The sequence below is a fragment of the Neocloeon triangulifer genome, unplaced genomic scaffold (genome assembly GCF_031216515.1).
Source record: "Neocloeon triangulifer isolate White Clay Creek 2 clone unplaced genomic scaffold, ASM3121651v1 ptg000015l, whole genome shotgun sequence".
In the NCBI taxonomy this organism is placed as follows: domain Eukaryota; kingdom Metazoa; phylum Arthropoda; class Insecta; order Ephemeroptera; family Baetidae; genus Neocloeon; species Neocloeon triangulifer.
The window spans coordinates 1,760,621-1,876,605 of NW_026775557.1; the positions used below are offsets into that span (position 1 = coordinate 1,760,621).

General features: G+C 38.1%; 10 protein-coding genes across 14 annotated transcripts; 4 read left to right on the top strand and 6 right to left on the bottom strand.

Annotated features, from left to right (window-relative positions):
- Positions 1-642: 642 nt before the first annotated feature.
- On the bottom strand, positions 643-49,696 carry LOC132202831 (lysine-specific demethylase 3A). Of its 2 annotated transcripts, XM_059630065.1 has the most exons (20): positions 49,337-49,696; positions 44,140-44,280; positions 43,443-43,559; positions 42,155-42,361; positions 41,951-42,035; positions 41,746-41,840; positions 41,194-41,344; positions 19,203-19,667; positions 16,855-17,425; positions 9,460-9,763; positions 9,297-9,335; positions 8,662-8,865; positions 7,006-8,233; positions 5,746-6,629; positions 5,116-5,260; positions 4,764-4,894; positions 3,283-4,490; positions 2,606-2,921; positions 2,074-2,512; positions 643-1,797 (listed from the first exon to the last, which is right to left on the bottom strand). In XM_059630065.1, exons 1-20 carry the CDS (start codon positions 49,529-49,531, stop codon positions 1,622-1,624), a joined length of 7,101 nt encoding a protein of 2,366 aa, XP_059486048.1. In that variant the 5' UTR covers positions 49,532-49,696; the 3' UTR covers positions 643-1,621. The 2 variants fall into 2 exon arrangements, with proteins under 2 accessions (XP_059486048.1, XP_059486049.1); XM_059630066.1 differs by lacking the exon at positions 9,297-9,335.
- A 712-nt stretch (positions 49,697-50,408) lies between these two features.
- Positions 50,409-61,416, top strand: LOC132202163 (muscle M-line assembly protein unc-89-like). 2 transcript variants are annotated; one of them, XM_059628898.1, is made up of 10 exons: positions 50,409-50,613; positions 54,251-54,323; positions 55,128-55,207; positions 55,259-55,379; positions 55,490-55,591; positions 57,235-57,373; positions 57,428-57,599; positions 58,280-58,439; positions 58,570-59,814; positions 60,186-61,416. In XM_059628898.1, exons 1-9 carry the CDS (start codon positions 50,582-50,584, stop codon positions 59,740-59,742), a joined length of 2,052 nt encoding a protein of 683 aa, XP_059484881.1. In that variant the 5' UTR covers positions 50,409-50,581; the 3' UTR covers positions 59,743-59,814; positions 60,186-61,416. The 2 variants fall into 2 exon arrangements, with proteins under 2 accessions (XP_059484881.1, XP_059484882.1); XM_059628899.1 differs by having other exon boundaries at positions 50,410-50,613; positions 58,283-58,439; positions 60,186-61,414.
- Positions 61,417-61,588: 172 nt separating this feature from the next.
- On the top strand, positions 61,589-63,119 carry LOC132202164 (uncharacterized). 2 transcript variants are annotated; one of them, XM_059628900.1, is made up of 5 exons: positions 61,589-61,882; positions 61,968-62,146; positions 62,198-62,392; positions 62,448-62,663; positions 62,716-63,119. In XM_059628900.1, exons 1-5 carry the CDS (start codon positions 61,696-61,698, stop codon positions 62,875-62,877), a joined length of 939 nt encoding a protein of 312 aa, XP_059484883.1. In that variant the 5' UTR covers positions 61,589-61,695; the 3' UTR covers positions 62,878-63,119. The 2 variants fall into 2 exon arrangements, with proteins under 2 accessions (XP_059484883.1, XP_059484884.1); XM_059628901.1 differs by having other exon boundaries at positions 61,589-62,146.
- Positions 62,857-67,998, bottom strand: LOC132202162 (ubiquitin carboxyl-terminal hydrolase 33). The gene is made up of 16 exons (XM_059628897.1): positions 67,742-67,998; positions 67,605-67,680; positions 67,415-67,537; positions 66,948-67,152; positions 66,589-66,827; positions 66,272-66,407; positions 66,045-66,219; positions 65,774-65,865; positions 65,595-65,710; positions 65,199-65,458; positions 64,962-65,140; positions 64,657-64,849; positions 64,343-64,600; positions 64,011-64,128; positions 63,808-63,955; positions 62,857-63,583 (listed from the first exon to the last, which is right to left on the bottom strand). Exons 1-16 carry the CDS (start codon positions 67,996-67,998, stop codon positions 63,261-63,263), a joined length of 2,898 nt encoding a protein of 965 aa, XP_059484880.1. The 3' UTR covers positions 62,857-63,260.
- Positions 67,999-69,036: 1,038 nt separating this feature from the next.
- Positions 69,037-71,374, top strand: LOC132202376 (heat shock factor-binding protein 1). Of its 2 annotated transcripts, XR_009442365.1 has the most exons (4): positions 69,037-69,175; positions 69,383-69,449; positions 69,720-69,972; positions 70,145-71,374. XR_009442365.1 is itself a non-coding variant. In XM_059629248.1 (3 exons), the coding sequence occupies exons 1-3, from the start codon at positions 69,077-69,079 to the stop codon at positions 69,806-69,808; spliced, it is 255 nt and encodes an 84-aa protein (XP_059485231.1). In that variant the 5' UTR covers positions 69,037-69,076; the 3' UTR covers positions 69,809-70,093. The 2 variants fall into 2 exon arrangements, 1 of the variants encoding a protein (XP_059485231.1); XM_059629248.1 differs by lacking the exon at positions 70,145-71,374 and having other exon boundaries at positions 69,720-70,093.
- LOC132202375 (CBY1-interacting BAR domain-containing protein 1-A-like) lies at positions 70,027-71,523 on the bottom strand. The gene is made up of 7 exons (XM_059629247.1): positions 71,449-71,523; positions 71,290-71,391; positions 71,098-71,226; positions 70,854-71,034; positions 70,573-70,797; positions 70,337-70,507; positions 70,027-70,283 (listed from the first exon to the last, which is right to left on the bottom strand). The coding sequence occupies exons 1-7, from the start codon at positions 71,478-71,480 to the stop codon at positions 70,101-70,103; spliced, it is 1,023 nt and encodes a 340-aa protein (XP_059485230.1). The 5' UTR covers positions 71,481-71,523; the 3' UTR covers positions 70,027-70,100.
- Positions 71,524-71,627: 104 nt separating this feature from the next.
- LOC132202404 (uncharacterized) lies at positions 71,628-73,256 on the bottom strand. Its single transcript, XM_059629298.1, has 5 exons — positions 72,956-73,256; positions 72,768-72,898; positions 72,446-72,706; positions 72,238-72,381; positions 71,628-72,188 (listed from the first exon to the last, which is right to left on the bottom strand). Exons 1-5 carry the CDS (start codon positions 73,128-73,130, stop codon positions 72,000-72,002), a joined length of 900 nt encoding a protein of 299 aa, XP_059485281.1. The 5' UTR covers positions 73,131-73,256; the 3' UTR covers positions 71,628-71,999.
- Positions 73,257-73,512: 256 nt separating this feature from the next.
- On the bottom strand, positions 73,513-75,648 carry LOC132202351 (ankyrin repeat and SOCS box protein 13-like). The gene is made up of 4 exons (XM_059629204.1): positions 75,257-75,648; positions 75,022-75,197; positions 74,712-74,832; positions 73,513-74,604 (listed from the first exon to the last, which is right to left on the bottom strand). Exons 1-4 carry the CDS (start codon positions 75,452-75,454, stop codon positions 74,128-74,130), a joined length of 972 nt encoding a protein of 323 aa, XP_059485187.1. The 5' UTR covers positions 75,455-75,648; the 3' UTR covers positions 73,513-74,127.
- Positions 75,649-100,418: 24,770 nt separating this feature from the next.
- On the top strand, positions 100,419-101,416 carry LOC132202412 (uncharacterized). The gene is made up of 3 exons (XM_059629317.1): positions 100,419-100,682; positions 100,742-101,001; positions 101,060-101,416. The coding sequence occupies exons 1-3, from the start codon at positions 100,451-100,453 to the stop codon at positions 101,252-101,254; spliced, it is 687 nt and encodes a 228-aa protein (XP_059485300.1). The 5' UTR covers positions 100,419-100,450; the 3' UTR covers positions 101,255-101,416.
- Positions 101,417-103,858: 2,442 nt separating this feature from the next.
- LOC132202331 (adhesion G-protein coupled receptor G6-like) lies at positions 103,859-107,543 on the bottom strand. Its single transcript, XM_059629176.1, has 3 exons — positions 106,403-107,543; positions 106,147-106,346; positions 103,859-106,036 (listed from the first exon to the last, which is right to left on the bottom strand). The coding sequence occupies exons 1-3, from the start codon at positions 107,533-107,535 to the stop codon at positions 104,925-104,927; spliced, it is 2,445 nt and encodes an 814-aa protein (XP_059485159.1). The 5' UTR covers positions 107,536-107,543; the 3' UTR covers positions 103,859-104,924.
- Positions 107,544-115,985: the final 8,442 nt, after the last annotated feature.

The window sequence follows — 115,985 nt, forward strand, 5'->3', positions numbered from 1 at the left end:
GGTTTCTTTATTTTTCAGCAGAACCCACAACATGTAAGACGCGTCTTTTTGCAATGATGTCATAATGTGAATATGAGAAACTGGTTTTTCATTAAGAAACCAGAGGTGTATCGCAACAGAGCAAATAATTTCAAGCGCATAGTTGAATCAATATTGTTAGTTCAAGGAAACACTGTTTTTTTGCGCTATTGGAAAAAGAGACAAATTTTTAAACGCCAGCTTTTATCTCCACTAATAGAAGAATACTTTTTATTCCTTTTTAAAATTTTTAATTATTTAAAATACCTTTTATTAAACATACATACTATCAAGACGTTTTACTTGATTATATAAACCATAAGCTTGAATTATTTTCCTGAAAAGCTTGCGCCTCTAATTTACATCACTAATTTTCTCAACCAGTATGAAATACTCCCTGCATGCTGGTAGTACAATATTTTAATTGTGTATATTTTTATGATTTTTATTTGCATGAGCCTCAGGCACTAAGTAAGTTTAATTTGTTTGCAAATTGAATGCGTCATTCAACGGAGAAAAAATAATAATGATATGAGTGAGACACAACAATGTCTCGTCTCTGTTATTACCAATTATTTGATTAATTTTAATAGGGATTAGAAAAAATAAATAAAAACCATCAAATTACCATAATAAACATATGAATCCTTTTGCAAGAATCACTTTGATAATTTATTTACATCGTAGAAAACCTATAATTTAAAATATTGTGTTCACAATTCTTATGGTACAATCCTTGTAGAAAATTAACACCAATCTTATGCCGATCAAAGACCACTCGGAAATTTTTGAAAATAAATATATAGTCCTTCTTTTGAGAGAATACATTAAATATTTATCAGCTTTTACAAGAAAGTTTCTTAGACAAACCTTTCGAAATTCATTTGTGGTGACAAAAATCAAGTTTTCCATTCCGTTACGAACCATAGGAACTTATTTTCATGTTATGAGGAAATGCATTTCTCTGACGCTGAGTCGAGTGTGAAAATAAGTTTGGACAAGCGGGAATAATTTTCACAAATTATTCAAACGAATGCAGCGACTGTAGTTTGGTTGGCACATGGTTGATCGATTGGAAGAAAAAAACATTGAGAGACAGACGGTTTGACAATGAGGAACACAATCAAATGGATTTAGATAGTTTCCAACATTGCCACCAACATCGATAAAGAGACACTGTGCGCAGCGGCTCACACGGAGAGATAAAGAGATTGAAGGAGGGAAACCAGATTGTTGCCGTCTGGAAAAACACTTGAATTCCAAATAACCGAAAGCGTCCAACAAACGAACGAACAAACCAATTCTTGATTCATCCTCAACACACTGAGATCAAATATGTTAAAACTTTACAGAGTGATTGCTGTACTTCCGGGTTCTTCTCGATTTCAATCAACTTTGAGCTTGTTGCCTAACTTCTTAGTATCTTGCTTCCTATTAATTCTTATTTACACGCGTGTGTTTGCTTTTTTAAGACACAAAACGTGAGCTTCAGCTGATGGCTTTTCTTTTTCATTCGAGTCTTTAACACACTGCAGGCAGGCTTTCTTCATTCGGGAGTTAACTTTTTATCACATGACTTATAATTTAAAGTCGTTGTTCTTGCTCAGGAGGATGAGTTGGAACCACTGTTGGACTCCTTCTTGACCTCATCAGCTGCTGGAGCGGCAGGCGGTGTACAAGACGAGGCTGGTTCCTCTTTCCCCTTCTCAGACTGGTCATCGGAAACTGTGCCGGCATTGTTGTCAGACCCGCTTTCAGACTTCTCATTTTTCTCAGTGACTGGAAACAAAATTATGAATGTGAAAATAGATGAATGGTTTGCCCTTGCAATATTTAACAAAACAATAAAGCTTCAAGAGATTTAAATTACTTAATCAAATCAGTTTACTAAACTGAACTTTATTATTATTGTTACTTTTAATTGTTATTCTAATGAAAAACTTCTACAGTCCACAATAGGTAACACAGTCTTCAGAAACCACCAAATTTAGATATTTTTATCTTAACATATGCTCTTTATTTCCTCATTTGAATTCACAAATCATTGAACCTCACCTTTTTTGACAGAGCTCTTGTCGTCCTCAGCGCTTTCTGGCTCATTGACCGCTTCAGGATTGTTCATGAGCTGTGTGGTGAGCACCGCCACAGAGTCTTTGACTGCGTGGTATATGATGTTCTTGATCTGCAGCTTGTCCTCGTGGTTGGTGTGCGTGTCGGAGAGTTCTCGGAACTGCTGAGTGAGTTGGAAGCAGTGCGACACATTCTCCGGGGACACAAAGTCCTCGGCCACCTTGATGCAGTTGTGCAAGTTGCGCACCTGGTGTGGTGCGCCCGCAGGCACAAACACCGCGTCTCCAAGGCACTGCACAATGGCATACCCCGTCACATTGTACTCTAGGTACAGCCGCTCACGCAAAACTTCGTCTAGGTACCAACTCTGGTTGTGAATTGGGTCGTGACTTGGATCAGGGACCTTTCCATTCTCAATTTCAAGCTGCAACAAAAAATTAATTATATTATTATGATGCTCATTGCCATTTCTTATGTGAAACACAACTTTATGCAGTAAAATAAATTTCAAACTAACCAAATTCAGTAGATCTCTAATTGAATCAGCGTCTGCAGCGTCGTAGATATGCCAAAGAGCACCAGGAATGACACCCTTCTCGCGGACCCTTCTTCTTGTCAAAACATCACAGCCTGCTTCATCGATGGCTTTCAGAGCAGCTTTCATGTTGTCCTCATTGTCTAGGTCCTTGCAACAGCCACTGTAGACCATCACATTGACCGCATCGGATATGTCTAAATGCAAGTTTGTGGTCCCTTTGTCAGGGAAGAGGGAAGAGCCGTAAGCGTTGTACATCTTTGGCCCGAGATCTGGTTTCACGAAATACTCGGGTAACCTGGAACAAGGACAAAGAGAATTTAATATTTCTTCCAATTACTATTTAATACTAATAATTCAGTCACATCAAATTTTTATAAAGCCAAAATGAAAATTTTTATATCTTGTCTAATTAAATAACTATAATATTTACTAACCCATTCAATGGTAAAATTCTTTTATCAATGGTTTCCATTGATAAATGCATTTTACCTCGAAAATTGAAGAAATGTGCAAAAGCATGAAAGTTTGTGGCACACAAGCCAGTCACTCAGTAACTTTGGCATAGTGCTATGGCACTTATTCTGGGCTTGAAGACAAAGTTTATCTTCACGCCAAACAAGAAGTGCAATTTTGAAATAAATAATTTTAGTACGCACCTAGAGGCTATGTTGAGCTTGCCGTTGCGGTGTGTGTAGTCACTGAGGGGCAGAGCCTCCATCAGGTCTTGCATGTGTGCTGGAAGCATGTCGGCGAAGTCCTCGCCAGGTGGCCAGTCTTTCAGTTTGAGAATCATCGAGTTGCCCTGTTTGTCCTTCAGCCGCTTGCTGTACTGCTCGAAACCCTCCCAGAAGTGTCTGATAGCAATGTTGGGAACCACGTTGCCACTCATGCAGTTGATCAGGTCAGCCTTTTGGTCTCCAAAGTCCTGTGCAAACTTGTCTGGGTGCCACAACTGCTGGTTCAGCTTGGCAGCCACGTTCAGGACAATCACTGGCTGGCCTCGTTTCCACTGGTCCTGGAAGATTTTCTTGTTGTCTCGATGGGAGGCGTCCGTCAACACCAACAGCCGTCCGTCACACTGCCACTGATGTGGCACATTGGGGTACAGCAACTTGCTCTTGGTCAGGGTCATAACCCTCCAAGGAAGGCGGTTGTTGGTCACACGGTACTCCTTGCTGCGCTTAAAGTTCTTTAGCTCGCGCCTCTGCTTTGGAGACTCTTTTTCGTCCTTGTCATCCTCGGCCTGGTCATCAGACTTTTCTTCCTGTTGGGCACCAGTCGGTGACTCTGATCCACTTTGAGACTTGCTACACGGCCGGCGGATCAGGAGTTCTCGAAGGGTGGAAAAGTTTGCCTCATCCTTGTCTCCATCAGAGTCGGAGTCACTCGAGTCCCATCCAGAAAGGGTAGGCAGACTCTCCTTCTCAGGGGATTTTGCTTCTTGGACGGAGTCTTCCTTCTTGTCCGAGGAAAGGGCAACATCAGCTAAGACACTCAAAGGAGAGTTTTCAGCCTCCTTCTCGCCATTAACGTTTGTCTTGGGAGAGGTGGGCTCTGAACCTCCATTGGTTGATTTTTCAGTGCCATTGAGATCCGCTTTGCTCTGCACTTCCTTGCAGATGCCGTTTGCCTTGACGACCTCCTTGTTCAAAGGACAAGCGCACCTGGCTTTAATACCATATTGGGACCGGATGTCATGCATCTTCCTGCCAAGGGCAGTCAGGGCATCTTTGACAATTATCTGAGTCAACATCAGCCGCTCCAGCTCGTGGCCCTGCTTGTTGGTGCAGAGCAGCCAAAGGAAGTCATCTCGGTCCTTGGTGTTTGCATCTTCCCACCGCTTGCACTTCCCATTCTTACGGTTCTGTAACAAAGAAGTAACAAAATTAAGCTCCCTTTCCATAATTGTTTATGAAAATCATTTAATATTAAAGTTTGCCAGATACTCAGGGTTAAAAAGCTCGTTTTGATGAATAAAATCATAGTTATCATAATTGGATCATTTTTTCATCATATAACTGGCATAAGAATTTAAGTTAAGGTATGAACTTGCACTTATTGTAAAATCTATTTCCCTACTAATCAATAAAATTAAACACTAGTAATTTTTAAGTTCAGAATTTGTAGCAATAATTACCTTGTAACAGTCAATGCAGACAACAAATCCGCACTTGTCACAGGCCCAGTGGAAGTTGAACAAAGTAGTCTCGCACACGTCACACATCTCTCTTACTTTCTGCACAACCTTCTTCCAAACGATTTTCTTGTCTGTAACAAAAGCATCAACAATTCATTTCCAAAATCTAACAACCACAGTTCAGTTTACATGGTAAAAAAAATAATTTTTCAGACGGTTAAAAAGCTCATTACAAATCCTTCACATATCAGATAAGGTTTGTTAATTGGATATCATCATCACACAAAAAACATTATAGAAAACCATGCAGCACGCAGGGTTGCTTGTTTATCGTTTTATAATGATTTCTCACCTTTTGCCATACTGATTTCTTTGGCTTCTAGCTCCTGCTGAACAATGTCGCAAAACTGGTCGCCAACCTCAGTGAGCAAAAACTTTGCCATTCCAGGGTCAATGTCGGTTGGCGTCGCGTCTGGCGTCCAAAGTTTAACATCCTCCTGAAAAAAAGAATTTCACCATGAACTCGCCTGAGAAACGTACAGAAACAATAGAGAAGACTTGAAGGGATTGTTCGAACCTTTGAATTTACCAATTTCTTGCATGAATTTTGGAGCAAGTAAGATATTGATTCAGTCAGGCTCTGCTACTGAAAAATTTAAAAATGGAAAGAATTTAAGACATGGAAAACGATTTGACCAGATTTACATTTAGAGAAATAAAAAAGTAAAAAAAATGCAAGAAATTGGTTAAAAATTGAAGATACAATAAACAAAAATTCCAGTGCAATTTTTTTTTTTGAAATTTTAATTTCATTATTTGAATTTTAAACATCAAAATAAATAAAACAATAAAAACGTTGACACGACAGTGAGAGTGAACACTAAGAGCAAGGCAACGGTCAACTCACTATTGCGAAATAACGAGAGCACTTAAGAAGTAGTTACTAGATTGGGTGTGAATGGGAATGGAGTGCGGGTCTCACCTCTTTTGCGTCCAAGTGCGGGTCGGAAAAGCCTGCAATGGCTAGCTGCCCGTTCTTTGTGTACCTTAATCGCCTAAAGTAGTAGAACCTGCAGAAAATATTATTGTACACTTCTTTGTTGCGCTGGTTCTGCGTAAGGCGGCACTCTCTACATTTAGCTAGCTTGGGTGCAACTTCGAAGCAGTGTCCGTCTTGCAAAAAACTTTCCCCGGTCTTCTTAAGCTGACTGATGGGTGGCTTTTTAGTAGGATCTCTCGGAGGGGGAGTTGGAGATCCATCATCATTCCCACCAGCGCCCCTGGCCTTCTTTGGAGGCCTAGGTTCGTCGTTTTTTGACTTGGGACGTCGACCGCGCTTCTTAGCACCAGAATTTCCACCAGAATTGTTGGACGAGCCGCCTCCATTTGAGCCTCCAGAGGCCTCTTTGCCGCCTCCACGCTTGTTCGAACTCGCAGAGTCCTCAGAGTCTTTTTCAGTGCCACTCTCTTTGTCACTGTCACTGTCGCTGGCTGCGGTAGCGGCGGCGCCAACTACGCTTCGGCGTTTGTTTTTCTCCTCTTGGACGGCAGTCTTCTTGCCCCCTCTCCTGCGCTTGCCCCCTGGTTTCCGCTTGGCTGGCGAGCGTTTAGCCTGAGTCGCAGGTTCGTCTGAACTGGTTGACTCTTCCTCTTGGCCTGACTCGGGGCCATGCCCATTCAGCATGCTTGGATTCACAGAGGCCGTTGCCTTTCGGAAGGGCACCTTTGCCTTTCCCTTGGGCGTGCTTGGCTGGGGCGGCGAGGCAGGTACTTGCGTCGTTGCTACAGGACTACTGCACGGAACAGGCGAAGGCGCTGCTGGCGTCACAGGAGTCACACACCTTGGTTCTCCGACAACATCCTCACCTGTAGACAAATTACATAAGTTTTTAATCTATCAAGTTTTCAACTCTTTCAAGAACTGGAAATCACAAGTATTTGAGGTACATCTAATCAAAATCCAACAAACTTAAATAGTTACTTAAAACCGCATTTAAGATAAACTATTTTGATACATAAAGTTAGCAGGGTATAAGGTATCGGTATCGGACAGATAAAATCAGTTGAATTGAGTACATATTGTAGATAAAAAGGACTAACAGAGATTAATATACCTCAAATTATAGTAGATTTTCAGGGTTAAAAAGCTCGTTAAGATAGAAAAATCATCCTGATCATAATTGGATCAGTTCTCATCATTAAATCATTTTAAACACGTCAACTACTTGAAAGTTGGACATACCTGTAGTGTGTCGGTGCAGCCAGGCCTTTTTGAGGCCGTGGATGGACTTGGTAGGGGCTGGACTGGGCGCCTTGTTTGGGGTTGTGCTTGGCGAGGGCTGAGGCACGGAGGGAGGCCTCTGGATCACTCCTGCCCCTCCTGCTGCGCTAGCAGCAACAGCCTTGTTTTCAATTGTTGTGATGGTGGTGGCAGCGCTGGCAATCAACGGAGACGGCTCGCTAACCCTTGAAAGTTGCGGGGAGGCGGCCATTGGTGGTGGCGTGGGGCTGGGCTGAACAGGAGGCGGCTGCGGAGTCTCAACCCTGCGTTTCTTGCTGGGGTCAGGCGAAGGTGCTGACCTCTTGTTAGGGGACGAGGGGTCCTTGCACCCCAAGTCAAGAGGCTGCATCTGGCACACAGGGGGTGCAGCAGTCCTCTGGGATGGTAGGACGGGAAGAGGCGACGCCCTGGGTGCAGGAGTTGCCCCTGGCGAGGGCGACGGCGTCCCTGGAGGAAATACCCTGATGTGGTCCATCGCTCTGACATGGTCCAGGTGTCTCCTGGAGTGGGCAGGTGGCGGAGCAAGGTACGACTTGTTGGCCAAGTGGTGCGGCTGTGACGCATTCAAGGGAAGTGGACTAGGGACCTCAGCTGTCTGGTGGTGGTGACTGGACACAGAGGGCGGGCCTAGCACCTGCGTCGGTAGGCCGTAGATGTGCTGCGGCGCCGGGCTGGACACTTTCGGCTTGCAGAGAGCCGCTGGGGCTGTTGACGGTGGTTGGCCGTACAATTTGGGGTTTGCAGGGGGTGGAGGTCCAGTCGTGTAAGGGTAGGCTACAGCAGAGCCTTTTCCTGCTGTGGCAAATGGTGGGCCTGTTTGGTAGAGCATGGCTCTTGGCTCTGCCTGAGGAAGGTGATGAGGCACCTTTTGGGGGGTGGCTGTCCTGACAGGATACGAGGAGTACTTGGGAGCGCCAACCATGGGGGATGGTTCGCGCTTTGCCTCATTTTTGACGATCACAGAGGACTTTGGCTCACTGAGCAGAGGGGGTGGGTTCGGCAGTTCTGATTTGGGCTTCTTCTCTACTGTTGTCAGCAGTCCGGCTGGTTGATAGGCAGGGTAGCCTAAAGAGTTGAATCCGGGCTCCATTTTCATGGCTTTGGGCTCGGGCAAGTGCGGGTGCTTTGAGGGTGGCATAGTCCTACTGTGTGCAGCTGGGGGCTGCGGGTACTCTTTTCTCAGAGAAATCTGAAAGCAAATAAATAAATGGGATTTTAATAGCGAGAAAATTTTATGTTACACGACTGATTCAAATAGCTGATGCAATTGTCAGACAACATGATAATCCTTCACAAAATTGTCAGACTTGGATCCTCATTAATAAATAATCATCACACAAGGTCTTCAAATGGCTTCAAGAAACTTGGTTCATTTCATCTTCACCATATTAAATAAACACTTGTGAAATTTCTTCATTTGTGAAATGGATTAAAAATAAAGATTTAATTTGCATTCCGGATGTGTAAAACAGTTTTACTAAAGCACCTTTTCATTGCCAAATCATGAAAAATGTTATATTCATTAAAATACCATCACCGCCACTTAGTTAAAGAGATATAAGCAGTTGTAACCAAGCTTCCCATTACCTAAGCACTAAGATTACAATTCAGACTTACAGCACTGACGGCACTAGGCTGAGTGCTCGGCGGCGCCGATCCATAGTAGGCCTGTTGCCTAGCCTCCTGACGCTGACGCTCTGCCAAAATGAGACGCTGCTGCTGAGCAGCGTTCGCCTGCTTGCGGGCCTCCTCTTCTTGTGCTGCTCTGGACATTGGTGGCGGCGGCAGAGTTGTCAATTGGCTCCAGTTTCCACCAGACCTCTGAGGAACAGAATCAAATCAATTGTCAGTTGTGGAATTCACAAATTGAAAACAATCAACAATGAACTTTGAAAGAATTAAATCAATATAAATGAGTGTGGTGTTCAATCTCTCCAATACATCCTTTGAGTTAAATAACAGGTTTATTGAAATACTTATATAAATTGATATAACTGGGAAACTTCAGGACTTAGATAGAATAAGTGAAATAAGTTATAAAAAAATATTATTGGTATTGGACTTAATTGTAAAGAGTTTGAAGCATCATACTTTTAAATGAAAATGTTTGAAACAAAATTCTCCTTTTGAAATTAAATTATAGGCCCCTTATAATCTCGAAATTAATCTTGGCAAAAACACAAACAACGAAAGAACAGAACCGGCTAAAGAGGCAAACACTAAACAACACTCGCGTGTTTGTGTTTACTCACCATTGCGAGGATAGAAAGGTTGTTTTTTACTTTCCAAACCTATTGAATTAATCAAACGGTCAAAATGTGATTTTTTTTTCTCATCAAAACAATTATTTTAACAAACAGGGGCACACAATCAATGTGGGGTCGAACCTATCTCCTTCTAATAAAAATTTCTCACCTTATTCTGGGCAAGTCTGAGGGACTCCTCGAAATGCTTGTGCACAGCCTGTTCCTGCCGTTTCTTCTCCATGGCCTGTCGCTGGCGTTCCCGTTCACGTTCCTGCTCTTGGGCTCGGCGTTCCCGTTCATTTGCCTCACGAGCCATCCGCTCCTTTTCAATAAGGTACCGCTCCTCGCGCACTCTGTCCATTTCGCGCCTCTCCCGGATTTCATGCTCGACGCGGGCCCTTTCCATGACGGCGCGGTCTCTGTTCTGCTCGTACGCAGCGGCCATCAGGGCGGCATCCTTTCCCTGCCGCTCTCTGTGAAATTGAAAGAACACAAAAATTAGTCTCGGAAATAGAAACAAATTTACTATTGTGGGATTGATAATTAATCAGCTTAGAGTCATCTTACAATTTTTATGTTAATTTTTCAGTCAAGATTCTCAGCGCCGTTACATAATTTATAAATTCTAATTTTTTTTTTACATAATTATTGTATCCGTTGCATTTTTTTTCCTAACAAAATTATGCTTCGAAGAAACCCTTCACGCATGAAAAAATAATAAATCGCAATGCAAATCCGTGCCTACGTGACCCAGGCGGGTAGTGCATCTCAAGAATGAAAGACAAGATGGCCGAGAATGCGGTACGAGATCGGCCCCTGCACGATTTTCATTTTTCTCACCAACTCATGAATTGCTACCCTTTACAAGAATTCATAGCAAAATTGACACGTTCTCTAATGAATTCAGCCAATCTGATATCAATAATTCGAATCAGATTTTCGTTCGATTTGAAAGACTTGGCCACGGCGCCAGCGAGTCTTGTGCGATAGGCCTGCGAATTCTTTCTTTTTCAAATGTTTTATACTCACTGGAAGTCGAAACGAGCGGGGTGCCGGCGTAGCACCTCCATTTGCGTGTTCGGCGGTGTGTTCGGGCCGAAAATTCACACTAGCGATGCTTCAAATGTCGCAATGGCGCCGGGAATTCTCCGCGTGAAGCTAAGCCGGTCGATCACGAGCGTCGTCGAAAGTCGAAACGAAAACTATGCGAGAAAGGCGCGCGAGAGGGGCGCAGGGGGTTCGTGTTGCGCGGGTCGAGCGCCTTCCGGTGGCGGAACCTCGCGGGGGAATTCGGAATCTCTAAATGAATGGGGATTTTATGTTTTATGGCGACGGTCCTAGCCAGTTTCCGTGAGCAGATTATGAACGTTTTCAGACGGAATGGCACTACTTTTAAAAGCTTTAAGGCGGAGTGATAACCCTTCGTGACCCACAGGCGGCAATTTTGCAACGCAGCCGAGTTTATCTAAAAGTCAGCAGTCGCGCCCGAGGTTTAATTATAATATGCGTTCAAACGAGCGGATGCTTCAAGAGCAGAGAAAATTGCTCAAACTGCAGCGTGACACGACCGACTTCCTCCTCATTTCGAATAATAATTATTTTATCAAGAAGTACTTTGATGCATACATATTGCCGTAGAGATGGAGAATATGCGAGAAACTCATCACTTGCAATGAGAGGAAGTGAAAGTCGCACAGTTTGATTTTTAATTAATTTAACGCTTATTTTAATATTTTATAAATAAAATAAAATTAACTAATCAATGGACTTCAAAGAATTTAATTAAGGAATCTTTATTGACGTGGTAAAATCAAGTCTTTACAACAATAAAAGGAAAAAAGCCATCTTTGAAAAAATTTAAAAAACCATGTTGTTTGTAGACTTCATTTGATTACATGTCAATAAGGAGTTCTTAAAAATAAAAGAGCACACTAAAAATGGCGAGAAGAAAAAAACTCAAATTTTGAGTAAGGAATGACCCGATCAATTTTGCTCAAAATTTGAAAATCACATATAAAAAATACAGGGGAAATTATTACGAAGAGAAACGAATCGTTGACCTTTTACGACACATTAAAACAATGTAAAACTCCAGAGTACAACAATCAAACAATGCACTGATTTGACTATTATTATAAGCTTTTCCTTAAAAGCAATGTTTAGTGAAATATTTAATATGCTTTGGAGATTGTTAAAAGTGCAAATTAAGATTTGAAATTCCCCACATCTGGAACGACGAAAAAAAGCAGATGGTGAACTTTTCGCATCAAATACAGGCCACAGGGGAGAGTTGAATCTTGACATTTTGATCCATAGAGGTCACATTACATGCAGCTATCAAATAGAGCTAAAAAGACCTAATCAATTTGAAATTAATTTAAATAATAATACAAAACGAAAAAATTACGTAACCCGGTTTTCACGACAAATTTCTTAACTCAACCCAAGGTTTGTAAGGTCATTACTGCCAGTTTCGCACGCGTTTGACCTTGGCCCAATCGGTACAATAATTAGTGTCATTATACGAGCTCCGATTTGCACACGGCGGCGCCCTCGAGTGAAAGCGACACTCCGTTTTCCTTATCGAAACAAAACAAACGGCCGACGAAAATATTCGCGCTCGGCTTTATTAGCATTCAAGGTGGCCATGTACATACATATCAAATGCATAAACGAGTGACGGCCGGGATGAGCCTTTGTTCGAAACACAAACACGACGCCGTTCATTCCATTATTCGGGTCGCAAAACTGACAACACGCACGCGGTTTTTCTCTGTGTGAATAATAACGCGAACAAACGACGGCAGGTGCATGCCGCGGACAGGGCGCGGAACAATCGTTCTCGCGCCAAACCAACTGCCAACAGGGTGCGGCCCCCTAATGCTCTGTTTCTTTTTAATTCGATTGGAAGGAAACCTTGAGATCGAATTTCGACTCATGACCTACCGGAAGGAAGGAAGCTCGTGCATAATTAATAATCGCTTGTAAATTAAACAAAGATTCCGCCGCCCGATATAGCGCAAAAAAGCGGGAGCAGCTTTTCTTTCTTGCTCCTCTGGTATGCGCGCACAAGCGGTGCGGAAAGAAAAAAAATAATAATAATAAAGAGCGTGAGAGGAAACGATGCGTCATCCTCCGCCGGCAAACTCTTGCTCCGAGTGCCATAATAATAATTCTGCTGCGAGGTTATTAGCACCACAATGGAGCTCGAATGTTTGTCTTTGTAATAATAAAAGTTTTCCTTGCAAATAAATTACTTATCCGTGAATTTTATCAAATCAGCTAATAAATATTTCTTCCTAAAAATTCCAAAAAAACTTCTCAAATTTGAATTGAATTGTGGAATTTTTATAACAAAAATTAATGGTTTCCGGCATAATCTGTGCAGTGCCCTTTGTCAGAACGACGCGACAAAAATAGCCAACGCCCAATTCGATCCAGCTACTTTTCTCTGCAGCCTTTGATGCAAAATAAATATATGAAATCGGCACGTCTCCTTTGTTATGCACGTCGCGAACAGCGTTTGAAAGCAGTTAGTAGGTGCCGGGTTGCTTGTTTGCACGGCTTCTAAAAATAAATCCAATATTCCGGAATAACAAATAAAATCGCGCTGACTGAGCGCCCGAAATAATTTATTCGCGTTGCTGTTTTCCTCGTATCTGAGGCAACCGACGCGTTTTCGTTCGCTCCCATTATATAAAAAAACGATAGGGAAGGAGGCGAACAAACGAGCCGGGCAATTAAAAAAGAGTGAGAGAGAAATAAAATAACAACATTCGAGAAAGAACGAAACGAAAACACACACATTCGGCGTCACGACATTTTGGTATGCGGCGCGTATCATCACAAGATGTATATAGGAGTTGAGGAAATTTGATGAACAACAACAGGGGCTGTTATCAAAATAAATGTTTGCGGTGTTAATTGGGATGGTCGTTTTCACAAATTCGTTTTCATTAGCAAATAGAAATGAAAAGCAAAGGTTGAGACGTTTAGAAGCAGCTCGAAGGCATGCTCAAAGTTCAACAACCGATCGATCAGCACGTCATCGAGTGCTACTAGAGTGATGGGAAAAGATTAGTATCGGTTTCTAATCACAGGACGAATATCAAATTAAGTACTATCAATTAGACCAGAGTTAAAAATAGGCAGCTCAATAAATGAATTCATTCGCGTGTTTTGCTCCCACAATTTATTTTTACCTCTAATAACAGGCTGATCTGTTAGAAAAAAGTTGCAAAATTTCCATCATGCAAATCATCTGGGATTATTGCCCAATTAATTCATCAGCCTATCCAGACGTTATAAATAAATGCCTGATTGCAAGCTAATTAATTTCTGTTGTTGGGTAAAAAGCAAAAAAGCACTGTTGAAATTTTGCACTGTGCTGATCGCAGAAATCGACCTATTCCCCCACAGCCTCCCGAGGCGAAAAATAAAGATCAGAGTAATTTGGGTCTGCACAAAATCTTGCTTTTTCTGCGGTCAGGTGCTTCTTTCACTTGGCGGCAACGGATAATTCATCTCGCACAGGGAATCGTTTCGCAGTCGCCGGCTGGCTGCCGTTCGAGAGCAAATAATAAATAAATTGCGTCACTACGAGTGCTCTGCTAAATGGGTCAGCGCAACTATAACGGCAACAATAATAATGCAGCTACTCGACTTGAACATCGGCTCTGATCAATTATCAGAGTGACTTTTGGCGCCAAGAAAGAATTCAAATCATCAATGAATGAATTATATTTACAAATAAAGCTGCAACGTGTGTTGTTATGTAACAAAGTATGTATTCAAATATGCTTTGAAAAATCATTTTAAATTAAATCTTAAGAGGTAAAACGTTTTTCAAAGGAAAATATTGATTCAAAGCTTATGTAATTAATGTTTAACAGGTAAAATTTAACGTATTTTTTACAGATGACATTTCTGGGCCGGAGGTAAATTCGCTGCAAAACTTAATGAGCATTCATCAGGCAGCAAACAAGAATCTTTCTCTTTCAGCTCTATGCGTTCAATTTGCGCTGCTGCTGGAACTATCTGGCGCGGCGAATCGCCTTACTTAATTGTTGTTGATTTATCCCGCGGCGGGCAGGAAATAAAATACCGCTTTCGCGCAACAAAAAGTGGGCGGCGAGACTCGTTTGGCCTCGAGAGCAGCGGCGGCGGCGTTGCTCGGAACACGGCAAAGAAATTACAATGCAACGAAAGTTGCTTCTGCCGTTAGCGAGCGAACTACATAAGGCAGAGAGCTCTTAATAAATTATTCCCCGGGGGAATCGGCGAAAAAAATACATAAAGAGAAGAGAGGCAGGCAGCCGCAGTCTGTTTATAGCTGTAATCCAGCAGGCCGAGTGAACCGCGTGACTAATCTCTTCCTTCAGCAACAGGCAGGTCGTTATGGATGGGCATCCAATATGGCCGCGCGTCTCCGCACCTTACTCCTCTCACTTGCTCATTATCAGACGAGCAGGAAACGAGAGGGTTAAAAATATGCAAGAGGTTGTCTTTGAGAGGTGAATCATCATAGAAATTGCAACAGAAGAGGAAAGAAAAAAAATAATGATTACAGCGTTTTTGTTTATTTTAAATTGATACAAGTTTTCTTAATGATGCATTCTTTTTTTTTTTAAATATCTAAAAGACTCAATTTTCAAAGTTATCAAGTCATTGAAACGAACTTTAATCAGAATTATTTGGAGCACAATGGTTTGTAAATTGAAAGGAGGGAAATTTCTTCCGTTCCCACCGAGTTCAAATTCAACCTCACAGCATGCCAAATTGGTTGCAAATAAATGTATTAAATTTTGCCTCCTCCCATTCACAGACATTACGACGCATTAAATTTACGTTCGAGATAAAGTAATGCCCTTCTCGGTGCCGAGCTGCGCTTTTTATTCGGCGGGAACGTGACCGAAATACAAAGCCTGTGCGAGGCGTGACTAAGTCTCTCTCTCTCTCTCTTGCTGCAGAAGAGTGAGTGACCAGTCGGCCGTGGAACCGCGCGCGTCCCTATGTACTTGCAGAGTGAATGTACACGAAGTTTATTTGCGAAAAAGCTCAAGAGATTTAGCCACCGGTGTTGGCCCGCCTCAATTAAAAGGCTTTCGAGCAAAAATGCGCCATATTTTTTTTCCCCGTCTACGGCGGGGGAATTCATTTAAATTGCTAAGCCGCTTAAGGAGTAAGTGTGTGTGCTCTGCAAATAACGATAAATTAGCATCGTGTGCGCGAGCGAGGGAAACCAGTTTGGCGAAACAATGACTCGCTCATGGCTCTCGACCAACAACAACTGCGACCGCCATCATTGTAATTTGTCCTTCAGCCATTCTCTCTTTTATACTCTTCTGCTTCTTCTCGCTCAATTTACATTTGGTTCTATCTCTCACGATGGGATGAGTAATCGGTCTGTTATCTCTGCTTCAAAAAATGCGCCCGCGATAAGAACAGTCTCAAACTCCGAGTCGCAATAAATAGGGGCGAACTTGGTCTTGCAACACTCGATGGTGCGTGAGTACCTAAAAAGGGAAACTGCAGACTGAATAACGGGCCGTCGCACCTTAGCTGTAATAGTTAGTTCTTCGCAACTTTTGACCTTGTTCTAAGCACTTCTCCGTAACGCCATCATACGCAAGAATGGTCAGGCAAAGGGCAAAAAGTGATCCGGCTCTATAATTAATCAGCCACTTGGGCCTGTTCAAGTGAGCGAATTATCTCGCGTTTATCTCAGCATGTTGAGTTTTTGCACGTTCACAGGTGCAGCAAGAAGTTTTTTTTTCAATGTTCGTTTGCTGATAAAGTTATCAGGCATTGAGATGACTCTCAGCTGAATTGATATATTTATGGATAAACAAAAATGTGTCACCACTCCGATTGTATAATTAAAATTTTGTGATTATCGCACATACCAGCAGTTTTACCTCCTTTCCTCAAATTGACAGATTAAGTCAGTGAGCAATAAAAACGGAATTAAATTTTTGTCACACGCTACAAAACTTTTGCCCGATTGAATAAGGCATGAAGTAGGGAAGGCAATGAAAAATTTCAAACACACTCTACAATCTTGATTTACCCCATTAAAGTTTACAGTACTTGCAAGTTTGGTTCTACTTTTAATTAAAGGACAAGTTTGCTGCAAATGGCAAACTGGTTTTACTGCAGCATGATTACGTGGGGGTCACTTAGAACAAATTTTATTGTGCCACAAGCTTGAAATAGCAGAAACTTGAACGTAGTTTTGTATAGCAATGGAAATATAGATTCTTGCCACAACTTTAAGCAAATTTAAAGAAGAAAAATAATAAACCCCATAAAATTGATTGAATGTTGATCATGATAATTTTTCAAAGATTGGAACAAAATTGATAGTGGGTTAAGAATCGTTTTTTTGCAACAAGGTGAACACACTTGAAATGATAAAATTGCCTTAATTGCATCGTAGCTTTAGTTGACTTATCTTCAACAAGATTATTGCGCTGGCAGGTTATTGATACATAATAAATTCGGAAAGATGGTAAAACGAACTGCTAGATTGGGGGATTTGGGTATTATTTTCAAGGAAACTGACCTAATGTAGCGTTCTTGGCGTTCGCGGTCCTGGGCAAGGGCGCGTTCGCGCTCGAGGATGTCGTCGGGGTGGGCGCCGGCCGAGTTGGCCGCGGCGGCCAGGTATCGCTGCTTCCACAGCTCCTGGGCGTACATGGGCGAGGTGATGAGGTGGGGGTGTGGGAGCCCTGGGTGGGGGCTGAGCATCGGGGGCGGCAGCGGAGGGTAGTGCGTGACGGGCGAAGGGTTGCGGCCCGGGGGCGCACTTTGGGCCGACGGCGGCGCCCCGATTCGGCTCTCGACCGAGCCGGCGGGGGGCGCTGAGGCCGGCGGCGCCGGCGGTGGGTGGTGGGGCATCAGGGAGATGTGCTGCACGCTGTGGATGTGCCGCACCAAGGGTTCACTGGCTTGCACGAGGCTCGGGTCCCGCCACACTCGCACAGGCTCAGTGGTTGGGGGCGCGCCTAGATTCTGTGCGGACGACGAAGAAGCTGCGGCGCCTCCGCTGCTTCCGGTTTCTGAACTTCTTGAAGAGGAGGACGCGGATGCTGAGCGTTCATCGCTACTTGAGCTGGAGCGCAGCGAACTCACGCCTGAAAATTAAAAAGCAATTAGTATTCAAATTTATTTTTTTAGCAACAAACATATTTTTATAGATTCAGCTCTGATTTGAAACTTGTTTTTGATTAATCAAAACTATAAATATTTTTTTTTTGGAAAATCCAAAAAATTAATTATTAAAATATAAAATTGTAGGATGGAAAAAAATTCAAACAAAACTAAATGGAGCGAAGATTAAATAAAAAGCAGATTGACAAGACCTTGGCAAATGTGGGTAAAGGAAAATCGATAGAAGAGAAATTTCCCCGTGAGCCATTGTGGTAGTCGGCGCGAATTATTCCCATGAGAATTAAGAGAAGGCCACTCTCAGCACTAGTGAACAAACGCATCTTGAGCGCGTCGTTGGAGAGAAAAATTGGCGTTCGGAATTCTGCCCATTCTACTGATAACTCTTATCGCGCGAACCAACTGACATAAATTGTTTGCTCTTTATCGCTTTGACAGTCTTTTCCACTTCCTCTGCCTGCCTCGATTTTATACTGCAATTAAAATCATTTTCACCCGTAGAACTGCTGTCCACTTTATTTTTATTTTTAAGATAATAGAGTTTAAAATTTAAAACTTGGAAATGTGGGTGATTATGTTGGTCTTGTCACCAAAGCCAACGTGGTCTTTGTTGGGAAGGAAATTTAATTTTCAAGCGAGACGCAGGAATTTTCTGCTCTTGCTCACTCTTCCGAGAATAGCAAATTCAAATCGCTTTTCTTGTCTGTATGTGTTAGTCGCCCATGTGCCGAGAGCAGAAAACGAATAAAAAACTAACAGCAGGGTAATAGGCAAGCAAGTGTCACGCGCCATTGTTTGAGGCAGAAGACAATGGCCTGCTCGCAGAGAACAAAGTGCAGCGAGCGTCAATCAGACATAACTGCATCCATTAGACAAGAGCATGAAAATAGGGCCCAATGTTCTTTTTTTACCAAACACATTGATTTTTGTGCGTGCAATTATTCCATTATTTGTTTTTTTTTACTTATTTTGATAAATTCACTGTGAAATTATTAGGATATTCAAAATTCTTTTTCTCACATAAAACATAAGGTACATTTAATGCGTGCGTTTCTTTGAACTTTCCCATATGAAGTTATAAACAGAACAGCAGGCCTTGAAACTATCATAAGATTAAGATAAACAAATATTTCAGTGTACCAAATATTTGAATAAAATACATCAACAGCGTTCTATTATTATAATTTTGGTACTGAATAAAAATTGCTGAGCGAAATAATTGGATAATTTAATTCAAAAGTCAATATACAAATTTTTTCAGAGGAAGTCAATTCAAGTAAGTTGGGGAAAATGGGGAAAAGCTTATACAGAGATTTATGGTGTATGGCTATTTTGAATTTCAAATGAACCAACTGATTAAAACATTCTATAATGATTTTGTAGTTCAAGAAAAAATATTTGAATAATTTTATTTTGAAAATTGATAATTTTTCCTCACTCACGCAGCAAATGACTTTTAATTAAACACGTATTGAGCTCTACGTTTGGACTAGAGAAAATGAGGCGTTTCAATTATTTGGAGAATGACTTTGTTTGACTTTGCTGCGCGGAATTCATTAGGTCGGTGCTTGCGATGGGTTCAAGGCCGGCATTCAAATCAGATCAAGTTTCGCCAACAAAGATCAGACAGGTCACTCGTCACAATCAACATCGGAACCCAATGCCTTGTTTATTGACCAAATCATCACTTCTTCCGATTCTCTCAAGCTTTTGAAAGAGATTTAAATTTTTCGATCGATATACCTGAGTCTGAGGCAGCACTCGAGGGCAGGATTGAGAGGCTGTTTGAGATGAGAGGCGAAGAGGCGTCGATGATGCGTTGGTTGAGGTCTCCTGGTTGTTGCGGTGCAGACTGTTGTTGATGGAGCATTGTCGTCGGACGGGCAGAGTCATGATCACCGGTCGGGCCCAACAGTCTTAGCTTGTTGCCGTCGCCGCGAGTGGCATGGACGCTCTTGACGCGGCCGACCTCCACTACCTCTTCATCACTGAGCGCGGGACACTTGGCCTTTTCTTCCAGCACCACCTTGGACACTACCGCACTATCGCTGGACGTCTGTTGCTGCGGCTGACGCTTATTGTCCCAACAACCGTCCGCCGCCAATGACGGCGAACCACTACTGCCGCCGCCGCTCGCGCTCAAACTCGCGCCACTCGCCTTCCTCCTTCTTATCCGCGCACAGTTTGGCGCCGCTCCACTCGCTTGATCTGCAACAATAAGACAAATAAACATTTAGTTTGCGAGACGAAAGGCCAAAACGGATGTAGGTCAAGTTAAAAATATAAATTTGCAACTGTATACAATGCAAAAAATTGTATCTCAACATTTTCTGGACCGTTTAAGACTTTTTGACCTTTTTAATGGCAGAAGTTCACGACCGAGGGTTATTTCTTAGTAATTTCCACGAAAAGTGTTAATTTGAAAGAAAAATATTTTTTAAAAGATTGATTTCTTGTCAAATGATTTCACAGCTCATAAATAATAGCTGCAGCCGAAACATGTAGAGCAGGATATTGTTTTTCTTAAACCAGAAACAACTCACAAAACCAATATTAAAAAGTCGATTTTAAATTCAAATCAAAACTTTTTGATCTGTTGATTGTCCATCAACATTGCCAGAAATATCACGATACAGCTTATTTGAAGATCAAAGATCACATCGGATTAGATAACTTTAAATTATTATCTGCCTCATACATTTGATACTTTGATGTTTGGTTGAACGAAAATATGTAGTTGTTCTAGATCCCATACCACTCTAACGGACAAATTCTATTTTTAAAGAACCGGTAAGCATTTCAACAGGTTTATTTCCTTAAAAAATTATGTTGCCTAAACACATACTTTAACCCATGCAATCTAAAACTGGTTTTATCTGATCAGGGAGTGTCGTCTATTTTATTTGCGTGAAAATCCCCGGCGTGCACTTGTCCTCACTTTTCTACTCGCCGTGAGAAGGAAATGGCAACCCGCGAAGACTCAAGGCGAAATTTCAAAGGCAAAGAGCTAAAGAGAAGAAACAAGTTGCGAAATTGCTCGCCTCTTCTCGAGCGAGCGGGCAACCGCACAGAAATAACTTGCGAGAGTGATTAATCGAGCGGCAAGAGCGGAATTTTTCTCCCTCTTTTACGCTAATTTATCGCCTCGGACAAGCCCGCCTCTTAGTTAATCCTTCTGAATTGGAAGAACTCTTTCAAACTTAAAACGACGCAGCTGCACTTTTGCTTGTCAACCTTCCCACCGGCCGAGCTAGGGAAAATTTCCCACGCACGTGGATTCCACCTTATTCTTGGCAGTGAATTGGAAATTAAATAATTTTCCTGCTGGCAGTTTGGATCACAAGTAAACTGCCCGCATTCGTTGGGTGATTCGGATTAGCTCCGTTCGCCGGCTGGACAAAGAGAGCAAGCAGGGCCTCACTCAAGTTGATATTGATTTTCGGGGCGGCACATGCAGAAGGCCAACGAACGGCTGCCAGAACGATTTGTGCCGACTCGGCGAAACAAACAAATCCCATCTAATTAGCAGTCGATCGGGCTGGCGAAATGTGAAAAGGTCGAGCGGCGCGTATAATAAAAATAAAGAACGGACAGACAGAGAGCATCAGTCGCCCTTCCTCTCGTCCCGGCCGTCGCTGCGAAATTCTAATTTTACTGCGAAACATTGAGCTCGCTTCTGCAGACTCGACAACTTTGTGTGTTTATCGCAGGTCAGCGGTCGCTCGATTTCTCTCGCTTGATGGATGGACGGGCTTACATTGCGCAACTCAGCGTTATTTGGAGATTATTACAATCTATGGTGTACTTTGTGCTCAAGACTAATTGCAAATTTCAAAGCGAAGATACGTGTTAAGTGTTTGATAAATAAATTAATATAAATTATGCATCTTTTGCAGATAACTCAATATGTTGATTCATAAAATGAATTACTTTAATTTAAAGTGATATTTAATCTTAAAAAAACTTTTTTTTTTTAATTTTCGTACTGTTTCATTTTTTTCAATGTTGACTTATTTTAATAAAATCTAAATTATTCACAACAGACTTTTAACAAATTTAAGTTGATTCAATTTTATGAGCCCGTGGGACCTTTGGAAAAGTTAAACAATTCAGCATGCAAAGCCGGATGGCCTCCATAATGGAATAAATTTAATCTCGGCGCAATTTCTCATGAAAGAAAAACAAGTGTCGCTTTTATGCAACACACACACGACTTGCGAATCGCTTATTTGCAATTCCGCGAGATGAATAGCGTCGGCTGGTGGGTTGGTTAATCGCTGCCGGGGAGTGATGACCCAGTGCCGGGCGAAGCTGCAGAGAGCATCGTCTGGCGAGGTTGCGCCGAGGTGGCGCGCAGCCGAGATAAAAAGCTGAGATTGCTGCTTTTTCGCGTGTGTTTGCGCGTGTCATTGCTCTCCCCTCGGCCGCCGGCCGTCGATGGCAGAGGGTTTTTGTTTTTTGGCACGGTCGCGCTCAGACCGCATGCTAACAATAAGATGAAAGAAACGGACGGGCGACGCAAATTTGCCCGACTTTTAGTGCCACTTAAATGAAGAAAGAAAGAAGCAGTTTAGAGAATTTCAAGGTTTACCAAATTGGAATAGGTGGGCGCGGAAAGTGGACCTGCACTCGTGGTGAAAGACAAGGTTAAAACAAAGAATGCCAAAAGAGCAAGGACTGCGACCTTTGTGCTGAATTTTCACTTAGCTCAGTTTCGATCTCAACAATGAAGGTTGGAAAAAAAGGATGGTATATTTGAATAATTTGATCAGATAGGTCGTTCTTCATAGGATTAATCAGAACCCAATGCCTTGTTTATTGACCAAATCATCATATCAGATTTCAAATAATTTCACCTTTGTAGGTTCGAACCTATGACGGGGGCAATAACACAGATTCTAAATATGAGGTGTATCCGACTGAGCTACCAGGCCTTGCTGAAAATTTTTTATTTTTACCCTACTTGAATGAAATTATTTCATTTTGAGATTTCTGCGAAAAATAAAATTATAATGGAGGTTATAAAAAATCGATTGAGACGAGTTTAAAATAGCGCACATCATTTATTTCACCGGGTTGATGCGGCGAATTCCATTCAAATTGCGCTTCGCAGCACAAAATAACGTGGTCGAGGGCAAACTGCAGCCCGGCTCGGCCATAAAAGTGGCGGCAATAAAAATCGCGTTTCTCTCCCGCTATATACAATCTCGGCAAAAGAGACAGCAAAATAAACCATAAACAGCGTGCTTTGAATAATTCCATTTTAATTGGCGTCTGTGACCTTCGACCTTTGTTGCGGAGGGGCTGGTTCTGATCAGGGTGGTTCGATTATATAAAATACAAAACTCCCTGCACGTGGGAAGCGGCATTATTTTTTTTTCTTTCCTTCCTAGCTCGATTGGCGTCATATCACGAGAAGAGAATGTGCCCGAGGGGTTTCGTGCGAGCAGTTTAACGACTATAGCAGGTCAGATTTTGGTTCGAGTGGCCGCGGGGAGGGCGGAGGGCACGAGCAAAACGTGGCCCTTTTCATAAAACAAATCGATACGCTGGCGGCTGGCTGCTGCTGAATAGAGGCACCTAAACGCTCTCCGCTCCGTTCCCAGCAGCACAGAGAGATAAAATGGCCGAATGCGTGCGTGTGTGTGAGCGGCGGCGGCAGCGGAGTTTGCCACTGAATTGCAGATTGAATGTCATTACACGGACGAACCGTTTCCACGTGCAATTTGCATAATTCTCGACTGCTGAAAGGGACCTTTGCGAATTTCGATCTCTCGCCTTCCGGAAATCACATTTCCAATTGTAAAGTTGCTCTTTCGCGCCGGGCGCACGTTTGTTGGCAATGAAACGATCGTTCCGACGTTTTAATGGCTGTAATGGTTTAACGAGTGTTTACGGCGCCGCTTCAATGAGCACAAATGCATTATTTAAACGTCCATTACTTTACTGAATTCCTGATTGCTATGTGCATGAATTTTATCACTGCTTTAATTGAAATACACTTATTGATTAATGCATTCATTCCTTCCCTATTAAATCACATTTGATTAAATTCATACTAAACAATTATTCTGCTTGAAAATTATAATTGTTTACATAAGAATTTTTAATTTTACAATCTGGTTGTGAATATTATTTGCATTTTTATTTATTTACTTTTTTAGTTAATTTTTTGTGTGTGAAGAAACCCGATAATCAAGTTTCGCCGGATTGCGAGACTGTGAGCGAAATTACCACCTTGTCCGGTCATGCAAAGAGCCACCGGGCAGATTGCCTTCTTCCCCTACCTGCCGCTCTTTTTTATATTTTCCACCTGCCAAGAAGCGAACACGTAATGTCGATGCATATATATGAAGGTGCCGTGGCGAATTTCTCACAGCTTTGTTTTCAGTTGTGAAAATGCTCAACTTTCACGTGTGTAGTATAAAAGGAGCGCGAGCGAGAGAAGATAAAAGTGGTGGTGCTGTGTAAACAGAGCGGGCGGAATGCCTGCAAGGGAAAAATGTTAATGTCCATGCGACTTTGGCGCTCGTTTTTCGCATGGCCACGCCGAAAACACCGACTTTTCGGCTTTGTTTTCCGTGCCGGAAACGGCGCAGAAAGAGAACTCTCATTTGAATTAATTCTCAAGAATGCGCCGCCGAAGGGAACTAGTGAGAAAATAATTGAAATGAGAGAACCACATCAACCTTGGCGGCTGCTCGTCAACGGTATATAAAAAAAGGCAGATGGAACCACTGCATTTCGCATGCGGTCGGAATAAATTAGGAATTCGCCACGTGGAAGGGACCTATTTTGATTTACTGGTTTGGTTTCAATCGCATCAAATAAAAAATATTTCAAATAAACATTTTATTTAAAAAAAAAAGGTTGAAAATGAAATGATTTTAATACCTTCGGGTTTTCTGGGTTGAGGTGGAAACCCAATAGGTCGGCGGCGGCTTATCAGGCTGCACTTGAGAACGAACGCGATATTTATTCAGTTATAAATAAGCAGCATCTCTTAGTGATAAAAGCAACGTCTCGAGCCTTATCGCCGCGATTTCATACAAAGTTAACAAACACCGAACTGTTTGGATTCCTCTGATAACAACACTGCTGCGTCTTTTGATACCATATTTTTAAGCAAAGAAGAAAATCCCCAACAAACTGGCGCATTTTCCTTAAAAAAAGGAGCCGCTTTGCATAAAACGTTCATATAAACACGGATGACGCACGACTTTTCGATTTGAATTCCGAGATTATTTATTTCTCACTCGCGGGCGATCAATTAAGTCGCCGGACGACCGTGAGTAGCACGAAGAGAACGAGATCTGTGAGTATCATGAGAGAGCGGAGGAGGGGAATCGAGGTCACCGTCGAGCGAGCAGACTGCATTTGTCAGCAGCGCCTTACGTGAGTCAGGCCCCTCCGGTGCACGCACAATGCTAATTACATTCGCTTATGCACACCACGTCGACGAGTATCCGACCGACTCGTGAAGGCGAAAATAAAAACGAACCAACCTCGCGTGTTGTTTTCTCACAGCGGCTGGCTTTTTTTGATAAAACTATAATAATAATAACAACTGAGAGGGCAAAGGTGAAATGAAACTTTCCTCTAATGTTATGAGCAAGTTTTATCAGTTCAAGAGTGAAAAAGAACCAGACCTCAAAATGTCCATCAACAAACTTATTTGGGTTGAAAAAGTTGTCAAACAAAAGGTGGTTTTAACTAAGTCGGAATACGAGTTTTAATTAGTTAAAATTCATGGAATGGCCGTTTCATATTCTCAGTTACAAAAAAGCCCCGCACATTTTGTGCATGTATGAATAAATTTCAATGCCAGAGTTGAAGCCTTCATTAATAATTCTGTTACGCAAACCGATGTACGAGACCGTATTTAATAATGGCCGCACTAATTACACTGGCGTCCCTGCTTCCAGCGACACCCGGCGCAATGGTACTAGTTTCTCTCTCTCTGACAACGCTGACTCTCTTTTAACTCTTTTTCTTCTCTCTTTCTCGCTTTGCTGATTATCAGCCGGCTGATAAGTGAATTAACGGTGCACGCGCGCGTCACACATGGCGTAAGGAAAACAGCGGAGCGACCCGAATTTTTTGAAGCCCCAAAACATCTTTCCGAATCATTGGTTCGCAGGAAAATATGGTCTAATGCGCGCATCGGAAATGAATGAGAATATTTTTAGGCGATAAAAAAGTTTACAACTCGATAAATTACGTGGTGGCGAGAAGAGTTCCAGTTACAAGTGGAAAGTGCTGAAAGGAGAGAAAGTGAAGTTACACGCGGCCGCAGCTGCGTCACTCGCGGTAAATTAAAAATATCAGTTTCTTCGCCGATCGAATGGAAATCAACGCTCCACTGAGCCGATTGTATTTGCTCACTAATCGTGCTCTTTTTGTTTACGAAACCAAATCCATCTGACAAGAGCTGGTGTATAATCTCTGGCAAATTAGAGTCTCATTTCAAGGTGCCTCGCAGCACTTCGGCTTACTTATTCGTTTCTTGCTGGAGTAACCCGAGGGAGGCTCTATTTATGGAAAGCCAAACCATCTCGAGAATTCCCTTTGCATATCGACGAAACTTATCCTTGTTTATGCAGAGAGTAAATGGCAAATATCAAGCTACTTCCGACGAATTGAAGAGGTTCCAATTAAGACTGAAGAGGATCAAAGACCGCCCTTCTGAGAATATGTACGGCGGATGAAAGAAATATCGGAAAAGTATCCAATTTATTACTTGTATAACTAAAGCGGAACTTGAAAGTCGCAAAAATCTGCTGAAAGCAAACAAACCTGCTGACATTTTGTCTTGATCCACAGATATAAATTTTATTAGGGTCAAAATTGTTATTTTAATTTTAAGTGTGTGTTTTAAAATGGCCGTGATTTCTTGCTGATTCCGTCTGTTTTCCCCGTGTTTATTTTTATAAAAAATGAGCAAACATTTTCCTTGAACAATAATGATGATTAATAAAAATAAACGAAAACCGCTTGAGAGGATTGCCGAGCAATTTGCGCAATTAACATAACCAGTTTTTATGAGGCGCGCCGGCGGCGGATGTGCGCGTTCGGCCGGCGACCGACGTTTTGCGCAGATCAACAGGCAGGCAGGATCAACGGAATTGGTGAGCAGATAATCGCAACCAAGGCGAAAAGCGCAAAAGTGTGGGTGAGAGAGCGCGACACACCGAATTGCTCTCGGTGCGGCTGCATGGATAACTACTTGGTACGTATTTTATACGGGCCGGAGGGGGCACAGCACTGAAAGAAAGACGCGGAAGGGTCGGCGACCTTTCGGCGAAATGAAGCAATCGCCATGGTTACTATTGCACGCCGAGCGCCGGTCACGTTATTATTACAGCCGGTGACGTCACAATCGTCAATCTCTCTCACTCGCCAGCCACTCGAGTGAGTGCGATTCGATATTACATGATAATTCGACTTGCTGCTGCTTTTGGAGAGGGGAACGGAGAGAAAGAAATAGAGACGAGAGAGCAAGAGACGTGGGCGGAATTCGCTGCTACAACACGGGAGCGATTCAATTTTATTCACAAAGGAAAAAAATATGACAATTCATTTAATTATGACATAATAACTTTTTTGACTCAAAAATTATTCGGCCTCACTGTAATGGGAATACAATTTATGAAAACTTAATTAATCACGTTTTTTTTAAATTCTTTGCAAATTTAGCTTTTAATTCGTTTTTATTGTTTCCTGTAAAATAGCAAACATTATAATTAATTACTTACAGTTTACAAATCCATGAGTTTGAGCCGTTTTTATTTTTTGAATAAAAAAATAAAAGAGGACAGCTTGTTTCTCTTCACTACCAAGATAAATGAGTGTTTCATTTAAATATTTTACTTATAATAATTTGTATGCTGGTTAAAACGTCCATAAAGTTTTATCGGCATTTCTTTAACACTCTCACACGAGCGCAGAAAGATGCGACGACGACATATGCATGCTAACAAAATTTATCGCGCGCGTTTCCCATTTCCGCTCGCCCACAATCGCTTATCGCGCGATACGTTTTCGAAAAACGTTGTTGTGACCTTCGTGTGTATATAAAAACCACGGCCTTTTTTCCTAATTAAAAAGTTTTGAATTCTCTCGCCGGCCGAGCGAGTCGGCGGCGCGGTTGGTGAATTTATATTTATTTCACAGTTGCGAATTTAATTAAAACGCCTGCAAACTTCTCCTGCGAATTCCCCTCGGAGGAAACGTTTGTAATGAAAAAATTTTTTGAATTGATCCAAAAAGTTTTCAGCTAACGCACGCAAAGGTCGTATAAAACGGCGGAGAAGTTTGTTTGATTATATATACTGTGCGTTATCAAAATTCGCGCGACAAACAATTGTATGCTGAGATTGTGACGCAAAGTTTCGAGCTGGAGCGGCGCATAAACGCGTAATTGGCGTCACTTTGCGCGAGACACGCCCATTTGTGTTATTATTTCCCGTGGCTCTTTCTCTCTCTTGTGCCTCATTTCAATCGATAACAATGTCGCTATGAGCGCTTCGCTCTGGCCGCGCATAACAAAGAGCCTTCCTTCCTTCTGTGTTTCTCGCGCTCTCGTACAATCGCAGCCATAGAGTGGGGCTATTATTAGTTGGAGATGGAGCGAGAGAGAGAGACGCATTTGCCGGGTTAAAAGGTCAGGCCGCCTTATCTCACCGCGAGACTGACTCACGCGTCCCTCCTACTCGTAATCCGCATGTGGCCGAAAGTTGGGTCAGAAAATGAATTATTGAGAGGCACTCTCTGGTTTATAATGTTTAGGGCGATTCAAAGTCATCAGTAATTCCATTAGAGTCCAGATTTATTTACATTCTGAATTCATTTAGTGTTGTAATTTCCGAGCGGAATTTTGATACATTCATTTGGTTACGGAATTGCGTCTTTCTGATACGATTTCCATGTGTAAACTTCAAGCTTTTGTAAATAATAACGAATTATCTAGCATTTGACAAAATTCAATTAATTTAATTAATATAGGAATAATTAATTTGAGAAAATTTAAAAACAATTCAACGAAAATCATACATGTAAAAGGGAAATTAATTTATAAAAAAAAAGACAACGCGGCAGCAGGCACACTATAAAGTAATGCTGGTCGGTCTATCTATCGGAAGTGGATGCACGCACGAGGCGTCAGCGGCCACATGGCTGTCGTTTTGGTCGTGAGTTGGCGAGTTATTATCAGCAGATAGTGCAGCGTGTCTCATTTTCCCCGCTTCCTTCCGAAAGAAAGCACAAATTTGCCGCCAATTGCAAGGAATCAAATTAGGAGAATTAGAATTGGAATCGCACGGTCTGTTGGAAAGAGAAAGCGAGATGGACCAAAATTGTCCGTCGAATGGCAGCCGCCGAAAACAAAGCAGCTCGCGGTGGATTTGTATTTTTTTCTTTTAAAGAGAAGAGTTTGATTCGAGCAGAGCAGCTCGTAACCGGTCGAGCGAAAACCTGCACTTGGCCGGTCGGTGGAATAAGAATCGGCAGGAAAAAAATGAGCAGCTCGCAGTGCACGCAAAACCTGAATTTAAAACAAGTGCCGAGTTCAAAATCCCTTGAGTCATGACTGCCGTGTGTGCGGAATACCGATGCGACCATCGGCGGCGACGGACGCCAGCAGCAAACTTCTCCCCAGCACTTAAATGTGTTGTGTGTGATGGGAAATTTATATATAAATAATATACTGCAGTGAAATTTATAGGACGAGTCACATGCGTTGCCCTGATAACTGGAATTTCAGGAAAAATGCCAGGCAAAAACATTACTGCTTTATTGGCCTCAAAATTTAATTTTCAAATTTAAAATAAATTTTGATATTTCACCGTTACAAGGAATTTTTACAAATCTGCAAGAAGTGTCTTATTCAATTAATCAAAAGTAAAAACATTTTAATTTAATTGCAAATTCTCTTCAGACCACGAGACATGGCCCCAATAGACAATTAGCCAGTGCGAGTTCTTAACGGGGATTTTCTTGGTTAGCGAACTCCTGAAAAGTCAGTTGGGTGTGCAAATCATGTTCTAAAGTAGAGTAACATTGAGTTGTGAGTTATTATAATTTTCTTAAAAATAATCAGCATCTCTATTTATTAAAAATCCTTAAGCCTCTACAATTGAAATTCCGGATTTCCTAATTAGCATCAAATTAATGAATACAAATGAATCTTATTTCTCATCTTGATAATTGTAGATTAAGGAAGTAGGTTTATGGGATTATAAAAATTTCCGCGTCTTCAACAACTGTTATACGATTGCAGTAACAATTATAAAAAAAAGAGTGCGATAAGTGATAAGCAAAGAATTCTGGTCTGATAGCAAACCTCTGAATGCGTCACCAGGAACTTCCATTTAAAGTTTTTGTTGTTTCGCTTTTTTTTTCTTCTATTCTGCGGTATAACTTTCCTGGTGGAATGCGCGGGGCAACGGAGATATTTATGGCGAGGACGCGCATCTGCCGAAATGAAATAACTGGTAATATTCTCTGTCAGCCGGGGATGCTGGGAAGATAAATAAATCAATCGAGAGCCCGCGGCCGTGACTATGCCCTGCCGGAGAGCATTTTTTTTTTTATTCTTTTCTCTCTCTCGCCCCCACTGCACTTTGGAAGAGAAAGAAAGAAAAAAAGCACACACCTGACGCGCTCCCTCCCGCTGACACGCACAAATCCCTAGTCATTGTCAGCCTGGTTGTTTTCAATTTCGCCTCTTCACAAAGTTCCAGCTCCGTCGTCTTTTTTTATTGTGTGTGTGCGCTTAATTCGTGGCATGATTCGCTTTTTTGTTGCTGCGCGAAATGAATCGCATCCCTGTTTGCGCAAGGGGGAGGGTAGGGGTGAGCGAGTTTGGATAGCGCAGGGAGGAATGTGAATGGATTAATGAGCCCCTAGCTCTGAAACGTCCCTCGGGACGATCGGTATGATAAAATAATGGCCAAAAAGGCATAAACTGAACAAAAAGTTGAGGAACATTTTAACCAATTAAAATTCTAAAATTCATTTTAAAAAGAAATAAAAATTATTTAAGAAGGAAGCAATTTGAATTCAATTTAATTTTTTAAACGCTTTATTAAATTTGAATGCGAGAAAACGGTGTTGAGCTGCCACAGGAAGCAGTAAAGTAAGTTTGGTTGCGTTGCGAGAGAGCAAGCAAGGTCTTGTTACACACGCGAGCAGGGAGAGAGGGGTGCGCGAGAGGGTGGTGGGCGGTCGGGAGGCCGGGGGGTTCTTTCTCTCTGCAACTTCTTGTTCGTTCTCTCTCGTCGGCAAAACTTTGCGCGCCGCCAACTCAGTTTGAAAATCTTTAATAGGAAAACTTTTGATCAAAAGTTTTTAAAGCCAATATTTTATCTCGGGGCCGGGAGCGAGCGAGAAGTTTTCAAAGTAGTTGAGGAAAAGAAGAAGAGCAGAGCTTCAACTTTGTAATCAATTTAAATGCACAAAAATTTCCAACGCGGCCGCAAACTTTTCTTCGTTAGCACCGACCGAGTCGAATAATTAATGAACGAACTTTTGGCAGGCCAACTTTTGACTCGTCGAAGTACTCGGCGGCGGAGAGGCCATTTTGCCGATCTTGGAAATGGACAGACACAAAAAAGCTTTGCTTTCTTTCAATACTATAATCGTGAGCACCGTTATTAAATGGAAAAGTGAAAAAGGCGAGCGAATAAAAGAGAAGCGATTGAGGTCAACCATAAAATTACAAAAGTCGTCGTCCGACCACGAGAGAAGGAGGAGGACGTGCAGGAGGAGGAGGCGGAGGAGAAGCCGCCGCCGCCGCCTCGCACAATCACGACCCCGCGAGAGATAAATACCAATTCCGAGAGTGATCAATAATATGTTAAACAACCCATCGTTTACGTAATTCGTGCACTTTGAAACGCACTCACAAAACAAAAGCCACCGATCGATTGCGGCGAAAGCAAGCAAGCAATGCTCTTTATTTCTCTCTCTATCGCGAGAGAGCGACCATAGTCGTGACCTTGAAGACACCTTACGGCTCGTTTTTCACCGACTTGCGACACTCCGAGCGCCACTTGAAACCACCCCTAATTTTTGCAATGATTTTACAATGCAAATTTACCCGGCAAATGAGGGAAAAGTTTGATGCTTGTAATTAAAAGGAGATGCGGCCGGGCCCGGAGCGGCAGCGGAAGCGGCCGCCTCGGTCAATTTTTTGCGCTTACCTGCGGTTCCTCCAGGCGGCCAAAGTGCTCCTGCGGCCCAAATGTGTTGGTCGGGCCGACGGACAAGGCGGTTGGGTCGCTTTGAACCCGGATCTGGCCGATCGATACGCAATTAACACACACGGCCGTATTCTCAAAGAGCGCTATCCAAACTGTTTTCAAGCAGCGCTTGGCACTTGGCACACACTGCAGCTCGCGTTGCCAACCGTGCAGAGCTCGCCGAACCCAGAAACCAAAACATCATGCCAGCGCTCTTCCGGCGACGCAAACAGCCCGAACACGGGATGCTGTGCTCTGCTCCCGTTTCCGCTCGCTCTCCTGCCTTTTCCGCTGCTTTTCCGAACAAATCAGGCCAAACAATTGCCAGCGACAGCGAAATGAACGCGTCGGAATAATTTTCAGAATCATCTGAGCCAAGCTCTATTTAATTAACTCAATTTAACGAGGTGTCTCATTGAGGATGATTTTTTACCAACGCAATCAAATAATGATTAAATTAATTGAATAATTGTACGTGGCTGGTCAAGTATTGATAAGAATTGAGCTGATACTTAGCGAACTTTAATTTCATAATATTAAAAGTGCCAAAAGAGCAATTTTTTTAGCAAATAATTTACATGTATTTCAGCGTTCGAATAATAATTAGAATTTTTAATTGAAAATTTTCCCTGCGTATCAAAAGTGCAATTTTTAAGCAAATTATTCATATGTATTTCAGCTTTCAAATAATAATTTTAATCCGAGTTCTGCGTTGTGCAAAAAGGTGTATCAACACTTCAATAGTTCAGCAATTTAATAATTTTATGTATCAAATCAAATCACAATCAGTTGTTGATAGAAGTGCATTTAGAAAAACTTGTCATAAATAAACGAGTATGTATATTCAGTGCCTTGAAATTAATCAATTATTTTTAATGATTTAAGGTTCATCATTTCTTTATTATGTTTAACAAATTTGATATTTATTAAGTTTCATGGAACTATTATGTCTTATCAAGAGTGATAGTTACTTCCGTTAGTTACTTCATTTAGATAAGAAAATCCGCAAGAGCAAACCAACTTTTAAACCGCAGAGTCATATCATAACTTCCGCCTCAATTATTTGGTTAAGAATAAAACCAAAAAAACTTAAATAAAAAATGACATCAACACTCATTTTGAAATGGATTTAAAAGGGATTCTTATTCAAATTAGTATTAATTAATTTTAGGACAGATTTTGGTGGATTTTCTGGAGGTTGGCAGCTGTGCGGTGGGTTCCCCTGCTGGCATTGCCAGCTCTTTTCATGCCTCCCCCCGGCCCCTTCACTTCTCTCTGTTCACAATTCGAGCCGCCGTGCGACTTGGCGCTTAACCAGCAAAAGAGGAGAATAATAAAAGAGGGGTGGTAGGTCTAAAAGAAGCTCCATCGTCCGTCCGCCTGCCAAGCAACAAGTGATAGATATGCTGCAGACTCCCCCTCCGCTCGCCCGTGTCATGACTGGCTTGTTTGGGGCTCGGGATCCGTGTTGAGCGGCACCACGTGCGACTTCAATGCTCCCATAACATTATTTTATTTCGTCCGATCTGCTGCTGCTGGCGGCGGCCGCGCGAGAGAGAGAGAGAAAGAGCATCTCGAGGCTCGCTCCTTTTCCACCAACAAGGTGACTTGCTCGCGCGGATAGCCCCTGCCTCCTCTCAACCGGTTCCCCTTTATTATAATGTGCATGAAAAAAACTTAAATATATATTTATACGATATTCAACGGAGAACGAGAAGCCTCGCCTTATTTGTTCCGTCGACGGCCCGACCAATTAAAGCGCCGCGATGACGACGCCGAAGAGAGTGTTTAGCTGCGCAAAGCTAACTCAATTATCAACCACGCTAAAAATTGATTATCTAAAAAATAAAACGACGAAACGAGTTGGAGAATCGAGCTCAAGTGCCAGAGCGGGGCATCTGCCGGAAGTTGGAAGGAGCTCTGAGCGGAAGGGTTTTAATACAATTCTGCTGGGTATTATTAAGTGGCGTGAATTTTTTATTAGGGGAATTAACAAGGGAATGTTTCACTTTGGAAGATTTGACTCTAAATGTGTTAAAGCCAGAATTGAGGGGGAAACGGATGGTGATAAAAAAAAATAGCACTTTATTAATAAGTTATTTCTCAAATATTCGTGTAATTTTCCAAATTTGAGAAAAGTAAAAACTATAAAACGGGAGACAATCACAATTGTCAATAATATTTTAAATAATTAATGGCAATTATTTTATACATTTAGCAAAAATAAATAAAATTTTAACATCATTAAATTTAAATTGAATAAAATTTTCGCATGCACGAAATCGTTTTATAATTATTTTGTTTGGCGCTGAAGAAGATTGGGCGCCGCGGTTGGTAGGATGGCGGGGCCGGCGGCGGAAAACGCACAAAAAAGCGGGCGTTCCACCGTGTTGAGGTCGAAGTTGGCGGCGACTCCCGAGCCCCACGAGCGCGCACACACGGCAAAGCTTCTGCCATGGCGCTTGTTATGAAAGGCTGGAGCGCGGCGGAGAAAACAGTGCTCGGAGGGGACTGCCGCCGACACACGGCATGGTCTAAACTCCAATAACGGGGAGAGAGGGTGGTTTGCACACAGCCAGCGCGACCCGGCTTTTTGCGCAAATTGATTAAAGAGACGCTTGCTCGCTGCTCCTCCTCGCCGCTCGTCCGGGCGCATAATTGCCGCTTTCAAAGCCATCAGACGTCGCAGTTTCGGCTGCTTTTTTTCTCATTATTTTCTATTCAAGTATTCAAGCACACACGTCATCTCATTTTTCTTTATAATGTATTCGGCGTTTTATTCGTAGCTCCGAGGGCTGCATTTTTATATCCGAGCCGGCTGCATCCGCTGACCCTGATTAAACGTCGCACTCTCAAAAGCAGGCACAAAAAATAAAGCAACTATCGCGCGATCGTTCCTACAAGATATACCTGCGCATCCTCGAACCTCAACAGTCCCCCACCCCAGATAATATTTAAGCACTCGATTGTATAAAAAAATGATTCTTCTATAGCGAGGAGTGATTCAACAAAATTCACATTAACTTTGGCACTGCACGTGCATTTTTCTATTTATTTTCAAATATGTAAAAAATTTTGAATAGAAATTATGTTATTTTCAAAATATTTCATGATATGAAATTTCAACTATTTCAATATATTGGAGAAAATAATATATTATTAAATAATACACATAAAATTAAAATATAATTCTCAATCCTAAAAAGGTAATTCAATTTATTCCATAGTTTTTTCAGACCCGGCATTTTTTCTCAATTTTTTTTTATATCTATTTATTTATTCGTCACCGCGTCGAGTGCTGCATGTCGATAAGATGAGGCTATTTTCGGCTTGCCGACGTTTTGAATGTGGAGCACACCCAAGGTTGGCTTTCGAAGCAGTGCTCTTCGTTTTTCATCGCCTCGCTACAGCAAGCTTCCATTTGCCCCATCAATTAACAGAGTTCACTGCTGCTGCTGCGGTTACATACACTGTCGCAGCATCGGCAATAGCAAGCAAGCAATTCATTTCACGCGCACGCAGCTCTCGGCAGAAATAGATTTTCTCGAGAAAGAAAAAAAAAATAGTTAAAAAACTTTTCAGCAGCAGCAGTCGCGGCGATATAATTCTCACAGCATCCTTCGCGCCGTGCGAAAATAGCCGCACGCACTATTGAGTTACAAACGAGCGCGTCAAACGAAAAGCAATAATTTTCAATTTTCGAGATTCATCCTCCGACCTTGGATTGCGCAAAAAATAAAGTGCTCGAGTGGGTTGCAAATTCATCTAAGATGGGAAGTTTTCAAATTTTTGCTGATGTAAACCAAAATTAAATTTGTTTCGCACACACGTCATTTCCAGCAGCAGTCATCAGAGCATGCAACAATTTCACAATATTTTAAAAACAAAAACTTCCTCAGTTCATTTCACCGGACTGACCGGACACAAAATATAGCAATATAGATCGGTATCCTTTTTCCTGCTCCCTGCCGAATTTTTATGGCTGCAGTCATCCTCATAATATGCCACATATCATTTTTTCCTATCAAAAAAATTTGATACGTTGCAAAAGAAATTTTGTATAATAATAATTAATTTGATAATTAGAATTTACGGGGTTTTCATAATTGAGGAAAAGGCAAAGACTTGAAGAAAAAACAAAACACTTTAATGGCGCAAACTGCTTATCTGCGCCTTTGACACAGAGGAAAATAATCCTTGCCAATTCATTATCAGCTAATTTTTTTTTATCTTTTTTAAATATTTTCACTCTTACACAACGGAGTGTTATTTCTTCAAAACCGCTTTTTATCGGTTTGTGTGTGTATATATAAATGGTCGGCGGCGAATGCTGCCTGTGCACGACACGAAAAGCGCGTGCATCATCAACTTCTCATGCGCGAGCTGGAAAATAATGGTTTAAAGTCCACTATCTGCGCGCTGCTGAGAGATTGTTTATTACCGGAGAGCGAGGAGATCACAGTAAGTGCCTAGCTACGGTCTCATTAAATGGAGCGTGTCTGACGCTTTTGAATTAAACGCTGCTGGCGAAAAAGCATGTCCTTGAAAAAGCGAGCCGCGTGAGCCACATCGCGAAAAAATAAAAATGTATATAAAAAAAATAAACACTCCGGAGCAGCGGAGCTTGTGCTTGGCGATAAACTGGCAAAGGAAAAAGAACGAGCGGCCGATTAGCGAGGCGACGTGAAATCGCCGCCGTCAAATGGCAGGACAAACACCAAACTCTTTTTCGGTCCAACTGCCAGGCCAAGGAATGTTTGATTATTCACTTGTTTCGTTTTCCGCAAGGGACACCCTGCCAACTTTCGCCGTTTTCATTTATGCAAATTTGTCTTGCAAGTAAAAAATAGAGAATCAAACAAAAGCCATCAATGCACGGTTAAAAAAAAAAAAATAGAAATTGTTATAAAAAAACAATCATTAGTAAAACCTACAGGCCGGTTCACGAGTTTATTTCAAAATTTCATATATAATTATTTAATTAAAAAAAAATTTATTTAGAAGGAAACAATTTTTTATTGAAAAAAAAGTTCATTAAATTTGATAATAGGCGAAAAAAAATTATAAACAAATTTAAGATGTGTTTAAGTTTTTCTTTTAATTTGTCTTAAATATTTGTAATCCTTAAAACAGTTTAAATTAGGAAATTAAAAATAATAATTCACCTCTTTTCTTCGCATGTTGTATGATTTTAGTTATAACTATTTTTATTAATTAAAAAAAGAAAAAACTCGCAGAGCTTAAGGTCCAAGGATCACTTTGACGTCAATTGAATACAAATCCGCTCACCGAAGAAATTAAGCAGCAGCAGAATTGCAAAATTGCCTGAGGCTGCATTCCTAAAGCATTCCAGTTTTCCAATCTCGTCAGCAGATTGCCTTTTTGACCCGCTCGCGTAACCGGGCGCTCGAACAATCGTCGCTCTTTACAAAACTCTTTTTCCGTCCTACCGGTGGCACATAAAAGAGACAATTCAGCAGTCACTTGGAGGCCAACGACCAGACAAGCTGCTCATTAACGTGGCCGAGGCGAATCCGCAGGAAAATCGTGCGCGGCTCGCATAATTAATTCCGGCCGTCTCTGTTATAAGAACTATTACTACATACATAAAGGAGGGAGGAAGAAAAAAACCGGCAGTTGTTTCTCTTCTTTCTGATTCAACGCAAATATACATGCGAGAGAGAGAGAGATCATGTCGCGAGAGAGAGCGAAAAGCGCCCACTGCCCACGGGAACCGGTTGCGCGATTAATTTTCAGCATATAGATAGCCTTGAACAGTGAATGGACTTGCTCGGATGCTGAACGAAAGACGTGTTCGGCGAAAAGAGCGGCAGCTGCTGCATTGCAAGAGAGAGACCATCATTGTTATTATTACTATTATGAATCCAGGCAGCAGTAAGATCCAAGGTGCACGGCCTTGACGCGCTCAGCCTGGGAGAGGAGCATTGTGTGCGTCTTCGACAGGAGGAAAAGGTGGAAGAAAAAAATCAACACAACAACACGAGGGCTCATCTCTGTATATGGGGGGAGGAAGGGGCGACGCATGAATTTCACCTGTTATCAGAGTGATTTCTTTCTTTTTTACCCTCCCAGCCTTGCATCGACAACAAAGGAAGAGAAACACCTCTGTCAGGTTCGCCTCCGGGGCCGAAATTATTCAAGCAGGTTTTCTTCTGCGCTGGACCAATTTAGCGGAAAACGTGCACAAAATAAAATAAAAAAAGAATTCGTGGTTGAAGATGGATGAGAACGTGCACGCGGATCGCCATTCCACGCAGACGGGAAAACGCTTGTGTCGCAACAAGCCAGAGGCAAAAACACGCGCGCACACCATTGCTCAAGAGCTCTAGTAATAATTGTGTTTGGCCGGGCAGTATCGATTATCGGCAGCAGTGAGTCAGCCGAGTTTAATTTCCTCCATTGACAGCATGCATTTGCCACTCTTTGGCCAAGATCCATTCTTTTGTGAAATTTCGCTGCTGGAAGCCAAGAGCCATTATTTCCAATTAGTCCAAGAGGTATAATAAAAGATATCCGCTGGAGGTTTATTCGGCTCTAATTGATTAAAATTTACTTAATTAATTCAGATCTAGATTAAAAATTTTTCTTTCAATTTGTCGTTTTTCTATACCATTGTCATATTGGTGCAAATAATAAAATGTAATTTAATTTTCTATGGTATGCTTTCAGAAGGGAACAAACTTTTCTCTCTTGTTATCGCGTGACGATAACGATTTGACAAATAAACAATTAAAACTTGAAAATCGTGTTCGTCAAAGTAAATAATAACTTATTAATATAATAATAATTTTTGTGTAACGCCTTCATTTTCCTTTTTCCTAGATAAATTTTTTGCTGGTAATGGGTCAATTATTAATACAAGCCGATTTTGCAAATTTCCCGTTTTCTAGCTTTTCCGGTTCGCCAACTTTGCTGCTTTGATTCGCCGCTCACCACGTTTTTCACTCTCAAACCTGGCTTCCCGCAGAACCAAATGGCCGTAACTGTAAAGCAAGAATGATCGGCGCAGGTGGTGCGCCGCGCTCTCGTTCTATCCGAATCGAATTTATCACCGCGGCGTATAAATGTGTATATTTGCCGAGCGACGGACGCGTCACCACGAAAAACATGAGCAGATAAGTCTGGTGAGCGCGCGAGGAGAAAACAAAATAATTTTTTATCGCACCTGCACTCTAATGGTCTGGTTATCTGTGTGCCAGCCGAAAAAAAAAATTCCGATATAATATTCCACGCGCGTGTCACTACTTTCCCGTGCGATAAATTATATTGCATTTCACCCGACAAGGAAAGTTGCGGAATTAATTAATTAGGTGCTTGCTTACCTACTGGAGCTGCGGCCGCAGTCGGACACACGCGCACTTATCAATCGGGTTCAAAAGTCACGGAGTTGCACTAAATTAGATTGTTACAATCTCGGGCAGGTGAAACGCACAAAAAGGGAGCTGGTGCTGAGGACGCTGCCTGCGGTTGCTATGCCGGGCCACTCAATGGCAGCCTCTTGCCGGATTCCGACGGCAGCTCTGCAGAGGGCAGTGCACAGCACACGGCAGACACCACCGCGTTCCCCTCCACGCTGCTATTCTGACCTCCCTACACGGAAAATATTATTTTGTGCTCGCGAGCAGCCGCCGAGCTTCGACCCACCGACCTGCCCGCCGGTGTGCGTCTTAACGATGAGATCTTGTTTTTATTGCCCGTCTGTCCTGCGTCGCGCGCTTCCTTCCGCCTTTGTCAACTGTGCTGATTTCAGATTAGCAAATTTCCTTTGTCTCCGTTTGACATTCGTAGAGTCAAAATAAATTTGAATAAAGAACTCATCTTTATATATCTATCTGCCTGCAGGCCCCAGAAAAAGCGTTCCTTGCTCGGTTCGCGAGTTTCATCATTGTGCTGGCGGTTGTTTTTCAGCATTCCTAAAATTGCGATGGCCCTCTGTGAAATTTGATATTTTGCCTCACAAACGGGTTGATGAATGTGCTTAGCATCCATAAGAGTATAATAAAAATTTTAATTTTATTCGGTATTTTTTTAAATTAACTAAAAAATTAGATTTTTGTCTTATTTTTACCTCTTTGACTGAAATTGCACAACACTTTTAATGCAGTTTTATGTTCTGGTTAAGTTTGATTCTTTCTAGGTTTTATTATTATTTTTTTTTATGATATACACATAAGATAAAGCCATTAACGTCAAGGCTGATAAGACAAAGTCCTCTTTCAGGAATAAAAAAAAGGTACGATTAAGATTATTATTTAATTATAATCCCAAATTTAATATGAGGGAGATTTTGAAAAGCTGTTAATTCAAAGAATTACATTTATTATTTTTGTTTTTATAAGTCGGGTGCAGTTATGCCCTTAATTCAGCCTAATAAACATTTACAAATAAAAGCGAGCAAATTTCGAAAGTCACTGATTCCGAGTGACTGCTGACGTGGTTTTGTTTATTTTGCAAATCAACAACGCGCGCCGCATTTTGCCCACTCAGCTAAGGAGCTCGCATCAACAATCATATAGCAGCAGCAGCTCGACGATGTGAGTTCTGCTGTAATTGCGGCTGCAGTTCCAAGAACAAGTCTCGTGGCGCGTGAAATGACAGCAGCGTTATATGGAGACCCGCAACCAGCAGAGCTAGGTGCGCGCATTCAGGACGTAATTGAAATAAGAATAATTATTGTGAGCGCGCGGTGTTGAAACTCGAGCAGCACGGGAATGCGAGCGTCGCAATAAATATACACACACATGGGGGCATAAATTTATGCAGAATCCGCGAGTGCAAATAGGAATTTGATACGTCGGCTGTGCAACGCAAGCGAGTGCTGACCTAGCAGAATAAAACGGCGAGTAATCAGCAGCGCACCAAGTAAACGACTCTCTCGTGAAAGTTGAACAATGCTGCTGCTGCATCATCACAGTCGCTCCTCCGTTCCCAAGCAAACAGCGAGAGCAAATTACCCCGCACTTGCAAATTTTTGCACCGCACTGCATATTGGCCAAAAACGCGTCATCAGCCAAGTGTGCGCGATTCAATGTTTTTTTTTTACGGACGCTCCTTCATTGTCAGATTAACAAACAGTCCTTCAGTCGAAAGTTGAATGAAACGGGACTTTTCTACATTACTTTTACAATTAGACAGGTTTGTGTGCATGCCACGTTCTACTCCGAGGAGCAATTTTCTACAGCTGCATCTGTTTTAACGCAGCCTTTTTATAATTAAGGAGACTAATTATTTTTAATTTCTTTTGCTTATTTATCAACAATATCGGGAGAACAATAAATAGTAAATAAAATTTTGGTTTCATTAAGAAAAAAAAAACGGGGCAATAAAATATTGAATTTCAAAGAAAATTAATAACAGTGGTCGCATTTTTTTTTTAGTTTTTTTTTGTTAACTTATAATTTTAAAATTTTACTTTTATCCAAATTTAAAATTTAGGCATTTAGCAAAAAGATTAATAGAGAAAGCGCGCTTACCTTTATCTGGCGTGTCGGTTCCTCTTGGTGCCTTGCGTGCAGCAATCGCATTAGAATTCGTTGAGGCCGATGACACAAACGATGGGGGCGTGTGATTGCTGCGGCCTCCTGGGCTGGATGACGGCGTCGAGGTCACTCGCTGAGTTCGCATCTGCCGACGAGACCAATAAAAATCTTAATATTTACTTTGATTGTTTAGTTGCGGGTGGAGCCGCGCGCGTTAAGGAATATTGCACCGAAACCAAAACGACGCTCCCCTCATTTTTTAATAAAGTGAGCAGCTTGGAGGCAGATGTTAAATATATCCCGTGCTGAGCATCTCGAGAGAGCTGACAGGTTCGGTTTTCATGTGGCTGCTATTTGTCATCTCGTAAGGCTTCGCGCGACACATTCACAACATGTTGCAATGCGCGCAGACCAAGGTCACCCCCACGGAAACTTGCACAGGGCACTCCTTTTTTTAATCAGAGTAAAATGCGGCAGCAGTAAAAATCCCAATGGACCGCCTCGCTAACTACATAAACATGCAATAAAAGTCAACAAAGGACTCACAGGCGACTGAAGAGACAGGCTGGAAGCAGCGGTTGCAGATCGGGACCGTCTGGACGTGATGCCCTGGTTGTCACCTCGCATGATGGACTCAACAACTGAAGCAGAGAGGATATTTTAAAAATAGAAGCAAGTGGAAAGACCTGAAATTGTTTGGCACTCGGCCATGATTTAATGAATGATTGAGTTGTATTTATAAGAAGTTTACCTCCATCTCCGATAAGTCTCATTTGTACAAGGCGGGGGTCTTCGTTGTGTTCCTCTAAAACTGTGTCATCAGTCACTGTCAGGTCCTGCGATTCAAAATGAATGATAAATATTTTTAATTCTTCAAAGCGATGAATATTGAGTGAATGCATATTTAATGAGCGATTTTATATTTAACAAAATAAATTCAAGGTGAGCGACTTACACTTGAGGCTTCATTGTAGGCAACAATCACAGCAGTGTACCACTGAGTAGTGCCTTCTGCCCTGTAGACTTCTACCCTGTATCCGACCAGAACACTAGGCGTGGACAGCAGGATGCTCTGTCCGTTTTGAAAATCAGTCCATTGTTTAATAGCGGAAATCACGTCGCCAGCATCCCTGGCGGCTTCTTGGGGTGCTTTTTCCCAGCCCTGCAGATAAATCAATAGATGAGCCAAAAATTTAATTCAATCAACACTTTGAAAGCACCATTAATTAACATGACATAAGCAAAACACACTGGTTTGCTCTCGGCTGATTAGTTTGCAGAGCGCAAATTAAACTATCTGTTTTGAATTACATAAGCAGCAGGCGAAGTTGGAATAGGATATGTACTTTTGAAACATGCAAAGCGCCTCTGCGAGAATCTAATAATGGCGCGCGCTGATATTGCTACATGGTAGCTGTGTATTTGTGTTCCGGGTGAAATATGCCCCTCGAGGGACGAATTGAGTGAAATGGACTGGACCAAAAGTTGCTGCTGCTGGCAGCGGAGCGAAGGGAGCGCAGGCGAAACAAACTTTTGTCAAAAGTTTGCTCGCCGCCGCCGTCACCACTTCAGCTCCGGCGAATATAGCCCGGCTTTTTCTTTCTCCTAATGTACGGGGCCGTCAAGCAGTTTAACTTTGTTGGTTGTTGTTTGCCAAACTAACTATGTAAAGTATTACGTAGATGGCGGCAGGCAAACTGAGAGGAGCAGCTAGCACTTTACTAATCTCGCTCAAACTCTCCTGCTCGGCAAAAAAGTTTATATTCCGCATTCGAGTGTGCGCGCCAAGAAAACTATTGCGAATTATATACAAGTTGGCGAGTAGTTTTCTACCGAAGGGCGCAACTTTCCTGAGAAGACAGATAATCAGATCGGAAAAGCAAAGGTGCTGCGACTCTTCTTTCATTTCTGCCCCAAAACTTTCTCATTCCAACAGCTTCCTGACTGCCACTGCAAGAAAACTTTGCCTCTTTCGCTCGTCTATATAAGCTCAAACGCGACTTTATAACTTAAACTTTTTACATTATAGACCGTCGGCGCGGTTAAATATCTGCTGCTTGGGCGACCATCTCGATTGCGTTATTGCACAGCATGCAAAGTTGTTTTCCTTCTGCTCTTTCTACGAGCAACTGTTTATTTTTTCTGGTTGATCGATAAAAAAAATTAACCAGAACCGATTGACGTGGACCGACTGCACTACAGCGGGCGCCAGAGCAAGAGTTCTGTCTTGATTATAATTTTACCTGAAACGGCTCGTAATCTGTGACGTCTCGAAAACTGACAGCTCGATCGGTCAGGAATTCGATGGGCTCGACCGGCGACTGGGCGACCTGGGCGTTATCCACCACTATCTTGAAAGTCTGGAAAAGAAAATAGTCAGAAGGCAAATTTAACAAGAGGAAAGAGCTTCAGGGCTTTCAAATTCGCTCAGCTCTGGCTATATAAGGGAAACTATATAACAAGAACAAGTCAGCTTATTTTTAATAAGCTAAAAGATAGAATCAAATATTTACGGAGGTTTTAAATTTTTCTCAAAATTAAGGGCAAAGAAAATTGTTTAGAGAAGATTATTTGTATTGAATTTTCTCGAAATATTAAAAAAAATATATATATAGAAACAATTAAACAATGAAAATTTTCCCAACAAAAATTCTTGGGTGAGCGTAATGGAATTCTGCATAAATGAATAATGTAGATAGCCCTTTTCAGCACAGTCCGGTTTCTTTAGAGGCGTTAATCATAAAAGGTGTACACTCATTTGATCAATAATTTATTCCACGTGCTCTGGTCATCTGAGCTGTGGCAAAAAAAAAAAACTTGTCGCATAAATTAGCTTGGCTACCGACACCGCACATCTGCCGAGCCTCGTTTTACTCTTTCAGTTTTTTAGTTTGCTAGGTGGGAGTGTGCTGAAGGAGGACTGTCAAACGCAAAACTCACAAGGGCCGGGTGAAGCGCGTTTTCGCCGCGGGGCGCCCAGACGAGCCGGTTCTCTATCAAGAAGACGTGGAAGATGTGCCCTTTGTGCGGACTGAACCACTCGCGCCGCTGCCACTCGACGTCGTCGTACTCCACCAGCACCTGCAACATTCAACAAACACACAAATCAGTTCAACTTGTAGAACGCCCATTTCATTTGTAACTATTTAAATAAAATTTGAGCAATTGAAACTGAACAAAGAAAAATTAAATAGATACAAAAATAAATTTACTATTTTTAAATTTAGAGACAATAAAAAGAACGTTTGTTTTCTTCGTTAGCCCAATCAGGTTATTTCATAGCTAGATAAGATATTTGAAAAAAAAAGTAAGCACGAAACAACAAAACCAACATATGTTATTGCTCTCTGCGATTCGGGGAACGGTTCCGAAGCGTCGGCTTTTTTTGTACACAAGTGAGTAACCGCAGCGCATTTTTATTGCCGCGATAACCTGAATTCTTGTAAAGCACGTCAAGTTTATTGTTTGATTGACGCAAGCGAAAATTAAATCAGAATCATAAAAGCAGCGATTCGTTCATTTAATACAAGAAACAAACAGACACGGCAGCATTAATTGCAGGTTAATGTGCGATTGTTAAATTTGAGCGTAAATTAACAAAGCAAAATATAAAATAATTTAAAATGCAGTGATTGTTTGATCCAAGATGACCCTAAACAAAAATAAACCATTACAAAAAGTTTGCTACACTAAATTATAAATTAAATTCATTTAAATAAAACGCATGAATACAAAATTATTTTAAATTTTAAAGATTTCCTGGAATTTCAAAATGATATGAATCCAATCAAAAATAAACTAAAAACTGTAAAAAATTGTTAAAGTAAATAAATAAATAAACACAAAATTATTAACATGACATAAAATATTAGTTTTTTTTTTCTAAATTCCAACAGATTAAAAAAATACTCTTTCTAATTATCATCGATAATTTGATTAACCGAAATTTAAAATTAAATTTATTATAGCGACGAAGTAAACAAAAGTCCTCCAAGACAGGTTGGTGTCGCACCTGCCCGCGTGCGGGTTGCGAGCGGTTCGATTCGCGGACGGCAGAGAGCGCCAGCGGCCGGCTCGCGGATCCAGCATGGCTGCTGCGGCCAAACTCCTCCCCCGCGGCCGCCGGTCCAATGGAGCGCGGCCGCTGGCCGTTGCCATGACGACGGGCGCGCGGGCATCGATTATCCCGGCGTGTTTTGGCACTGCCGTCGAGACCGAGAGAGCGATGATCTCGCGTGCACCGACCGACCGACTGGTGTCCGGTTTCCGTCTTGTTTTATTTCGCGCGATTTTTTGCCCGCGGTCAAGAGGAAAAATCTCGCCCTCTATTCAGCGAACAGTTAGGGCTGCCGCCTTTCGCTCTTTTGGTCGCAACGCGCAATCGTTTTTTTCTCTTTCGCTTTATCGATTCCGGCGCGGTGTAATTAATATGCTAACGAAGTGGTCACCAGCACGACCACCGCGAGTCGAGGCTGCTTCGTGTTTTTCATCGTTTTCTCGTTTTCGTATTATAGATTCTTGATAATTAGGTTATCTTACTCGGGGAAAAGAAATTCAAAATGATATCACTGGTATATCAGTAGAGCACTTTCAGAGATAATAAAACTAGACCATTGAAGTGTGATTGAACTTCAACTAAACAAGACAAGTAGATGAATTGTAAAGATTATTGTTAAGATATTGAATTTTAAATCAATCACTGTCAAAAGACAGGTAACCAAAAGAAATTGCCGAAAAAAAATTATATATACATTAGAATTACTTTTTCTTCACTAGCACTGACCTACGTTCAGCATAGACGAAAACTTTAAAATAAAAAAATTCACATTTCTATCAAAAAAGTGAAAAAATTGAACTAAAAACACATTTACTGCTGTCAAAATAAAAAATTGTATTGTGAATGCATTAATCTTTTAGATTATTAGTAAAATCAATTTAAGTAATTAATTTTGATTAATTTATTACTTTAATAATTTACGTTAATTTTACAAATTTTCCCTTTTGCATTGCAGGATTTGTATAGTGAAATGTTGGCAATAAAATTAAAATTTTCTATTTTGATATATGATTTTCTTGTGCAGCAAAAAACATTAACAAAACCAATGCAGATTATATGTTTTTGTTTAGTGAATTCCAGGTGAGTTCCTCATTTTCAGCTGATTTTCAGTAAAAAAAAAGAAAAAAAAATTTACAAAAAGGACTCTACTTTTTCTTTAAAAATTAAATTATTATTATTGCCTTTTTTCATTTCACATAAATGCGGTAAAAATATTAATTAACATTGATTTGCGTCAAAATCGATGGTTATAATCCAAAATTCGGCTTTGGCACGTTTGCAGAAAGGGGTGAACAAATGTGTCCGCGTCCTACTTGGATTTATTTACTAACAGGCATGCAGGCCGGGAGTATTTTTAGAGCGGCGACTTTCAAGTGCGCGCCGGAGACTATCATTAAGTGGCAGCTACGAAGAGGCATCGGGTGTGATTCCTCATTACGGCGGCACTACTACAAGTACTGCAATGTGGAAGGAGCAAACGTACGCGTGAAAGCGATCGCTTTACATATAAAGGCAGGCAGGCCATTGCATAAAAGTGTGAGTGAGTGCGGCGGGCCCTTTACGTAACCGCGCCGCCAGAAATGGGATTCTTTGGCTTTTTACGGCTTCTAAGCCGCATTTTTTCCACGGCATCAGCGCGCCAAAATAACTAGGAGCGGCACTCGTGAGGAATCTCCCGCGATTTTCACTTGTTTGAATTTTGAATGAAACTTAAAAAGAATCGCACCAAAATAGTTATTTGTGCAAAGCAAAATAAAGACTGATTTTTAATGCGCGGTAAAAATATAATAATTGGCCCTTCCGAGAAGGTCGAAAGGAAAAACAAATATAATCGTTCACGTGGCGCCGCAGAAAGAAAGTTTCAAGGAAGCGTGATGAATCCTCGGAATTTCCCGAGCAAATAATACATAACGGCGAACATATTTCGTGTCGCGACCTTGACAAGTAAATTCGTGCAAATGGAAAATCAATAAGAGACGATTATTTCTTTTATATTCATGGCGAGGGATTTTGTGCTTGTCAAGCACATCGTTTGCCCCACAGGAATGTGCATCTGGTTTATTTTCAGCGCAGTATTTGCACAGCTGGCGATAACACGATACTCTAATTCAAGTGCACTTGTCAAGTGAAAGCCGCCAATATCAAAACAGAGAAAATGCGGGCTAGAAATAATTAGCCTGATCAAATTTCTTGTAAAACTAATTAATTAAAATTCAAAACGTAAAAAAAATATATCTTCTAAAAATATAGTCAAATACTTCATTTTTTTTTATAACTTGTGATGGAGAATAAACAAATATGCCGAAAATTTATATTAAGAAGAAAAAAATATTTTTAAGTTGCATATTTTCCGTCTTCAATAGTATAGTATTTAATGGCAGTGAGTCAATGCACCGTTGAAACGGTCAATAATTTTATGTGAAAATTTTGCCTCTCGGTTATTGATATATCTTTTATGGACGATAAAATTTACCGAAATGAATATGAAAATGGAAACTAATTTCACGATCCTTTTTTGGTAGTTTCTTGATTGTTCGATTCTTTGGCATGATAACGAGGGAGATTTATCTATTAAAACTAAAAATACTTGAGAAGTTTAAAAAGTGCAATGAATAATTATGTTATCTGATAATTTTTCCGTCACGACTACAGCTCAGTGAGTAATTTAAATTGGAAACATTATTTTCGCTTCTGAGTTTTAGGAAGTTTCCAATCCTCTCCCAAAATGTGACACATCCTCTTCCTGCATGACTAAATCTGTGAGAGAATAAATTAATTTAATTACTCTTAAATTATATTGAATATAGAAAAAATGAAATCAGTTCATAAAATTTAATTGTTCGGCAGAAAAAAGGAAATCTTTTGAGTAGATCTAATTTATCTATCAAATTTTTATAATAGGAAAAGGACGTAAAAATTAGTTGCAGGTACCCTTCTACAATAATCAAAATTAATTATTTACATTACATTATCCCTGTTTTGATATTGAAATCTGAATAGTCTAAAAATAGAACATCGCCCTTTTGTAAAAAAGCACTACAATATAATATAATCGGTCATCATCCGGCGGCGCATTGTGTCTGTATTATCTAATCGAAAATAGTATTATAATGTAACCGAAGCGTCACGTGTGGCGCGCCGTGCTTTTTTTTTATCAGCTGTCACAGATAACGTCCGACTAACCCAATGGGGACCATCCGAAATTAGTAAAAAAGAAAACAACGGTCATTATGGGAAGGAGCGGAACGGGCTGGGAAGTTGCTGCCGAGTTTTATCAATGTCACTCCCTCCGCCACACCCTCCGATTGACTGCGCTCGGGGTTCATGACCTCAGCGCGCTCCCCCGCGCGGCGTGACCAAAATAATGCGCTCTCGCATCTCGGGGAATATTTAGTACCAAGAGTAGCAGCTCTTTCCGAAGTATCGCGTGTAATTATAATACGGTTTCGTCTAAATTTAGCTGCACACCAGCCCCACACGCCATTTATTTACGTTCCAGCTGGTTCGTCGACGCGATTCTCCCCAAATTTCCCTGCAAAGTAAATAGTTACGGCAGAATTTGAGATTTAAAACAATATCATGTTCTTTGATACGGAATGAACATTTGATTGGTGGAAATAAAAATTAAATGACACTTTTCACATAAAAGTGTAAAATATTATTGAAGTTTTAGTAAAGAATTGTTAAATTTATGTAGATTATTTATTGTTGATTGTAGGATATATTTATATAATTTTCGTTTCAAATTTTCTATTAATTCAAAATTAAATTTTATCACCTTTTGTTCAAATAAACATAATATAATAAAGAGCAGCATTCAATAATTTTTGGGCTATTATTTTGAGAAAGTCCAGGAGGAAAAAAAATCAGATTCGATGGTGAAATTATGGAGAAAAGCTTGTTGGTTTAAATTCTCATCTATATAATGCGAGAAGCGGCTCCTGTGCAGCCTCATCTCGTTCACAGCTGCGGGCACTCCAAAGTCCCGTTATCGGAACCTGCGGTGTGTGTCTCACTCGGTCGGTCTCTTTAAGAAGGACGGACGGGGTGTTAAAAAAAATGAGGCTGGTGTTTACATACCTGGAGTTCAGGGTTGGTGGTGTCTCGGTGGCTGGCGGCCCTGATCACGCCAGCTCGCCACCCCCAATCGCCGATCCTGCTCGTTTTCAACCTGCCCGAGCCACCGCTGAGTGACAGAAAGCGTTTGCCCACCAATTCCTCGCGGAATTTGAACAGGACGGCCGTCTCTGCGGCCGCCGCACTTGGTACGTTCATCTTGGGCCACTCGCACGCACCACCGTCTTCATGGATTCTCGCTGCGCTCGGCCGCTGCCACAGACCAAAAGCACTGATTCAAGACTCGCGCAGACTTTTGCCTTCTTCTCTCGTATGTATTACAACCTGGTGCAACGCCTGGTGCCCGTGCGACTTGCCTCTGCCTCGCCTGGGTCCGTCAGTCCGCTCCCCCTCTCCTCGATACTCCCCTCTCTCCCCGCGCGCCGTGCTGTCGCAACAACAGTTTCAAGCACAGAGATATCACACGCGCCGCGCTTTACCTATTTCGAACGTGCGCTCCTCGCATTTATTTGTTGACATTCCGCACTTTACTCTCGGCAGGTGGATCAACGCGCAAGGTGGCTCGCAAGATCCTTGTGCAAAACTGCCTGAATTTACAAATAATGGCGTGAGGTTGAAGACGTAGCAATTTTATTTGCTCGCGATTCATACTTTTCAGCAATAAATTGATCAGCATTAATGATTTGCAAACAATTTTTAATTGTTGCTTGTCCTTTTATAAGCCTCCAAGGAGAGACAATTCAAATTGAAAGTATGACTGCCATCTCACGGCGAGTTTATAAACCGTTTTTGCTTATAAAGACTTTTTAAACCGGTTATTCGGTATGAGATACAAAGTTTTCGGTGCAAATTTTTTTTAAACTTCAATTAAAATCACCTTTGATTGCTGGTAATGAGTAAAAAATATATTAGAAATTAAAAAAAAACTAAACCAAGAAGATTTCAACAAATTCTATTTCTTTATGAAAAAAAGTGTATTTTAAAAAACCGGCTATCTTATTAATTTGCATATGTCACCGTAGTTCTCTTTGTCTCCGTACACCGGCAGTGTCGCTTTCCACCAGATGATTTTCTCACTCACTTTTCCTTCCCTGCCGCAGCTAAACGCAAGCAGAGTCGCAGAATAACACAGCCGCACCGGACAACAAAAACCAACGGACGTTCGTCTCTCTTTCTGCTCAACGTTCTCTCGCATGGCCTGAGTCGTGCGTTGATGTTTTGGCCGCTGTTTCCTGAGCGCCGGACACGATGATCGCCGCCGTCGGATCAAGAATCGCCATGTGAGAATTTTTTAAATTTCATTTTTCATGAGGTGCGGGCGATTCGCAACGGTCAACATTACGTTTGTTAACGGCAGGGCAAGGTTGGCCTCGACCGCTTTCCATCACAATTTCTCGCGCAAGGCGCGCTAAACGCTCGGGTCGGCTTTCAAATTGACTTTGATCGCGACCGCCGAGAACCGTTTTTTCTCGAATTGCAAAAACCGCACCTGAACGGCGGGCGATTGATTTCATCCAGTGGTTCAATACGACGAACCCTAGTTTAAATTGTCCTTCTCTCTGTGTACACTCAAGTGCGCAGAACTCGTTTCCAACTCCTACATGCGTCCTTGATTGATTGATGACTTCCAACGACTTAATTGAAATTTCCAGAAAATTCAGACAAAAAAAGGAACATGACAATTTTTAGTGAAAGAATTTTGAAAAAAAGCGAATAAATGTTACATTCATTTCTTAAATTTTGCTTACAATTCCTATTAAATTATTGATTTTTTTTTTAAATTTCAAATGGAATTCTTGATGTTATACAAGAAAAAAAATAGCCATTATTGTGTAAGAAATTTGATCCAGATTAATAATTTCTTTATATTATTTTAAGTTTTTATTGCACAACTTTAACCGATAAAGTAAAAAAAAAAATTATTCATATTGATTTTTTTCAATTGTAGCGTTCAACGTCCTTTTTTTCCGCTTTTCTAAATTTTCTTACTGCACATAGAAACAGATGTGCAAAACTCTTTGCAGGTCGAACCTCGCAAAGGTCAAGGCCAGCTCGAGAGTCGATATTTCGCGAGCACCTACACAGAGAACGGCAACGACTGTTGTACAATTCTTATTTATTTTTTTAATACTTCAAATGATAATTCAACAAGAGAATTTTCAGCTCAATGCGAATGGCTTTGCTCAGGTGGGAATAGTGACGGGAAGGTCAGTCTCGTTTTCATTCCTTGTATGGAGATGAGACTTGTTTTCGCCTTTCGGGGCCGATCCGAGCAAAACAACTTAAATGGTCCGCCTGTTTTTCGTAAAGTATAAAATAAAGTGCGTGGCTCCTGCTCATCGGCTAACGAGCTGTGCTCGTCACCACCTGGTACCGATGAGCGGGCGTCGGCAGGGAATTTTGAAATTTCCAACCTGCGAAATAATTTCGATCGTCGTGTCTGACGGAAACTTCAAAGTGCAACAAATGGTATCCGTTGGAATACTTTAGCTCCGAATTTCCCGAATGTTTTCACTTAGGAAGCTGTGAACACCCGGCGAGGCGCTTTCGTTTGGTGCCAAACAGATAAAAATATCTCTTAATTTGTCCACTGCTATTTCGGGTGAGATTTTGTCGGATCTAGAAATGGCAGCTGGCTTTACATTTAAACGATTTTAAGATTAATTCATCTTTGGGCTTCTAAAGAAAATTTCCATAGAGTAAAAAGACGGAAATGATAAGGAAAGTTAAATCTCAAATTGATTTGGAATTATGAAATACAAATTTTAAGTAATTCCTTTATTCTTAATCAATTTTAAGTAAGTTATTATCAAGAAAATTCAAAACATGATTATTTATGCTTTTGAAATACTCTTTTAGTGACTTAATTAATGGTTGTAAATGTCATGTTGAGAAGAATTGAGTAAGCTTCATTAAAAATTTTGTGATAGATATTGTTGATTGAGGGTTAATTCATGGTGATTTGAATTTAAACTTCGCTTTTTTTTCGATGGGTTTTGTGAGTTGTTTATTGTTTAAGAATAAACATGACCAAAATTATTATAAAAATTAATTTGTTACAAAATTTTTAATTCAATAGTCACATTTTGTTTTGATATTTTTTCACAAAGAGTGTTACTTTGAAAGAGAAATATTTTTAAAAGATCGTTATTTGTACTAATTCTTGTCAAATTGATTTCACAGCTCATGATTTATGGCTGCAGCCGTACCATTGTAGAGCAAGATTTGTTTTTCTTTAACAATGAAAAAATCACAGAACCCATCGAGGAAAAGCCGATTTTAAATTCAAATCATCATTTTCATTCAAAATTTCATTAAAAATTTTATTCCTAATGTTTTTATAATATGGAATTGTGGATATGAATGCATTTTAAATTTTTCAAATTACAACATCTTACAAGCTCAAACCTTTCATAATAAATAATTTAATAATAAAATTTTTATGTAAAAAAGGTAGCTTACAATTAGAATAAATAAACTTATCCATCTTCTGAAGGCCTTTAAAAAATCAATAAAGTAAATGAAACACCAGGGAATTGAATCTGAGTCGGCTGAACAAGTTGCTCAATTGAGGCGTCAAGTAAACAATTTATTGCAGGTTTAATTGAGAAACGAAGACAATGAGAGGCGAGTACGTAACACGCGGAAACCGTGCTGATATCAGCTGAATCGGATATTTTCTGCGTCCTTGAGTTACACAGCCGGTGCTGCGTTTCGATCGCAATTTGCATGCCTGTTTTGTGTCGATAGCTGTGCAGCTGCCATAAGTAGTTGTTCGTCTTCGTTTGGTTAATGTCGGGCGAGCGAATGACCGTTCTCTGTTCTTCATTCTCTGGCGAGAGCTAAAATTATCTCTTGAGTTGCTGCTGCTGCGTTTTGTACCCGCCCCAGTGTGTTGTGCGACCGACTCAGATTTTTTACTCCTAGTTGCTATTTATATTAATTTACTAAGGGGGAACCCAAGCAGGCCTATTATGTGTATGCGAATCCATAAAACCTTTCAATTTTCAAGGAATTTTGCAGCGAACCGGTTGATCAAGTTTGCCCTCCTCGGTGCCCATTCTCTCGTTTCGGGCTTTTAAAGCAATAGGCGAAAACCCACTGATAGAACGTGACAAAATTTCAAGGCAAAGGTGTTCGTCTGAAGTGTCTGAACTTTTGCCAAAACTGTGAAATTTTTATTTGGATCCAGACTGAAATAAAAGTCAAACCCAAGGAGATGATATAGATAAATATAAAAAATCATCAGGCTTACAATTAGAAAATTATTTTAAATTTTTAAGCAGAATATCAATAAATAATTAATATTTTTAGAAAATCATTAATAAATGTGATGATTATGTAACTAAAAATGACTGGAAAAATTGTGCTGATATAAACTTTTGCATGAAATCACCAGGAATTAATTTTTTTCTCGGTCTTATTCCTTTATTAGGACCAAAGATAAAAAATTCAGAATTTTAATTTGACGTTTTGCCAGTTGGTCAGTTTATTTTTTTATTTCAATTTCTCATTACTTTTAAATTTCGTCTGTTATTTTAATATTTATATTTCTTCATTAAAAATCAAATATTACTTTTAAAAACGAATTGGCGCCTTGTAAGTGTGCGTTACTGCGTTGCTTGTCGCGCTTGGGCAGTCGGCGCGAAGGCGATCAGGCGAACTGGAGCCTCGTGAGAGAGTTGGCCAACGACGGCCGTCCGCGTCGCGCCCGCCGCCGAGGGCTGCTTTTGCTTTTCCATCCGCGGCTGCAGTCGGTCCTGGTACGATGCAGGAACCGGGCCTCGTTGTCACCACGAATCCGGCGCCCTCCTTTGAGGCGCCAGCCCTGCCCTTGCGAATCGCCCTTGGCACTTTAGTCACCCTGCTGTTCGCCCCTGCAATTATCGCTCACTATGTCCTCTATCCTTTCTTCAGATTGCTGTTCGGCACCCTCTACCCGGCCTACGCCAGCTACAAGGCGGTCCGCAACAAGGATGTCAAAGCCTATGTAAGTAAACGTTTTTAATTTTTGTGTATTTAAATATAGATTTAAAAAGAAAAATAAATTTTTCTCCTGAAAACATAAAAAATTTAAAACCTATTTATTATGACCACTTGGAATCAATTTTGTTCACGAAAATATGGACGAGTAATTAAAAAGTTTTAATGCATCAAAACTTCATCAATTAAAAATGATCTAGATTTATTAGATTTTGTTGCCAAGAATCTTTTTCCAATTATAACTGTGGTTACCGACAGAGTTTATTATTTTTATCTCTCCTAATTATCACCTATTATCTCATTGCCTTTTAGCAGAATTGTTACTTCGTTTGTTGATCCCTGAAGTTTTTTTGCACGCTCATGGATGCGTCATGGTGATAATTGTTTTCCAAGAATTTTAAAGTTGTTCGGTCTGTCAGATTCGTTGTTTAACATTTGAGTCGACTGAAATGAGTTTTGAAATTACTGCCCATTGTATTTATATACTTGCAACTCCTCCGCTCAATCGTCTGCTCGGCCGAGAGGCGTCGTCGAGTTGCTGCTAAATGCTAATATGCGACCTACGCAGCACCACTGCGTCCTCTTCGCCGTTTAGATTTGCCTTGCTAATAAATTAAAAAAATGATTCCACTGTCTGTCAGTCAGTCAGAGAAAGAAAGTACCAGAGAGTACCGTTCTAAAAGAGTAAATCCACACATGTGCATGCGGCACCAAAATTAGAGTTCGATTTCCTCCCAAGTTCAACGACGCCTTGTCCGCCGCACTTTAAACTTCCTGCGTGTGATTTATATCAATTAACTTCTAATTTTAGGTGACATGGATGATGTACTGGATCGTCTTTGCTCTCTTCACTTGTATCGAGACGCTCAGCGATGTCTTCCTTAGCTTTTGGTAAATTCCAGTTTAATTGAAAACGTAAATAGAATCCAATTTAACATTTAGGGTGCCATTCTACTATGAGATGAAGGTGGTCTTGGTGCTATGGCTGCTCTCGCCCGCCACAAAGGGCTCCAGCTTCCTGTACCGGAAATTTGTCCACCCAACCCTGACTGAAAGAGAGAAGGTGAGCAGATTTAATAGCTCCGTTAACTCAATAATAATAAGCAATAAATTTGTAATTTATTAGTATTTGTTGTGTTCAAAAGTTGCTTCAAATTTTATTTATATTTCCAGGAGATTGATGAGTATTTGGCCAAGATGAAGGAGAAAAGCTACAGCACGATGGTTGAGCTTGGCTCCAAAGGCATAAATTACGCCCTGCAGACTGCTATAAAGGTACGATTTCAGTTTATTCCCCGTATGTTTCCTTTTCCTCAACATACACATACCTCAATCTCTTTCTCTAATTCTTGCTGCATTGACAAGAGTGCTCTTCTGGTGTACAAGGTACTTCCATACTTGCATCTTGCCAATACCCACTTCACTTGCCATCTCTTTAGTTAATTCATATTAAATTTCGTCGGCTACGCGGCCAAATGGCCGATCTGGTAATTACCCCTGTGGGGAAAATGGCTAGTGGCCACTTTCCCCGTTGGGGAAAATGGCAGATGAGCCTTTTTTTAAATTTTACAGGAGAAGCAAAAAACTGATTATCTGCTCTAATTTTCTATGTTCAGATTTCAAAATTTGAACCAAAATTCAGCATGTTATTGCAGATAATTTGGTAGACTTAATTTTCTTTTAAACCTTAATATACAACTGTTGTAAGAAATTTAAAGGGAATTAATTCCACACTGACAGAGTAAAACGTACAATACAATCGAAATTAAACCACTTATGCGATTATTTCCTGCTTTTCTTTGTTCAATTTAACTTGATAATAATATTTTATAATATAATTTTATATTAATTCATCGTATTTTACAATATTTTTATTATTTTATTTTATTTAAATTAATTTAAATTTTATTCTTTTATTTGAACAATAGTAAACAATTTTGGCATTAAAAGCATTTTTTTCTTATTTCACATGACCCGGCGTCACTTCTAATTATAATCTCATGAATAGTTTTACTAATACTTACTATAAATTGCAATAATTAGTAAAGTAAAATCTAGCTCGGATACAACATTAAGCTTCTGGTTGCATGTTAAATATTTTAATAATAAAATCTATATTTTACTATCTATTTGATTTTAAAATTATATCTATTTTAAAGAATTTTTTGTATTATCATGCAAAATGCATGAAAAAGCTGTCACTTTGGAATACAATATTGACGAAACTACAGCTTATTCTGATATTTTACTTCTTACTTAATGTTAGGTATTTTATTAAATTTATTAAAATTTTATTTTTATATTTTTTTTATTTTCGATATTTTCATTATTTTTAACATTTATTGCATTTAAAACAATTTTGGCATTATTCAGCAAGCGGGAATGCTGTGGATCTTGGTATAGGGGGCGTGGCACTGCCTTACTTTTGCTCCCCTAACTCGCGATAGTGAGACATCTACTGAGAAAGTTGATACTTTTATGGTTATTTCTGATGCAGATTTGTACACTGAATGCATTGGAACAATAAAAAAAATTTGTCCGGAAATGCTCATCTGCCATTTTCCCCAACGGGGAAAGTGGCCACTAGCCATTTTCCCCACAGGGGTATTTACCAGATCGGCCATTTGGCCGCGTAGCCGACGATTTGCAACACTATTTTCAAAATAAACTTTTAATTTTTCAGCAGTTTCCTGTTGATCAAAGTAATTTATTTTATCCAATTAAGCTAACCTAATATTTTTAATTAATTTAACAATGTTCCTACAGTTACTTGGCTGTTAGAGAGAGACGTAAATTAATCTATTTTCAAGTCTTAACTTTGCATTGCAATAAATTAAAATCATTATTTTGTTTAAAATAAAATACCTCAATTTAATATGCATGTTAAAGCTTAGTAATACTTTTTTTGTCGATTTCAGGGAGGTGGTGGCCTGGTGAACCAGCTTAAAAAATCATACAGCCTTGGAGACCTCAATGAAGAGCAGGTGGACGCTCCTAGAAGGAGAGCAATCAAAAATGAAGTTGAGTTGACTGATGATGAGGATGACGAAGTCCAGGGTCAGTTTCTTATTGCATTGCAAAAGTAAAATTTTAAGCAATAAAATATTGTAGATGAACAAAGAGTTGCGCACAGGGGCTATGCTCCCAGGAGAACTCAATCTGGCTCGAGCCGAGTGGATATGTACTTCTCTGCTGTCGACGTCAATGTACGTCAACGAGGATCTCACACTGGCGACGCGACTAACAATAACCTAGCTGTTAGCAAAGCTGCATCCACCCTAAGGTAAATCTACACCTGCGTTTTGTACTTTTGGATGCAAAACCAAATTTTTTAGAACGAGCAATCATATGTGCTGATTTTACTTTACTACGAGTTTTCGCTTTTTGTGAATGCAATGTGCCATTTATTTCAATGATTTTAATTTGATAAGTTTCGCTAGTCCTAAATTTCTTCTGAATGGTTGCTCAGCCTTCCTTCTTTTATCTTTTACGTTGTCCAGCGCTTTTAATCAATTTGTCTCCACAAGCAAAAAATCCTTTAGACAGTAAGTTCTTTCCAACACACCTTGTAGCACACATGTGACCTGCAGGGGCATTGTTGCCCGTGTTATACCGAAATGTACTTGAATGTAAGTGCCTTTTATGAAAATCAATATCTGTCATCAAAACAACCTGCATTTTAAAGTTAATAAGTAAATAATACGCAAGGTTAATCCAAGCCTTTAGATAAACAGTAAAACCTATGTGTGGCTTTTATGCAGAAAAAACTTTTAATAAATTTGTACTTTATTACGGAAATGCTGTTTTTGTTTCACATTTGGCACCAAACTTTAAACCACGCTATCACAGACATCAACTAAAAATTTCCGCTTGCTTATCTTCTACTGTCGCAAATTCTTTTGCTTATATCTTCTCTTGATACAAGTCGATACACTAGTTGTACTAATACTGACCCACCCTAAGCAGTGCTGATGTTGATGTCGAAGAGATGGAAGTTGATGGACTGATGAGAGCAGCCTCTGTGAACTCGCGGCCAAGAACGCGCAGGAGCGTTTCCAACTCGGGACCAAAGGCTCCTAGTGGACGACCCAAGAGCACTGTCCTGACATCGTCGGTCACTGATGTAAGTTTGTTGTCAGGTTTACCTGCCAAGGGAAATTCAAAAAATATTTCTTTCAACAGTAAATTGGGATTTTTAATGATACAAAAACTTAAAGCTGATCATGGTAATTAATCCTTTTCTTGGGTCGTAGGTGTTGGAAGCTGGTTTTGACAATTCAACAATAAATTCCTCCCTCCTTGATCCCTTCTCAAATGTTTACATTCAGTCAGATGAACCTAATTTTCGCAAAAGCACTGTAATTATAGAAGAAATTGAGGATGACGAGTCTGATTTTTCTCTAAATGACAACATTGATCCGGACCTAGCCAAGAAGAACAAGGGACAATCATGTGAAAGTGAAGATTTAAAAGCTTTTTTACCAGAAGTTATACTCAAGGACTTGGAAGAAGATGCTGAAAACTTTTTTGAAGCTGAAAACATTGAAAATATGGAGGAAGAAGAAGAACCTAAGAAGCCTTTAGAAAACGATATCCAAGCAGAAGTACTACCATCTGAAATCACTGGGAAGCCAGAAGGGGAAATTGAAATTCAGAAGAAAGAAATCATTACCAGCAAAGAGCCTGAGGCTGAAATCACTGACAGTCCTAGTGAAGAATTTCAAGAAAGTTTAACTAATGAAATAATAAATAAAGAGTTGGTTGTGGTATCAGAAGATGAGCACAAGGAAGAGAAAATAGAATGCATAACTGTTGTTCGGGATGAAACAGAAAAGTCAGCAGACGCAGCTCCAGCTGAAAGCCAGGACCAAGTGGTTGAAATCATTAGTGCCGAGAAAAAAGAAGATTCACCTGACGTCGTTATGAAAGTGGAAGTGTGTGTTTCCGAGGACAACAACCTTGGCCAAACCTCCATAATTAAAATGTCCCTAGAATCTCTCCCAACTTCATCACAGGCTGCAGAAGAAATTCAAAAGGAATTTGATGAAGCAGAACAGGCTTCAAGTTCCCTGGGGACTAGCAGAAATTCTTTGGTCGTTGAGCAAGAAAGTCGTTGCAGTACTCCAAGCTCTCCAAAGGCAGAGGGCAGAGCTGGAAGGTACAACAAAAGACCGGCACCACCTAGACCAACAGAAAAATCGCCTGATGAAGAAGGGCCTTTAAAAGCCCGTCTAGTGCTCAAGCCAGGTGTTGTCAGACAATTGCCAGAAGATTCGGTGCCATCTGTTTTCTTACACGAAGCCAAAGAGAAGAAAAAATTCAGCAAAGAAGGAAAATCATCGTTGCTGAGCTTCTGGCATGCCAAACCAGAGAAATCTGAGCTGAAAGAGGCATCAACGAGCAGCAAGAAAATGACTGACTTGTAAAATATCCCTTATCCTTCACCCATTTTTTGATCCGAAAAACAAAATGAGTCCTGAGGCGCTGACATGCAACTAGTAAGCAAGTTGTGCGTGCCTTAAAAATCCCACACTAATAAGTTTAAAAGCTTCCAACGGACTGAGCTTAATCAATACCCAAACTAACAGATTGCTATTTCCCAAACCAGATTTTAAATATTCTCCTGTAAATATTTTGCCTCGCATGGCGTTTTGATGAAAATCCAACAAAGCCCCAAGGCAATCAAGCCATTTTAATAATTACATTCATGTTCTTTTTTAATTTTTGAAAGAAAAAAAATCAACTTCAATATAGTAAAAAACTTAAAAATTTAGATATTAATTCATTATTTTTGGTTTTATTGTTTTTGGGCCCTGAATGAATAGTTCAACTACTTTTTTATTAATACTAATTCCATAAAATTTTCCAGGTGAACCACGTGAACCCTACTCACTCCACATTGCCCCGCAGCAGAAGTAAGGGCGGCAAAAAGAAGGCTGTGTAAAGTATGTCAGCGCCGGATATTTTACCTCACGCCTCTTCGTTCATTCCTCTCAGCAAATTTTTGCATCTTCTGATGATAGTTATCCCTTGAGATAGCATTTTTTTCCTTCAGAATGATTTCCTGTGCATCAAGAGTGAATCTCATAATTTCCCAATAGCCATTGATCAATTAATTTGTGATGACCAATCAGTAAAGAAATCTGTTGTGTTTTAAGTTTTAGGGTTAATCAATAGAATTGTGTTTTGCACTTCAGGAATGTTTCCTTTCAAATTTTAAGTAGTGACATTACCAATTTAATTTTATCTGTCAGAGTGTGGTTTTTTGAATTTTAAAATTTCTGTTTCCTCAATTAAGTAATATTTCCACGGACAAAACTCTTTTTATAAAGAGACATCTTCTTGTGCTCAAATTTTATGCTAAGTTACCATACAACGGACAAGTTTGCATTTGGGCAGGTTGTATGCTACCATAAAGAAAATCCTATCAAACCCGTATAATACTGAATTGAATTGTAATTTGAAACCAGCATAATTAAGTGTGATATTTTTAAGCGTAATTTTAAGAAATCGAGCAACATCAAGCGAAGCTGGTAGAGCTGATGATAAATATTTTGCTTGACTCCCAATGACTGCGCTTAACTAATTGTCTCTCGATCAGTCTCAGCAAACATGTAATATACACAAGACTCATCTCATCGTGCTTTAATAAAAATTAATAATTATAAGCCATCAGATTGAGTGAAATTGGAAAAATGGTGCTTGTGAGTGGCATGTGCCTTTGTATCGGAAATCGTACTTTTGTTGTAAAATTGTGTAACTCGTACACTATTATTATAAAGTTGCCATGGAGCAGGAGCTTGACTGCAGATCTAGAAGTCTGATATTAGTATAGAGAGCTGCGACGCCGAGCTGCTCTCTCCGCCCTCTTGTTTCAAGTGCAGGTTGCAAATTGATTGGTCCTGTTTATGCATAATAAAAGGTTGAATATTGCAATTGTTATTGGATTAAATTGAATGTGAAAATGGTGAATGTAAATTTAACGGAACAAATGTTATTATTATCCGACCATAGCCATCATACATATACATATTTTTAGCCGCTGCCCTGCTATTGTTTGATGAGATCACCAATTACATATTGCATAAATAAAAAAAAAATATCAGAGCCCAATAAATTATTTTTATTGCCTAGGCATGCACCCTCTATTTAATTTTAGCTTCTTAAAATGGTCTGATGTGAAACATGTTCTTTTTCGTGGTAGTGCCATTGGCAATCAGACGCGACAGGAAGAGATAATTATGTAATAATTATATATGCGTCGTCCCCTCAATTGCAGGTAGTTTCAGTTAAATACTTTTGAAGAAAAGACACTCATTCCTTAGCAGAAAGTCAGAATTAAGCAAGCATTTTTTCCTAAAAGAATTTTATTCCGTAATATGCGGCTCTCACATCATTGCTTCTATTATCAAAGAAGCGTTATTGTTAAAATTCCAATAACTTTAACTGTGGTATTTCTTATCTGCTTGTTGTGTCTACTTTATTTTTCACCTGCAAGTAAATTTCAAAAAGCAGTCGAAGGTGAGAAGTTGAAATTATTGAACAATCCTCATGAAATGCAGGAAGGTAATTAAAAAAATGGTGCATAATTTAATAAGAAAATTAAATTACAAATAATTGATTTTTTTTACGATTCTTGTACTTCATGTAGAAAAGATGTCCATGGTTGGCAAGGAGCAATATGACCATGAACTGATTTCATTCGTGCGAAAATCGTTGCTTGTAACTCCTGCCCCACTATCCTCACCTTATAATCTGAATGAACCGCAAATACTCAGCCAGTCAAAACACCAGCTTGAAGAAAAGGTTGCAAGAGTCTTAAAAAATAAGGTTAATATATTTACAAAGGTTGTGTAGAAAAAATTTAAAGATCATTTCTAGACAAGAGGTTTTTTCATTGAGTGCGGTGCTTTGGATGGAGAGACGCGCTCGAACACCCTGTGGCTTGAACGCAGCCTTGGTTGGCAGGGACTTTTGGTTGAAGCAGACCCTCTAAACTTTCAAATGGTCCAGAAGAAGGGCAGGAAAGCCTGGCTCGCGCCCACCTGCCTCAGCACAGAGAGGCGCCCAATCATGGTAAAAATGAGAAAAAGCTATATTCTTGATGCAAAAATGTAGGTTATTCTGGCAGGTTTCATTTGACCAAAACTTCAACACTGGGAAAATTGACAAGTTGGCCCAAAACTTTAAAGATACAAAAATTGAAAAGCCAGTCATCTTCTGCACACCAATCACCACACTGATGCTGGCGCTTAATATAAGCAAGGTCGATTATTTCAGTTTAGACATCGAGGGAAGTGAGTTTGAAGTTCTGCGTACTATTGATTTTGAAAAATTTGAAATTTCGGTAATAAAGAGTTATTATCAAACTGTGGCTAAACAGTAAATTAAATTTCTAGACCCTCACTGTGGAACATCAGCACTTGAACCAGAGTGGAAAAGCAGACATGAAAAAGTATATGGAAGACAGAGGCTATCAAATAGTTGAACCTAATTATTGGGATATGCCAAACAGAGCTGACTTTGTCTTTGCCAAGACAAGTTTGTTATATAAAAATTAGCTTTGGAAATACTGTGTGAAGTTTATTGGAAAGTACAGAAGAAGCAGCGGTTTGCACCTTTCACAGTGTAAAAATCACATCCATATTTGAAAAATAAAACGTCCAAGTAACAACAAAAGGTGGAATGCAGAGAGATTATAAAATCCGACAACAACAAATATAATTATACTTGCATTGCTTTTTGTTATATTTTTCTTCCCACCAATGATAAAATTTGAAATAAATAATATATTCTAGCTGTAATGACGTAATGCATAATGTACTTCTTAATTTGATGTAGTTATTATCATAATGAAAAATTTAACCTTTCTCGTTTGTTGAGGAACACACTATACTGGCTTTTGCAGTGCCTTTGGTATTACAATTCATCGCCATCTTTTGCTCTAAGCCAAAAGACCGGTCGGCGGCTCATCGTCGCTTGCGCTGCTTGAGTTGCTGCCACACAACCGCACAGGCGTTGATGGGGTTGGCAGCGACGACGGTGGCGACGAAGGCGTTTCGTCCTCACTAGTGCCACGGGCCCTCATTGATGCTCGTCGCGCCTTTGATTGGGGGCCCTTCATGCCAATCTGGGCAATGCCTCCACTTGGCGGTGACGGAGTTGTTGGTGATGAGGATTGTTGACGAAGCACAAGCTCAGGGCCACCGCCATAGAGGGTGTGGAAGAATTTCCACAGCTCTGCTGATAGCTGAGCATAGTCAGATCCTGCCAAAAATTATTTTGTTTGTCACAGTTTCAAATTAATTTCAAATATAATATAATCCTGCATTATTTTAATTTTGAAGCGTGCAAAGCTAAAAAAAGTTTTTCATTCCCAATAAGTGTGCAAATTGAAATTAAGTATTAAAATTTTGTAACAAAAATTTGGAAGTAATATTTTAATTTTTTATTGAATGACTAGTTAATCAGAAGAATAATTTGTTTTTTACCTGGTCTGATTGTGGGCACGCCATTATTGCTGTTGCAGATTGGCAAGTTGTCAATTGGACCGGGAGGATCAGGACTTTTCCTCTGCACAAATGCCTGCCACTGACGGAACCAGCTCATGGATATGGCATGACTCGTTGCTTCCTCGTGCTAAGAAAAAGTTGAAATTAATTTTTCTGTTACGCTCGAAATTTAGAATACTGACTGAGTTGAGATTGAGGAATGATTCCAGCTCCTGGCTCAGTCTGAGGTACAATGACTCCTGTTCCTGCTTACAAATGGTACACTCAAACAGTCTGTTGCACGGCGGGCCTCCACTGAATCTGATGGTTAAAAATGGTTGAGAATTTTTAAGATATTTTAAAATTAAAAAACAATGAGACTTCAAATTTAATTGCAAGGTTGGTTATTGAGCAATTTTATATTTAAGTGGTAGAAATTTAAAGAAAAATTATAGAGGTAAAAATATGAAATCATATAATATTCAAACTAGACAGAAGTTTTAAAGCAGCAAACTTAATCATATTTGCAACTCACTTGTCATACAGGTATTCCCAGACGCTCTGACTTAGCACAGCACACAAATCACGCACTTGAGACACTTTTTGAGGGTGAACAGCGCCATGCACACAGAGTAAGTCCGAGTTGTCAATTGGACCTGGCTCAGCAAATGTGTTAAACTTGCTAAGCCACTGCTTAGACACATAAAACTGCATCAGGCTGGGCTCCGGCCGTGCTCGCTGAATCAGCTCCATGGTTCGCTGACGCAGCTGATTCATCTTCTCACTAGATTTCCTTAAAACAAATTCATTTTAAATAAAAAAATCATAAATATATTAGAGTATTATTACTTGTAGAAGAGGACATAGCCTTCACAGCTTTGCACCGTGTGAGGCGAAACCTCCGACACTCGGTGGTCGTCAAACTCGTACCACTGCTGGCTGTTGGCGTTGCATGAGTAGCAAATATAGTGGCCGCCTCCAGCCGTTCCAATGTGGCAAATCACAGACATCAGGTCATAGTTGGTCACTTCTGACGAACAATCTGTTAAAACAAGTAAATTAATGTCAGAAACTTAGTATAGCCCTATGTGAAATGTTTCTCTCGTTACAAATCCAAATTTAAAAATAAATAATTAATAATTTAACATTGCTACCTTTGTGAAGGTAAGGCCGCATGTCAAGACCCTCAAGGGGAAAGGTGACGTAGCAGCCTATTTTGGAGCTAAACATGAGCTCGTGGCGGAACCTCTTGAGGTGGATGCACAACACTTCGGGCAATTCAAGCACCTTTGAGTACTTCATGCCATTTCTCAACTTGCTGCATCGCTCACAACTGTCAAATCACGAGAAAAAAATTAATTCCTTAAAATTCAATTTTACTTCTACTTTACCTATACATGTTGTCACCCTTGAGCTCATCAGCACTAAAAAAGGCAGCGAGGCAGTCGTGAAGACTGACCGTAGGTCCCCAAAACCAACTGCGCAGCCATTCCCACATCCAGCCAATCCATCCCTGCTCACCCCCGTATGCGTCCGAGCATGCAGCCATACTGGTGCCTGGCTTCTGTGAGCCCTGGTGCAGCACCTGCAGATGGTCCCTGCTCGGTATGGGAAGCGACAGGTCCTGGAAAGTCTCGACACGAGAGGAGACCTGCCAAAATAATTAAAAGCATATATTTAGTTGTAAAGTTTATATCATAGACAGTTATTAATAAAACAAGTCTACCATAATATTTAAATGGATTAATTTAATATAATTTAACGAAAATATTCAAAATTGAACTCACCCTATCACAAGTCAAACACTGGACGGAACTGAGCAGTTTTCCGTCAAATATATCAGAGATGATGCTCTTATGCTTTAAAGAATGCTTCCTTCTGAAAGGTTTGTTTGGTGATGCAGCTAAGAACACAAGGGGAAAGGATGTAGACCAAAAACACATGTAATTTATAATTCATTAAATACCTCTGGGTCCATTGAATCCATTCATGGCCACCCTAGCTGCACCTTTGTTGCGCACCTGTTGGTCCTGACTAGGGGACGGAGATCGAGAAAGTCTGGAAAATGGAATTAAACATTAAACATTTATAATTGTAAATTAAAAAAAAATCTTTGCAATACAATCTAGAAATAGAAGTATAATTTCTTTTCCAGAAATTAGTTTTATCTTTTTATTTAATCTTATTCTGTATTATGAAACTGATTTTAAAGCATCTTTAAAAAAAAATTGACTGACCTCCTGGAAGAAGTGCGCTTCCTTTCGCCATCGTCGCTGATGCTGAGGGAACTGCGTTCGCTGACCCCAGAGTCACAAGTCTCGTACTCGCCCTCAGACTGACTCGAAGGCCCCTCGCCCGCTTCCTCATCCTCGTCCTCCTCGCTCGGAGTCAAGCGCTCACCGCCTTGTTCATCTAGAAAGTAAAAACGTTTGAGTCTTGTCTGGCTTGACAGATTACGCGCTACCTTGCACGGCTTGCACAGCAACACCGTTCTCCAACTCCATGATTGGCTCCTTCAGCTCCTCATGCAACTGGTCCATGAAGCAACGAAGGAACTCCTGCGTATCGTGTTGTTGGTAACCACGGAAAATCGGATGTACCTGAAACAGACAATCAAAATAAAATTTAATCCAAATATTTTATTCTGGTACTTTTTCAACGTCAATTTAATAGCAGATCAAATAAGCAAAGAATTTTTATTACAAATAAGAACGAGAGAATGAAAATTTCGAGTAGAATCACTTTTTTATTTTCAAGTAGCCTGGGAAAATTGAAACTTACATTTCGAATTCCATAGAGGATGTTGGAAGGGGTGACATATCCAAGACGTTTTGGATGCCACATGTCCTGCATCAGACGTAGGTAACTCCTCGCTAGGTTCGGCTTCCGCTCAAGAGAGTTTTTTACAAGGGAAGTTCCACATTCAAGAAAGAATCTCGTCAAAGGTGGTGTATTGGACAACGCCTGAAGCGCAGAATTCATGTAGCACGTATTGCCTATGTTCTGCAGTCCTGTCAAACCTAGATAAAATAAAAATGAATAAATTTTTGGTTGAAGGTAATATTGGATTGGTCAAATTTGCCTTCAATTGTAAAAATAAATTTCAAGAAAAATACACATAAGAAAATTCTGAAACAAACCTCTTGGTCTTAAGGTTGAGTCTTCACTAGCATCACTGTCACTACTTTCCGACTCCGCTTGCTGTTTTTCTGTTTGCTGAGTGGGAATTTTGGTGAACTTGGTCAGTGCGGGCAGGTTATGTTCGAGAAAAACTTCATTCTCACAATTGTAGCACCAAACTCGCTGCGTTGATAGATTCAAATGGAGGCAGTGCTCTGGATAGTCCTGCGTATCAAGAAATTTTGTCAAAAAATTTCAATATTATGTGATAATTAATATAAATAAAATGTATTTAACTATTAAAAAAATCACATTTCAAAGTATGATTGATTGGTTAATTTAATCAAAACCTAATATGCTCTATAAAAGTCCATATAAAATAGCAAAGTCACTTCCGCTACTCATGCGAATTCATTTTCCCATTTTTCCACACAATCAGTTTCTATAAATGGATATTATTATATGAAAATAGTCAAATTGAGGTCACCTTGTTGTGGATGGTGCTGTGGTCATTGTGGGCCTCGCCGCAGCCCACCCTGAGGCAGCCGTGGTGAAGACACACCCACAGATTGGGCCCTTTTGACTCGCACTCCTTGCACGTCGCCTTCCTCTGTGGAACAAATTAAAATTCATCAGCAAAATTCAAGCCCGTTACATTTTGATATAAAAAAAAGAACCTGTTTGACCGCTTCGACGTCCTCAGGACCGACGTCGGCCAGTGTGTGCACGTGCGGACACCTGCTGCTCATGATTCTGCAAAATCGAGAAATCAAGGTCGTTGAGAATACAAATTTGTGGAAAAAAGTGGGAAAACCTTTTGGCCATCGTTTCTCTTCTCCGTCGTCTTGGTTGAACTTTTCTGGTCACCGTTAGGCTACTTCGCTCAGGCCGACATCGCTGACGGCGCTTGGCCGCGGAAGGGTTGCGTCCGAGGGCACCTTCTTCAAAGGTCACTTCTCTTTCGGTTGCGGTCGCTGGCCACCACAAATGAAAACAACACGACACACGGACACCGTCCGTCGACAGGCACCATTCATGCTCCTCCTCGATTGAGGAATGCGACGTTGTCATGTCGCAAGTCGCGAGATGATCACGTGACCACTCAATTCGCACGTAGCAGAATAGCTTTGAATTGCTGACGCGCCAAAAGTTTGCCTGTTTTGCGTTTTGGATCCTAATTGAGTAATAATAATTGTAATAAAAGTTAAAAGTATGAGACATACTATATGCGCATACGTGTTACAGTATAATATTTAGTTATAATTACCAAAATAGCTTCAACGATTCTTTATCTAGGGAATCATAAATTTGATTTAAATTGAAATTTTAAGTTTTCAAGTCGGAATATTTTTCTATTTTGAAAGGTGTTTGTTTTGCCCTCATTGAAAATTTGAAATCCAATACATATTCATTTTTATTTACCTTCGTCTATCAATCACTTAGGCCACAATTTAATAAAATTATATGATGAATTAACAAAGGTACTCTTTCCAATATCAAATTAATTTTCAGCATTATGTAGTTACCTGACTGTTTTCATATAGCCGTCATGGGTATATTTGTTAGTTTTTATAAAATTATTTGAATAATTTTAATTTTTTTAAATTTTATGTTTTTATTAAATTTATATTAATATGATATTGTTTTATGTAAAAATATGTAAATATTTGAAAATTAGAAGGTAAATGGTAAATATTTTATTTATGTCTTTAATTTTAAGAAGGCAGATATTGATTTTTTTTTTTGTTATAATAGAGGCAATTTCGGCAATGATGAAAGATACAGGCTGTGAATTTTGCTTATGACCATTTCCCATGCATTTCAACTAATTTTTCAAGACACGCAATTACAATGCTATTTTTCACTCCAGTGCCATGAAGGGCCTGGCACAAGGCAATAAAATCCCACCAAAATATTCATCGACCGTGATACAGAAAGGTTTCAAATTTTGCCAGTGCCAGTCCTACCTTTCCACTTTGCGCAGTTAAGAGCTCCTAAAATCAAGGTACGGTAATTATACAAAATTATAATTTTATGTATTTTATTTTCTATCACATAATTTGTGCTCGCTGCAAGACTGCCAAAATTTAAATATCGACCAATCAGAGAAGCTCTCGCTCCCATCATCCAATCAGCAGAAGGCTTGAGAATGGCGGAGACTCCAGACATGAAGAACCTGGACGAGCAACAAAACTATGCTCTGGCGAACAACAGCGACCCGAAAAATGTCCAAGAGCTGACAACTTATGTACGTAAATATATTCTTTGTCCACTGAAGCAAAAATTTACTCAAAATTTTCCCCGATTCGAATTAAAATGCACTTTGAAAGTTGCTTTACGTCGGGGGCGTTGTCAGGACGACTGTAAACAAATCGTTCCCACGACAATTTTTGATCTATACTTTTGCATTGCCGGCGGAACAAAGAACAAATGCTTATTTTGTTGTATTTTACAGGTGCAAACTTTGTTGCAGCAGATGCAGGATAGATTTCAAACCATGTCCGACCAAATCATCACAAGAAATATCCTTTTCTAAAAATAACACTTAAAATTTGGAATTTTTTTCAAGTAAAATTTTTTTTAAAGGCAATTAGTCACAGTGACTAATTGAAAAAAATATTTATAAATAAAAAATTACTTTTAATTTTTAATTATAATAATTAATCATACATTCAGAAGACATGTGATACATGAGAGAATTATTAGTTATTTAATAATTTTTTTCCATTTTCCAATCAAAACCAGTTTTTAATAAATCGCCATGTGATTTATTTTCCTTAAATTTTCCTCACTTGATGAAATGGGAAACCGAATTGACGACCTGGAGAAGAATATCGCTGATCTAATGACACAGGCTGGCGTTGAGGGTCCAGACAAGTAACACTTTTCTGCGGGCCTTGACATCATCATCATTTTTAGATTGATCACCGCCAGTCAATTTCACTGCACAGTTGAAGTGTTTCGCAATAACTTATTTTCCTTCCACATGTTGTGCACCCACGGCATCTCTTTTAATATTTAATTAAGTGAATAACTGGACTAATTGTAAGTGTACTTTGTATTTTAAATTTAAGTTCCAAACCACACTCTGTCGGAGTCACCGTGCATTTTCTTTCAGTAGAAATTAAAATGTTCTTGTTAATCAAACCTACTTATATATTTAATTTTCAAACTTAATTAGAATACATTGATGTTGGTCTCTTTTTCTGTTTTGCAGACTTACCTGCAGGTTGCACCTCTTCATCTGTCGAAATTGTTTCCTCTGTTGACTCTTCGTCCTCGGTATCCGTTGCTATGGTCAGCCTTGTCACCTTCGAGTCTCCAGGCAAGCTCCTCCGAGACAAACTTTTGCTTTCCTAAATTAAACTATTATCATTTTCATTTTTAGCTAAAATAGTATTAAACTTGCCAGTGTTTTTGATGGCGGGCTTGAAACGTTGCCCATAGATTTTGACAAGCTCATCTTAGAACTTTTTTCCAAGCTTGACTTGTTCGAGCCCATCAGTATATTTGCTATTGACCTGAAGCTTGACTTTTTCTCTTTTATCACTGTTGGCTCCCTGAGGGCTTTACGGAAATCCTTTAATTAGGGCATTTTTAATAATTATAAATTATAATGCTTTTAAAATATCTTCTAAATTTTACTTCCAAGTCTTGCTCTTCGTCGATAGCTTGCAAATCCTTGTAGGCTTTTGTGAGCAATTCCATTTCCTGCGCATGGAGAGCCATTTCCGATATCACCAAATTTTTTAGAGCTTTGGTTGTGACGCTCAGCTTGAGAGATTCAAAAGAGTCCATCTGTTCCTCAAGTGATCTCAAAGTCCTTGAAACATCAGCACTTGCTCGGGCCAGGTCTGTTTCTGCCATGAGCTAAAAATATTCACTACTTGTGAGAAAGTTAAATTTTTCAAAGCAAATATGTCTACAATTTTCTGTCTGTTCCTTGGGTTTCTTTGTCGAATCTTCTCCACATTTCTCTTCCTGGTCAGCTCTTTTTCTTTCGCAGCAAGGGACAACTTGACGCTTTCTCTCACTTCCCTACACTGAGCTCCGATTGACGAGAAAGGCTCCAATATTTGAGATTCAAATCTTTTTAAGAATATCTCCCTTAAACAAGATTTATAATTTAAAAAATTTAGTTAAATCTGTTATCGATTTTGAGCATCTCACCTATTATCTGCTATCACAGAAAAAGAATTTGCAAACTCTTGCAATCCAGCATTGGTACTTTTATTCACCTCTTCAGCTTCAGTATTTCTAGTTAATGTCATCACCACTTCATCTGTTTGATCTCGAATTCTGATAATTGTAGCAGCCAAAATCCAAATAGTTAAATTTGATATTATTTTTAACAAAACCTACTTTGAATAGTTTTTAGCATAGCCACCCAAAGTTTGACAAAGGTCTCCCATCTGCCTCTCAGTGTCTGCCAGACGCTCTTGAATAAATTTTGTCTGGTTGTCTCTAATTAATAAATTTAGTACCATATAAAATGCTTTTTGATGTACAAAAATAATTTACCCTGGTACCAACGGCTGCGGCCGAGGAAACATTTTGAGTTGTAACAGTTTGGCTTGCTTAATGTTGCAGGTGGTGTTCCGCACCAACAATCATGGAATGCAGGGGTAGCAAGGGGTGATTTTGAATGTTTAGCGCTACTCTTATTTGAATCAGGACATGCGCATTAATAACATCAATAATTTAAAGCTTAGTAATTAAAATCAGCTTATACTTTATTTAAGAATCTAATAATCCAGAAAAAATATATTTTTGTTCTTGCAATACATATTGAAAAGATAAAATTAAATTAGTTGAGATTTCACATGAGAGCATCAGTATATACATAGATCTTCAGTGTGTTGTGTTCAATGCAATTCAACAAGTCTGTTTCAAAAGATTTGGATTTGCCTATTAACATTCTTAACATATCCCAGAATTGCTACCTGTTAAATGTAAATCGCCTTCAATTCACTGTTAATTTAAAGGCCAATCGGTCGCACAATCAGTTTTCAGTCCATTTTTAAGTAACGTATTTTACAAATTTTTAAAGACATTAACTTAGAATATTATTTTCACTTTTTCTTAGCCACTTTGGCAGCAATGGATTTCATGACAGGTCCCAACTCTTTCTGCTGCTTGGCCCAAGCTTGAGCTACATTGTTGATATTTACTCCCAACATCAAGAGGTTCTCGAAAATGTTGGGAGAAATCTCCGGCAACATTCCAATAGATTTCATGGGCAGAGGCATCAATGGTACCACCTAAGGACACAATAATTAAAATGGAATTTCAACGTGTTTCAATTACTACCGTTCCATCTTGCAGCAGAATGTTAGTCATCGGGTGCTGCATTCCAGTAAGCATATTTCCTGGCATGTTTTCATAGCTGATACCTCCAGTGGAAACCCTAAGCATTGATCGGGTTTTCCTAGGGTTGTAAGGCACAAGCTCGGACTGCAGATTTATAAAATTTGGGTATTAATACGCTTCAAGAAACAAAACAGATTTTATTAATTACATGTCTGGGTTGGGAAGATCTCTTGTCCTCCTCATCAGAGTTCTCAGCCTCTTCAGCAATTTCATTTTCCTGTATAGGTTCAATAGGAACTTCAACAACTTTGACCAACTCCTCAGCTTTCTTGTTAGAACTCCTTGTCCTCTTGGTGCTCGTGACATTTGGTGATTGCGTCTGCAGCCTTACAACTGGTTGTTCTTCCTCTTCATCCACTTCATTGACCTCCATTTCTTCACTTTGCTCTTGCATGTAGCTTTCTTTCAACTACAATTAAATATAATTTTTTTTTTAAATTTCCCTAAAAAACTTAAATATTTAAAACTACTCTATTGAACTGCCTCAGAGTGAGGTCCTGAATGTCCTTCTCAATGATCAGAAACAAATTCTTGTACTGCAACCGAAGAGCCTGGGCATGTTGCTCGTACGTCTCGTCCAGACGGTCCAGGTAAATTTGAGCTGGAATTTAAATATCCTTGTAAATTTTTTTTATAAAACTTCAGTTTTAGACTTCACATTGTAGTTTGAAATCGTTCAGAGCAGTGACATTGTGGGTCTTGCTGGTCGCAACCTGCTGCTTTTCTTTAACGGACTCATCCTCCTCAGTCTGCATTTCAGTGTCGCTCTCCTCGTTTTTGTCGAGGCTATCGCTCTTGTTTTTGATGCGAAGGATGCGCTTGCCCTTCTTCATGATGCAATGATTTTGATAACGTTACAAGTCTAAAATTAAAATCCGAAATTCAAAGCGAAAGTAAAATTGGAAATTTACAAATCAAGCAAAATGTGATCTGTGATCCTCTAAATCAGCCGGTTGCTTGGCGCCTTTCTCAAAAAGAGCGCGCAATTTAAAAGTTCACTGCTGATTGGCTGAGAAACTTCACCCGAGATAATGCGAATTGCGAGGCGTTTTAGCCATCTATTAATGATAAGAAGAACTAAGAACGCAAAGTTTTTTTTTTTAATATGGATATAATACTGTGTATGTTTGTTTCTCATTATTATTTATTTATTTATGATATTTGGCAAATTATTTATAAATAAAGGGTTGCAATAATAAAACTCAAAATTCCTATTTAATTTTAATAATGAAAGTCTGAATGCGCCATATTATTATAACAAATAATTTAGAAGATATAAATATATGCAACGATACAATAATTTTTTTTTTTAATTTTAATTTTACAGTCAGGCTAATACAAAGTCTTTTGACCTGTGTCCTTTTAAGTGGCACAGAAAGCATCAGATGATTCTCTTGAAATTTGACTCTCGCTAGTCTCGCTTACTTGCATATTTCATTTCTTGTTTTTACACTTTTTACCCAATTTTGCAAAATAAGCTTACTTTTAATCTAATTTAAATATCACACAAGCGCGACGTCTGACACTTTTCCATGAGAAATTTTAAGTTGATTCAGCAACTGAGCGAGAAAACCAAAGCTTGCAAAAATGAATTAAAATGTTCATATTTCCTAAGAGGAAATCTTTATTTTTCCAAAACCAACTTAGCAAATGACATTTTAATTCATTTCCCAAGCATTGGTTTTTTTTTCGCTTAGTGTCTGTATCCACGTAAAACTCCTTTTGGAAAATGAAAACGGACTTACAAAAGTGTAAAAACAACACAAAAATTACGAAGCACACATTCATACTAACAATGACATCTGACAGTTTTTTCTCTAATATCACAAATCACAGCAACTCAACTTTCAAGAATCTTTTTAAAATTGCAGGAATTCCAGTGATTTGATCAATTTTGCTTTGGGCACCACGGCCCATCTGCCTTCGGATGGCAATTCTGCAAATGTCTTGCAATCGGAGTGGTGTGCGCATGAATTCTTCCAGTGCTTTTGTCAACTCGTCGAAAAAACTGTCAGGAACATTGAGTGGATCCATGACACAATTTCTGGCGCGTTTCCTTGAGATCAAACCCATGGCGTCCCTGCCCTTTCTGTCTTTACACCAAAAGCTGTGTCCGAACTTGGACAAAACTGTCCACACTGTTATAAGTCTACTAGGGTTGATGGGCCACTTGTTGATGAATGTGCTGAGCACCAACGAAGGACCCATCACCAGAGAGATCTCTTCTGAAACGGCTCGTTTAGTATTGTTCGAGCCATACTGAAGGGCAAGCAGCAGAATTTCTGGACTTGCTTTGACTGCAGCAATCTAAAAGTAAATAAAAGTTGTGCTTTAAATTTACAGACTTGTTAAATCAATATTTTAAGCCAATTTAACTTTTTTATTTGATATGATATGGATATTTTGATTTATACCTCAGCAGCATACAAAATTGGAAGACCAGTGTGCTCGTCAAAGTCTTCAGTTTCAGAGCCGAACTCTACTAGTTTCTGGGCAATGTCCTGGAAATCAAAAGTGGCAGCCAAATGGAAGTACCTGAAATTGCAAATAACAATTAGTTATTAATATTATTTTATCATTTTTATCCGAATAAATTTAAAACATTATATATAGTTTCTTTCCTAAAAAATCCGGCGGTTTTATGTTTCATCAATCTATTTTTTTTCTTTTTTAATATAAATTCAAGACAGCACAAAATTGGCTTTGAAATGATAAAAAGCCTACCAAGAGCGACATGATGTTTGGTCACCCTTTGGGTTTGCGTAGGTTTGAAGTTGGCAGTTCGTCGAGGCGCCTCTTTTCAGCAGCAACTCGACCAAAGGTAGGCAATTTTTATAGACCGCAATGTACAGGGCCGTGTGGCATCCAGTTCCTGTCACAGCATTCACATCCGCACCACGCTAAGATTATTAAAATGTCATGTTAAATATATTAATTATTTTTTGTAAGGTTATTTTACGTCGATGAGGAATTCGGCGCAAACTTCGTGCTTTCGGTAAATGGCGCTTTGCAGGGGCGTCAGTTGCCCGCAGAAGGAAAACTCTGCACGTCTGCCGAGGGCGTCAGGGTCTCGCTGCAGGATTTCGCCCATCTGTCGCAGGTTGATTTCACTCTGCGTGCATTGCGCCGAGTGCAGATTCAACACCATCAGGCTCATTTCGCCGAGGAGAAAAATTGAAAATTGTCACAAACGTTCGGGGAATTACGGTGAAAGCATTTTCGACCTAGTCACGGTGTTTTGTGAAGGTTGCAGGCGTAAGTTTTTGCTTTAAAGGTTGCGTTTCTTAAGTTTCTTTGATTCAGCGCTGTGTAATTTCTCTTTTTGTTTATCAGCCCAGATGATGTTGTTCGTGGTGGGGAACCAATAACAATGGATAAAAGGAAGGACACTAAATCACTTTCCATTGGCGGAGGAGAAATTTTTAAATAAACTGGCGGTAAAAGCACGATGATTGCTGCTCACATAAATAACATTGGGGAATCAAAGTTCTGACCGAGGGAACAACTTATTTAATAATTATAACACTAATTTTTTACAGACTACGTAAGAATAATTTATGAAAATTATTGCCATGTTAGTACTGTATGGAAAAGAGTCATAATAATCATACAATCATATAAATATTATTTAATACATAATAATTTTAATGATCCTATTAAATAATTCAAATAATTGATATGTTTTTGATCTAAAACAAGTATTTTAAATGACCATTGCTATAATTGAATGGCGCTTTATCAGCAAAAAAAAATCAGTAATTGCTATTTTAAAATTATATAAATTTTTAAATAATATACAATATTTTATGTTAAAATGAAGAAAATCGGGCTTGTCCTCGTCGCAAAAAAATTGTTTTTAATATTAAAAAACATAACGGCTCATAAAAACAATTTTTGGCATCGAGGACAAGCCCGATTTCCTTCATTTCCATGATCATCTCCTCAAGTGTCACCTTCTTCAATATTTTATTCATTTGATTTTGTGTCATTAAAGGAAAAAGTCAAATCAAGTCTTTACAGAAATGATAATTTATAAATTTCTTATTATTTTACAATCATTAACAAAAATGACCCCTAAGAATGAAAAGTCTTGATTTATTTCGACTTAAGCAATAAAGATTTTTTAAATATCACGTAATGTTTATTTTTTTTTAGATGCAAAATAATAATAATTATTGTTATTGCTTAGTTGTCAAAATTCATACCCACTTTATTGTAACCTCACATTGTTTACATCGGTTTACATTCAATATTCAAACATGATACATTACATTTTTAGCTGACTTTTGGTAAATAAATTGCATCTTTGCACTGCTTCCGACTACATTAAATCAAACCCAGTTAAAATTCCACTGCATATAAATTAAATTTTATGTAAAAAGGAGCAATGGTAAAAATTTTTTGTACAAATTAAATTTTAAGAAAGATTTTCCGCGTTTGATAAAAATATTTTACCAACAGAAAAGAGCATGATAAATTTAAAAAATGTTTGATTTAATTGGCTTTCACTCTCCGATTTTCAAGAAATTTGAATTCCTCATCATGCATCATTCTTAGCTCTCGGGCATGAACGATTTTGAAAATTCACGTCGCCGTCCTGCATCTCGTTACGAGCATCTAACACACACTATATGCCACGTTCATATATAAAATTATTGAGCGGTATAAATTTTGTTTCACCAGGAATACCTTATCAAAAGCGCCCGCAGTGAAAATAATAAAACACACACAAACACTGGCTGGCGAAGGATTAAAGCTCAGCTCAGCGCGTTTAATTCTCTTTCAATCTCATCAAAGACTAGAGATGAGAAACAAGGTTCCTGCGAAGGGGGCTGTTCGAATCACGTCCCTGATTAATCTCAGCGCGAGAGCAAGAATAAGTACCTCGTGATACTAGACACGCCTCCGTTCCTCCGATTTTAATCACCTCTTCTTCTTCTCTTGCTTGCAAAAACACCGCGAGAACCAACTGCCAACTGATAATCAATTTTGTTTTATTGGTGCGCGCACACTGCGCGAGAGAAAAATAATGCTCATGAGGCCAATTTCCCATTATGCTCACTCGCCTCAAATTTGCGCTCATAATGTTGCTCGTCGTGAAAAATTGCAAAGCTTGGCCAAATCTAATCGATGATCTCAAGAATTTTTATTAAAAATAAATAAGTTACACTGTGATCAGTCAAGCTGGTAATCCTGAGAATCTGATCTACGCAAGCTTTTTGCTTGCGCAAAAACTAAAAAAATATTTAATTGTTTTAATAGCATGCATTAATTTATTATACGCTTCATCCATTTTTAATTTTAAGTATGTAATTAAACATTAAATTATTTACAAATAAAAAAAATATTAATAATATTTGTTTTGTTAGTGTGCGTATTGAATTTTGATTTTAGAGTAGAAAAGTGAACTCCTTTGTAACTATTAATCTCTCTTTTGGTTTTTAATAAATTAATTATTTTCCCATTTGTATATGAAATTTATCTGAAATTTTGCGTTCTGTAAATAATTCTGTATTATCTGCTCTTACAATCATGCAATAAATCTTAATAAAATAAATTGAAATTTGTATAAATCCAGCATTTCCTTCCCTTTTTATTCTATGTAACAGTAAAAAACGGCTCTAAAGATGCTCAATTAACTTGGAATCGCAGACAGAGGCTAAATCAACTTCCAATAAACCCTGCAGTTTACCGCAACAATATACTCACTCCAATTGGCAATAAAAATTTCCGATTCGCACATGTGTGCGCGTACAGTTTGGAAATAAAACTGTTTGCCGCCGTCCGATTCAACTTTGATTTTTATGCGAGACATGTGTTCGCTAATAAAACAATGCACGCCTAAATTTACTGCTGCCCGATTCTAACCGATGTGATAGTTGAGAGTTGGCTGAAGCACAATTTGCATAAATACTGATACTTTACTATCACTGTCAGCTCTCGCCAAATGTTGAAGTAATTCTTAATGATTATTGCAAGTCTTTTCAAAATCACTGCTTATTGAACTGAGGTGAAAAGTATATTCTCTACACTCTTGCTTGCTTTAAAATTAAAGAGACTGCGTTTAAGATATAGGAATTTTTTTAATACTTTTAATATAGTTTTCTATATCCTTCCCAATCTATTAAAAAAATAAATGGAAATTAAATGCCACTAAAAGTTCTTTCACTTTAAATTTTATTGAAATACTTATAAACATTAAAACAGCAAGAAAAAAAACCACCTGGTATGAAATTCATTAAATTTATCAATATCATACAAATTGCTGGAAAATCTGAACCAACTTAACTGGTTGCCTACTTTCAAGGAGTCTTTTGAATTAAATAAAATTTATTTTGTATATAATTAAGGTAAAGAAAAATTGTAATGTTTTGTGTCTACCTCAAAATTCTAAATATCCACACTTTTTATTTACCTAGCCTTGAATTTTTTCTACTTTTGCCGTTCTATCATTTGTGTGTGACATGAGTCGTTTGTTCAAACAGTACACGCATGATCTTTAATCCGTTCAGCAAGAGATTTTTGCACAAAAAACGGGAGCAGCTCTGCCAAATTTGGCGTCCGCAACGTAATTTACCGCGCGGAGTGCTCTTTTTCCAGCTTGTCAGCCCTCGGCCGAAAGCTGCTGCAGACAATTAGTTGCAAAAAAGCCGAGGCATTCCGCGTGCTCGGCATAGTGCAGCTCTTCTTTGCGGGTACAAAAGCAGGCACGCGTCCTTAACTCGCGCGGCGCATTTTCGACGGCACGTACTTGCGAAGCGAAAAGCTGGTTCTCATTTGGTCGAATTTCGCCGTTTGCCCAAAAGTAGGCATGGGGACGTGAGCTAATCCAGAACAATACCTGTCGGCAAAAAAAGCCCATTAATGAGACCTTCCTCTTATCTGTTGTGGACATCGGCATTCGCTGCTTCTTTATTTCTTGGCCGAGAGAGCTTTTGTGTACGCAATTCTCGCGCGGCCAAAGTATTTTATTTATTTATATATATCTTTCCGAAGCAGAAAATGATTTTTCTACACACGCGTGTGAAAATAAACGCGGCCGTTCCGAATGTTCTGCAATTCGCGGCGCAGGTGAGGCGGCGCACGGGCGTTTCATGTCGGTGCCAAAGGTGATGTCACCCCAATTTGGTCGGGAATGGCAGCAGGAATTTCTTCAGCAAACTTCAAAACAATCAGAGCCGACGCATCTCACGCAACTGGGTAAATGCGAGAAGTGTGGACGGAATCAAAAATTATGTGGATTTTAGCTCAGGGACAGTTTCTTAAGCACAACCACAATAATTTGTAAATATGACCTTTTGTTCAAGAAAATTTGATGTTTTACACATTGAAGGAAATACAATATTATCAGTTAATTGGAAATATCAGATTATTGTTACAATTTTTTGTTTGCTAAAGTCTGCAAACATTAAAGCATACTAAATAATACATATTTTCTGTTATTGAAAATTCTGGAATCTTTGTTTTAGTTACGTATTTCAATTTGTACGATTGCTGCTTTTTCTCTTTAAATCAAGTCAGTCACTAAATAATTTTATTAACAAAATTGATCAAGCAGTACGGATATTCAAAAAAATATTTGATGTAAATGGATTTAGCGCAGTGAGAATTTAGATAAATTTTTCAGGCGGGAATTGTAAAACATTAACAAAAACTTCTAAACTTTTATTTTATTTGTAACCAAACTTCTTTTTTTCCAATAAAGTCTCATGAATAATATTTTTTTTTATTGTAAATCAATAATTTGTAACTCTCCACTTTTTATACATTGGGTAATTTTTATATCCTATTATGATTGTCCCAGGAAGATGATCTGAGATAATCTTCTTAAAAGAAACTGTTTTAGCGGCGTTAAAAATATACATAGCTCAACCTACCATAAGCGAAATTAATAATTGATAGTGCGCCCAGCAGCTTTTGTCTTACTTTTATCAGCTGAGTCATCGCGTTTGATTGGAAACAAGTGCGTGCCAATGAATTAAAAGCCGTTCGTTTCGTTGTACATCGTCGGAGCTGCACCCAGAAAAGGAGCTCGTGAATCTGTTTTGGCTGCTGGCGGATCAGAAAAGAGCATCACCTCATTTCACAAACTTCGACAGAGAGACGATGGAAAATTTAATTATGCATATTCATACGGTGTGCTCAAAGTGCTGGGAAGAAAGAAATAACAGCACGGAGAGGATGTGACCCAGCTCCTAAATGGAAATCCGTCAAAACCACACCCGCCGCCTCTTGCGATTGAAAAATGAGCTCGAAGCCTTTGCAAGAATTATTTACAATGGTGATTATGATGCAGTGAACGTTCCTTGTTTTCTTAAGTTCTTTCTGAAAGTAAAATATTATTGAAAATAAAATAAGAGATTCTTTTTGACAGTTTAAAACAAATTTAATAATTGTGTCAATTTCTTTCTTGCCGTTATTTAAATTAGATGTTATTTGGTTTAATCTTAAGAATATCACAATTACGTAACTGTTAATAAAATTGTAATTTAGGAAAAAATATTTATGCAACTTGTCATTCAGTGATGTTGAGCAGGTTGCATGAATCACTTTACATCAAAATTTTATCAGCCCTTACAAAAAACAAAAATTAAGAAATTAAATAAATTTTATGACAAAATTTAAATACTTTAAAAATATAACCTCGATCCCTTTTTTCCGGGTGCATTTTTTTTTTCAGCGAAATTTTTAGCGAGCCCATTCATCTCTTTTTTAAACTTTAATTTTTAAAGTTTACTGTTAGAGACTCCAGATTGCAAGGAGCTTAATTTTTGGCTTGTCGTATGTAATGTAACCAAATCTGGCGACTTGAACGCTGGGCAATAACTCTCTCCCGCGGCGAGTCATGAGCATTCCTGGACGAGGATGCTGCCTTTTGGTCCATGCACCGTGCGGCCGGCCAGGTGTGTGACCGAGTAGGAGGAACATTTTCGTATATTATTATCATACTCACTCACACAACGAGGTGCACACCTGTTTGTCTGCATTATTTCGCTGCTCGGCGAAAATGTCATCGCTCCTCCGTACTCGGCGCTGGCACATTTTATTTATTTGCCCTCGGCCGGTATACTCTCTGCCTAATTTATGCGCGTTTGATTTTATTTTTGCTCTCCACCCACGTATAAAAATACGACCGGGCATGCGAGCTTTTATATTTTATTTGCGGAGAGGTAGCCATTGGAGAGAAATAAAATAAAGCTTTATCTTTAAAAAGGTATTGTGTGGAATAAAAAACGTCACATTTTATGCAAATCGAATTGGAATCGGCTGTGGAAGAGATTAATTCTGGTGGAGAATAATCTTTCATGATTTGTGTGTTTCTAACATATTGTACATTTTTAGCAAATCAATGATGAATTGAAAACTGATTAAAATCGACAAAAAGGATCATTTTAACTTAATGTTGTTTAAAGCTAAAAGAAAAAGAAATTAAACAAAATGTAAAAAGAAAAAGTTTTTATATAAAATAATTAATGAATACAAAACAAAGTGTTTTTTTTTTAATCTCTTTTTCTTAAAGAACTTAAAGTGTAAGAATTTTCCTCTTGAATTGGGAGTGAAAGGATTCCGAATTTTATATTGGAAACAGATCTTTTCTTCACAAAAAAGACATGACCACTTTAAATTCAGCTGGGGCGTCTATTCAAATTTGTAACGAAAAATCAGACGCATACAAAGACATAGGCCGGAGTTTTAAGATTTTTTTCTCCTACACGCCGGATAACAAGGACATGACACTGGTATTTCCACCGCATGACCACCGATCTCTGCTTCTCGTTCTTTTCTCCCTTTTTATTTCTATACACTCTCTGCGTGGATCTCTCTTTTTTATCTGCCTCGTTATATAAACGGCAGGAGCAGCAGACTGCTTTTGGCCATCCGAGGCTGTTAAATGTAATTTATATCGAATTTTTGCATTGTTTACTGCGCGAGCGGCGAATGAGGCGGAGAGTGTGTGTCGCCTTTTATCGCAGCCTTGTATCAGGCGATAAAAATTTATGTACTTACAAGATTGCTGAAAACGCGCTGCAATGGGAATCACGACTATTTGAATTTTAACAGCTCCGATCTGGAATTCTAGGAAGCCGAAAAACTACTCGCAGCAAGACCTGCCTACGCTTGTTGCGAAGATTTATGGGTTTAATAAATTTATCGAAATTTATTTCATTGCCAATCTGACGGCGTAAAAAAGGTGAAATGAAATAAAATCGCCTTTTAATTTAATTGAATTTTTGCCTGCTCTTGAATGTTTTTCAAGTGGAGATTAATTCCCTTTAGTTCCTCCGATCCATTCTTATTATTATTGATGCGAGTTAATTACTTTGGGCAGCCGAGATGAGAGATAAAAGGGCACACACACACACACACACTCGCACATTATTACACCATTTGACAGCAGACAGACCTACCTCCCATCTTATCATAATCTCGAAGGCTTGTTAGACAAAATAAACCTCGCATTTCACGCCGATTTCATGCCGCGTTAACAAGTATTGTTATTAATGACTGCGCGCCTCACACCTCCCCCGTTTACGTGTGAGAGAAACGCGGCGTATTTATTGTCTGCACACCCGCAATCGTTTCATTTGCATGTTTCTTGCTCTTCATTAAACGGCGGCATGCGAGAAGTCAAAATTATTTGCAATTGACACGAGAATGGGCTGCTCACGGGTCAATGAGCTTTACAAGCAGTTTGAAATTTGAAGCAATTTGAAGAGAGCTTCAAAAAGTAGTGAGTCGTGTGAAAATTGATTAGCAAGAATGCAGTTACTGAATTGGTGATTATAAAATATTTTAATGCCAACTCTAATGCAAATTAACCATGTCTGATACTCAGAAAGTAATGAATGAGTTACATATTTCTTTTACAATTTACCATATGTCGAAAAGATTGTGGCATTGTTATAAATATTAATTATCTTGTAATACAAAATATAGCTTCAACTAAATAATATTAAACTAAACAAAATTTGAAAAATATTTTTTTTTTAAATATATAATAATTAGATAAAAAATTATTTTAAAGTTTATGAAAATAAGCCTTATTAATAATTTTTAATGGCATATAAGCTATAACATTGTTAAAATTATAGAAACTTATTTTTAGAATATAAAATTTTTGCATCTCTCTTCTATTTCAAGTATGTTCTATGGACTTGAGTGTTTGGCCGTGTGTGAAAAAGTAAGTGCAGGTGCACACGCAAGTGGTCACCTGAGCGCGCGAGTGTCCGGCCTTGGAGGCGGTATCGTGACCGGCCACCATGATACCATCGGCCGCGCTCTACGCATTTGCAGACGACCGTCCGCTAGACTTTGTTTTGGCCCACAAATTAAAGATTTTGGTTTCACAAAATTTCCAGCCACGCACCAGTTCTTATGTAAGGCGGAATATTTCACGCCGAGATGAGTTTCTTTTGATAAGGAAAAGACCATTAAGAAATTCTTAACATTAAACAATTTTTAAGTTGTTAACTTCAATAATTTTAATTTGTAGTGTATCTTGTTGGTCCAAAAAGGTTATTATCAGAACATTTATAAATTAAATAAAAAGAAAATCACTTAATGAATATTGCAAAGATTTTGCTGAAGCTTCCAAGACATTTATGAAAATTAGGTTTGGTCTTCTATTTTTTTTTAATTTTAATTTTATTTATCCTATTGGCGTTAAATTCTAATTATGCGCCTTGTACGGGTGAAGTGTGGTCATTATTCTAATGCGGACGGAGCACAAAACCAATTTCACGCGATGACAATGCAGGATAAGAATTCGATTGATCATTTTATAAATAGTATGTTCTACACGGCGCTGCACCCAAGAGTGGATCGAGAGAGAAAAAAAAATCATCTCAAGAGCCTCAGGAAGGAAATAATACTCTTCCCTTCCACTTGAACTCTCGAGCGAGGCGTTGTGCAGGAGAAAACACATTAAATCCCCGTTTGTATTTATTATTGTTTGAAAAGTATTTATCACGGAGGCGCGAGAGAGCACCACCCCTGCATGCGTATTCTTTTTATTCACACCTCCCGCGCGCGTGTTAAGAGAGAAGTAAAAAATGATTTATTGGTCTCAAGTGTGGGGAGTTAATTTTTTCTTTTTTGTAATCAATGCATGCGCTTTTTCAATAATCTGTTTCACTATTAGGCGCCTGTCATAATAGGCGGATGATTGATGAATTTCAATTCTTCGCCAGCACTATATAAAAAAACTAATTCTAAACTGTATAATTTAAATCAAAGGAGCTCATCATTCTTTCACTGGTACAAGTTTAGGCTGACCTAATCCACAAAATAATGAAAAATTTGCTAATTTCACATGAAAAAAATGGTTTGTAATTTTTGAAAAACGCCACTTCAGAAATAATTTCAAAAAGTTAATTAATTTTTTGCCAATTTGCGCAAGTTCATACAAAAAAATGAGTACAAAAAAATTTTGTTTTCAAGTTAAGACATTTGATTACATGTGGTTACTAAGTAAATATAATTATTTTACATTTTATGCAATTTATTTTTATTTGTGTAGAAAATGAGCCAGATTTATTTAAATGTTTGCAATATTAAAAAAATATTAAAAAATAATATTATGCAAATTATTGTTTTACTTATTGTAGAAAAACAAAAAAATATTGTTTTAAAACCACAGTTGAATAAATTTAATATAAGATATTTTATAAACTTTTTATATAATTATAAATTGTTACTAAAATTTCATTAAAATTTTACAACAAAGCTATCAAAGATGTAGTTGGGTTTAGGTAGAAATGCATTCCTAAACATGATTTGAAATTGAATTAATTTCAATGTGTTGAATGCTTTTGAAATTTGAAAGCTAGAAATTAAAAAATTTAGTGTCACTTTTATGAGTTTCTAGGTATTCTGCAGACTGGATATTGATGTAAATATTTGATTGCTGTCTGATTTGCCTTAAAATTTCTGATAACAGTTGAAGCTGTCAAAACATTTTTCTTTTTAGATTTAATCTTCTTCAACGCGAGAAAACTCATTCATTTCCTAAAACGGCTCCTTTTCCGTGAAAATTAGCTCAGTCTAATTGTTAACGCCGGCGAATTGTTTAAACGACGCTGTCAACATGAAAAGTGCCATGTAAAGTGGCACTCTTTAGATCTAATCAAAAGTATACGCACAAAAATTACAACAGAGCGTGGTTCGGGCCGTCGTAAAATTTGCACATTTCTCTAGTTGAGGCCGCCGAGAAAAGATCAAGATTTCAAATTCTCCTTTGGCAAACGTCCGAGGACCGGCACATATAAATATGAAAAATATTAAACAAACGTCGGTGGAAATCGTGCGCGCGACTCGTCAGCAGCAGTTTCCGTGAATCGGACCCGCTGAAAAAAGAAATAAAAAATGCTAGTTTGTGGCCCGCGTGCTGATCTCATATGCAGCAGGCGAAAATCGCGAGAAACGCCGGCCTTTGACTGACGAGAGAGCAGGACCACACAGGAGCTGTATCTCATTAATAATTGGATAGTCGCGTCCTAGCTCTCTCAATTAGCAAAAAGTGCGCACGGACCAACCCGTTCTCGCCAAACTCTAAATCGCTCTTGTGTCCTCTAATGACTTTGTTTGGTCAAAATTGCGGGAAAATAGCAGAAAATCGCGGAGACAATTTCACAAGCAATTTACAAGTACAACATTTTTACCAGAAGTAAGGTTTGTTTCAAAGTAATTCAGAGGATATATTTTTAATTGCTAGCGTGAGCATGTTTTTATTTTATCTTTTTGTGTAGAGTTTAGTAATTTTTGCAATGTTTAATGTATTCATTTTCTTTTTAAATTAAAAAATATATCAAAATTATTAAGAAAATTATAGTCTGAACTGACAAAAAAAAAATTCATTAATTTTACAAGTAAAAGTGAAAAAAATGAACTAATTTATTTTTATTGTTGTTTATTTTCCCTAATTTTGCCTAATATTGTTGAAATTCAATGTTTTTAAACAATTTGCAAGAGAAAAAGGTAATTATTTGACAAAACGGCACCACCACTTTAAAGAATTTTGCTAAAACTTCTGTGATAAAAAAACCCCGATCCGCCGCAGTGATCCTTTGGTTGACTAAGCTTTTGTAAATCTTTTGTTTTAAATCATTATTGAAAGAAATAATTTATGCGATGAATTAGGCTGCTTAAATGTATCAATCAATTTCAGTAATTTTAAGTTCTACATTTATATAACTAGATTAAAAAAATTGGTTAATCGTCATTTAACATTAATTCTAATATGTGTTCAGTTGGGCTGTTGGATGAGAATTTCGGTTACAAACATTCCAGATGGTCAGGCGATATAAAATTTGGGTACTCAAATCACGTTATGAGGTCTCTCTTTTTACTGCAATCTCTTAATTAAATTTGCATGCCGCAAGAGAGGAAGAAATAAAACCTTCGCATGGCGGCTGAAAGAATGTCCAGCCCCGAATTACCAATTCAGGTCCACGACTGAAAAAGCCATAAAAATTACGAATGCACAATTTTAATAACTCGCGTTGCTGCCTCAGGTTGCTTACAACGAGGAGCATAAAAGAGCCACGGCGGTTTCCATAAAGTTCGGGAGGAGGATGAAAATATTTTGGTTTAGTTGCGCTCCGACGGTGGCATTTCGCCGAGACTGCGTGTGTGTTCAGCGAGACGAGCATAATTGACCATCCTTAATTACCACTTAATTTTTAACTCGCCCTCAATGACCACAATTAGGAAAACGAGCGAGTGTCTTCATAAAATTTTGAGTTCAGACAAAAACGCCGTCGCTGACGGTACAAAAGTGTTGCGTCAATACGAAAATTTTGTAATTTGACTTATCGTTAGTAAAAAAGATAAAAGTATAAAATCAGGTATGATGCAGATAATTCAATTTTACACAATTTAACTTCTCCAACATTTGACAATTTCAGCATGATCAATGTTATATGTGTTGGTCACTATAACCCGCTCTATTTAACCTTTTATTTTGATTTTTGTAATGTTTGTGATTCTTAGGATTAAGGTTTTTAATTGAGATATCAATATAGAACACCATGCATCGCATACTCAAAATTTAGCAGCAATATTTACCAATGATCAATATTAACATATTATGAATCAAATTTATATATTTTTAGAGAAAATTAATATATTTGTGTTGCAAAATAATTTGTTAAAAAATAATTAAAGTGTTAATTCAAATAATGTTTAATACAATTTAATTTAAAATCAAACATTTTGTAAATTATAATAATAAATTTTAAAATTCTTTACATCTGTAAAATATATAATTAATATTTTTAGAATTATTATTAATATTATTGTAATTTTTATTTTTAACAAAAGTTTTCATTTTAAAGCCCTATTTGAAAACAATCAAGAAAGAAGCAAACTAATATCCTAAATCTAGTTTCATATGAATGCTTCAGAATGCTTATTGGCCTTATTGCTTATTCAAAATCTTAAGTCTAAATCTAAAAAGTTCCTCAACACAAAATTAATTTGCTTAAATTCGTTTTCTTCGGACTTGAAACTTACACTTAACTATGAAATCGCATAAAATTAAACACAAAATTACTAAAACACAGTACTCACAAAATAACAATTTAAAAATATCTTTGCGTGGGCATTTTATCAGGGTTTCGTCTTTCTTTTTTTAAGCACTAAAACACATGTAATTTGGATTGAACACGTACGATGAAAAAACCGGCGGCACAAAAAAGCGGCCGCGCGTTGTGTCTTTTGTAAATAAAATGATATTGATGGCCGGACCACACGCAAGTTGCCAGATTCTGCGGCAAATATTCAGGAACTCCTTTTCTTTTCTTCGGCAGCCGCGCGGCTCGCAGCCGAGCAGAATATAATTCTTTCTTCCCATCCACTTTTTGCCGGGCCTTCTTTCGCATTTATATTTATTATTTGACGATGGCCCGGCCGCGAATAACATTCAATGCAGATTTGCAGGGACAAATTTACCGCCGTCGAAATTTAATATTCCCGATTGTCAATTATAAAAATTTGAATAGTGGTTGGCCGCCGCAGATTTATGGACCTGTCGCGCCATTAAGTTTTCAACTTCCTTCCATCAATTTCAAAATAAAAATTTTAACCAACATTGACAGTGACATCAATTGGAATTTATGTACATGTTTGTTCCATCTGTGAGTGGGAAATGTTTGGTTTATTTCGTTTATTTGATAGTTAATTAACGAAGTAAATTTTTTTGGGGAAATTAAGTTTAGTTCTGCTTTCATCACATGTACAAGTTTGAGTTTTATCACATATCCTAATAAATTGCTTCATTTTTATTCCTTTTTGTTGTAAATTAATTCATTTGTCAATGCGGTTTTGGTAGAATAATGTATAGAACTTTTTTTATTGCTGCAAGATAAAATTACCGCATCAAACGGTTTTTAGACAATTCTGAGGATTTGATTTTTTTCCATAGTACATCATGCAAAATTTACGGATAAAATTTCGCATCCCACTTTTATTGGAGAGTCGTGCACAGCATTTAGACCCAAATTAATTGACCTTTCATCTGTTTATGTTTACCCATAAAAACAGAGTGCTGGAGATTTATTTCGGCGGGCGAGTTTGACGACTACTTCAACCTTGGAGGCGAAAAATGAATGATATTTTTATGCATAAGTTAGGTGTGCGTTTTTTGTGTGTGTGTTGTTTTCGGTCTCTACACAATTGCCGAATAATTCATCTCAATAACGGCAATAATCGGAGACGGATTGCGCCGTAACTCAAGCGCATTATTGTTCCGCGTTCGGCGGCGCGTGATGATTTTTTGGCGCGCCTCGGCCGAACACCACATTTTTATGGGCCGTTTGCTGGGACATGGGCCATCACTCAGCCCATTCCAAAGCCAGGGTGGTCCGGCCGTCTCCTAAAAAACAATTGGATTCTACAGCAGCACTCGCTCTCCGAGTCACACACAGCAGCTTTGTTCTTTTGTCTCCAGCTTCTCGCGACCTGATAATTCATCACCTCCTTATCCGCGACGAATTTACGAGCGCATTAATTTATTTGCTGTTGGTCTCCGCGAACAGGACCCATTCAGAAATTAGCATTAAATTACACGAAAGGAGAAGTTAAGTTTAAAAAAGGGAAAGGAGTGGGACGAAAAGTACTTTTGGAATTTCATATTATATTTAAAATGAACATTATAGAATTTTCACTCAATTGCTATGTTCAATGATTACTTAACTGATGAATCTAATATAAACAAACTCCCTCTTGGAATAGTCAAATAGTCAATTTACTTACAACAATATAAGTCATTTTTTCCTGATTTTTGGTTCATCTCTGAAATTAAAATTATGCTATAAAGACTTGATTTGACAATGTCATTAAGAAGTCCTTAAGAATTGTATCTTCAATTTAGAGTCATAAATAATTTTAGCTTACTCCTGGAATGTATTAAGTATAAAAATATTCACAGCTGTCAAAATATTTACGATGAAATTGCGTTTAAAAATTCTAAACAAAATTTGAAGAGCTGTGTGGACTCTGTCTGTTGATGAAGCCATAATTTCAGACTAGTCCCCATAAATAAAAATTCTACCAACTCGATCGAGATCCAGATTAGCAAAATCGGCGCAGGCAGGGCATATGAAGTCATAATCTCATAAAACGTCATATTTAGCGACGGACGCGGAGCGGCGGCTGAGAAAAAGAGAGTCGGCAGCGTCGTTTGCGAATAATAAAAAAGGCAGGTGGATTATATAGACGGCGCGATGACAAGCTCTCGGGCACAAACAAACTGCAGGAATGCTGCCGATCCGTGCTACGTGTGTTTCTGTATATCTATGATGAGTTCCTATAAAATTTGTGTGCGCGGATATCCACGAAAAGGGTCGGCGCTGTGGCAAAAAAATAAACTCTGCTTTTATACAGATTCGCCTTTTTGCTCACTCTCTCGGCTGCTGGAAATTCTTATCTATTTTATAGCTCGTTAAAAACACTAAACAACAAAAGTTATTCCCCTGCTGATTCGCGAATAAATCTCGGCCGCTATCAACAGCAGTTTGTTTTTGCATAAATTTCGCTCAGTGCGCGCCTCTCTCGGTCGAGACTCGTCGTCGTTTCCCACTTGTTTTATTTGCGCTGCTGGCACATATTTTGGTAGCACTTCATGCGGGAATACTTCTCGTCGGTGCTCCCTGAACGATTGTTTCATGTATTATGCACGTACGGGCGTTTCTTTTTTATATGCTCTGTAGTTATCCGAATAAGTGCTGATTGATGAAAAGATTTCTCTCTGCTGGAAACAATTTAAATTGGCAGAGGATTCACTTTTTCTCCAGTTTTTCAATTCTTTTTTTTTTTATTAATATTTTCCATACATTATTTTGGGTTAAATTGATTAATCATATTTCTTAGTAAATTTTATATTAATTCATGAAATTTTTCACCATTGTTTTCCTTTAAAGAAAATTTATATATTGTTTTATATTTGCTCAAATTGCTATAGTTGGAATAAAAAGAGGCACCACTAGCTGAGATTTTTTGCTAGTACCTCCAAGATAAAAACAAAACAATGTGCCAAAGCAAGTCTTGGTTGATTTACCCTTTGTTTTTGTGACCGCAAAATACACTTTTAATTTAATTAACAGTTGAGGTTAAAATTTATTCAGTATTTTTAATTAAATTTTGTTATATTCATTATTTTCAATTGAAGGACTCGAGGGTTATATAAAAGAAGTATTATGAGGAAAACCATTTATCAATTTAATAATTGTTCTTCATGAGGATGAAAATATAAATTTGTTTTAGTTCCGCCATAAAAAACAAAAGCTTTTGTTATGGACAACTACGCATTATCAAGATTTTTGATCAGTTTGCATCATATAATTTAATTTTTGAATCAATAAATTATAGTTTTAATCGGTTTTAATAAAATTTATCTATTTAAAATCTTGCTTATAAATTAAATATGATAAAATTAAAATAAAGTTTTCTTAAATAAATATTAATTTACTTGTGACATGCAATCTCACATGCGGAGGTGCAGCATCGAATCCGCATTGCACTCTGCATATGAAATGAATTAACGCATTTAAGTGCTCTGGCATGTGTAATGCAAGAATGTCTGTGCATATCGTCGTCCGTGAACAAAATTGACTGTGAAATTGGCGCGGTGGGTGCGAGAATCGCCTCCGATTATGCAGAGAGAAGAAACGGCCGCGACTTTGAGTATGTCCAGCGGGACGAGAGGAGCATAGCGAGTGTTCTTGGTGACTAGGTTATGGTGTCTCTATCTGCATGCTGATTAACCGCTGATGAGGTATGCAAGGCAGCGTCACAATAAAAACGCCATATCCGTCGCCAGTCGTAACTCTCAAGTAATCACTCACACACTTAATTGAGAAATAAAATTATATCCGCGCGTCTGATGCAGAGGAAGTGAACACACCTTCAAACCATTCAAACAAAAGGAATTTATGCTTGAGAAATGATAATTTTTGCACTTTTTGGTCCGAATTATTTCAGGTGGAAGGAAAAGTTTTGATTTTAAATTTTAAATTGAAAGTCTGCATTAATTAATTGAAAACAAAATAAACTCCTTCAATAGAAACACCGCCTCAAAATCATACTTTGGGGTATTTTAATTTTTTTTCTCTCAAGGAAACCTGGAGGTCAAAAATAAGAAATTCGCAAACATGTGAATTTTTATTTAGTTTTATTTTATTATACTTGATTATGCAGAGTGGTTTTAATTAGAGCAAACTGCCGCAGTTGTAAATCAAAATTTAATCTTGGCGGAGGGCAGTGACTGCTCCCCCTGCAATAAAAGTAGAGACATGCTAATAACTTTTGGTATATGGTGTACGCGAATGTGTGTGTGTGTGTGTGCAACAAAGGCCGAATTAGATAAGCAGTGAGCTCATTTATGATATGCAAATGAGCCGCTCTAAATGCAGGAAAAGTTTGAGAAAGGGAAAAGTTTAACGCCTGCTGGTCAGGCAACCTGTGATTGCGGACATGAAAGAAAGGCGGGTTTGCCTATGTGTGCTCTCAACAGGCTGATTTCAATTAACTCTAAAGTCTAAAGACTCAATTTTACCCTGTAAGCGCAAAAAGTTATGATAAAACAATGCGGAATACAATTTTTTCATTGATCACCAGAAGAAAAAGAACGTAATTAAATATCTTGACTCTGATATTAATCTGATTTTTGTTACATAAATTTACAAACTTGATTTTTACTTATTGATGGCGGATATGCAATCCTTATCTTGTTTCATTTCTTGTTTTCCTGGTGTTTTCTTATCACAAACTGCTCAAAATTCTTGTAAACAGTTTTTTCATTAAACAACTCTTTACTTTTTTGCAATGTGCAAGAGAACATTTATATACAGTGACATTTTTAGTAAATATTTGCATTAAATTAAACTCTATTTTTTTTAAACATTGAAACATTTTGATCTTTCTCATGATGTCATGATATATCTGCAGCGACTTCTGAGAAACAAGATAGGCTTTCTTATGAATTTCCTTGACGGCGCCCAATGTGTCGTTTGCTTGTTTGTGATTCAGAAACTGGAGAATAGAAAGAAGCGTCGCTCCGTCATGGTGCGTGACAATTTTTTTATTTGTTCTTTTGGCTGGCATTTTGCATGGGAATGGTGATTGGGCGCCAGCATTATTTATAAATGAAGCGTCCGTGTCGCCGCCGCTTCTCGCCTCTCTATGCTCACATATATTTATTGTGCTCTCAAAGTCTGTGAAATTATATGCGTGCCCCGTAGCAGCGGAGAATGCTTATTTAATATGCGAGCCGCAGATTGCGCTCATGCGGCGCTCGATCACATTGCTCCGCTCCCAGCACTGCCGACCGCGACACAAAAGCATTTTGAGACTTCGTTTTTTTACACAAAAATGTTGGTTTTCCAATTCTCAAAAAGCATACTATAATAATTATCAAAAATAAAACCTACAAGAGGAAGAGAAAGAAGGAGATGAGTTTATTCCCTTAAAATCTAAATGAGCGTAATGATAAAATTTGCAATTTTGTTTCTGTTCTGTGTATGGGGATCTGAAGACTATTTGAAGTTATTGCCCAATTATTGATATTATTAAAATTTGACAATAATGATTTTTCAAACTATCAATACATGATTTTCTTAACCTTTGGTATTCTTGATGTTATTAAGTGAAATTAATAGAATTTATTTTGATTGAAAATAAACACACAATTCAAAGATAATGAACTTCAGAGCACACGTGTTGAGTCGACGAGTTGCCAGTTGAATGGAGCAGACGGGCAACCATAACCCCGCCTGTGTGAGCACCGTTCTCCAATAGTGGTGCCCTCGAGAGGCGTGTTACCGCGATCACGTGACGCATGATTTAATGTCACATCTCACTTTTATCTCGGCGAGCGGAGGCTTCCATCGTTTGGCTCCATCTGCAGCAGCAAAGCGACGCTCGCGACTTGCAACAAAATTTCAACAAAATTTTTGTGCTGTTAAACAATGCATTTTAATACAAAACGTAGAAAGTAAAATAAAAAAAGTGATTTTGAGTAAATTCGCATACATTTTTCTTAACAGCAAGTTTGGTCTACAATTAATTATTTTTTTTATCCAGCCACTCCATTTATTAATGACTCAATTGCGATATCATTTTACCTGCCTCTTTAACTCTTGCTAGAGATAAGAAAAAAAAAATTGAGTTTTTAAGATATGAATAATTTATATGAACCGGATAAAGCGGGCAATGAGCAGGAAATTATAAGCAGTGGCATAAAAAATAGAGAAAAACAATTTCCACGCGCAGAGTGATGGTTAATGGATGCGAGTTTGTCAGTCCGTAATTAATTGTAGCCTCTTCCTTTTCTAATGAATTGCATTAACATTTAAATTAAATTATTATTTCGCCCGGCTAGTTCGTGAATGGTGGCAATAATAAGCATCACGCCTATTTAAATTGTGTTTTCCTTCCCGCCGTCAATGCTGATCAGTCCGTGATAAAACGGTGGCAGCTCGTCCGAGAATAAATAGTGATAATAAATAATACGAAAATCTGCAGAGAAACAATGCCCGCGTTTTCCATTATTGCAGCCGTAGCCGGTGCCCCTCGACTTATTTATCACTTTGCCGGTCGGACCTAGAGTGATAAATGACCTGTTGCTACATAGTCTCTTGGCTAGCCAGATATGTGTCAAATCAAAAATTGCAAACTATGCAAATATAACAAATTGAAGCTCCGACACAATCATTTTTAAACTCACTGAAAATTTTCTCTGCTGCGGTTGCGGTCTTTATGATTGTGTGGACGTTTTAGAAAAGTTCTAACAAAAGTGCATAGTGTTATCAATTTTTCTAAGCTTGTTTTTCAAAAGTCAAATGTAAATAAATGGTTTGAAAAATACCACACTATCACCATATTATTATAGTAATAATTTTTATAAAACTTCCAAAATCAAAAAGAACATTTTTGATACCTGAAACGGATGTTTCTTTCTTTTTTAAGTCTTCAGATTATCTCCTATAATATATTATGTTCTTCGGCAAACTAAAAGATTTTTAATGTAATGGTTTTGCTTTTGCATCTATTATTTTTAATCACAAAATAAATGGGGAACCGAAGTCAATCATGTGAAAAAAGTAAAAATAAAAAAAAAACTCCAATTTCATCAGATTTTATTTTTGCATTTGCACATTATGTATTGTCATTACAAGCTATCATAGGTTCTTATAACCTTATTTAAAAAAATTTCAATGATATTTCTAGGATACAGTCCCATTAATTTTGTAAAGTTGTCTCTCTGATATGATATTAATAACTTATGAAATAAAATTTTAGGGATCTACAGGCTACAGAAAAAGTGAATTGCTATTCAACTAATGTGTCTGAACGTGAATTGGTCACAAAATTTATTGTTTTAGTGATTAAGAATAATATTTTCATAAATATGCGTCTTGCAATATGATTCTATTTTTTATAAAAAAAAATATATATACCAAAATATTATATTAACGGTTAAAAACAAAAAATGCAATTAATAGTTAAAAATATTTTTATGCATAATACTTAAAAAATAAAAATTCTTAATTTATGTTTATTATAAAATTGTTAAATAAGGTGTTTTATAAATAAATTTTAAAATATGTTTGAAGAAGTCAACACTCCAGGAGATGATCCAAATTTTAAAATGCAAACAAAATATTTAAATAAAAATTTCACTCCACAACACACGTTGTTGCAGGGTGCCCTTTGCGACCCCCGTCGGCGGGGACACGTGCGCATACATGCTGGGGCGACGGGCGCCGTCGACGTCGGGCGCCACGGGGGCAGCAGACGCAGAATCAAACGAAGCCGCCCCGTCGGCAAAGAAGCCGCCGCCACTCTCAGATGAAGATGAGAACAACCCTTAAACGGCAATAAAGCTGCACATGTTTGTCTTCAGGCCAAATTTAGCTGCGTAATATGTTACTAATTGCCCGTGTAGGATTACCCGCCTGCTTTACGACGCAGAAAAAAACTGACTGAGAAATCATCGCGCGCCTCAATCTTCCGGCTTGACTAATGACATATGGAGCTGACTGTCGGTAGCAAAATATTATGTTGGGAATAATTTAAGATTTAAATCAAATGAAGAGAGTTGATGCGTTTTGAAAAACGGTTTGCATTTATAGAGGATAATTTGTTTTTTAAATTTATATAGAAAATGAACAATATAGAAATAATATTCTCTCAAATCTAATGTGCAGCAATAATGAGAGCTTTCTAAATTTTTCAACATCGTCATGATTTCAAAATTAATAAATGAAAACAACTTTGTAATTCCTGGAACACTCAAGTTGAAGCAGCTGATGGATTTTTTGCCCTTTTCGGCACGTTTTGTCGGCATTTAGTCAATGTTCAGGATTGAGTTTCACTCACTCAAAATAAAAGTGACGGCATTCGCGGCGCGGAAAGCCAAAGCCAAAGGAGTGCAGCGCAGGAAAGACATCACAGCACAAGCGCGCTGCTTTTTATGTGAGCTGCGAGCGCTGATGTTGTTTACGATTTGGAAAATAAAAAATGGACAGAACGTATGCGTATTACAATTTTATTAGCGATGTCAATCTACAAAGGCAGCGCCACTTCTGCGATGGGAACTGGCAACGAGCGCATAGGCCCCGAAAAATAGCGCGTGATGCGCCGCACATAGACTTTTCTTTATTGCTCTTCACACCCGCACTCCAGACAAACCATATTCATGTGTGAGAGTGACTAACGCGAGACGAGTGAGTAAGTGTTTTATTTCTGGAGACGGATTTAAAAAAAAGCACAAAGAAATGGAAGATTTTTTCGCTGATAAGGAAAAAAAAATACATTGTAAACTCTTGTTAGAGTTCATATGTGATCTTAAAAAAATGTATGTAAAAATACTTCCTTTTTGGTATAGGATAGTTGGCTTTTGGGAAAAGAAAGATAATAATATGAAATGATGCCTTTTACTATAAGCTACATAAGGATGGAAATAAATAGTTTAATTTTGAAACTATTTGTAGAAAAATAACTAAATTATAAAATTTTGTTTCAGATAAAAAACAATGATTTTTTCAAGTAAAAATTGAAGTTAATTAAGAATCATCTATTTGATAAAAAATTGTCTACTTAATTGTAATTCAGTAAATGACAACTTACTATCACCTAAAATCACATACATTTTTAGTGATATATTTCCGTTTTATTTTAAAATTACCCTTTTTTAAATGTATACTTTTTTAAATGTATATTTAAAAAAGCTTCAAAGAAAACTAAAAAACTAGACGCCTAAAATTAAAATATTTTTCACTCATTCATCAGAAGACGACAATTTTTTTTTGATTACAATTTTGTTTATAGATTTTTTTACCTTGATTTATTTTTAAAATTTAAGCAAATATTATTACCTCTTTTCAATTACCAAAATATATAAAAATTTAGGTCATAATGTAAAATTTTAACCTTAAAAATCATCTATTTTTGCTAATCGTATTACTGGCAATGTGGTTCATTATGAAAAATTTATAAAAATTTTAATCTTCATGTAAAGTTCTAAATATGAACATGATAAGTTTGTAAATGTCCAGGAAAATTAGAGATGTATTTAATATGCTTATAACTTATAATTTAAAAAAATTTAACAAGCGTACATTTCAATTTTTTTTATTTATATAATGCATCTTGTAAATACCCTGAAACTAGTCTAAAAGGTCCTTGCCAATTATTTAAAATCAACTTGTTCAGGGTCAAATGAATGTTTCACACGGGAGATTTAGAAGGCGCGGACAAAATCCAATCTAAAAGAAAATTACTTTCCACTTCCATTGCCCTCCGAAACGCAAATGGAATTTTCTAATCGTCCGCTTGCTTGGGTGATACGCGATCGCAGCAGAAGAAATAATTCCGCTGATTCTTTCGACGCCTACAGATGATTAGGAGGCGCCGATCGGCATATTTACACCGCGATTAGAGAAATGGTAACAAAGAGGCGCGAGGAGCAGAGGCAGACACGGGGATTACACAATGGGCGCGCATTTGAATGATAAATGTGACGGATATCGGTGACATCCAGGTAGCGAGAAAGAGTTGCGTGTGGCCCTCCATCATGTTTTATTCACTCGGCCTACACCTCAGTCACACCAAATTCTGCCTCGCGCTTTTGTCAGATTGTGTCCAGCAACGTCTCGATCGCGGCCTTATCAGACGCAGACACTTCCTTAACCGGCTGGAAATTAATTAATAGGCAAAAATATACGTCTGTAGACTTAACAGTTCCAGTCATCCCCATTCATCTCATCGTCATGAAGATTTTCATTCAGCTTTTGAATATTCACAGCATTTTATATCTGATTTTATTATAAAAGAGCGGAAAAAGAAATGCTGGTTGTGAATGAATCTTAATTATAGCAGCCGCACTGAATGAAAAGAGAAATCAGATTTGATGTAGTATGGGCAAGGTGGCTTCCATAAGCATCCTGTTCCTCTTGCGTGGTGTGCTCGTTGCATATCTTAATAGTTTTATAATTAAAAAAGATTAATAAATATTTTGCATTTTCTAATTATTTTGTTAATTTTTAAAACTTTTTTTGTTATACCACCTTTTAGTATACATTTTTTTTATATTAATATTTCTTCTTGATAAAATATATTTTTACATGATATTTTAGAAGCCAATTTGATTATTGCAGTCATTATGATTCAATGTAAAATTTGCTGGCAAAATAAATATTTAGTTGGTACATCAATTTAGTTAACTATCAAGAGATACCTTCATGGTACAAGCTTGTTCACATCGTTTCCTCACTCAATAATAAGGAATTGTATTAAACTCTATTAATAAAAATACAAAATTAAATATGATCCAAGAGAAATTTAATGTGGATTCAGAAACTGAGCGAGAAAGCCATTACTTGGAAAACAAATTAAATTGTCCAAATTTCAACTTTAAACATGACACAGGTCTACACGAAAATTAAAAGAAAATGCACTTACAAATTGGCAGCATAAAACATGGATTTGCTCAAAATATTATACAATTCTTAGAGTATTGGTAAGTATTTTTATTTCTTCAACTTTCCAGTCCAAGTTTAACGAAAGGCGCTCGAGATTAAGTTATATAGGTTTATAAAACAATTTATATATTTAATGAGAATGGTCCATTCCGAAAATTATCGTCGTGCCGATCGTGAGAAAAACCGCGTGCAACCAAAGCTTCTTATGATTATTATTGTCGGTGTGCGAGTGCGTGGAGAAAATCGGCTACAGAATGTATTCCAAATTAAATTTATAACAAAGAGCCGAGACTGCCTGTACTTCTTATACACCTCCCTTTCCATAGGTGTTGGTGTGCAAACTCGACACCTTGGATTAACGCCTGCTTCATGAATATCAATGAGAGAGACACCAAAGAGGACCTTGCTACGCTTGCCAGCCGCAGCAATACCATTTTTTTTTACATGAGAGTGAGCACACACTACTTTTATATATACATAGGCATTTACATACAGGGAATGCGCGACGAGAAAAGAAAAGGAGAGAATCAGCATCTCGCGCCACCGCGCCCAAGCCAGCAGAAGCTTCCAATTGTCACGAGAATTTCGTGTAGAAAAAATTGGAATTTCCGAGGAATAAAAAATTCAAATCAATCTGCAGTGCAGGGAAAAGTGAATTGCAAATTCGTCTCTCGGACGAAAGTACGGTCTCTTTGAACTTTTTCGCAATGAAGTTTATTACAACAATGAAACTACTCTTTTAAAAAAGGAACATCACACGCGTGCTTGAGTTAGAAAAGCGAATGGACCGTCTGACTGAGAGTTACTATTATTCATTTTTTTTTCCCGGTAGCAACAAAGCCAGTAAGTGTTTGGTACTAGAGAGTTAGAGGCGGTAAACACACAATGCATAACACTTTGTCATTGCATTTAATCAAATGGTGCTTGCTGAAATTATTCACGGCCCACAAAACCCGTCATTGCTCCGTGCGCGCATTCCTCACTTGAAAGGGAAAAGGAATCTCAAATATTTTCTTTAGCGTCGTTTAACTGCTGCGAATAAAAGCAAGTTGGCAGTTGCGACAACAGAGCGAAAAAGCAAGCAAAGAATAATTGCACTTTGCTATAAATTTTTTCAGCAAAGAAATAGATAAGAATTGTTTTTTAATTTATTATTATTATTTATTCTTCTCGGTCAATCGCTATTAAAAATAACATTCATTGAATTGATACTAAAATTTAAAAATAAACGTTAATCTCAAGAAATATTGTAAGTGGAAAAAATGTAATTACTTATGAAATTTGGGAAAACCCCAAAGAAAAATTCTTTGAGAAATAATAAATGTTTTCCATCTCCCTTATTTTAACTTATTTTTTGTGTGTGTGTCATAAAATTGTATGAGTTCATGTATGGGAATTTTCCCTTACAATTAGACGAATCCAAAAAAAATATTATTAAAACAGAATTTTCAACCAATTATAAATACATATATACTTGTTTTTACTCCATCTAAATTTAAGTGCAAAAAGAAATAACAAAGCTGTGGCTTTTGGTTTTTTCAAAAGATGGTGGTCAGCTGCATCCGGTTCGAAACACTAATTTTTTTCACAATCTTCCCCGCTTCCTTCATTAGTGGTTTCCTTCACGCGTTTTCGGTCCATCCACAGCAAGTTATAAACACCAGCTTTGAGAGATGAGGCAGCCCAGCCTGCTTTTCTTAGCTCTCTGTCTTTCGTTTTCCTCGGCGAAAAAGTGCAGAAATGGACAAGAAATTAAGTTAGTTGGGCCCGTAAACGTGGACGAGGAGTTGGGATTTTTGCTCCACGACGGCGAATTCTACTTTGAAGAGGCTTATTTTAAAGAAGGCGGGTCTTACTACATCTGTCCTTGCGACCAAAAACCGTGCATCCGATCCTGCAAGGCAGGTATTTCTCAATATATCTCAATTTTATTCATAAAAATTGAAACTATTTTCCCAAATTAGATTATGCCAGAGTGACGAAATTGAGTTTGCCAAAACGAGGCATGAAGTTAAACGTTACCAAGGACAATGAAGTTCATTCGGTTGATTTGTACAATTATTTCGCCGTGCTGAAAGAAGGAGAATGTTGGTCGGCGCATTTTCTGGACGGCGACGAGGAAGATGCACACACAATTTTGGTGGACGGTTCTATAAAATTTACAAACAGTCTACCAGGGTACCCATCTACCTTTGACATGCAAAACTACTGCATTCTGAGCGACGTGAGATTTTATTTATTTCAAAAAAATTCAAACTGAATGACTGGATTGGAATTTACAGGAAAATCAAAAGGTGCGTGTTATTAGCTGCGCCACAAGCGAAAAGCCAGAAATTGAAGAATCGCAAACCCAGGAACCATCCACGATTGAAGCATTCCCTTCTTCAACTACAAAGACCTCAAAAACGAAATCATCAGAAATGAAGCAAACGACCAAAAGGTCAAAATTTTTCTTATTGATGATGTATTCGGAATGAGCAAATCAAGAGCCAATTTAAAAATTTCAAATTATAAAACAAATTTCCGGCGGCCTCTTTTTTTATTTTTTAAAATATATGGTGGTTTTTAAATGAACATTCACCTAGTATATTCATTAATATATAAAAACGAACATATTTTTTTTACCCTTATTTCAATATAAATTTGAGTAATTTTATTTCATCCTTGTTTGTTAAGTAGAAAAGGTTTGAGATTGTAAAAAGAAGCCGCGTTTTTATATAACTGGATATAAAGTTGCCAAGTAACGCAATTGGATGTACTTGGAACACGCGGCCGCGGAGCAGAGGCGGATGGAGGCCAATTTCGGGATCTTTTGTGTCGCGGGCCGACGAGAGGAAAACGAGGGGCTCATTGTTGGGCTTTTCAAGTGCTGACGTTTGCGCCGAGTTGGCCAGCAGTCGCCTTTAAAAGGATAATTGCAGAGTCAACAAGTCCCGAGCGCTACCGTATTATTAATCTGACAATTACACACAAAATTGCTGCTCGTGCTGCTGCCGAGAAAAAAACACACACAAACATTTTTGGTATTCTTCTCTCTGCGGTCGGGTTCGGTTCCTGCATACCTAAGTCAAAATATAAAACACAACTCTCAAGCACCTGGAGCTATTTATTGAAAATCTAGCTCCTCTCTGTAATTTATGACGTTTAAACTTTTTCACTTGTGGGAGGTGCTAAGAAATAACACACTTTTTTGGCCTACACAGATTAAATTGCCTACCAAAATAATAATGATTATGTTTAAACGGGTGAATAGCCCAGAGCCACCTACTCCGATTGGTTCCCAATCCTAAAAAAATCATTAAGGTGAGGGGAGAATAAAATAATTAAATTATAGCTTAGAATTTTTTGGATTGATTTCTGAAATTATGTCTTTTGTTTTTGTTTCCTTTAATTTATTATTTAATTAACTAATTACTTATATTATTAGTTTCTTTAATTGCTCCTACTTAATTAAAATCAAGTCTTCCTTGAAATTATTTGTAAAAAATTGGAAATTTCAACTTCCAATGTTGTATAGACTTAATTTAAAATTTGCAATTCAATAAGAACCTTTTAAAAGACTCTCTTAAAAGGAAAACAAATTTTTTGTAGGGAAATATTGAATTGTTGCGTTTGTGTTCTTAAACACACGTTTCCCTTCCAAATATTGTTTTTCTTTAGAATAATTATCTGTTACAATTTGGACAACGCAACAAGAATAATAATTAATCACAAACGAATTTTCATCGTTTTATAATAAATGTCAATTTTTATGGTTGGTAAATTTTTCACTCTTACAATTAATTTTAAAAGTCTGTCTATACAAAAGAATTTTTATTTCGCACGTCAATCGCATTAAAAAGGTGCTGTGGGAATAATGGGGAATTTTTCATTTTTAATCACTCTCACACACAACAAACAACGTTCGGTGATTGCGAGAGGTGGCGGATAAATCCAATATGAAGCTGTAAAGTGGCCAAAGCCTATAATTTGCGCGGCTGAAAACATATTTGTGACAGGCAAAGCTCAATAATTTCATTCGATTAATTGGTACCTGCTAAGTAGTATAGTATGAGAAGTATTTGTTGTTGTGCCGGGTCACAGGTCGTTGATTAAAATCATGACTCGCGCACGGGAACCGCCATAAAAAAGCGGCCGCGACTTACCAAGTGTCCGTCCGCATATTCCAAAGGAAATCGGTGGAAAAAGAAAGAAAACAATCTCGGATGGGACGCCGATGCATTATATTAAAACGGACCTCTCACAATCGGGCTTTTGTAATTATTTAATTTATTTTATGGCCCCATTACCACGGCCGGGCGGCGCTTACAAAACTCCATAAACTAAAGGAATGTGTCGGCCACTTTCCTGATTTTGTATTGCATTATGAAGAATTGATCAAGCCTCAATTTAATTATTTGGCCAATTAATTGAATTATTAAAAATGCATTTTAAATAAAAAAATTTATTTTAACAAAATATAATTTAATTGATTTCCTGTTTTCTTACTACAGTGGCTATTTCTATTTTATTTTGCCATGAACCTATAAATTAATAATTTTCATCACCGTGGGAGAAAAAGTTGAGGAAGAATTATTAAAGAATTTTGTCCTCTCGGAGACGTGAGAGCTGCGGCGGGACAGTCATCCATCCTCCTTTTCACCTGTGTGTTTTCAGGTAGAAAAATTGTTGGGACATAAAAGCACGCGGATGCATCGTGTGTCACCGTAAACGGCGTGTATCTTTTATATTATACCTGACTCCTCATTGTTTCTTTCCCATAAACGTGCAGCGCCCCGCGACCCTAATTAATTCCCACACTCACAGGAATTATGTACGGCGGGTGGCTCCATCGTCTTGACAAAGGCGGTGATTTTGAGCAGCTCCCGCAATTCTGGTTGTCACTAATATTGACATTCGCAGACTTTTTTAAATTTCAATTTGACAATAAAATTAAAAAAAAAGAAATATAAAAAGATTACAACAATTTCAAAGCAGATTCTTTAATTCCTTTCAATGAACTCTGGACTGACAATCTTGTAAGAAATTGCATTCTTTAAAAAAATTAAAGGCAGTTTAGATGCATTTTTTATTTATTTATTTTATTTATGATACACTCTGGATGGCAGCAGCTGCTAAACTGCTAAATAATGTAGTTTTGTGTCCGCACGTAATTTGTGCAGGCGCGTGTGATACGATCGCAATTTGGCATTGCGAGCGGAGCATTTCATTCAAAACGGTCCTTTTATCGCCAGCACTAATCATTTTTCGCCCATTTGTCAAAATCTGCGTCATTCTCTTTGTTCTCGGTGTGAAGTTTCAACTGCTTTGAGAAACAAAATAATGTCAACCCCAAAAGGTTCACACCATCTCGCATACCGATTACATTGATAAACCTGATGAATTACACCTCATATAATATTAAAAACAAATCTTCTAGTCCATGTTATTGAAAAATTATTTATTGCTCATTGAGTATTCACCATACATACAATGTTATAGTTACAATTTTAAGCAAAAAGAAATAAAATTGTTGCAATAACTTCTTCATTTTTGCGTAGTCCACGACAGATTTCACTCGTGCAGGGCAGTTCATATGCCCATAACTTATATAATCTAAAAACTTTTATTTGTAAAGTTAGGCAAAGCAGATTAATTGTATTAGTTTTTTTTTTAGTAAATGAAACCATTAATAAATAAATAACAATTTAGATTCTTATATCTTATTTTTCAAGTTTCTTATAAAAACGAGCACCAATCTGATTAATTTAAAAAAGCTGTTATCATTATAGGTATAAATTAGCTTGACCAAAAACATAATATACTTTAAAAAGCTCTGAAAAAAGTAAAAATAATTGTTATTTAGCCTTACAATTATTAGTTATTTTAAAAAAATTATTATAAAACCTAAATTTTTATATTATTTTAAATACTATTTTTAATAATTTTTTGTTTTAAATATTATCTAAATTTTTAATTAGTAAAATTATTTTAATTTTTTTTCCAATATTAATTTTTTATATTTATTTATTTTATTTTAAACATTGAAATTTAATTTATATAGGGTAGGACATTTCTGATACTATATTATAATTATAACACTATGAAAATGAATCTCATCGTCTTGTCAGTTTGTCTGTATATTAACATGTAACACAGTTGAGCAAATTATTTTTCATTGGCATTTGAGACGATCATTGAAGAGATTTCAGTAGTAAATGCGCTCTCCGGTTTACTTTCAGAGCTTTGAAAGCAAGTGAAACATCTTCGGCAACAGTTTTTAAATTCTCTATGCATAAGTACAAAGAAAACAAAATATGAAATTCCTTGCGAAGTTCCAACCAAGTTAAATAAAAATCCAAACACAAATCTGGCATCGGGGAAGACAATTTGGAGGACGCCAAAAATCCAAACCAGACCAAGCATGGTGAACAAATATACCAAATGAATAAATCTGCGAACGTGCGACCCATTGTCGTGGTGCTTCTTCCCATTGAATTTGTTCAAACGACACAGATTGTAGGTGATCATTGCAAAAACCGACAGGTTGAGAAATTGAATTAAAGCCACTGGGAAGGCGACAGTGAGGTAAAAAGCGAGACCAGTGGGCAAATAGAAAGGTGGTTGTGAGTAGAAATCAAACTTTTGCAAAATAAGCACAATTAGGCCTGGGATAATCGGAATACACCAACCAACGATTGATGATTTCAGAATCAAATTTGACGTTCTCACAAACATTACTTTAACCAACCTTTTATACTGCCAATAAGCAGCAACCAGCATCCATGAAATGTGCGCCAAAATGGAATAGTGAATGCAAAATCCTGCTATAAAACGAACCCAATCACTTGAATTGTCGTCGATCAAAAAATCAATGCCAAGAAATAGCGAGTACAATATTGTGAGACTTAGTGCCATGTGCAACAAAAGCTTTTGTCCAACTCCTTTTCTCCATTTGGAGGAAATCGTAGCGGCTAAAAATACGCCGGCGAGACAAACCAGTGAAGTTATGCAACCGACATTACTTATTACTTCAAAAAGGTCATCGATTTCTGAATTTAAAGGTGTGTTTCTTGAAGTGTACTTATCAGTTTTTTCCATAGTGTTGAAGTCATATTTAGAATCCCAAAAAATTAGAGCGTAGTGGGTCATGTGCCAACAATGGCACTCATCGACAAAAGTTGAGTCTTCCAGTTTGTGGGTAGCAATAATTTTGCAGCCCTCAGTTGACCAATTTCCGTTTCCATTGTTCAATGAAAAATTCCAAAAGCCACATTCACCTGAAATAATAATTAATATGGCTGCATCAATATACATGACACTCGTCAAATTAAGTTATAAATTATCATATTATTAATTTTTTAATTATATAAATTCTTGAAATATTCACCCAATTTTTGAGAAGAATTTCGTGGAAACCAAATAATAACAGGCTCATCCAAATTTATTAAATGTTTTCCGTCCAAATTTACGTTTACAACGTCGCTGGTTTTGAACTCATTCAGAAAAAGTTTTTCAGATTCTTGAATTATAACCACCGAAAGTCTTCTGTGGTGCAGCAATGAACTTTCAGGTAGTTTGACAGCGGCTCTGCAATACGAATTTTTATTATTTTTATGTTCTGAAAACAATTCAAAGGCTCGTACATCAAACCTGGCTGAAGAATAGACGAGTCATTCGACTCGGAAGTTATTGAGTGAAACTTCTGTAATTCCTCGGATTTACCAAGACCGGTCAATTGCATCCCTCTTATTTTAGTTCCATTGATGTTTTCTACTCGCACCGCAAAATTAGGCTTGATTTCTTCTGCTGAAGATTGATTAAGGACCACGTTTGCCAAGAAATGGTCCAAATTTTTCAATAAATTGGTTTCTTGTGGTTTACTTAAATTTTTCAATATCGCTTCTTGGTTATTTCCAAAGGCACTAAACAGATTCGCAACCTTCCTGATCGCTGAATCGTCAGATGGAAAATTTTCCGAAACAAATATATTTGTTGTAAACGCTTCCAATTTGAGATATTTAAGGTCTTCCGGTTTTGTTTCGTTCCATCTCGCACCAGCATAATAATCACCAATACAGGTTGCATTTCTTATTTTAAGAGAATCGTGACTTTCGCCCTTCCATCCGAATGGGAGTCCAGAGTCGACTTCAGGAAAGCAACAGAATGTGCTTCTGATGAATTCAATCTGTTGTTTACACTTGCTTTCAAGTGATATTCGAAGTTGCTTGGCCAAATTAAAATCAGACTCGCAAGTTAAAATTTTCCTGGTCACATTTCTTGAAAAGTGAGCAACATGTTTGTCTCTTGCAATCTGCTTGACGCTGATTTTTTTACCAGGCAAATAACATTCGTGCCGCAGTTTTCCAATGTTCACTGGCAACGAAAAGCGGATCGCGAGTGTTTGAATAAAATTCGGTTTCGTGTAAAACGGACTTATGATTTCTACGTCAGAGTTTCCTGGACTGTGATACCTGCAGACGTAATATCCATTGAACCCAATTTTTTGTAGCTCAAAGTTGCAAAAATGATCGGGAACGCACTCCTTTTTCCGCTTGATTGTCACTTGATGGAAAATGGCTGACAGATCTTCAGATTCGGCAAACGAACAATCGAGATGCTCCGTTTCGAAATTGTCCAGAAATGAAATTCTTGCCCTCACTTCAAGGATAAGGGTGAAAAATGCTCCATCCTTAAAATTTAAAACAACTTCACTTTCGTTTTGGCATAAAAAGCCATTTGCAAGGAGCAACAAAATGAAAACACTTGGAAGACGCATTTCAGTGAACTAATGATGTGAATAAAAGAGTGGCTGATATTATTTATGAGTGTTCATATTTACAGCCACAATCATATCTAAAGGAAGCTCTGGTTTAAAAAGATTTATACTGAGGTCTGTGTTGTTTTATCATTTATGCTAACCAACTCATTGCAGCTTTTTGAGGAAAGTATGAATCAAGGACGACGATTATTTTTTTTATTGTTCTGTATTAATCGCAAAACAAATAATGTATTAATTTATAATGTGAAAAACTGGCAAAACCCTGATAAAAAGTCAATTACACAATAGATGTTCTGGCGGAGATGAGCCGTAATATTATTTATTAAAAAGTATTTGAGTAAAAATGTTGCTATGATATATTTTCCTATCACTACATAGAAAAATAAAAAAAAAAATGCTCGATGAAAAAAATGAGCACATTTTGAAAAATAAACTTTTAATACATAAGAAAGGAACAATCCCCTGGCATTCTTAAATTAATTCATACTTTATAGGCTGCCATGATTGCAGCAAAAAAATGTACGGAACACAAAAGGAAATGCACCATGCGCAAACAATGGCACACGTCAATGAAGATTTGTGAGTGGCTTCAAAAGTGCCAAGAGTGCTTCCATCAATTTACTAATTGCTCTTTCCGCCATTTAATTCCAAACCCCAAAAGAAGCAAACACCTGCAATAAAATTAACTTAAATTAAAATCGTCCCCCTCTTGTGAGAGGAGTTTCTTAAAACCAAATAATAACCAAGTAATTTAAAATTTTAACGCTTCCTGTCTTAAGATACGTCTTTCGCTTATTTTAAATCCTTCACAGAATAGTCTCCTTTCTAGATTTGTATTTAAAGCTCCAGCAAATAAGTTGTAGTCTTTGTTTTAGTTTTAACATTTCAGTAACTTAGTTTAACATATATACTATATAAATAAGGTTTAATTTTGCTTGTTTTTTTTTTATAAATTTAATTTTTTTTAAATCATTTTTATAATTTTTTAAAATAATTGAAAAATTCAATTTCAGATTTTTATTTCATATTATTTAATTTTATTTTAAGTAAATTTATTTATATTTGTATTATGTTTTAATTAAATTTATATGAATCATTGCATCCCGAATTATTTTCTACAGAAGTGAATACACAAATGATCTGAACAATTGCATCATCTTTTAGATAAATCACAATTTATGTATCATAATATTCATTATTATTTATTATATTTGAGTCATTAACAAAAATTGAAATTGGAAAAATGAGCAGAAAGGGCAGAGGTCTGCTAAAATGCCCAACATCATAAGAGACGCGGCCGCCGCGGTGAACCCACCTATATTGCAAAAAAGAACAAAAACTTTAAAATTACTGCCATAAATACTGCTTGCAAAGGGTGGGATCTTATTAAATAAAACGAATTTTATATTTTGAAAATTAACACGTACGTTGCGTAAAAAACTGAAATTATTTGACACCTGTCTTTTAACGGAGCCGAATTTTTCTCACACTGCCAAGCAAATTAATGAAGACTTCAAAAAGCGAGAGAAATTCTGAGAAATCACAAACACACTCGTTTGTTTCCATTAAACGAAAACTGTGAAAAGCGAAGGAGCCCCGCGAGTGCTCTTTGTCTCACGCCGAGACCCCCTGCTGACCAAATGAGGTCTCCGGCTCAAATCTGTGTTCCCACACATTTTGGACCCTTAGCAGGCCGGCTGGAGAGCGAGCGAGTATTTTTCATTCCGGGCCACTCTCTGCGGATAATAAATGTCACGACACCGCACCGCCGTCATTTTATACGCACAGGTGTTAAAAACAAAGGGCTACACGAGTTTTATTCCTTGAAATTTATCATAATGTAACTGGATCTGCTTGTAATATAATTTTCTAATTTATTCATGGCCAGATTTTGTTGGGGACTTGAGAGAGCAGTAAACATAAACATCTGGGAAGATTTTTTAAAATGTTTAAAAAAAAATAGTTTTTTGTTAAATTTTTTTATTGGGAAGTTACATAAAAGATAATTTTAAGAATTGCAAAACTTACAAACACCTGATTATAGCAAGAGAATGAAAAGAAGGGGTATGAAAATTGATATAAAAGTTATTACTTATTAATAGTTTGTATTTGTTTTTAATATTAATTTTATTATTTATTGAGGATTTTTTTTTATCTCATTCTTTTTGATTTCCATTAGTGAAACTGAAATAGCGCGGGCTCTTACAATTATAATAATGATCAAACATTGTTCTCCCTGTTTTGCAAGCCAGTGCTCAGCAACAGATTTGCTTTTTTATTTCCCCTCAGCTCTTGCTTTCCATATAAAGCAAAGCTTAAGTGTGTGGAATGCCGTTTTATAGCCGCGACAAAAAACGCGCGGCGAGTGGATGAGCGGCCGCGATTGGGCACCGAGCGCGCTCCGTACCATTTTCTGAACATTTGCATCTCGCGAGGAAGCACATCTGGAACTCACTTAGGGCAATAATAATAAGAAGCAAGCGACATGTACACACTTAAGTGCTTTGCTACCAAGGCGGGGCCTTTGCGGGAGGAGGAGCGTCTCTTGTTTTGCCGCAGCATCCCTGCTCCTCTCCGCGCCAACGATCGCAATCTTTGCTCTTTGGCATTCGGAATATTTTATAATTACGAAACACCTGCTGCTAATTTAATTAGGACTGGCAGTGATTCATTCCGCGTGGGCCGCGATACTTGGCCAAATTTTAATTGCTTCCCGCATCTGCTGAGCCGCTGACAGCGAGACTGATCGACACCCGTCCCAATGTGGGCGCCTCGGAATAGGAAATTTGGCGTCCTCTAATATCCTATTAAAACAACCAATGACACTTAAGTTGATTTAAATCAAATAATAGACAAGTTTAGCATTAGCAATTTCCTTCAAATAGGCTATCGTCAATTCTAACGCAATATTGTTTCCTTTTTCGTTTTATTTATATAATAATTATTATTTTTAAATATCATGTAATTAAAATTCACTCTTTTTTTATTCTTCTCTAGTTGTTTATGTCGAAGATTAAAATTAAAATTTATTTGTGCTCCTCTATAATTTTTTTTGCTTTTATGCTTTTTTTAAAATTCTTAGGATGAGGAAATGTGAACTATAGGATATCGTGGTTTTTCTGGATGTGGTTTTTTTCTGCTTGCGTCACCCGTTCATGTGAATCAATCTTCACGATTCAAGTTAAATGACAAACTTCAATGCGATGCAACCCGCGCAACTCAGCGACGAAGCGTTGTTGCCTATCTTGAAATATGGCAGGAGCTAATGCATACATCCATAGGAGACGCACCGTTTGAACTGTTTATCAGGCCAAAATCAGTCAAACATTTTTCCGTGCATTTAATTAATTAAAACCGAGAGAATTATATTTTAATTACATAGCAAATCTAAAATCCCTCCTAATAAATTAAAAAAAGATTATTTACTAGTATTTTAAATGTATTTTTAGTAAACAATTTTTATATTTTTTATTTTACTTATTTTACAATTTTAAATTTATATATATGAAGTAAAAATTATTATAAAGCTCTTGTATTATTGCTAATTTCAGGCGAATATTAATTAATAAAATTTTACTTGAATGTGAATTTTTTGTTATACATTATTGTCCAGCTATTGTCAGATAGGAAGAGAAATTCTTAAGTAATATTCTGAATTTTTTATAGAGGACTTCAGTATCATTTAACTTAATTGAGTGAAATTTGACGTGATTCATGAAGAATAAACACAAAAATAAGATAAATTTGAAGAACTAATCAAGATATTTTACAGCCATTTTGCATCGCCACGCCTGATTAAATGCAAAACACATAATATTCTGCCGCGCCACACACCAAGTAGTTTTCAAATAAGGGAAACTCGTTGGAGGTTTCGCTCTTTGTACTCCTTGTGAACATATATAACGTGTAATTGGCGTGGTGCGGACAAATTTGGTCTATCGAGGGCTCTGTGCAGCCGAAGCACATGGTGCACGCGGTGTGCATGAGTGCGCTGCATTTGCATAGGCAATAATTAGCAGCACGGTGGCAGCCGCGGCTAATAATCACATTGTAATTTATTCAATTAGATGTGATCGAGATAGCCGTATGGCGCACCTCGGGCGCATTTGTATTATTTGCGCCGCTTCCTGCCAGAACAAAAGCATCCATCCATCCGACCACCCGCTCCCTCCAGTCGCGCACCACTCTCGTTTCTGCATTTCAACTCGCGTACACTCGTTGCATGCGTGCACGAATGCGTGGACATTCGTTCATGCAGGTCTCGCCAATGGTGTTAATTATTTACAATTGTCATTACAGACGGCCTTCGGTGGACCACACACCGATGACAATTGGATGGACAGAGAATGATAAATGTGTTCAAGGCTGCAGCATAAAAAAATGGCTACTATTTGCGTGTCATATCGCTCCTAAATTCAGATAATTAATTTAATAATAATATGATCGTACAAACAAATTTGAGCGATATATAAAAAAAACGCTCACACAAAATTACACATAAATATAGGTTTTAATGAACTCAATAAATTCTAATTGTAGGTAAATTATAATTTTTCTTATTCCTTTTAAATAACATTTTTTTTAATTGTGCAAGAAAAAAAAGTGTTTTTCAAACTAACACTTGTATGCTTAAAAGCCCGAAATCAAGAGAGGGCGGCCGCTGCAGCGAACCTAGAGAGTATTCAAATTAATATTTTCTACAGATAGAAATTGAGTTCTATTAAGTTTATTTTTAAGAGATTGGAATTTATCGAATTCCTTTCTTTAAAGTCCCTTTTTGATTTTATTTGCTGAATTAAACATAATTTCCTTGCTCTCTCTAAAATTCGATTGAATCAAACTCTGAGGTGATTTTAAATAATATTTGGTAGATGAAATTTAAATTACTAAAAAGCATTATTTGTTATTGTATATATTTCAAACATAATTGAAGTAAATAATTTTAACTTTATTTTTTAATTGAAATTTGTTTAAATTTTGAAAATGTTATGTTCAAACAAAATTTTCGCTATATTTTTATAAACTGTTTCATAAAGTGAATAGCGAGATTATCGACCAAATTGGCAATATAAATGCAAATGAAGACACAAGAAGGGTGGCGCGTTAATTTTATTTCCAGGCATGCACAAGACATCAGTCTCCTTTTGTTCGTAGCGCAGAGGGTGGCTGTTCCGCTGTCGGAGAAGAACGTGTCCATTCCCGCTCTCGTATAAATAAAAAGCTTGTATATAGTGAGATGTCAAAAGCGACTTCACGTATTACACATTCATTCTGCTGTCGGCTAATTTCGTGTCGGCGCGTACGATTATTATAATTCATACTTTTTGGACGCAGAGTGAGTGGCAGGACCCCCAACCTTGGCTGGCTGGAGAGTTTTCTTCCTTTCTCACTTTCATGTTTTATAAATGCACCCCTCGGGGGCTGAATTGCTGATTTCGTTTTCATTGTCTTTCCGCGCAATCCAACCGCCACTCGGCGTGTGTGTGTGTTAATTACGCCACTTCCTCTTTTCCTTTGCTGCCGCCGCGAGTATAGTGGTCTGCTTTTTTAGTACGTCAAGTCTGAAAAAGCACCTGCCGCTCTGTTTTTACCTGAGCTTGATTAAGTACAGGATACAAATTCTTTCCTCAGAGCTGTTCTAATTAATATTTTTTGGAGCTAATGAACAAATTAAAATTGTGAAGCTCTTCGCAAAGAACGCTAAATAGTCGTTAGTTGCACAAAATTATCAATAAAATTATGCTGAGCTAAAATTAAATTGATTTATGATATAAGAATGATTGAAATTTTTACAGTGGTTTTTACTATCTGCTATTTATATAATATGAAAACCATATTTTCCTAGTACAGGATCTTTATCAGCAACTAAAAAAGTTTCTTATGCTTATAACAATGATGGAAATTACAAAAAATAAATTTAATTGGAAGTGTGTACGATTTTTTTGTAATATTTTTTTACCTGAAATACATCGTAATAGGCAGAAATTGTTAAAAATTTCAATAAACCCCACTGAAATTATTAATATTTGAGCGATTTAAGTGAATTAAATTTTCATAAATAAATTAATTGGAATACTTTTATTTTATTAATATTGGTAAATTTCATTTTTTTACTCGTATGTTCAAGACATTATTGTAATTCTTTCGAGAACATTATGGTAATTTCTCGCAAGTACGTATTTCATTGTTTATTTCTGGTACTTTTGATATAACATTTCAAACATTTGCTGTTTCAATGAATGTTGGAATTGAAAATTTTAACAGCCCGCTGATCTAATCAGAAGATAATCTAGCTTGCTCATCACACGCCTCTCGTCAAATTAGCAAATCAAAAATCGTGTTAACGAAGCCCCGAGCAGGCGCGGATAAAAAAAACCAGCAGCAGCACTATCGCACTTTTCGGCTGATAAACTTGGCACTAAACGCGGGCGTGTGTGCGTTTTCCGCGGCGTTTAATTGTGCGGAAGGCAAAACATGCACATTCAGTGACTCTTTTTTTAACTGCTGCGCCGCTTATCATCTCGCCAGTGTGTTTCGTTCGTGTTTCCTAAACGTTTTTCAGATAACTTTTCTCTAGTAGGCGTGAATAATTTAATGAATAAAGAGATTTTATCACCGGCCGAGAGCATTATTTTTTCCTACTTATGCGCATGCAGGGCGGCGCACGCAGCATTAAAATCGCCTCTTATCTATTTTATTACACGGCCCAGACACATCGCTGCATGCAGAATGAGATTTTTTTTTTAATTTTACCACATTATTTGCGCCATCAAACTTGCAAATCTCGCCTCTGCAAAAGTGAAGTATGAAAATAAATGTGCGCAAGTTTTGTATTTAACTTTGGAAGCAATTTTTTCTCATCGATATAAAGTAAAAAGTAAAATTAATCGAAGGAGGCTCGTTGAGGAATTTAATATCTTAATACGGAGGATGACGAGATTCGTAATTAAAGACTGGTTGAAAATGTGCCTCATCATTTTGGTTATGGGCACTGGCGAGGCTCCATGCAGAGAAATAATCAACGCGCACCTCTCTCGTTCCCACATACACGCGGATCAATTTTTCGGCAGAGAGAAAATCAACCGTCCATCTCGCTCATTGCCCGAGCAAACGGCGTCCAAAATCATAAATCATTCAAATGCCTGCTTGCACGTGGCGAGGTGAAATTTAAATTAATGCCAATCAGGGCAACAGTGACATGAAAGAGATTGCAATGTTTAGAGTTGTTTTATTTTATCTTTTAACTTAACTAACAATTAATAAACACAATTTGCAACTAATAATCTGCTAATAATTTTAGTGCTAAAATCTTGTTTATTTTTGAATAAAACTTTAATGATTTATAAGTGTTTATACATTGTTTAGAGAATATTTTTCATTGATAGAAAACCATTTCTGAGAGTTGAATTGTTGCTTTGGCAAGTAGCTTAATATTATATAATTATAAAATATTAAAAAATAAAAAATTGTAATTGTAATTTTACAGAAAATCCATATTATATGTTGTCTCAATTTGATCAAAATAATTTAATCAGCTATAAAATTGTCAGCGTGAAGTATATACAATCCAATATTAATAATACTCTAATTAATATTTAAAAATGAAGTACAATAAAATAATATACGCTTTTTTTTAAATATTGAACAAAAGTATGACGACGTGGCCTTGTTCTTAATCTATGAGAAACACGATGGTGCGCTGATCTGCATCAAAAGAGCGTGATTTTTATCGAGAACATTGCTTTTTCGTGGTTACATCAAATACCGAGTGGAAATTTCAAATTCATGGAAACCGCCCTTACAAGTTTTTGAATATTTCATGCAGCCTCGAGAAAGAAATGCACCCATACATCCCACGGCAGCCGAAAAATTGGTAAGACAAAAAATAAACACTGTACACTGGCTGAGAGAGAGAGAGGGAGATACTTTGCATATAATCACGCAAATCAATCTACGAATTAACTTGAAAATTATTCCGGACGGCGATTTGGTGAAAATATTAAAGAAAAGCGAGCACGGGTATGATGTTCTAATAAAAAATAACAAGCCCTGAAAATAAATGCCGTTTTAAACAGAGTTTCTATATGCAAGCAGTAAAAATATTATATTGGAGGAGATGCCGGGCGAACGATAAGGAATATGCAGATCGAGTTAGGGTGTATGGCACACGGCGCACACGGCCATAAAGAGGATCACTTTTAATAAAATTAACCGCACGGCGTCGATATCGCCGATCGTAATTGCGTTTTTGGCTGCATAAAGGGAAAAGCGCGCCGGGATTTTAAAACGTCTCTCGCGTGCATAAAACTCGGCGCAAATATTATTATTATAATGTGGTGCCGCCGTCGTTTTATCGGCCTCGAACAATGGAGGTGCGAAAGCAATTTTATTACACAAATTGGCGTTTTACCGTCTCTCGGCATGAAAAACACACGCGGAAAAATGGC

What these genes read in the sequence shown, in the direction of transcription:
- LOC132202831 (XM_059630065.1), bottom strand. Translation starts at nt 49,531, where the DNA reads ATGAACGTACCAAGTGCGGCGGCCGCAGAGACGGCCGTCCTGTTCAAA. An exon ending in CGCCAAGAACGCTACATTAG is followed by an intron (nt 9,764 to 16,854) that starts GTCAGTTTCCTT and finishes TCAATTTCACAG; the next exon opens with AGAGCGGCAGGGAAAGGATG. An exon ending in TCTGCATTGACTGTTACAAG is followed by an intron (nt 4,491 to 4,763) that starts GTAATTATTGCT and finishes TCTTTGTTACAG; the next exon opens with AACCGTAAGAATGGGAAGTG.
- LOC132202163 (XM_059628898.1), top strand. Translation starts at nt 50,582, where the DNA reads ATGATCGCCGCCGTCGGATCAAGAATCGCCAT. An exon ending in GATGTCTTCCTTAGCTTTTG is followed by an intron (nt 55,208 to 55,258) that starts GTAAATTCCAGT and finishes TTTAACATTTAG; the next exon opens with GGTGCCATTCTACTATGAGA. An exon ending in CCCTGCAGACTGCTATAAAG is followed by an intron (nt 55,592 to 57,234) that starts GTACGATTTCAG and finishes TGTCGATTTCAG; the next exon opens with GGAGGTGGTGGCCTGGTGAA.
- LOC132202164 (XM_059628900.1), top strand. Translation starts at nt 61,696, where the DNA reads ATGCGGCTCTCACATCATTGCTTCTATTATCAAAGAAGCGTTATTGTT. An exon ending in CAGAGAGGCGCCCAATCATG is followed by an intron (nt 62,393 to 62,447) that starts GTAAAAATGAGA and finishes TTATTCTGGCAG; the next exon opens with GTTTCATTTGACCAAAACTT. An exon ending in TTGAAAAATTTGAAATTTCG is followed by an intron (nt 62,664 to 62,715) that starts GTAATAAAGAGT and finishes TTAAATTTCTAG; the next exon opens with ACCCTCACTGTGGAACATCA.
- LOC132202162 (XM_059628897.1), bottom strand. Translation starts at nt 67,998, where the DNA reads ATGACAACGTCGCATTCCTCAATCGAGGAGGAGCATGAATGGTGCCTG. An exon ending in TGGATTCAATGGACCCAGAG is followed by an intron (nt 65,711 to 65,773) that starts GTATTTAATGAA and finishes TTGTGTTCTTAG; the next exon opens with CTGCATCACCAAACAAACCT. An exon ending in AGTGTTTGACTTGTGATAGG is followed by an intron (nt 65,459 to 65,594) that starts GTGAGTTCAATT and finishes TTATTTTGGCAG; the next exon opens with GTCTCCTCTCGTGTCGAGAC.
- LOC132202376 (XM_059629248.1), top strand. Translation starts at nt 69,077, where the DNA reads ATGGCGGAGACTCCAGACATGAAGAACCTGGACGAGCAACAAAACTAT. An exon ending in TCCAAGAGCTGACAACTTAT is followed by an intron (nt 69,176 to 69,382) that starts GTACGTAAATAT and finishes TGTATTTTACAG; the next exon opens with GTGCAAACTTTGTTGCAGCA. An exon ending in CGACCAAATCATCACAAGAA is followed by an intron (nt 69,450 to 69,719) that starts ATATCCTTTTCT and finishes AATTTTCCTCAC; the next exon opens with TTGATGAAATGGGAAACCGA.
- LOC132202375 (XM_059629247.1), bottom strand. Translation starts at nt 71,480, where the DNA reads ATGTTTCCTCGGCCGCAGCCGTTGGTACCAGG. An exon ending in TATGCTAAAAACTATTCAAA is followed by an intron (nt 71,227 to 71,289) that starts GTAGGTTTTGTT and finishes TACAATTATCAG; the next exon opens with AATTCGAGATCAAACAGATG. An exon ending in CAAGGAACAGACAGAAAATT is followed by an intron (nt 70,798 to 70,853) that starts GTAGACATATTT and finishes GAATATTTTTAG; the next exon opens with CTCATGGCAGAAACAGACCT.
- LOC132202404 (XM_059629298.1), bottom strand. Translation starts at nt 73,130, where the DNA reads ATGAAGAAGGGCAAGCGCATCCTTCGCATCAAAAACAAGAGCGATAGC. An exon ending in GAACGATTTCAAACTACAAT is followed by an intron (nt 72,899 to 72,955) that starts GTGAAGTCTAAA and finishes TTTAAATTCCAG; the next exon opens with CTCAAATTTACCTGGACCGT. An exon ending in TTCTGCTGCAAGATGGAACG is followed by an intron (nt 72,189 to 72,237) that starts GTAGTAATTGAA and finishes TTGTGTCCTTAG; the next exon opens with GTGGTACCATTGATGCCTCT.
- LOC132202351 (XM_059629204.1), bottom strand. Translation starts at nt 75,454, where the DNA reads ATGAGCCTGATGGTGTTGAATCTGCACTCGGCGCAATGCACGCAGAGT. An exon ending in CAAACATCATGTCGCTCTTG is followed by an intron (nt 74,833 to 75,021) that starts GTAGGCTTTTTA and finishes TTGCAATTTCAG; the next exon opens with GTACTTCCATTTGGCTGCCA. An exon ending in CAATTTTGTATGCTGCTGAG is followed by an intron (nt 74,605 to 74,711) that starts GTATAAATCAAA and finishes ATTTACTTTTAG; the next exon opens with ATTGCTGCAGTCAAAGCAAG.
- LOC132202412 (XM_059629317.1), top strand. Translation starts at nt 100,451, where the DNA reads ATGAGGCAGCCCAGCCTGCTTTTCTTAGCTCTCTGTCTTTCGTTTTCC. An exon ending in CATCCGATCCTGCAAGGCAG is followed by an intron (nt 100,683 to 100,741) that starts GTATTTCTCAAT and finishes TTCCCAAATTAG; the next exon opens with ATTATGCCAGAGTGACGAAA. An exon ending in ACTACTGCATTCTGAGCGAC is followed by an intron (nt 101,002 to 101,059) that starts GTGAGATTTTAT and finishes TGGAATTTACAG; the next exon opens with GAAAATCAAAAGGTGCGTGT.
- LOC132202331 (XM_059629176.1), bottom strand. Translation starts at nt 107,535, where the DNA reads ATGCGTCTTCCAAGTGTTTTCATTTTGTTGCTCCTTGCAAATGGCTTT. An exon ending in ATTCTTCAGCCAGGTTTGAT is followed by an intron (nt 106,347 to 106,402) that starts GTACGAGCCTTT and finishes TTCGTATTGCAG; the next exon opens with AGCCGCTGTCAAACTACCTG. An exon ending in AAATTCTTCTCAAAAATTGG is followed by an intron (nt 106,037 to 106,146) that starts GTGAATATTTCA and finishes TTATTATTTCAG; the next exon opens with GTGAATGTGGCTTTTGGAAT.